General features: G+C 47.5%; 1 protein-coding gene and 1 long non-coding RNA gene across 3 annotated transcripts; both read right to left on the bottom strand.

The window, feature by feature from the left end:
- Positions 1-21,578: 21,578 nt before the first annotated feature.
- On the bottom strand, positions 21,579-106,126 carry DRC4 (dynein regulatory complex subunit 4). Of its 2 annotated transcripts, XR_013221671.1 has the most exons (12): positions 106,033-106,126; positions 78,871-78,972; positions 59,849-60,046; positions 53,951-54,157; positions 34,067-34,121; positions 33,654-33,859; positions 31,506-31,673; positions 30,357-30,443; positions 29,694-29,903; positions 29,545-29,610; positions 28,231-28,587; positions 21,579-21,925 (listed from the first exon to the last, which is right to left on the bottom strand). XR_013221671.1 is itself a non-coding variant. In XM_077288475.1 (11 exons), exons 1-11 carry the CDS (start codon positions 106,033-106,035, stop codon positions 28,438-28,440), a joined length of 1,452 nt encoding a protein of 483 aa, XP_077144590.1. In that variant the 5' UTR covers positions 106,036-106,126; the 3' UTR covers positions 26,823-28,437. The 2 variants fall into 2 exon arrangements, 1 of the variants encoding a protein (XP_077144590.1); XM_077288475.1 differs by lacking the exon at positions 21,579-21,925 and having other exon boundaries at positions 26,823-28,587.
- On the bottom strand, positions 65,413-68,415 carry LOC143809755 (uncharacterized). Its single transcript, XR_013222437.1, has 3 exons — positions 68,331-68,415; positions 66,666-66,797; positions 65,413-65,818 (listed from the first exon to the last, which is right to left on the bottom strand). It is a non-coding gene; the product is annotated as an uncharacterized LOC143809755 (long non-coding RNA).
- Positions 106,127-125,306: the final 19,180 nt, after the last annotated feature.

The following is a 125,306-nucleotide window of genomic DNA, read 5'->3' as shown; positions in this document are numbered from 1 at the left end:
CCCCTACATTCTAGCATCTGTCCCTACCAGGAGCCCCTACATTCTAGCATCTGTCCCTACCAGGAGCCCCTACATTCTAGCATCTGTCCCCTACCAGGAGCTCATACATTCTAGCATCTGTTCCTACCAGGAGCCCCTACATTCTAGCATCTGTCCCCTACCAGGAGCCCCTACATTCTAGCATCTGTCCCTACCAGGAGCCCCTACATTCTAGCATCTGTCATCTACCGGGAGCCACTACATTCTAGCATCTGTCCCCTTCCGGGAGCCCCTACATTCTAGCATCTGTCCCTACCAGGAGCCCCTACATTCTAGCATCTGTCCCTACCAGGAGCCCCTACATTCTATCATCTGCCCCTTACCAGGAGCCCCTACATTCTAGCATCTGTCGCTACCAGGGGCCCCTACATTCTAGCATCTGTCCCTACCAGGAGCCCCTACATTCTAGCATCTGTCCCTACCAGGAGCCCCTACATTCTAGCATCTGTCCCCTACCAGGAGCCCCTACATTCTAGCATCTGTCCCTACCAGGAGCCCCTACATTCTAGCATCTGTCCCCTACCAGGAGCCCCTACATTCTAGCATCTGTCCCTACCAGGAGCCCCTACATTCTAGCATCTGTCCCTACCAGGAGCCCCCACATTCTAGCATCTGTCCCCTACCAGGAGCCCCAACATTCTAGCATCTGTCCCTACCAGGAGCCCCTACATTCTAGTATCTGTCCCTACCAGGAGCCCCTACATTCTAGCATCTGTCCCTACCAGGAGCCCCTACACTCTAGTATCTGTCCCTTACCAGGAGCCCCTACATTTTAACATCTGTCCCTACCAGGAGCCCCTACATTCTAGCATCTATCCCTACCAGGAGCCCCTACATTCTAGCATCTGTCCCTACCAGGAGCCCCCACATTCTAGCATCTGCCCCCTACCAGGAGCCCCTACATTCTAGCATCTGTCCCTACCAGGAGCCCCTACATTCTAGCATCTGTCCCTACCAGGAGCCCCCACATTCTAGCATCTGTCCCCTACCAGGAGTCCCTACATTCTAGCATCTGTCCCTACCAGGAGCCCCTACATTCTAGCATCTGCCCCCTACCAGGAGCCCCTACATTCTAGCATCTGCCCCCTACCAGGAGCCCCTACATTCTAGCATCTGCCCCCTACCAGGAGCCCCTACATTCTAGCATCTGCCCCTACCAGGAGCCCCTACATTCTAGCATCTGTCCCTACCAGGAGCCCCTACATTCTAGCATCTGTCCCTACCAGGAGCCCCTACATTCTAGCATCTGTCCCTACCAGGAGCCCCTACATTCTAGCATCTGCCCCCTACCAGGAGCCCCTACATTCTAGCATCTGTCCCCTACCAGGAGCCCCTACATTCTAGCATCTGCCCCTAACAGGAGCCCATACATTCTAGCATCTGTCCCCTACCAGGAGCCCCTACATTCTAGCATCTGTCCCTACCAGGAGCCCCTACATTCTAGCTTCTGTCCCTACCAGGAGCCCCTACATTCTAGCGTCTGCCCCTACATTCTAGCATCTGTCCCCTACCAGGAGCCCCTACATTCTAGCATCTGCCCCCTACCAGGAGCCTCTACATTCTAGCATCTGTCCCTACCAGGAGCCCCTACATTCTAGCATCTGCCCCTACCAGGAGCCCCCACATTCTAGCATCTGCCCCTAACAGGAGCCCATACATTCTAGCATCTGCCCCTACCAGGAGCCTCTACATTCTAGCTTCTGTCCCTACCGGGAGCCCCTACATTCTAGCTTCTGTCCCTACCGGGAGCCCCTACATTCTAGCATCTGTCCCTACCGGGAGCCCCTACATTCTAGCTTGTGTCCCTACCGGGAGCCCCTACATTCTAGCGTCTGTCCCTACCAGGAGCCCCTACATTCTAGCGTCTGTCCCTACCGGGAGCCCCTACATTCTAGCATCTGTCCCTACCAGAAGCCCCTACATTCTAGCATCTGTCCCTACCAGGAGCCCCTACATTCTAGCATCTGTCCCTACCAGGAGCCCCTACATTCTAGTTTCTGTCCCCTACCAGGAGCCCCTACATTCTAGCATCTGTCCCTACCGGGAGCCCCTACATTCTAGCATCTGTCCCTACCGGGAGCCCCTACATTCTAGCATCTGTCCCCTACCAGGAGCCCCTACATTCTAGCATCTGCCCCTAACAGGAGCCCATACATTCTAGCATCTGTCCCCTACCAGGAGCCCCTACATTCTAGCATCTGCCCCCTACCAGGAGCCTCTACATTCTAGCATCTGTCCCTACCAGGAGCCCCTACATTCTAGCTTCTGTCCCTACCAGGAACCCCTACATTCTAGCTTCTGTCCCTACCAGGAGCCCCTACATTCTAGCATCTGTCCCTACCAGGAGCCCCTACATTCTAGCTTCTGTCCCTACCAGGAGCCCCTACATTCTAGCGTCTGCCCCTACATTCTAGCATCTGTCCCCTACCAGGAGCCCCTACATTCTAGCATCTGCCCCCTACCAGGAGCCTCTATATTCTAGCATCTGTCCCTACCAGGAGCCCCTACATTCTAGCATCTGCCCCTACCAGGAGCCCCTACATTCTAGCATCTGCCCCTAACAGGAGCCCATACATTCTAGCATCTGCCCCTACCAGGAGCCCCTACATTCTAGCTTCTGTCCCTACCGGGAGCCCCTACATTCTAGCATCTGCCCCCTACCAGGAGCCTCTACATTCTAGCATCTGTCCCTACCAGGAGCCCCTACATTCTAGCTTCTGTCCCTACCAGGAGCCCCTACATTCTAGCTTCTGTCCCTACCAGGAGCCCCTACATTCTAGTTTCTGTCCCCTACCAGGAGCCCCTACATTCTAGCATCTGTCCCTACCGGGAGCCCCTACATTCTAGCATCTGTCCCTACCGGGAGCCCCTACATTCTAGCATCTGTCCCTACGGGGAGCCCCTACATTCTAGCATCTGTCCCTACCAGGAGCCCCTACATTCTAGCATCTGTCACCTACCAGGAGCCCCTACATTCTAGCATCTGTCCCCTACCATGAGCCCCTACATTCTAGCATCTGTCCCTACTGGAAGCCCCTACATTCTAGCATCTGTCCCCTACCAGGAGCCCCTACATTCTAGCATCTGTCCCTACCAGGAGCCCCTACATTCTAGTATCTGTCCCTACCAGGGGCCCCTACATTCTAGCATCTGCCCTACCAGGAGCCCCTACATTCTAGCATCTGTCCCCTACCAGGAGCCCCTACATTCTAGCATCTGTCCCTACCAGGAGCCCCCACATTCTAGCATCTGCCCCTAACAGGAGCCCCTACATTCTAGCATCTGCTCCCTACCAGGAGCCCCTACATTCTAGCATTTGTCCCCTACCAGGAGCCCCTACATTCTAGCATCTGCCCCCTACCGGGAGCCCCTACATTCTAGCATCTGTCCCTACCGGGAGCCCCTACATTCTAGCATCTGTCCCTACCGGGAGCCCCTACATTCTAGCATCTGTCCCTACCGGGAGCCCCTACATTCTAGCATCTGCCCCCTACCAGGAGCCCCTACATTCTAGCATCTGTCCCCTACCAGGAGCCCCTACATTCTAGCATCTGTCCCCTACCAGGAGCCCCTACATTCTAGCATCTGTCCCTACCAGGAGCCCCTACATTCTAGCATCTGTCCCTACCAGGAGCCCCTACATTCTAGCATCTGTCCCCTACCAGGAGCCCCTACATTCTAGCATCTGCCCCCTACCAGGAGCCCCTACATTCTAGCATCTGCCCCCTACCAAGAGCCTCCACATTCTAGCATCTGTCCCTACCAGGAGCCCCTACATTCTAGCATCTGTCCCTACCAGGAGCCCCTATATTCTAGCATCTGTCACTACCAGGGGCCCCTACATTCTAGCATCTGTCCCTACCAGGAGCCCCTACATTCTAGCATCTGTCCCTACCAGGAGCCCCTACATTCTAGCATCTGTCCCTACCAGGAGCCCCTACACTCTAGTATCTGTCCCCTACTAGGAGCCCCTACATTTTAACATCTGTCCCTACCAGGAGCCCCTACATTCTAGCATCTGTCCCCTACCAGGAGTCCCTACATTCTAGCATCTGTCCCTACCAGGAGCCCCTACATTCTAGCATCTGCCCCCTACCAGGAGCCCCTACATTCTAGCATCTGCCCCCTACCAGGAGCCCCTACATTCTAGCATCTGCCCCCTACCAAGAGCCTCCACATTCTAGCATCTGTCCCTACCAGGAGCCCCTACATTCTAGCATCTGTCCCTACCAGGAGCCCCTATATTCTAGCATCTGTCACTACCAGGGGCCCCTACATTCTAGCATCTGTCCCTACCAGGAGCCCCTACATTCTAGCATCTGCCCCTACCAGGAGCCCCTACATTCTAGCATCTGTCCCTACCAGGAGCCCCTACACTCTAGTATCTGTCCCCTACCAGGAGCCCCTACATTTTAACATCTGTCCCTACCAGGAGCCCCTACATTCTAGCATCTGTCCCCTACCAGGAGTCCCTACATTCTAGCATCTGTCCCTACCAGGAGCCCCTACATTCTAGCATCTGCCCCCTACCAGGAGCCCCTACATTCTAGCATCTGCCCCCTACCAGGAGTCCCTACATTCTAGCATCTGTCCCTACCAGGAGCCCCTACATTCTAGCATCTGCCCCCTACCAGGAGCCCCTACATTCTAGCATCTGCCCCCTACCAGGAGCCCCTACATTCTAGCATCTGTCCCTACCAGGAGCCCCTACATTCTAGCATCTGTCCTCTTCCAGGAGCCCCTACATTCTAGCATCTGTCCCTACCAGGAGCCCCCACATTCTAGCATCTGCCCCTAACAGGAGCCCATACATTCTAGCATCTGTCCCCTACCAGGAGCCCCTACATTCTAGCATCTGCCCCCTACCAGGAGCCCCTACATTCTAGCATCTGTCCCCTACCAGGAGCCGCTACATTCAAGCATCTGTCCCTACCAGGAGCCCCCACATTCTAGCATCTGCCCCCTACCAGGAGCCCCTACATTCTAGCATCTGTCCCTACCAGGAGCCCCTACATTCTAGCATCTGTCCCCTACCAGGAGCCGCTACATTCTAGCATCTGTCCCCTACCAGGAGCCCCTACATTCTAGCATCTGCCCCCTACCAGGAGCCCCTACATTCTAGCATCTGCCCCCTACCAGGAGCCTCTACATTCTAGCATCTGTCCCTACCAGGAGCCCCTACATTCTAGCATCTGCCACTGTTGAGGAGAGCCATAAGATCAAATACTTAATTACCCTCAACACATAAGGTAATTGAGAGAAGCAACCTATAACATGTATTGTTTAACCTTACATAAGTTTTCCTCAGACAAAGTGAGACACTGAAGATGGCTGCCATCTCCTGTAGCAGAGCCGTGTGCTCTGGTATCCAAGATGAACAATGAAGACACTAAAGATGGCCGCCATTTCCTGTATCAGCATGCCGTGTTGTTGTGAAATTGGATTTTGGGCTCCCCCGGTGGCCACTGGTGGAATTGAACTGGTGTGCATCATCCTCTCTGTTCACCTGTTTCCATCAGGATGTGGGAGTCGCTATTTAGCCTTGCTCCTCTGTCACTTCCATGCCGGTCAACATTGTAATCAGAAGCCTTTCTGTGCATGTTCCTGCTGCTAGACAACTCCCAGCTAAGTTGGACTTAGTCCTTGTTTGTTTTTGCATTTTGTTCCAGTTCACAGCTGTAGTTTCGTTTCTGTGTCTGGAAAGCTCTTGTGATCTGAAATTGCCACTCTGATGTTATGAGTTAATACTAGAGTCTTAAAGTAATTTCAGGATGGTATTTTGATAGGGTTTTCAGCTGACCATGAAAGTGCCCTTTCTGTCTTCCTGCTATCTAGTAAGCGGACCTCAATTTTGCTAAACCTATTTTCATACTACGTTTGTCATTTCATCTAAAATCACCGCCAATATTTGTGGGGGCCTCTGTCTGCCTTTCGGGGAAATTTCTCTAGAGGTGAGCCAGGACTATATTTTCCTCTGCCAGGATTAGTTAGTCCTCCGGCCGGCGCTGGGCGTCTAGGGATAAAACGCAGGCTACGCTACCCGGCTACTGTTAGTTGTGCGGCAGGTTTAGTTCATGGTCAGTTTAGTTTCCATCCTTCCAAGAGCTAGTTCGTATGTTTGCTGGGCTATGTTCTCTTGCCATTGAGAACCATAACACCGTGTGCTCTGGTATCCAAGATGACGCCCACCCTGATGACCTCATGGATCCACCCACAGTGATGCCCACCCTGATGACCTCACGGACCAACCCACCCTGATGACCTCATGGATCCGCCCATGGACTTGCTCATGCCCAATCCACTAACCAATGGAATACATCCGATCACTCCCATTTTAGAGCTAACCGAGCCCCCTTACAGGAGATATATAACATTGTGCTCTCACTAATAAAGCCCTTCTTGGAGCTGAGCCACACATTGATCAAGGAGAGTTACAGCTGACTGTGTCTGGTGTATTTCTTTAGTGCACATGATCAATATCCATTAGGCCAGGAGTAGGCAACTAGAGAATTGAACATTATATTAATTGTTCAACCCCAATACCCCTACCAGGAGCCCCTACATTCTAGCATCTGTCCCTAGCAGGAGCCCCTACATTCTAGCATTTGCCCCTACCAGGAGCCCCTACATTCTAGCATCTGTCCCCTACCAGGAGCCCCTACATTCTAGCATCTGCCCCTACCAGGAGCCCCTACATTCTAGCATCTGCCCCTACCAGGAGCCCCTACATTCTAGCATCTGTCCCTAGCAGGAGCCCCTACATTCTAGCATCTGTCCCTTACCAGGAGCCCCTACATTCTAGCATCTGCCCCTACCAGGAGCCCCTACATTCTAGCATCTGCCCCTACCAGGAGCCCCTACATTCTAGCATCTGTCCCTACCAGGAGCCCCTACATTCTAGCATCTGTCCCTACCAGGAGCCCCTACATTCTAGCATCTGCCCCCTACCAGGAGCCCCTACATTCTAGCATCTGCCCCTAACAGGAGCCCCTACATTCTAGCATTCTAGTAGGGGCAGATGCTAGAATGTAGGGGCTCCTGGTAGGGACAGATGCTAGAATGTAGGGGCCCCTGGTAGGGGACAGATGCTAGAATGTAGGGGCTCCTGGTATGGACAGATACTAGAATGTAGGGGCCCCTGGTAGGGGACAGATGCTAGAATGTAGGGGCTCCTGGTAGGGACAGATGCTAGAATGTAGGGGCTCCTGGTAGGGGACAGATGCTAGAATGTAGGGGCTCCTGTTAGGGGGCAGATGCTAGAATGTAGGGGCTCCTGGTAGGGGACAGATGCTAGAATGTAGGGGCTCCTGGTAGGGAACAGATGCTAGAATGTAGGGGCTCCTGGTAAGGGGCAGATGCTAGAATGTAGGGGCTCCTGGTAGGGGACAGATGCTAGAATGTAGGGGCTCCTGGTAGGGACAGATGCTAGAATGTAGGGGCTCCTGGTAGGGACAGATGCTAGAATGTAGGGGCTCCTGGTAGGGACAGATGCTAGAATGTAGGGGCTCCTGGTAGATGACAGATGCTAGAATGTAGGGGCTCCCGGTAGGGACAGATGCTAGAATGTAGGGGCTCCTGGTAAGGGACAGATACTAGAATGTAGGGGCCCCTGGTAGGGACTGATGCTAGAATGTAGGGGCTCCTGGTAGGGACAGATGCTAGAATGTAGGGGCTCCCGGTAGGGACAGATGCTAGAATGTAGGGGCTCCCGGTAGGGACAGATGCTAGAATGTAGGGGCTCCCGATAGGGACAGATGCTAGAATGTAGGGGCTCCCGGTAGGGACAGATGCTAGAATGTAGGGGCTCCCGGTAGGGACAGATGCTAGAATGTAGGGGCTCCCGGTAGGGACAGATGCTAGAATGTAGGGGCTCCCGGTAGGGACAGATGCTAGAATGTAGGGGCTCCCGGTAGGGACAGATGCTAGAATGTAGGGGCTCCCGGTAGGGGCAGATGATAGAATGTAGGGGCTCCTGGTAGATGACAGATACTAGAATGTAGGGGCTCTTGGTAGGGACAGATACTAGAATGTAGGGGCTCCTGGTAGGGACAGATGCTACAATGTAGGGGCTCCTGGTAGGGGACAGATGCTAGAATGTATGGGCTCCTGGTAGGGGCAGATGATAGAATGTAGGGGCTCCCGGTAGGGACAGATGCTAGAATGTAGGGGCTCCCGGTAGGGACAGATGCTAGAATGTAGGGGCTCCTGGTAGGGACAGATGCTAGAATGTAGGGGCTCCTGCATGATGTATGATGCAGGAGTGACAAAAAGTTACCCAAAAGCAGTGTGAAAGACACGTGGAAAGCATGCCAAGATGCATGAGAGCTGATTAAAAATCGTGGTTATTCCACAAAACTTTGATTTCTGAACTCTTCCTGAGTTAAAACATTACTATTGTTGTTTTTAAATGATTATGAACTTGGCTTTTTTGCATCATTTGAGGTCTGCAAGCAATGCATTTTTTGGTTATTTTGACCAGTTCTCATTTTCAGAAAATGCAAATTGTATTGTTTGGAACTTCAGAGACATGTCAGTAGTTTATAGAATAAAAGAGCAATTTACATTTTACTAAAAAATATACCTATAAAGAGAAAAGTCAAACTGAAAATTTTGCAGTGGTCTCATAATTTTTGCCAGAGCTGTGTAGTGTCAGTGTACAGGTAATATAGTGATCCAGGTGACATATAGGATCTCTACATACAGTATTAGTGTACAGGTAGTACAGTGATCAATAGTAACATTATACACACGAGAACTCTATATATTGTACAGGTTATACTGTGATCAATGACATTATACACTGGAGCTCTGTATATAGTATCTGTGTAAAGGTAATACAGTGATCATTGGTGACACTGTACACAGGAGCTCTGTATATAGTATAGAGTGTATAGTGTCAGTGAACAGGTAACACTGACTCACCAGTGACATCTCTAGGTGAAGTCCTTCTTCTTTGCTTTTCATCTTCATCTAGCACAGACCTCCATCACTTCCAGCCAGGGCTCATCTCTGCAGGAAATAACACAGCTAGAGCACCGCTTGCAGAACACATTACTTATTTTTTTCCCAACTTCTAAACTACACCAGATGAAGAAAAAAATGTGACATAGTGTCACTCTGCACCAGTAACAGGAGCGCCCCCCGCATTTAAAACAGTATCCTCAAAAACAATTAAAATACATCACTGCAGTAAAAATATTCCTTAACTAGCCCTTATAGTAACAATATCCCCCATCCTGGCCCCCGTCTCATTCCTGGCTCCAGCCATATGTTCTCCCATCTTTGCCCCATATGTTCTCCTATCCTGTCCTCATGAGTATCTATTCTGACCCATGTGATGTTGGATCCTGCCCCATTTGTCTCCATCCTACCCCAAGATCCTGCCGCATGTCTCCATCCTGACCACTGTGTCTCCATCCTGACCAATGTGTCTCCATCCTGCCATCAAAACATATTGCGGCTTGCCGTTTTCCATAAAAATAAAAAAAAACCTTTCTCCTTACCTGACTGCCCCATTTGTCTCAATCCTGCACTATGTCTCCCATCCTGCCCCCTGTATCTCCCATCCTGCCCCGTGTCTCCCATCCTACCCCAGTGTCTCCCATCCTACCCCTGTATCTCCCATCCTGCCCTCCGTGTCTCCCATCCTGCCCGTCTCCCATCCTGCCCCCTGTATCTCCCATCCTGCCCCGTGTCTCCCATCCTGCCCCCGTGTCTCCCATCCTGCCCGTCTCCCATCCTGCCCCCTGTATCTCCCATCCTGCCCCGTGTCTCCCATCCTACCCCTGTATCTCCCATCCTGCCCTCCGTGTCTCCCATCCTGCCCGTCTCCCATCCTGCCCCCTGTATCTCCCATCCTGCCCCGTGTCTCCCATCCTGCCCCCGTGTCTCCCATCCTGCCCCCGTGTCTCCCATCCTGCCCCCGTGTCTCCCATCCTGCCCCCGTCTCCCATCCCGCCCCCGTGTCGCCATTCTTCCCCTTCTATCTCCATTCTTCCCCGTGTCTCCATACTTCCGTGTCTCCATTATTTCCCCCTGTATCTCCATTCTGCCCCGTGTCTCCATACTTCCCGCTGTGCCTCCATACTTCCGCCTGTGTCTCCATTGTTCCCCTCGTGTCTCCCATCCTGCTCCCTTGTTTCCCATTCTGCCCCAGGCTTGCCACTTCCAACAAAAATAAAAAAAACTTTCTTCTTAACTGGCTCCGCTAGTGCATCAAAGTTCCCTTAATGCAGTCCAAGCGAGCACTCGCCGGAGAATGACAATTACATCATACGCCAGCGATGTGCATGCCGATCTCAGATGCCAGCCTTCGATTGGCTGGCAGCTTTTAACTATTGCCATGCGGGCCCGGGCCCACACCGCAATAGTTTAACTGAACCAGCGTCTTGGATGCAGGTTCAGTTACTGCACCGGCAGAAGCCTGCTGCTGGGGCCCGATGCGGCCCATCTCTGGTCATCGGGCCCCATACACCAGTCAGGGCAGTAAATGCCCTGATGGCGGCCCTGATCCTATCTATCCATAACGCTTACATCATCTATCAGCCATCCATCTTACGGAGCACAGTGCAGCTGTAGAGGACCTGACTGTTGTCTCTTGGGGCCCATTTCGTCCCTCTTTCTCCCTCATACATTTATACCAGTTTCTCTTTGGTTCTCTTGGCACCGCTGGGCATGAACACTACTGATGGAGATGATCTTGTTGAAGCTGCTTCACACCTCTTTCCTATTCATCACATGCGCTTTGTTGTGCACACGCTGCATGGATGGCCAAGAGCAAGAAGGCTGGGGTCCTGCCAGTGCTGCTGCTGCTTCTTCATCCTCATCAGATGAGGAGTTTGTTTTCGACAAGTATTTGGATGACATGGAGCAGGCGAAGCGTCACCACAGGGAAAAAGATTCCACTCCCATAGAAAACAGATTTTGCTGAAATATGGTCAACTTTTCACTTTCTCTCAAAGAAGTAGAAGAGTTCAATCATTCATCAAAACTGACTGTGCACGAGGCAATTCCTTTATACCCTGAAATTGTTAGAGATGTCGCCCATGTGGTTACTGCTTTGCCACCAACCAAGTTAGTGTAGAGAGGTTGTTCTCTAGCCTTAAAATATTTAGGGCAGATTTGAGGTCATCTATGAAGGAGGATCTGATGGAGGCAATACTATTTCTCAGAACAAATTCATAGACTGCACAAATGTCATTCAGTACGTTTTTGAAAACTTTTTTTTTCCACTTACTGCATAGCGTATAATAGATTGTAAATATGGAAAAGTTTTTTGTTCTAAAGTTGTTTTCCAATAAATATATTTTACAGTATGTTCTATCTGAATGGATTGATTATGGTATCATAATAATGATTAAAAGCCTGATGTTACCATTTTACCACAGTAAATTTATCACTTAAACATGAGCCACGTATGAGGGAGTCGGAGAGTTGGTGTTCTGGAAATTGAGGAGTCGGAGGTTTGGCTTACCGACTCCACAGCCCTGATTTTGTGTGACTCTGTGGGTTTCCTCCCATGTTCTGAAGACAGACCTGTAGGAGATATGACCCCTGATGGGTGCAGTGATGTCTGTAATGTGCTGTACAATCATTATGCTTATTTATTATGCTTCATAAGAACAGTCTCACTTTTCAGACATTATTGCCCCTCCAGGACTCACATCCTAACAGTATGTCTTTGGAAGTTGAGCTGCTCATACAGGTCCTTCTCAAAAAATTAGCATATAGTGTTAAATTTCATTATTTACCATAATGTAATGATTACAATTAAACTTTCATATATTATAGATTCATTATCCACCAACTGAAATTTGTCAGGTCTTTTATTGTTTTAATACTGATGATTTTGGCATACAACTCCTGATAACCCAAAAAACCTGTCTCAATAAATTAGCATATTTCACCCGTCCAATCAAATAAAAGTGTTTTTTAATAACAAACAAAAAAACCATCAAATAATAATGTTCAGTTATGCACTCAATACTTGGTCGGGAATCCTTTGGCAGAAATGACTGCTTCAATGCGGCGTGGCATGGAGGCAATCAGCCTGTGACACTGCTGAGATGTTATGGAGGCCCAGGATGCTTCAATAGCGGCCTTAAGCTCATCCAGAGTGTTGGGTCTTGCGTCTCTCAACTTTCTCTTCACAATATCCCACAGATTCTCTATGGGGTTCAGGTCAGGAGAGTTGGCAGGCCAATTGAGCACAGTAATACCATGGTCAGTAAACCATTTACCAGTGGTTTTGGCACTGTGAGCAGGTGCCAGGTCGTGCTGAAAAATGAAATCTTCATCTCCATAAAGCATTTCAGCCGATGGAAGCATGAAGTGCTCCAAAATCTCCTGATAGCTAGCTGCATTGACCCTGCCCTTGATGAAACACAGTGGACCAACACCAGCAGCTGACATGGCACCCCACACCATCACTGACTGTGGGTACTTGACTCTGGACTTCAGGCATTTTGGCATTTCCTTCTCCCCAGTCTTCCTCCAGACTCTGGCACCTTGATTTCCGAATGACATGGAAAATTTGCTTTCATCAGAAAAAAGTACTTGGGACCACTTAGCAACAGTCCAGTGCTGCTTCTCTGTAGCCCAGGTCAGGCGCTTCTGCCGCTGTTTAGGGTTCAAAAGTGGCTTTACCTGGGGAATGCGGCACCTGTAGCCCATTTCCTGCACACGCCTGTGCACGGTGGCTCTGGATGTTTCCACACCAGACTCAGTCCACTGCTTCCTCAGGTTCCCCAAGGTCTGGAGTTGGTCCTTCTCCACAATCTTCCTCAGGGTCCGGTCACCTCTTCTCGTTGTACAGCGTTTTCTGCCACATTGTTTCCTTCCAACAGACTTACCATTGAGGTGCCTTGATACAGCACTCTGGGAACAGCCTATTTGTTGAGAAATTTCTTTTTGGGTCTTACCCTCTTGCTTGAGGGTGTCAATGATGACCTTCTTGACATCTGTCAGGTCGCTAGTCTTACCCATGATGGGGGTTTTGAGTAATGAACCAGGCAGGGAGTTTTTAAAAGCCTCAGGTATCTTTTGCATGTGTTTAGAGTTAATTAGTTGATTCAGAAGATTAGGGTAATAGGTCGTTTAGAGGACCTTTTCTTGATATGCTAATTTATTGAGACAGTTTTTTTGGGTTATCAGGAGTTGTATGCCAAAATCATCAGTATTAAAACAATAAAAGACCTGACAAATTTTAGTTGGTGGATAATGAATCTATAATATATGAAAGTTTAATTGTAATCATTACATTATGGTAAATAATGAAATTTAACACTATATGCTAATTTTTTGAGAAGGACCTGTACTGTGCTCGTCATTGTTTATGGGACTGTCTGAGAACACAGCACTGTTATTTCCAGATAGTCCCGTAGACAATTAATACAGTGGTGGATAAGCCCGTGCATCTCTGCTCCATTCATTGTTTATGGGTCGATCTGAGAAAGCAGAGCTCCATTATTTCCAGAAAATCCCATAGAAAATGAATGTAGTGTAGGATAAGCCCGCATACCTCTGCTCTATTCAAGAATGGGATGGATTTAGGCCACTTGTGCACCGAGCTCTGGAGATTATTACGTGATGTTTTCTAGTACGTGGACGTGTCAGAAATGTCCACAGTGAACGGCTGCTCTCGCCGGTCTCTCGTCAGAGAACACAGAGACTTTTGTTCCCATCTCATAGATAGGTGCACAGCCTGCTGTTGCTGGTGGTTAAGCACCCATGGAGCAGCATGGTAACACTGTTGCTTTCTTTTTCTTGTTGCTGTTTTCATTGGTTCAGCTCTGACCAAGAACAATGAGATTCCTCCTCAGACACATCTCAGAAAATGAAATCAGTGACCATGAGGGAACCTGCTCTTCCTTTTCATGACCTGTTGGTGGGTACTGATAGGCATATTGATGACCTAGCCATCAGGTAATGCTATGGTGGTTCAGTGGTTAGCTCAATTACCTTTCAGTGCTTTAGTTCAATGCTGGTTAAAGGGAACCTATCACCCCGTTTTTTAAAAATTAGATAAAAATAGTGTGAAATAGGGGCAGAGCTGGGCTTTACATTAGTGCCTTTTCGGTGCCTTTACACCCCCGTTAGGCTGCCGAAATACCTTTGTGAAGTGGCCGTTATGTCCTGTCACTCAAGTTGGTCAGGTCGGATGGGCGTGGTCACAGCGCCGTTTCTCCCCCAGATCAGGCTCATCATTACGTTGGTGGCGTAGTGGTGTGCGCATGTCCAAGGTCCCGAATCCTGCACAGGGGAGTGAAAATAGCAGCGATGTCCGTTATTTCATTGGTGGTCGGTGGGCGCGGCCATCTTGCTTTGGCCGCGCGTGCGCAGAAGCGGCGCTCTGCTGGCCGCGGCTTCAGGAAAATGGCCGCGGGCATCCGCGCATGCGCAGATGGCTATCGCGGCGGTCATTTTCGTGAAGCAGAGTTCGCATCTCGGCTTCACGAAAATGGCCGCCGCGATAGCCATCTGCGCACGCGCGGATGCCCGCGGCCATTTTCCTGAAGCCGCGGCCAGCAGAGCGCCGCTTCTGCTCACGCGCGGCCAAAGCAAGATGGCCGCGCCCACCGACCACCAATGAAATAACGGACATCGCTGCTATTTTCACTCCCCTGTGCAGGATTCGGGACCTTGGACATGCGCACACCACTACGCCACCAACGTAATGATGAGCCTGATCTGGGGGAGAAACGGCGCTGTGACCACGCCCATCCGACCTGACCAACTTGAGTGACAGGACAAAACGGCCACTTCACAAAGGTATTTCGGCAGCCTAACGGGGGTGTAAAGGCACCGAAAAGGCACTAATGTAAAGCCCAGCTCTGCCCCTATTTCACACTATTTTTATCTAATCTTTAAAAAACGGGGTGATAGGTTCCCTTTAAGTTCCGAGTAATTCTACCTCTCAGTTGTACCTCTCAGTTTAGCTCGATTATCTTTCAATACTTTGGTCCTTAGTTCAATTCTGACTGAGGCCTAAGTAATTCTACCTCTCAGTTGTACTTTAGAAATTGCAAATGGGCCTGCACTAGGTTTTTATGACCTGTCGATGGGCACTGATGACATATTGATGACGTAGCTATCAGGTAAGTCTCAGTTGGCTTAGTGGTTAGCTCGATTACCTTTTAATGCTTGGGTCCTTAGTTCAATTCAGACTGAGGTTTGAGTAATTCTACCTCTCAGTTGTACTTTAGAAATTGAAAATGGACCTGCTCTAATTTTTCCTGATCTTCTCATCGGTGCTGAGAGTCATATCAATGATTTTACCAAAAGTTATCTTCCGAGCAGCACAGTAGCTCAGTGGAAAGCATGGTGCTTTGCAGCATGGGAGTCCAGGATTCAAATCCTACCATGGGAAAGTTCTTGGTCTAGTTTATCCTGATCTTCCCATTGGTGCTGTGAGTCATATCAAAGAATTTGCCAAAGGTTTTCTTAAGAGCAGCACAGTAGCTAAGTGTCCACAGTTCAAATCCCACCATAGGAAATTGCAAATAGACCTGCTCTAGTTTTTCCTGATCTACCCATAGGTGCTGGTAGTAATATCAATGACTTTGACATGGATTTGCCTCTGAGCAGCACTGTAGCCCCATGGAAAGCACTGGTGCTTTGCAGCATGGGAGTCCCGGGATCAAACCCCACCATGGGAAATTGCAACTGGACATGCTCTAGTTTTTCCTGATCTTCCTATAGGTGCTGCTAGTCATATCAATGATTTTGCCAAAGGTTAACTTTTGAGCAGCATGGTGGCCCAGTGGGAACTAGTGGTGCATTGCAGTATGTGCGTCCACGCAGGGCCGGCTCCAGGTTTTTGAGGGCCCCGGGCGAAAGAGTCTTAGTGGGCCCCCCCTTTAAACACATACCACGATTCATGATCACATATAGCACAGCCATGCAGGACATAGCACAGCCACATATTATATAACACAGCCCACGTAGTATATAGAACAACCATGTAGTATATAGCACAGCCCACGTAGCATATAACAGCCGACGTAGTATATAACACGGCCCATGTAGTATATAGCACAGACATGTAGTATATAGCAGACATGTAGTATACAGCACAGCCCCCCTCCCCCAAGAATGGCCCCATAGTCCAGTACTCACCGTCACTGTTATAGTTACAAAAAAAAAAAAACACTCCTCACCTCTCAACGTTCCCGCGCCGCTCTGCTCCCTCCCTCCCTGCTCTGGTCTCGGCGGCTGCCGCTGCATTGCCTCACACAGCGAGTGCGCGATGACGTCATCGCGCACCTGCAGCGGCAGTGTCAGAGTGGGGAAGTTCAAAGCGGCGGCGGGGAAGTTGGTGCTTGCGACAGGCGGGCCCCCCTGCCTCACAGGGGCCCCATAGCAGCTGCGTGATGTGCCGCTAGCTGAGGGCCCCTGGAGGAGCGGGGGCCTTAGGCACTGGCAGCTGCCTGCCCCTAATGCCGGCCCTGAATGGGCCCCCCTGTCTCGCCAGGGCCCCGGCACTTGCCCGGGTACGCCGGGTGCTGCGTCCACGGTTCAAATCCCACCATGGGAAATTGCAAATTGACCTTCTCTAGTATTACCTGATCTTCCAATAGGTGCTGGTAGTAATATCAGCGACTTTGCATGGTGGCCCAGTGGAAAGCACTGGTGCTTTGCAGCATGGGAGTTCTGTGTTCAAATCCCATCAAGAGAAATTGCAAACAGACATACTCCAGTTTTTCCTGATCTTCAGATTGGTGCTGCGAGTCATATCAACGAATTTGCGAAAGGTTATCTTCCGAGCAGCACAGTAGCTCAGTGAAAAGGACTGGTGCTTTGCAGCATTGGAGTCCAAGTTTCAAATCCCACCATAGGAAATTGCAAAAGGACTTGCTCTAGTTTTTCCTGATCTTCCCATTGGTGCTGCGAGTCATAGCAATGATTATGCCAAAGTTTCTCTTCAGAGCAACATGGTGGCCCAGTGGAAATCCCTGATGCTTTGCAGCTATTTGAGTCTACAGTTCAAATCCCACCATGGGACATTGCAAATGGACATCGTCGTCTAGTTTTTCCTGAGCTGCCTGGTGTTGGTAGTAATATCAATGACTTCAACAAAGGTTGTCTTCTGAGCAGTACGGTGGCCCAGTGGAAAGGACTGGTGCTTTGCAGCGTGTGACTCTGCAGTTCTAATCCCACCATGGGAAATTGCAAATGTCCCTCTTCTAGTTTTTCCTGGTGCTGGTAGTAATATCAATGATTTTGCCAAAGACTCTTTCTAGAGCAGCACCGTAGCTCAGTGGGTAGGTCGATTACCTGGCAATGCTTGGGTCTTTAGTGTAATTCTGAGTTGTTCTAGTTTTTCATGATCTTCCCATTGGTACTATGAGTCATATAAATGATTTTGCCAAAGACTCTAGTCCAAGCAGCATGGTGGCCTAGTAGAAAGCCCTGGTCCTTTGCAGCATTTGAGACCACGGTTTAAATCCCACCATGGGAAATTGCAAATGGACCTGCTCTAGTTTTTCCTGGTGCTGGTAGTAATTTCAATGACTTTGAAAAGGTTGTCTTCTGAGCAGCACGGTAGCCCAGTGGAAAGGACTGGTGCTCTGCAGCATGGGAGTCCACGGTTCTGATCTCACCATGGATGACATCTGCAAGGAGTTTGTATATTCTCCCCATGCTCAGATTATCTGCCACCCATTCTCGAAAGACATACATTGTAGGGGCCATTGATGGATAGCTCCTATTCTGAGGATTGGAGGAACATCAGAATTTATTGAAATGATAGGAAAATGTTTTTCCATAAGTCCAAAAAAGGCGTTTTCACAGCTTGCACTGAGCTGCTTATATACAAATCAATTTGTTGCTAATTGTGTCAGAACATTGATACAATCAGGATACTTGCCCAAAGGGGGGACAGGCAAGCAGCCCTCCTGGACAATGCACAGGAAACACATCATTAGCCACAACACTTCCTTTCCTGTATGTCTTTGGAGCACAGGTGACAGACAATCTGAGCACAGGGAGAGCATACAAACTCCCTGCAACTGTCATCCATGGTGTGATCAGAACCATGGACTCCCATGCTGCAGAGCACCAGTCCTTTCCACTGGGCTACCGTGCTGCTCAGAGGATAATGTTTTCAAAGTCATTGATATTACTACCAGCACCAGGAAGATGAGGAAAAACTAGAGCAGGTCCATTTGTAATTTCCCATGGTGGGATTTGAACCGTGGACTCACATGCTGCGAAGCACCAGGGATTTCCACTAGGCCACCATGCTGCTCGGAACAGAGTCTTTTGCAAAATCACTGATATAACTCAGCACCAATGGAAAGATCATGAAAAACTAGAACAACTGAGAGTCAGAATTGAACTAAGGATCCAAGCATTGGCAGGTAATCGAGCTAACCACTGAGCCACCGTGCTGCTCAGGAAGGAGTCTTTGGAAAAGTTATTGATATTACTACCAGCACCAGGAAAAACTAGAACAGGTCCATTTGCAATTTCCCATGGTGGGATTACACCATGGACTCACATGCTGCAAAGCACCAGTGCTTTCCACTGGGCCGCCGTGCTGCTCAGAAGATAATCTTTGGCAAAGTCATTGATATTATCACCAGCACCTATGGGAAGATCAGGTAAAACTAGAGAAGGTCCATTTGCAATGTCCTGTGGTGGGATTTGAAACGTTGACTCCCATGCTGCAAAGCACCAGTCCTTTCCACTGAGCTACTGTGCTGCTCGGAAGATAACTGCTGTCAAAATCATAAATATGACTCGCAGCACCAATGGAAAGATCGGGAAAAAATAGAGAAGGTCCATTTGCAATTTCTCACGGTGGGATTTGAACCCTGGACTCCCATGCTGAAAAGCATCAGTGCTTTCCACTTGGATACCGAGCTGCTCGGAAATTTTTTTTGGGCGAAGTCACTGATATTACTAACAGCACCAATGGGAAGATCAAAAAAAAACTAGAGCAGGTCCATTTGCAATTTCCCATGGTGGGATTAGAATCATGGACTCATATGCTGCAAAACACCAGTGCTTTCCACTGGGCCACCGTGCTGCTCAGAAGATGACCTTTCGCAAAGTAATTGATATTACTACCAGGAAAAACTAGAGCAGGTCCATTTGCAATTTCCCTTGGTGGGGTTTGAATTATGGACTCCCATGCTGCAAAGCACCAGGGTTCTCCACTGAGCTACTGTGCTGCTCGGAAGACAACCTTTAACAAAATTCATAGATATGACTCGCAGCACCAATGGGAAGATCAGGAACTACTAGGGCAGGTCAATTTGCAATTTCTAAAGTACAATCGAGAAGTAGAATTACTCTGACCTTAGCCAGAATTGAACTATGGACCCAAGTGTTGAAAAGTAATTGAGCTAACCACTGGATAAGTCATCAATATGCCTATCAGTACCCAAAGACAGGTCATGAAAAGGAAGAGCAGGTTTCATTTGAGGTCTCTGATTTCATTTTCAAAGATGTCTGAAGAGGAATCTTATCAACCTCAGAGTTGAACTAAGGACCAAGTGAAGGATGGCAATTAAGGTAACCACTGAGCCACCATGGTGCCTGAGAGTTTATTTTTTGCCAGATCATCAATAGGACTCTCAGCATTTATGGGATGGTCAGAAAAAACTAGAGCCGGTACCATTACAATCACTGACTACAATTTCTAAAATACATCAGATGAGGAGTTTGATTTCGAAAAGTATTTGGACCACATGGAGCAGGCAAAGCGTTGCCGCAGGGAAAAAGATTCCACTCCCATAGAAAACAGATTGACCATATTTCAGCAACATTTTTCACTTGCTCTCAAAGAAGTAGAAGAGTTCAATTGTTCATCAAAACCGACTGTGCACAAGGCAATTCCTTTACACCCTGAAATTGTTAGAGATGTTGCCCATGTGGTTACCGCTTTGCCACCAGCCCAAGTTAGTGTAGAGAGGTTGTTCTCTAGCCTTAAAATAATTAGGGCAGATTTGAGGTCATCTATGAAGTAGGATCTGATGGAGGCGATGCTATTTCTCAGAACAAATTCAGAGACTGCACAAATGTTATTCAGTAAGTTTTTGTTTTAAACTGTTTTTTTTTTCCCACTTACTGAATAGTGTATAATAGATTGTAAATATGCAAAAGTTTTTTGCTCTAAAGTTGTTTTCCAATAAATATATTTATGGTCTATCTTAGTGGCTTGATTATTGTATCATAATAATGATTAAAAGCTTGATGTTACCATTTTACTAAAGTAAATTTATCACTTACACATGAGCCACGTATGAGAGAGTCGGAGTCGTGGATTCAGAGTCAAGAGTCATGGAAATTGAGGAGTCGGAGGTTTGGCTTACCGACTCCACAGCCCTTTTTTGAACTCCAAATATTAAAGTATGTACAGACTAGTTGGCCCGTGCGAAATTTTCGCACATTGGATGTCGGGGGCGCAGGCAATTTCAGGAAAATTAAGCTGGTCAAATGTAAATGTATTTAATGAGATGATGAACACAGAGAGGTATGTGTGTCACTGACATATATATATGTTTTCGCGAATATTTGAGCCCATGGATCCATTATATGTCCACTTTGCAAGCCGGCGAGAAAATCTCACCATACGGCTGTCACAAGGATACTTACATGCGAGAAAATCGCATTCCTCGCATTGCACACGGATGACATACAGGGAACATTTCTGCAATTCTCGTCAGTGTAAAACGGACCAATTTTTTACACGTTGTGTGTGACTCCAACCTAAAGGAGATCCCCCAACATTAAACATAATGGTATTTTACTTACTGATCAGGAAGGGGTCTGATTGTCAGGACCTTGCAAAAGAACACGGGCAGCAGCATTTTTCCTCCCTCCACAGCAGCACTGCCATCTATCAGCAGTGTAGGAAAGTGCAACACAGCCCTATGTATGTGAACGGAGCAGCTCCCTGTAGAATTGACCCCATAAGTGAGCGTATTTACACCATTGTATAATAATTGGCAATATCCCTTTAAAAATCTCTGCAAATTATATTACTTTTTTCCCTATGGTTGTTTTTTTTTTTTACAATTTTTGCAAGGTTGTTTCCACCAATCTCTCCCATCAGGAAACAATGTACAGTCTGAGTTATGTCAACGCTGCAGTTTTTTACTTGGAACCAGAGGTGACTCCAGGTCACTAATAAGCTGCAACCTTAGAAGGAAGATAGACTTTTCAATGACTGTCCAATAATACAGAAAATCTGATGGTTTAGAACCTGTCAGGTCCCTTTTAGGCTACATTCATTCATATCTTCAGTTTTAAAGCTGAAGTCTTAAAACAGGTAAAGTTTTACTTTTATTCTACTTCCACAGATGTAGCAAATATTATATATGTGTCTGCCTAAAATCGGTTGGGCAAGGAGATCGGCAAGCTGGAAAGACCCCAAGGCAGATGTTAGGATTTGTTTCAGCTTTGTGGTAGTATGCTTTGGGGTAGTGTGGTGCCACTTGCAGGTCATTTTTCCTTACTGCAGGTTTATGAAAATTAATGTTTAAAGTGTTAGTTTTTTTCTGATCACATCTTGGATGTGTGGTTTGTTTGGCTATTTTAAGGGGGCAAGTTTACCTTTCAAATGGTGTATCATTTGTGTGTGTGGGTGCAGTATGAACGGAGATACAAAGAAATCACCGAAAAAGAGTGTTTTGAAATAATATAGAAAGATGACAGACATACTGGTACAGATACTTACAGGAGTTTTCTGGACACGAGATAAATTTCTGGAGTTGCTCTATATGTCTGCAGATTGTCAAATCCTGACAGGTGGCCGAGGTCACGTGCCAGCTAGATTTTTATCTGCTTCTCTCAGTACTCACGGTCAGGTTTGACAAATCTGCAGTTGCATAGAGTTACCATAAAAATGTATCTGAAGCCTGGATAACGCCTTTAACCCCTTCCCGACCTTTGACGCCACGTAGGCGTCATGAAAACCCGTGCCAATCCGACCCATGACGCCTATGTGGCGTCATGGAATGATCGCGTCCCTGCAGATCGGGTGAAAGGGTTAACTCCAATTTCACCCGATCTGCAGGGACAGGGGGAGTGGTGCTTCAGCCCGGGGGGGTGGCTTCACCCCCCCGTGGCTACGATCGTTCTGATTGGCTGTTGAAAGTGAAACTGCCAATCAGAGCGATTTGTAATATTTCACCTAAAAAACTGGTGAAATATTACAATCCAGCCATGGCCGATGCTGCAATATCATCGGCCATGGCTGGAAACACTGATGTGAGCCCCCCCCACCCCACCGATCGCCCCCCCAAGCCACCGATCTGTCCCGTAGTCCCCTCCGTCTTGTGTTCCGCTCCCCCGTCCTCCTGTCCGCTCCCTCCGTGCTCCTATGTCACCCCCCCCGTGCTCCGACGCCCCCCCCGTGCCCCGATCTCCCCCCCCTTATACAGGTCCTTCTCAAAAAATTAGCATATAGTGTTAAATTTCATTATTTACCATAATGTAATGATTACAATTAAACTTTCATATACTATAGATTCATTATCCACCAACTGAAATTTGTCAGGTCTTTTATTGTTTTAATACTGATGATTTTGGCATACAACTCCTGATAACCCAAAAAACCTGTCTCAATAAATTAGCATATTTCACCCGACCAATCAAATAAAAGTGTTTTTTAATACCAAACAAAAAAACCATCAAATAATAATGTTCAGTTATGCACTCAATACTTGGTCGGGAATCCTTTGGCAGAAATGACTGCTTCAATGCGGCGTGGCATGGAGGCAATCAGCCTGTGACACTGCTGAGATGTTATGGAGGCCCAGGATGCTTCAATAGCGGCCTTAAGCTCATCCAGAGTGTTGGGTCTTGCGTCTCTCAACTTTCTCTTCACAATATCCCACAGATTCTCTATGGGGTTCAGGTCAGGAGAGTTGGCAGGCCAATTGAGCACAGTAATACCATGGTCAGTAAACCATTTACCAGTGGTTTTGGCACTGTGAGCAGGTGCCAGGTCGTGCTGAAAAATGAAATCTTCATCTCCATAAAGCATTTCAGCCGATGGAAGCATGAAGTGCTCCAAAATCTCCTGATAGCTAGCTGCATTGACCCTGCCCTTGATGAAACACAGTGGACCAACACCAGCAGCTGACATGGCACCCCACACCATCACTGACTGTGGGTACTTGACACTGGACTTCAGGCATTTTGGCATTTCCTTCTCCCCAGTCTTCCTCCAGACTCTGGCACCTTGATTTCCGAATGACATGCAAAATTTGCTTTCATCAGAAAAAAGTACTTGGGACCACTTAGCAACAGTCCAGTGCTGCTTCTCTGTAGCCCAGGTCAGGCGCTTCTGCCGCTGTTTATGGTTCAAAAGTGGCTTTACCTGGAGAATGCGGCACCTGTAGCCCATTTCCTGCACACGCCTGTGCACTGTGGCTCTGGATGTTTCCACACCAGACTCAGTCCACTGCTTCCTCAGGTTCCGGTCACCTCTTCTCGTTGTACAGCGTTTTCTGCCACATTGTTTCCTTCCAACAGACTTACCATTGAGGTGCCTTGATACAGCACTCTGGGAACAGCCTATTTGTTGAGAAATTTCTTTCTGGGTCTTACCCTCTTGCTTGAGGGTGTCAATGATGGCCTTCTTGACATCTGTCAGGTCGCTAGTCTTACCCATGATGGGGGTTTTGAGTAATGAACCAGGCAGGGAGTTTTTAAAAGCCTCAGGTATCTTTTGCATGTGTTTAGAGTTAATTAGTTGATTCAGAAGATTAGGGTAATAGGTCATTTAGAGAACCTTTTCTTGATATGCTAATTTATTGAGACAGGTTTTTTGGGTTATCAGGAGTTGTATGCCAAAATCATCAGTATTAAAACAATAAAAGACCTGACAAATTTCAGTTGGTGGATAATGAATCTATAATATATGAAAGTTTAATTGTAATCATTACATTATGGTAAATAATGAAATTTAACACTATATGCTAAGTTTTTGAGAAGGACCTGTACTTACCGAGGCTCCCGGTGCCCGTCCGTCTTCTCCATGGGCGCCGCCATCTTCCAAAATGGCGGGCGCATGCTCAGTGCGCCCGCCGAATCTGCCGGCCGGCAGATTCATTACAAGTACATTTTGATCGCTGTGGTAGGTTCTATCACAGCGATCAAAATAAAAAAAATAATAAATAAACCCCCCCTTTATTACCCCCATAGATAGGGACAATAATAAAATAAAGAAAATATTTTTTTTTTCTTTTTCCACTAGGGTTAGGGTTAGAACTAGGGTTAGAACTAGGGGTAGGGTTAGGGGTAGGGTTAGGGTTAGGATTGGCCGCGGATCCGCAGCGGATTGGCCGCGGATCCGCAGCGGATTGGCCGCGGATCCGCAGCGGATTGGCCGCTGCGAATTCGTAGCAGTTTTCCATCAGGTTTACAGTACCATGTACACCTATGGAAAACCAAATCCGCTGTGCCCATGGTGGGGAAAATTCCGTGCAGAAACGCTGCGTTGTATTTTCCGCAGCATGTCAATTCTTTGTGCGGATTCCACAACGTTTTACACCTGTTCCTCAATAGGAATCCGCAGGTGAAATCCGCACAAAAAAACACTGGAAATCTGCTGTAAATCCGCAGGTAAAACGCAGTGCCTTTTACCTGCAGATTTTTCAAAAATCGTGCGGAAAAATCTCACACGAATCTGCAACGTGGGCACATAGCCTTAGAGTTAGGGCTGCAATTAGGGCTAGGGTTGGAAATAGGGTTAAGATTAGGCTTGTGGTTAGGGTTACGGATAGGGTTAGGGGTGTGTTGGGGTTACAGTTGTGGTTAGGGTTGGGATTAGGGTTAGGGTTGGGATTAGGGTTAGGATTAGGGTTAGGATTAGGGTTGGAATTAGGGTTACGGGTGTGTTGGGGTTAGGGTTGTGGTTAGGGGTGTGTTGGGGTTAGGGTTGTGATTAGGGTTATGGCTACAGTTGGGATTAGGATTAGGGGTGTGTTGGGGTTAGTGTTGAAGTTAGAATTGAGGGGTTTCCACTGTTTAGGCACATCAGGGGTCTCCAAACGCGACATGGCGCCACCATTGATTCCAGCCAATCTTGCGTTCAAAAAGTCAAATGGTGCTCCCTCCCTTCCAAGCCCCGACGTGCGCCCAAACAGTGGTTTACCCCCACATTTGGGGTACCAGCATACTCAGGACAAACTGGGCAACAACTGTTGGGGTCCAATTTCTCCTGTTACCCTTGCAAAAATAAAAAATTACTTGCTAAAACATAATTTTTGAAGAAAGAACAATTATTTTTTATTTTCACGGCTCTGCGTTATAAACTTCTGTGAAGCACTTGGGGGTTGAAAGTGCTCACCACACATCTAGATAAGTTCCTTCGGGGGTCCAGTTTCCAAAATGGGGTCACTTGTGGGGTGTTTCTACTGTTTAGGCACATCAGGGGCTCTGCAAATGCAACGTGATGCCCGCAGACCATTCCATCAAAGTCTGCATTTCAAATGTCACTACTTCCCTTCCGAGCCCTGACGTGCGCCCAAACAGTGGTTTACCCCCACATATGGGGTACCAGCACACTCACAACAAACTGGGCAACAACTATTGGGGCCCAATTTCTCCTGTTACCCTTGTGAAAATAAAAAATTGCTTGCTAAAACATCTTTTTTGAGGAAAGAAAAATGATTTTTTATTTTCACGGCTCTGCGTTGTAAACTTCTGTGAAGCACTTGGGGGTTGAACGTGCTCATCACACATCTAGATTAGTTCCTTCGGGGGTCTAGTTTCCAAAATGGGGTCACTTGTGGGGTGTTTCTACTGTTTAGGCACATCAGGGGCTCTGCAAATGCAATGTGACGCCCGCAGACCATTCCATCAAAGTCTGCATTTCAAATGTCACTACTTCCCTTCCGAGCCCTGACGTGTGCCCAAACAGTGGTTTACCCCCACATATGGGGTATCAGCGTACTCAGGAGAAACTGGACAACAACTTTTGGGGTCCAATTTCTCCTGTTACCCTTGCAAAAATAAAAAATTCTGGGCTAAAAAAATATTTTTGAGGAAAGGAAACACATTTATTATTTTCACGGCTCTGCGTTATAAACTTCTGTGAAGCACTTGGGGGTTCAAAGTGCTCACCACACATCTAGATTAGTTCCCTTGGGGGTCTAGTTTCCAAAATGGAGTCACTTGTGGGGAGTTCCTACTGTTTAGGCACATCAGGGGCTCTGCAAACGCAACCTGACGCCCGCAGAGCATTCCATCAAAGTCTGCATTTCAAAACGTCACTACTTCCCTTCCGAACCCCGACGTGTGCCAAAACAGTGGTTTACCCCCACATATGGGGTATCAGCATGCTCAGGAGAAACTGGACAACAACTTTTGGGGTCCAATTTCTCCTGTTACCCTTGGGAAAATAAAAAATTGTGGGCTAAAATATCATTTTTGAGAAAAGAAAAATTATTTTTTATTTTCATGGCTCTGCGTTATAAACTTCTGTGAAGCACTTGGGGGTTCAAAGTGCTCACCACACATCTAGATTAGTTCCTTGGGAGGTCTAGTTTCCAAAATGGGGTCACTTGTGCGGGAGCTCCAATGTTTAGGCACACAGGGGCTCCCCAAACGCGACATGGTGTCCGCTAATGATTGGAGCTAATTTTCCATTCAAAAAGCCAAATGGCGTGCCTTCCCTTCCGAGCCCTGCCGTGCGCCCAAACAGTGGTTTACCCCCACATATGGGGTATCATCGTACTCAGGACAAACTGGACAACAACATTTGGGGTCCAATTTCTCCTATTACCCTTGGGAAAATAAAAAATTCTGGGCTAAAAACCATTTTTGAGGAAAGAAAAATTATTTTTTATTTTCACGGCTCTGCGTTATAAACTTCTGTGAAGCACCTGGGTTATAAGTGCTCACTATGCATCTAGATAAGTTCCTTGGGGGGTCTAGTTTCCAAAATGGGGTCACTTGTAGGGGAGCTCCAATGTTTAGGCACACAGGGGCTCTCCAAACGCGACATGGTGTCCGCTAACGATTGGAGCTAATTTTCCATTCAAAAAGTCAAATGGCACGCCTCCCCTTCCGAGCCTTGCCGTGCACCCAAACAGTGGTTTACCCCCACATATGAGGTATCGGCGTACTCAGGAGAAATTGCCCAACAAATTTTAGGATCCATTTTATCCTGTTGCCCATGTGAAAATGAAAAAATTGAGGCTAAAAGAAATTTTGTGTGAAAAAAAAGTACTTTTTCATTTTTACGGATCAATTTGTGAAGCACCTGGGGGTTTAAAGTGCTCACTATGCATCTAGATAAGTTCCTTGGGGGGTCTAGTTTCCAAAATGGGGTCACTTGTGGGGGAGCTCCAATGTTTAGGCACACGGGGGCTCTCCAAACGCGACATGGTGTCCGCTAAAGATTGGAGCTAATTTTTCATTGAAAAAGTCAAATGGCGCTCCTTCCCTTCCGAGCCCTGCCGTGCGCCCAAACAGTGGTTTACCCCCACATATGAGGTATCAGCGTACTCAGGACAAATTGGACAACAACGTTTGTGGTCCAGTTTCTCCTTTTACCCTTGGGAAAATAAAAAAAATTTCGCTAAAAGATCATTTTTGTGACTAAAAAGTTAAATGTTCATTTTTTACTTCCATGTTGCTTCTGCTGCTGTGAAACACCTGAAGGGTTAATAAACTTCTTGAATGTGGTTTTGAGCACCTTGAGGGGTGCTGTTTTTAGAATGGTGTCACTTTTGGGTATTTTCAGCCATATAGAACCCTGAAACTGACTTCAAATGTGAGGTGGTCCCTAAAAAAAATGGTTTTGTAAATTTTGTTGTAAAAATGAGAAATCACTGGTCAAATTTTAACCCTTATAACTTCCTAGCAAAAAAAAAATTTGTTTCCAAAATTGTGCTGATGTAAAGTAGACATGTGGGAAATGTTATTTATTAACTATTTTGTGTCACATAACTCTCTGGTTTAACAGAATAAAAATTAAAAATGTGAAAATTGCGAAATTTTCAAAATTTTTGCCAAATTTCCGTTTTTTTCACAAATAAACTCAGAAATTATCGACCTAAATTTACCACTAACATGAAGCCCAATATGTCACGAAAAAACAAACTCAGAATCGCTAGGATCCGTTGAAGCGTTCCTGAGTTATTACCTCATAAAGGGACACTGGTCAGAATTTCAAAAAAACGGCAAGGTCATTAAGGCCAAAATAGGCTGCGTCATGAAGGGGTTAACAACAACAGACATGTGCCTGAGGTCACCTCCTAAAAATAAAAGGCGCGTCACTGTTTTTGTTATTTTTTTGTAATGGATTAAAGAATATTTAAAGGCTTTGTTTAAAAAAATAAATACTCTGTGCCGTCTCGATGTGCAAGTGTTAGGACAGTACAGATCAGATGATACATTGTTCTTCTGGATAGGAAAAAATAGGTCTGTACAGCTTTAAGTGCTGGCTGCTACCAGGCCTGCCGGCCCTTGCCCAAAGGTCTGTCCAGGTACCAGGCACTCCAGAGGCTTAAAACCCAGCTCTTCTACAGGGATTCCAAATGCCCTCATCTTGGCTTCATACGTCCGGAGCAGGTCATTGTGAGCCTGGCAAGGAGAAAAAAGGTTTTTTAAAAAAACTGGAGCCGACATTCCAAATCCTACATATAGGAAAGGGAAAATTATGACATTACTGGACTTGTAACTTCTGTATAATAGCATCTATTGGAGTCATGGAAAGTATCCAGCGTCAGTCCTAATAAATAGGATAAGTCGTGTGTATGATGGACACCACACAGCAGTGTCTCACAGCTCCCAATGTGGAAGGAAAAGGAAGCATTACACCACAAGCAGCACTTCCACGCTTCCCCATTTATGAAGAGCTGTTATGCACACAGGCCCAGGTCTCCATCCAGGAACTTGATTGCCCTTGTTTTCCACCTCCGACACTAATATGATCCATCTAACCAGCAGACATGAGGTCACCTATATGATCACATAGAGGATGCAATTGGGTTCATTAAGGCCAGGCATATTGTGCAGCGTTCAATTTGAGGAGTTGCAAATATTTCCGATTTTCTGTCGATGGTGATAACAACTCACTTGACATAGACTTCAATGCATGCGACTGACTAGCACTTGACTTGTCTGCGATTTTGATGTTTTTTTCTACAGCAAAATTGCAGCTCAATTATAGTTGCGTGACAGCAAGTTGCATAAATGCTTCTGATGATGTGTCTATCCTTCTTAGCAATATGGTTCCTTCCACATGGACAATATGTGAATGTATCTGCTCCCTGTAATTAATTAGGATGCCTTTCTAGTTGTAGGGTATATTCAGACTGAGTTTTTTTATGGGGATTTGGGATTAGATCCACTTCAAAATCCACATAAAAAAATCCTTCAAATACTCAGAATTCGCTTTAATGTGGATTCTGTTTGGTGTGAACGTACTCATTAAAATAAATGCAATGTATCTCCTTTTATCATATATCATGAGCACTATTGTGTTACTAGACTAGAGGTGATTGCTTCACCAGTACTCCCACTGCAATGAATCCTTACCTTACATACTCTGGCCAGTTCATACTGCAGATCCTTAATGGCGTTATTCTTGGTATCTAACACATCCTGTGCAAAACAAGAAAATCAAATCATTTTGTACATAAAAAAATCTGTACAGGTCTTTTCTACAGCGACCGAGCATCTCGTACTTCCAGCTTGCGAGTGACGGTACTCAGAGCGACCGGGTCCAGGTTCGATGCTGCCAGCACCTCGTTAAGTTGCGCTTCCTTCTTCTCTAGAGTATCTCCCAGTGCCTGTAACTTTCTTTCCAGTAGTAAGTTCTTAAAGCCGTTCTTTTGCTGAACTTCTTGAATTGCCGCTGTGAATTTATTGTACAGCTCGTCTCGCTCGCTCTGGATCTATGGAGCAATATGGAACAAACTGAGCACTCAAAGAAATCTCATTGACGTCTATATCCTCTGAATTCAGCACCTTCCTAACACTATCATGGAACTACAGAACCCAGAATACTTTATGGTCTGGACATCTTTCGAGGACTCCCAAGTCCTGTCTATATCAAACTGAATTTTCACTTTCAATGCCCCCATGCATCATTTAGGTGTATGTTTATATCTGTTGACTTTATAAGTTTGCATCAATAGACTGCAACAGTAGTGAAACTACAAGCCCCAGCATGCTACAAATATTTGCAGCGCACATGGTATGTGTAATTTAGCCGCGTTCCTACTCGTGGCATATGGTATTAATTCACAATTTGGGTCTGTTCACAACACTAAAGGTCATATAATGGCAGACTACAATGGCGGATAGCACGCCACATCACATTCTTCAGCTCGGGAGCTGACACTCACCTTCTGGAACCTTTGCACTAATACTTCGTGCTCCCATTTCAGATCTTCTAGTTCTTTCTCGGCTGATTTCAGACGTGATTTTGTGCTCTGTAGGGAGTCAGTAAACAATTAACAATGATTTATTTATGAGCTGCTGCCATGTTGCGCGCAGATGTTTGTTTTGACAGAGAGTGACAAGTCGGCTTATAAGGAGATAAGAACTGGATATACAGTGATTACTTTCTCGCTGTCCTCATATGTGTACAGATATGTATAATTACTAAGATAAGAAAGTGGCGCACTAGATGAAAAGAAAAACAACCACTAAAAAGGGAATGGATCTGCAGGTAGTGGCCACACACAATTTCTCCCTAGTTATCCTTCCTGACTAGTTATTCATTTTGCTCGTGTCCTTGTCACTACAGCTACCCTAACTGCAGTCAAGTACAGGCATGCAATCCTCAGCACATTACCTTGGTGCATTGGGACATGGATTCCTCCAGGTACCAGTAAACGTCCTACCTCATGAGGCCGATGTATAGGCAGCTCCTGGACGACGAGGGCAGGGGTGCCACTGATTGATCTTCATGTTCCCCTGGCCAGAATCAACCACTAAGGACTCTCAATTTTGAATATATTTCAGATAACTTGCATCATCCAGTTTATCCTCTGATATAAAACCACAATCCACGTCCCAAATAATACCGCCGTACACCCCTAGATAATATGGCTCCAGCTTGTTCCCATACTTCCAAACCTGGGCAATTGTCCAGACTGCCGCCCCACAACCTGCATTGCTATACAATGCTCTTCTATGGACATTAATAGGATGAGATGTGACTATCTGTGATAAATTACCTCCTGCTGTCCTGCAAATATAAATAGCTATAATGTCCCGGCAAACACTGCTCTCCAAAAGAATGAACGTAACATGGAAAACTCTGGAAATCCATTAAACATGGACTGCACAGGAAGAAGATAAGATGACCAGGGCACAGCATGTTCCAACAGGACGATTTCCTTCAAGGCAAACACTCTGGTGAGCCAATCGAAAAGATATTAAGCTGCTGCGGATATGGATGCAAGAGCGGAGTGATTCCGGCATGAAATGGTGTGTCCTGGTGAGAAGACTGGTCATGGCGCATTGCACGGGCAGGGTGAGACACTTACGATCAGAAATGCCTTGTCCTTTTCATAATTGGTTAGTTGTCTCTGGTGTTCGGCTACCTCCTCGCGAGCCTTCTGCAGGGGCTCAGTGAGGCGACGGTTTTGTTGCTGGAGGTCCGCCATCTCTTTCTCTAAGCGATCTTCCTTTTTCCGCATCTCCTCCATCTGCTCCTGTAATGAAGATCATATAAAAGGTTGTTTTATTACAAAGTAAAATAATCAGAAACCTGCGAAAATCAAGAACATTCGATCTCTTGGTCCACATCTATCTCTGTCATATACATGCCTGTGCCGATCAGGTGAAGGTGTGTGACAATTCTATAATGAGACCACCAGGCACCGCTTATCAGGTTAATCCAAATGTGTTTAAAAACTAAAGCCCCGCTAAACTAAATGCCAATTCTTCAGGTCCAACCATCTCGGCAGTCTCTCCCAGGAGTCCTCATTCAGCTGAGCGCTCAGGTGTTCTCTCCAGGACAATCCCATTAAGATGCCATACACATTAAAGGAACGTCAGCCAAACTCAATTATATATATGGGAAGCGATTCAGTAATTGGATTTTAACATGCCTGGTTCTTTGTTTTTAAGAGTGATAAGTTGCCACTTGGAGACTGGCTCACTACACTATCTGTACTCCCAGCCCGTGCATGCTTGGTCAGGTTGAGAGTGCACGTGTATGGGGAATTGTGAGGAATAGCCATCAGACAGCCATTTAATGTGTATAGGCTGAGTCACACATAACTATATCGTTAACGATATCGTTGCAACGTCACGCTTTTGGTGACCTAGCAACGATCCCGCTAACGATCTCGTTATGTGTCACAGCGACCAATGATCAGGCCCCTGCTGGGAGATCGTTGGGGAATGATCAGGACCTTTTTTTGGTCGCTGATCACCCGCTGTCATCGCTGGATCGGCATGTGTGACGCCGATCCAGCGATGTGTTCACTGGTAACCAGGGTAAATATCGGGTTACTAAGCGCAGGGCCGTGCTTAGTAACCCGATATTTACCCTGGTTACCATTATAAAAGTTTAAAAAAACCACTACATACTCACATTCTGATGTCTGTCACCGCTGTGCTCTGCTTTACGGCCGGCGCCGACACAGTCAGTCATTGCAGGGAAGCTCTCGGCAGCAGCGCGTGCATAGCAGCGCTCTTGCCGAAAGCAGTTTTAACCCTGTGGACGCCGGCAGGGGACGTGACAGACATCAGAATGTGAGTATGTAGTGTTTTTTTTTTTTTACTTTTACAATGGTAACCAGGGTAAATATCGGGTTACTAAGCGCGGCCCTGCACTTAGTAACCCGATGTTTACCCTGGTTACCCGGGTGCTGCAGGGGGACTTCGACATCGTTGAAGACAGTTTCAACGATGCCGAAGTCGTTCCCCTGATCGTTGGTCGCTGGAGAGAGCGGTCTGTGTGACAGCTCCCCAGTGACCACACAACGACTTACCAACGATCACGGCCAGGTCGTATCGCTGGTCGTGATCGTTGGTAAGTCGTTTAGTGTAACGGTACCTTATGCCTAGGCTAATGGCCTATTAACATAAGCCGATTATATGGAAATGAGAGCTCTCGATTATCTGCTTGTCTAAACCCGACGAGCAAGCAAAACGCTCGTTGGTCGGGTGAAATTATTTTTAAGCCTGCTTAAAAATCATCATTCTCGGCAGCACATCACCCCTTGTAAACAGGACATGTGCTGCAGAGAACACTGATATTAATAGTATTAACAATTGTTCTGTCTGCATGATGGTGCAATCAGCCTGCATGATCAGGCTAGTAAAACGACCCCTGATCAACTTCCGGGCATTTAATGTCTGCGAGACAGGAGATCTAAAGGCAACTGTTTAGTGTATGGACCAACCATGTGTCTCCCATGAAAAGCCAAGTGTAGTTGATATGGATCCAAATATCAACACTAGCCCATTAAATCCTAGATTAACCTCTAGCTGTAAAAAATTGGGGTTGATTCACAGTGGTGAGTAAAAGCAGATCTGGATCTACAAATCGGTCCCTCCCAGGCAACCATCCTGACAAAGTGGCCAGGTATCAATTAAAATCTACATGGACAATTGATCAGGTTAGATTTGCTAATAAATATCTTCTGACTCCAACACTATGGAGGCTTCCTTGCTTTTCATACCTTCAGTGAGTTGATTAGAGCCAGGTTGTTGAGAGTGATGTCATTATAGTAGTTCTTGATGTCGCTGAAGGCCTTCTCATGGTTCTTCATCAGGGCGTTGATCTGTCCGTTCTTCCTTTCCTCAACCTCGTGAATTTCCGTCTTTCTACGGAGCTCTAGTTCGTCTCGCAGCACTTGCATCTTCTTTTCATATTTGGATTCAATTTCTGCATGTGAGATTGGAGGAGTAAAGACTCATTTATAAGTCACTGTGAACAGAAGCAAACTTCACAGAAATTCTAGGCTTCGAGAGTCGCTGGGGCAGAAAATGGCCGTTCATAGACATGGTCTGCAGATGCAACACCTTAGAAAAGAAGATCGGAGTTTTTACATCTACCACGTAGGGGGCACATAACTTAATAACCATAGCTGACCTTTTACTTGTCTTTCAAAATCATTCCTCAGGCGTGTGATCTCTTCATCTTGTTTCTAAAAAAAAATAAAATGTATTCAAAATTTTTGTTAGAAGAAGGATAAAGGATTATACTTCTGCATTACTAAATTTCCTGTACAAGAAAAAGGTTCTCACGCTTGGATTTGGCTACAGGAGGCCAGTTAACATTTTGCCATGTAGAAAGAAGCAGATGCAAATGAATACAGCCTATAAAGACTAGTAAATAGTTTCCTAACCTTTAGGAATGCGGACTAGAGCCTACAAATTCTATTAGTCCAACATAACATTTTCACTAGCAAACACAGCCTATAAATCCTCATAATAAGATGCCTAACCTGAGATTTCTTAATAGTGAATACAGCTTATAAATCCTAGTAATGAGAAGCCTAACCTAAGATTTCTTAATGGTGAATACAGCCTATGAATCCTAGTAATGAGAAGCCTAACCTGAGATTTCTTAATGGTGAACACAGCCTATAAATCCTAGTAAACGGAAGTCCAACTTGAAGATTTTAAAGGGGTTGTCCGAGCTCAAAACATAAGTCTATTGTCACTTTATGTGATTGCAGACTGCTGAATCATGACAGCGCGCACAATGTCATGATTCCCCGTTATTCGCAATGAGAACAGACGGTAACGTAACCCCATGTATGCAATTTACAACTAATCTCTCTCTGTTTCTCTCAATTCTCATCTACTGAAAGAAGCCAAACAATGCAAATCGTAACCATACAGTCACGTGTTCCCATAGAGAATATTGAGGAATCATGACATTGTGCACACAGCACACTAACACAGTTTGAAAGCCTCGAGTGACAGAGTTAGTGCAGACTTTTGTTGTGAGCTCAGACAAACCTTTTAATGGTGAACACAGCCTATAAATTCTAGTAACAAGGAATCTAACCTGAGATATTCAATATGGAAAACAGCCTATAAATCCTAAATAACCAGTAGCCTAACTTAAGGTTTTAAATTGTGAATACAGCCTATAAATCATAATATTGAGATTTTTTAAATAGTCTAAATTCTAATAATTTGTAGCCTAACATGAGATTTTTTTAGGCATGAATACAGCTATAGATCCTGGTAATTAGAAACCTGAGCAATGGAAGCAAATAAATACAACCTATTATTTTTAATAAATGGTATGCGAACCTGAGATTTTTTGTAATGATGACTACAGCCTAAAAACAGGGATTTTTGTGTACTCACCGTAAAATGCTTTTCTCCGAGCCACTCATTGGGGGACACAGCACCATGGGTGCATGCTGCTGCCACTAGGAGGCTGACACTAAGTGAAAGGGAACCTGTCACCCCCAACATCGATGGTGAGGTAAGCCCACCGTCATCAGGGGCTTATCTACAGCATTCTGTAATGCTGCAGATAGGCCGCCGATGTTACCTAAAAGAGGAGAAAAAGACGTTAGATTATACTCACCCAGGGGCGGTCCTGCTCCGATGGGCATCTCAGGTCCGGTACAGCGCCTCCCATCTTCATTCCATGACGTCCTCTTCTGGTCTTCACGCCGCGGCTCCGGCGCAGGCGTACTTTGTCTGCCCTGTTGAGGGCAGAGCAAAGTACTGCAGTGCGCAGGCACCGGAAAGGTCAGAGAGGCCTGGCGCCTGCGCACTGCAGAACTTTGCTCTGCCCTCAGCAGAGCTGCGGCGTGAAGACCAGAAGAGGACGGCATGGAATGAAGACAGGAGGCGCCGGAGCGGACCTGAGACACCCATCGGACCGGACCGCAGCAGGACCGCCCCTGGGTGAGTATAATCTAACCTCTTTTTCTCCTCTTTCAGGTAACATCGGGGGCTTATCTACAGCATTACAGAATGCTGTAGATAAGCCCCTGATGACGGTGAGCTTACCTCATCATCGATTTTGGGGGTGACAGGTTCCCTTGAATATAACAAAATTAGCTCCTCCTCCTCTGCAGTATACACCAACCACTGGCTCCAGCCGAACCAGTTCAGTGACAAAGCAGTAGGATACATGTCAAACCAAAAGAACAAACATAGCCATCAGGGCAATAGGGTGTGTGCTGTGTCCCCCAATGAGTGGCTCAGAGAAAAGGATTTTACGGTGAGTACACAAAAATCCATGTTTCTCCTTCGCCTCATTGGGATCATGGTACGTCCTAAAGCCGTCACTGAGTGGGAACCGATAGGACAGACAACCTCATGCACCAACTGCCCAGAGATGCGTTACCGCAGTCTAAAAGATCCATCTTCCCAGACTCGCATCTGCTGAAAGCTGAGGGTGAATACTGTAGTGCTTTGAGAGGGTGTGCCGACTGGACCACCGACGCCTGGTGACAAATGGTCCAGGAAACATCCACCGAACGAATGGAGTGTGCCCTAATCCCACTGGAATGGGCTTGCCTCAGACACAGTAAGAGTCCTGAATAGCCGAGCGTATCCACCTGGCTATTGTGGATTTGGGCATGGCTAGTCTCTTCCTGTGACTCTCAGGAAGAACGAATAAGGCGTCCGTCTTGTGGAAGAACTCCGTTCGGGAGATGTATCTACTGAGAGCCCTCATGAGATCTAGAGTGTGGGGAGCACTCTCAAAATGGAGTATTGGTGCCAGTCAAAACGAGGGGAGGACAATGTCCTCATTAAGGAAAAAGGAAGAGACCAACTTGGGTAAAAAGGACGAGGACGGTTAGAGAATTACCCTGTACTGGTGAAAACGGAGAAAAGAAACTCGACCGGAAGAGCGGCTAGCTCCAATCTCCGTCTGATCTAGGTTACAGCAAGCAGAACGACGATCTTCCGGGAAAGGAGAGTCAGAGAGACGTCCTGCAGCGGCTCCAGCGGAGCGTCCTGCAGAACGCCCAGGGCCAAGATAGGGTCCCTGACAACCAATGGCCCTCTGTAGGTTGGCACCACGTGGGAGGCCCCCTGAAAGACTGAAAGAAAGTCTAAACCTGTAGCTTAGAAACAATCCGGCGCTGAAGCAAAACCGATAAGGTCAGAATGAAGAAGGCAGGGGGAGAACAACGGTGATCCCTGCACCCCGCAAAAATAGCTTTCCGGGTATGTTGAAAAATGTGCTCCGATAAATGTGCCCCGATGCCGGTTTCTGAGCGCGAAACATAGAGGAAACCACCTCCCGGGAGTACCCCACTCAGGTTATGATCCAGGAATCAACGGCCAGGCCGGTATGCAGAAGGCGCTGGTGACAGATCGGGCCCTGGGGGAACCAATCTGGTCGATCCAGTAGCCACCAGGGGGAGTTGACAACGAGCAGAGGCAACTCTGCGTATCACGCCCGGAGAGACAAGTATCGCCGGAATCCCTGCTGCCTTGATCGTCCCGATGACCCGCAGTGGTCGAATCTGACGCCACGAATGGAAGGTGTATCCGCCCCAATGACCTCTGGGTTCCGGGGCCAGCTATGAGCCTGGGTACTTTGGCGCTTAGCCATGATGCACTCAGGTCTCCATCCGGAGTCCCCCAGCGATGACAAATCTCATGGAACACCTCTGGATGAAGTGACCACTCTCCCGAGACAAGACCCTGATGGCTGAGGAAGTCTGGCACCCAGCTTTCCACTCTCAAGATGTGAACCGCTGAGATGACTGAGTGTGACATCATGACCCAGTGGAGAATGTGTTCCACCTCACGCCATGCCACCCTGCTGCGGATGGTTCTGTAATAATTGATATAAGCTACAGTCGTGGTGTTGTCTAACTATATTCGGATAGGGCGATCCACCAGGGAGATCCGGCTTGGTGATCCGAATCGCCGGATCTCCAAGCCGTTGATCGAAAGGGGCGACTCCCGATGTGACCAGCGCCCCTGGGCTGTGTGATTGGAGACAAGCGACATAGATGGTGGAAAGAGAATGGATTCCTGTCCCAGCCGTTAGCGAGGAAAAGGGCGACAAAGCGCCCGAGCCCCATGTTGAAGGGCTATAACCTTGTCTCGAGGGAAAATTACCAGTCCTCAGGAGGTGGAGGCCGAAGGGCAAAGAATAAAATTGGAAATATTCCTTTCGGACAGCGAGACGCAGGAACCTTAGAGTCGGAAAGATCGAGACATGAAGGTAAGCATCCTGTATGTCGATGGATGCTAGGGAACTCCCTCTTCTACGTTAAAGTGATGACAGAGCGGAAGAGCTCCCTCCTGAAGGATCCTGACAAACTTGTAGAGTAGCTTCAAGTTCAGGATGGGCCATACCGCTACGCCCTTCTTTCTTCAGGAACGAACCGTGCTGTAGGGCGGGAGGAAACACTGTCTTGTATGCGACAGACACCAGGAAACTGGCTCATTCGTCATGAAGGACGGAGAGCCAGATATGACAAGACAGGAATAGACATCCGCCTACAAAAGGATCGGAAACGTTCCTGTTGACAAAAAAGACGCCTAGACTTTTGCTAGGGAGGGAATTTTGTTTTCTCTTGTAGCGTCATAGATAAGCTAATACAGCTTCTCGACGAATAAGTACCCGGTCTGGTAGGGCAGACACATCAAGGACTGTTTGGAAGCAGCATCCGTTCGCCATCCCTGAGCCACCGTATCCGTCGGATGGTGATGGTAGTTGCGGCTGTAAGCACAGCATAGAGTAGAGTGTAGGGACGCGTAGAAGAGATATTCCCTGGCCAAGGATTGGATAGTTCTGCTGCTTCCAGAGGAAGGTCAGTGTCCTGTTTGGTCCTGCTCAGTTTATCGGCCCAAGAGACCATAGCAATAGATACCCACACCGTGGCAAAAAAAGGGGGGAGTGCCGAGCCCGAAACCAAGAAAAAAAAAAGAATGGCCCGGTCTCTCTATCTGCCAGTCTGTGGGGGCTTTAATTAAGGAACCATCTGGTACGGACCGAAGGGATTTTGAGGCCAAGCGGTGACAGGTGGATCAACCAGAGGGGATTATTCCCATTATTCCGCAAAGAGAAAGAATCCCGCAGGCATCTGTGAGTTATGTTTGCGCTGGGGGCTGCTCTTGGGAGTGCGCACCACATGTAGGGCCCAGACACCCTGTGCACATAAATCTGCCCAGACACCGATGCTGCTCCACACAAGGCCCAATTTTCACTCCTACTTTATGAGAGGCGCTCCCCTACTGAGAATCTGCTGCAGGGGCCCACCGCCAACCTGGATTCTCTTGCCAGCGGTGCACGTCCTGGCATGGCGGCGCCGCCGCGGATGACTGGGCTCCAGTGTTGTTGCACTGTCGAAGGTGCAAGGAACCCTCCATCCACCATCCCTTTGTCCACGAGGTGGAGAGGGACCGTCCGCCTCCTTCCATCGCCGCTGTTCGCAATGGTGATGCAGTGGGGGCCGCACGGACGCCATAAGTGCCTCTGGACATCCTAGGGGTTTACTTCTTTAGGATGGAGCAGAGCTGTTGGTCCGGCTGAAATAAGCCTGGCTCAGAAGAGGGTACATAGAGGCAACACTTCATGTTCTCATCCATTGTTGGTGTGGGGAGATCGGAATCCTGAAGGGAACCATCTCTCCTAAAGAAGCTCAGGCATACCTTTTATCGGTGCAGGAGGGGGTATGTGGAGGCGACACTCCACGTTCCCGCCAGTTGTTGGTTTGGGGAGATTGGAACCCTGAAGGGAACCGTTGCCCCTAAAGAAGCTCGAGCATACCTTGTAACGGTGCAGGAGGGGGTATGTGGAGGCGAAACTCCACGTTCCCGCCTGTTGTTAGTTTGGGGAGATCAGAACCCTGAAGGGATCCGTCGCCCTCTGTAATCCACTATAAGGAATAAAGAATAAAAAGTAAAAAGTAAAAAAGGAGATTTTTGTGTACTCACCGTAAAATCTCTTTCTCTTAGCCTCTAATTGGGGGACACAGGACCATGGGTGTTATGCTGCTGTCCACTAGGAGGCGACACTATGCATAATCTGAAAACGATTAACTGTGGCTCCTCCTGTGCAGTATACACCCCTGGACGGCATCAGCCTTCTCCAGTTTTGTGCCAAAGCAGTAGGAGGAACGTAACATGAATAACATAATTATGCCTGTAAGAAGGCAACTATGTACGAGCTCAAGAAACAATATGAGAACTCAACAGTTACAACAGCCCGGAAAGGGCAACAGGGTGGGAGCTGTGTCCCCCAATTAGAGGCTAAGAGAAAGAGATTTTACGGTGAGTACACAAAAATCTCCTTTACTCTGTCGCCTCATTGGGGGACACAGGACCATGGGACGTCCTAAAGCAGTCCCTGGGTGGGAAGCAATGGACGAATATTGTGCAGACAGGCCCGTACACTTAGGGCACCGCCGCCTGCAGGACACATCTACCCAGGCTCGCTGAGGACTGGGTATGAACCCTGTAGTGTTTAGTAAATGTGTGTAAGCTAGTCCAAGTGGCCGCCTTACACACTTGTTGTGCCGAAGCCTGGTGCCGAATGGCCCAGGAGGCCCCTACCGCCCGTATAGAGTGTGCCGTAATACCGGCTGGAAGAGGTAGGATTCTTAAGGCGGTACGCCTCTTGTATGGTGGATTTGATCCACCTGGCAAGAGTAGCTTTTGGAAGCCGGCCTACCCTTGTGGCCGCCTTCCGGAAGGAGGAAAGGAGAATCAGACCTCCGGAAGGACGCAGTCCTAGACGCGTATATACGCAAAGGCCTGACAAGGTCAAGCGTATGCAGAGCCTTCTCCACTCTATGAACCGGAACCGGACAAAGGGAGGGAAGTGAAATTTCCTCATGGAGGTGGAAGTCTGACACAACCTTCGGAAGGAAGGATGGGACCGTACGAAGAACTACCTTGGCCTGGTGAAAAAACCAGGAAAGGCCGTCTGCATGAGAGTGCTGTCGGTTCAGACACCTTGCGTAGCGAGGTGAGTGCCACCAGGAAAGAAACCACCTTCTGGGAAAGAAGGCGGAGCGGGACCTCCTTAAGGGGTTCGAAGGGTGGTTCCTGCAATGCTGTCAGGACCAGGTTGAGGTCCCACGTTTCTAGTGGTCGTCTGTAGGGGGGAACCAATCGGGAAACCCCCTGAAGGAAAGGCCTTACTTGCGGCTTGGTAGCAATGCGCTTTTGGAAAAAACACAGAGGGCTGACACCTGGCTTTTAGGCGAGCCCAATGACAGACTGGCCTCCAGACCCGCTTGGAGAAAACCAAGAACTTTGGGTAGGGAATAAGGGAGTGGAACCTGGCCACGAGATTCGCACCAGGTAAAGAAAAACTTTCCAGGTACGGTAATAAATCTTGGCAGAGGCTGATTTCCGTGCTCTGATCATGGTTGCAATGACCTCTGTCGAGATCCCTGCCTGGGTTAGAACCCAGGTCTCAAGGGCCACGCCATCAAGTTGAGAGCCCTTGAGTTCTGGTGGTAGAACGGCCCTTGTGATAGAAGATCGTGGCGGTCGGGGAGACGCCAGGGGGCGTCTGCTGTGAGTTGTACGATGTCGGCGTACCATGTGCGTCTGGGCCAGTCCGGTGCAATGAGGATGGTTGAAACTCCCTCTTGTTTGATCTTCCTCACCCTCTGGATATCAGGGGGAGAGGTGGAAAAATATACAGAAGCTGGAACTGGGTCCAGTCCTGAACCAGAGCGTCTGCTCCGAGCGACCGCAGATCGTGTGTTCTGGCAATGAAGTTGGAGACCTTGGCATTGAAATGGGATGCCATTAGGTCCACATCCGGGGTCCCCCAGCGGAGACCGATCTGTTGAAAAATTTCGGGATGGAGAGACCACTCTCCCGAGTCTATTCCTTGTCAGCTGAGGAAGTCTGCTTCCCAGTTGTCCACACCCGGAACGTGGACCGCCGAAAGGACCGACCCTGTGTCCTCCGCCCAGCGGAGGATATGTGGCACTTCCCGCATCGCTTGGGTACTGCGGGACCCCCTTGATGAGTCACATATGCCACAGCCGTGGCATTGTCCGACTGTATCCTGATGTGAGAGGCGGCCAGTAAGTGATGGAAAGCCCTCAATGCCAGAAGGATGGCACGAATTTTCAGGATGTTGATGGACATGGACGCTTCCGCTGAAGACCACTTGCCCAACAGGAGCTCGCAGCTGGGCTGGGGTCCCTGGATGCAGGCGCAGTGTGCTGGCCCATTGCTGGGAGCTGTAGGATGCTGCCTGTACAGGCCCTACCTGAGGTGTCTCAACCTAATACCCCCAGAGGGGGATAGGGAGGGTGCTGTTGTCACCTTCAGAGGCCTTTATCCTCGCCTCGACCTCAACCCAGAAACCAAAGGGAATTGGGAAAGGGGGGGGGGAGAAAGGGGAGGATCTCGACTTCAAACCAGCACCCGAGGGACTGGGGAAGGAGCAGCATGGGGAATAGCCATCTCAACTTCAACTGGGCACCCCATAATAGGGGGCCGAGGAAGGAGCCATGCCTGGAGTCTCACAAGAGACCCTCTTTTCTTCATCTGCTAGTCGGAGGGCAAGTGCCTTGTCCTTGGGAAGGAGCACTAGACCCCTGGAAGTGTTGAATAACATTCCCAGGAAAGTCAGGGACTGACTCGGGGTTGGTGATGACTTTGTAGGTTGATTAACCAGCCTGTCATGTTCTCAATGGCAAGAGAACATAGCATCAGCATATATAGGAACTAGCTCTTGGAAGATGGGAACTGAGCTGACCATGAACTAAACCAACGCACAACTAGCAGTGGCCGGGTAGCATGCCTACGTTGATTCTAGATGCCCAGCACCAGCCGGAGGACTAAATAATGCTAGCAGAGGAAAATATTAGTCCTAGCTCACCTCTAGAGAAATACCCCGAAAGGAGACAGAGGCCCCCCACATGTATTGGCGGTGAATTAAGATGAAATAACAAACGTAGTATGAAAATAGGTTTAGCAAATTTGAGGTCCACTTACTACATAGCAGAAGACAGAAAGGACACTTTCATGGTCAGCTGAAAACCCTATCAAAACACCATCCAGAAATTACTTTAAAACTCTGGCATTAACTCATAACACCAGAGTGGCAATTCCTGTTCACAAGAGCTTTCCAGACACAGTAACGAAACTACAGCTGTGAACTGGAACAAAAATGCAAAAACAAAACATGGACAAGAGTCCAACTTATCTAGTAGTTGTCTAGGAGCAGGAACAAGCACAGAGAGGCTTCTGATAACATTGTTGACCGGCAAGCAACTAACAGAGCAGCAAGGTTATATAGCGACTCCCACATCTTGATGGGAACAGGTGAACAGAGAAGATGAAAACACCAGTTCAATTCCACCAGTAGCCACCGGGGGAGCCCAGAATCCAAATTCACAACAGTACCCCCCCCTCAAGGAGGGGGCACCGAACCCTCACCAGAACCACCAGGGCGATCAGGATGGGCCCTATGAAAGGCACGAACCAGATCAGAGGCATCAACATCAGATGCATTCACCCAAGAATTATCCTCCTGGCCGTATCCCTTCCACTTGACCAGATACTGGAGTCTCCGTCTGGAAACACGAGAGTCTAAGATTTTCTCCACAACGTACTCCAACTCACCCTCAACCAACACCGGAGCAGGAGGCTCAACGGAAGGCACAACCGGTACCTCATACCTGCGCAATAATGACCGATGAAAAACGTTATGAATAGAAAAGGATGCAGGGAGGTCCAAACGGAAGGAAACAGGGTTAAGAATCTCCAATATCTTATACGGGCCGATGAACCGAGGCTTAAACTTAGGAGAAGAGACCCTCATAGGGACAAAACGAGAAGACAACCACACCAAATCCCCAACACAAAGCCGAGGACCAACACGACGGTGGCGGTTGGCAAAAAGCTGAGTCTTCTCCTGGGACAACCTCAAATTGTCCACCACCTGCCCCCAGATCTGATGCAATCTCTCCACCACAGCATCCACTCCAGGACAATCCGAAGATTCCACCTGACCAGAGGAAAATCGAGGATGAAACCCCGAATTACAGAAAAACGGGGACACCAAAGTGGCAGAGCTGGCCCGATTATTGAGAGCGAACTCTGCCAATGGCAAAAAAGCAACCCAATCATCCTGGTCAGCAGACACAAAACACCTCAGATATGTCTCCAGGGTCTGATTAGTCCGCTCGGTCTGGCCATTCGTCTGAGGATGGAAAGCGGACGAAAAAGATAAATCTATGCCCATCCTAGCACAGAATGCCCGCCAAAATCTAGACACGAATTGGGTCCCTCTGTCAGAAATGATATTCTCAGGAATACCATGCAAACGAACAACATTTTGAAAAAACAGAGGAACCAACTCGGAAGAAGAAGGCAACTTGGGCAGAGGAACCAAATGGACCATCTTAGAGAAACGGTCACACACCACCCAGATGACAGACATCTTCTGAGAAACAGGCAGATCTGAAATAAAATCCATCGAGATGTGCGTCCAAGGCCTCTTAGGAATAGGCAAGGGCAACAATAATCCACTAGCCCGAGAGCAACAAGGCTTGGCCCGAGCACAAACGTCACAAGACTGCACAAAGCCTCGCACATCTCGTGACAGGGAAGGCCACCAGAAGGACCTTGCCACCAAATCCCTGGTACCAAAAATGCCAGGATGACCTGCCAACGCAGAAGAATGAACCTCAGAGATGACTCTACTGGTCCAATCATCAGGAACAAACAGTTTATCAGGTGGGCAACGATCCGGTCTATCCGCCTGAAACTCCTGCAAGGCCCGCCGCAGGTCTGGAGAAACGGCTGACAATACCACTCCATCCTTAAGGATACCTGTGGGCTCAGAGTTACCAGGCGAGTCAGGCTCAAAACTCCTAGAAAGGGCATCCGCCTTAACATTCTTAGAACCCGGTAGGTATGACACCACAAAATTAAACCGAGAGAAAAATAATGACCAGCGCGCCTGTCTAGGATTCAGGCGCCTGGCGGTCTCAAGATAAATCAAGTTTTTGTGGTCAGTCAATACCACCACCTGATGTCTGGCCCCCTCAAGCCAATGGCGCCACTCCTCAAAAGCCCACTTCATGGCCAAAAGCTCCCGATTCCCAACATCATAATTCCGCTCAGCGGGCGAAAATTTACGGGAAAAGAAGGCACAAGGCCTCATCACGGAGCAGTCAGAACTTTTCTGCGACAACACTGCCCCAGCTCCGATCTCAGAAGCGTCGACCTCAACCTGAAAAGGTAGAGCAACATCAGGCTGACGCAACACAGGGGCAGAGGAAAAACGGCGCTTAAGCTCCCGAAAGGCCTCCACAGCGTCAGGGGACCAATCAGCAACATCAGCACCCTTCTTAGTCAAATCGGTCAATGGCTTAGCAATATCCGAAAAACCAGCAATAAATCGACGATAAAAGTTAGCAAAGCCCAAAAATTTCTGAAGACTCTTAAGAGAAGAGGGCTGCGTCCAATCACAAATAGCTTGAACCTTGACAGGATCCATTTCAATGGAAGAGGGAGAAAAAATATATCCCAAAAAGGAAATCCTCTGTACCCCACCATAACATCCTTAATGGCATCAGAGAGACCCTCTCTGAAAGTCGCCGCCAGGGCGCACTCATTCCACTGAGTAAGCACAGACCATTTACGGAATCTTTGACAGTAAATTTCCGCTTCATCTTGCCCCTGAGATAGGGACATCAAAGTTTTTTCTGCCTGAAGCTCCAAATGAGGTTCGTCATAAAGCAACCCCAAGGCCAGAAAAAACGCATCCACATTGAGCAACGCAGGATCCCCTGGTGTCAATGAAAAAGCCCAGTCTTGAGGGTCGCCCCGGAGCAAGGAAATCACAATCCTGACCTGCTGTGCAGGGTCTCCGGCAGAGCGAAATTTCAGGGACAAAAATAATTTTGCAATTATTTCGAAAATTCTGAAACCCAGATCTATTCCCCGAGAAAAATTCCGGCAAAGGAATTCTCGGCTCAGATACAGGTGCATGACAAACAAAGTCTTGCAAATTTTGTACCTTCGTGGCGAGATTATTCAAACCTGCAGTTACACTCTGAAGATCCATTACAAACAGGTGGACACAGAGCCATTCAAAGATTAGAAGGAGAGATGAAAAAAAAAAAAAAAAAAAAAAAAAATTCTCAGCAGACTTCTTATTTCTCTCCTTTCTCAGCCAAGGATTTTAACCCTTTAGTGGGCCGGTCAAACTGTCATGTTCTCAATGGCAAGAGAACATAGCATCAGCATATATAGGAACTAGCTCTTGGAAGATGGGAACTGAGCTGACCATGAACTAAACCAACGCACAACTAGCAGTGGCCGGGTAGCATGCCTACGTTGATTCTAGATGCCCAGCACCAGCCGGAGGACTAAATAATGCTAGCAGAGGAAAATATTAGTCCTAGCTCACCTCTAGAGAAATACCCCGAAAGGAGACAGAGGCCCTTCACATGTATTGGCGGTGAATTAAGATGAAATAACAAACGTAGTATGAAAATAGGTTTAGCAAATTTGAGGTCCACTTACTACATAGCAGAAGACAGAAAGGACACTTTCATGGTCAGCTGAAAACCCTATCAAAACACCATCCAGAAATTACTTTAAAACTCTGGCATTAACTCATAACACCAGAGTGGCAATTCCTGTTCACAAGAGCTTTCCAGACACAGTAACGAAACTACAGCTGTGAACTGGAACAAAAATGCAAAAACAAAACATGGACAAGAGTCCAACTTATCTAGTAGTTGTCTAGGAGCAGGAACAAGCACAGAGAGGCTTCTGATAACATTGTTGACCGGCAAGCAACTAACAGAGCAGCAAGGTTATATAGCGACTCCCACATCTTGATGGGAACAGGTGAACAGAGAAGATGAAAACACCAGTTCAATTCCACCAGTAGCCACCGGGGGAGCCCAGAATCCAAATTCACAACACCAGCCCATGCAACTGAGTATCGGTTGTGATTGAGACGCTGAGCTCGCATTCCTTGAAAGGTGGGAGCCTTGATGACTAGGTCGTCCAGGTATGGAACGACTACTATGCCTCTGGAATGCAGGACGTCCATGGTTGCTGCCATGACCTTGATGAAGACTCTGGGAGCCGTGGCGAGTCCAAAGGGGAGAGCCACGAATTGGTAGTGGTCCTGGCCTATTGCGAACCTGAGAAACCTCTGATGGGCAGGTGCAATGGGTATATGCACGTATGTCTATGAAGGGGAGATATTCTCCCTTCTCCATGGACGCAAGATGAACCGAAGGGACTCCATGCGGAAGTGACGGACCCGTACATATTTGTTGAGCTGTTTTAGGTCTAGTATGGGCCGTACGCTGCCTCCTTTCTTGGGAACTACGAACAGATTGGAGTAGAACCCTCGGAAGCGGTCGGACGTGGGTACCGGTACTATGACTCCTGATTAACAAAGCGAGGAGACTGCTTGGTGGTAGGCTCGAGCCTTGGCTGGCGGTTTTACAAAAGTCGGCCGCCTACTGGTGTGGTGTTATCCGGAGTCCGTGAGTCATGAGGAGGAGAAGTCTGGGATTTTCCTCCTCTGGGCTTAGACTGGCCTGCTTTTGACTGCCAGGTCTTGTCCGACCTTTGCGTCGATCGTGAGTTATCCCTGCGTGGGGAACGGATACGATTTTGTACCGGACGTGAGACGGACCAGCTGGAGGAATTCCGAAAGGATCGGAATAGAGTTTGGTTACGCTTCTTGTAAGTGCGTTTAGGTTTCAGTTGGGGAAGAGAAGTACTCTTACCCCCGGTGGCGTTGGATATCATAGTGTCCAACTGTTCACCGAAAAGACTCCCACTGAGGTAAGGGAGGTGCGTGAGGGACTCCTTTGAGGCTGCGTCCGCTTGCCATTCCCGCAGCCAGAGGATACGCCTAATCGTGATGGCGTTTGATGCTATCCCCGCGACTCCCCTTGCTGAAACCAGAGCTGCATGGAGCATATAATCTGCTACAACTGCATTTTGAACCGCTTGGTCCGACAGTTCAGGAGCGGATGCTTGGAAGGCTTGTAAATTCTTTGCCCAGGTCAGGATGGCCTTGGCAGCCCAAGCTGAGGCGAACGCGGGAGCCATGGGTGCCCCTGCTGCCTCGAAAATTGAACGAGCCATGCGTTCTACCTGCCGGTCTGCTGCGTCCCTGAGGGTTGAGCTATCTGGCAGTGAAAGGAGGGTTTGTGCTGCTAGCCTGGAGACTTTTAATCCACCTCAGGTGGATCTGTCCATTCCTCCTTCTGTGGGAAGGGGTACGTCGCCCCCAGATATTTGCGATTAGCAAATTTTTTCTCAGGCTGTAGAGCTGTTTTTTAAGGATCGCCTTAAACTCTGGGTGGTTCGAGAAAACCTTAGGCGGCTTCAGAGGTCCTTCAAAGAAAATCTTATGTTCTGGGACCTCTGGTGGCGGATCAGAAATGTCCAGCACCCGATGGATGGACGATATTATGTCCTCAACTAGCGCTGTATTGCTAGGAGGGATTGGGATCAGGGACCCCTCCGTTTCTCTGTCCGGTCCGAGTCAGAGTCGCAGATGCCTTCCGAATCCTGTGTATCACTGAGATATTATGTCCTCAACTAGCGCTGTATTGCTAGGAGGGATTGAGATCTCACTGAGGCGTCCCCTGCTGGGTGGGCTGGGGAGAAGGCCTTCTCCGGTTGGTGATTGCGGAGATCTGCATCGTCTGTCCCTGGAACGGGACGGTCTAGATGACCTGGAGCTACGGTGTCTCTCCCTAGAGGGGGATGACCGTGTGCTATGGGGTGACGCAGATGGACTTGATCTATGGATCCGCTTGCGTCCTGACCTAGACGTGGATGTGCCAGGGTCATCTGGTTCCTGAGTCAAGCTCTCCCGTTGTTGGGTAACGGTCATAGCCGGGGCATGACCCTGCAGAGCCTGAAGCAATGTGGAAGTTAGGTTATCTATAGACTGCGTCATAGATTGCGAGAACTGAGTAGCCCATTCCGGCGTGGCATTAGACACCGAGTGACACATTAGGTTATATACAGTTCTGGCAATGCGGGTACGTGCTACTACTGGAGAGAGCGGTCCCGCAGGCTGTGCAGAATGCATAATAGCAGATCTGCCTGGTTCTCTTGGACCTTGAGCCCTGCATAGTGCACAAAGTGCAGAGGTGCTGCCAGCAGATGGACCTTACAGGGGTAGAGAACCTACAGGGGAGTCTTATAGGTAATATGGATTCACAGCTGAGTAAAAATAACCCAGCTGTGATCTTACCCCACCAGTGTGCCCCGAGGTCCAGCGCCGAAGCTCCACAGTCCTGTGCCCCCCGGAGACTGGCTGCCTGGTCCTGCAGACCGGGATATGCAGGGTTAATCTGCAGCCGAAAATGGCTGCAGAGAGAGGAGAGAGGAGGAGAAGGGGGCGGAGAGCTGGAAAAAGGCGGCAAGGCTATCAAAAACCCGCCCTTTCTGTCTCGATCCGCCCCTTGTAGACACTGTAGAGTGTCATATTTGTCATCCGGGGGGCGGAGAGGAGGCTGCTGCTTCAGCTAGGCCGAAGCCGGGGCCTAAATTAGATGCCTGAGGCCCAGAAGGGCTCCAGGCCGGCGCGAAAGTCCGGGAGGAGGTCGGATCTGAACCGGACCCCTCCGGATTTGAAGGCAGGATGGCGGTGGGGCTATAAGCGGAAGGGGGAGCCCGGTGAGGGGTCCCCCTGAGGCAGTAGAGAGCTGGTGCTGCCGCAGAGACAGGGACGCTGGGAGCCCTGTGTCTGTATGTGCCATGCCTGCCTGCACTCCCCCCGGCCCCAACAGGAGCCTGCAGCTGGGCTGGGGTCCCTGGATGCAGGCGCAGTATGCTGGCCCATTGCTGGGAGCTGTAGGATGCTGCCTGTACAGGCCCTTACCTGAGGTGTCTCAACCTAATACCCCCAGAGGGGGATTAGGGAGGGTGCTGTTGTTACACCTTCAGGGGCCTTTATCCTCGCCTCGACCTCAACCCAGAAACCAAAAGGAATTGGGGAAGGAGGGGGGTCTCGACTTCGAACCAACACCCGAGGGGTTGGGGAAGGAGCAGCATGGGGAATAGCCATCTCAACTTCAACTGGGCACCCCATAATAGGGGGCCGAGGAAGGAGCCATGCCGGGGGTCTCACAGAAGACCCTCTTTTCTTCATCTGTAATCCCGTCGGAAAGCGGGAAACGGAGTAAAACGGAGTAAAAATCTTTAGGTGTGCCTCCTTTGCGACACTAAGCAAAAACTGGAGAAGGCTGATGCCGTCCAGGGGTGTATACTGCACAGGAGGAGCCACAGTTAATCTTTTTCAGATTATGCATAGTGTCGCCTCCTAGTGGACAGCAGCATAACACCCATGGTCCTGTGTCCCCCAATGAGGCGACAGAGTAATAACAAATTGTGGTCTGAATAGTAGGCCCATGTGCCTCCTACAGACACTAAGCATGAACTGGTTCGGCTGGAGCCAGTGGTAGATGTATACTGCAGAGGAGGAGTTAATTTTGTTATATTCACTTAAGGTACCATCACACTAAACGATTTACCAACGATCACGACCAGCGATACGACCTGGCCGTGATCGTTGGTAAGTCGTTGTGTGGTCGCTGGGGAGCTGTCACACAGACAGACAGCTCTCTCCAGCGACCAACGATCAGGGGAACGACTTCGGCATCGTTGAAACTGTCTTCAACGATGCCGAAGTCCCCCTGCAGCACCCGGGTAAGCAGAGTAAACATCGGGTTACTAAGTGCAGGGCCACGCTTAGTAACCCGATATTTACCCTGGTTACCATTGTAAAAGTAAAAAAAAAAAACCACTACATACTCACATTCTGATGTCTGTCACGTCCCCCGCCGGTTCACAGGGTTAAAACTGCTTTCAGGAGGAGCGCTGCTAATGCCGCGCTGCAGAGAGCTTCCCTGCACTGAATGTGTCAGCGCCGGCAGTAACAGCGGTGACGTCACTGCTGTGCTCTGCTTTACGGCCGCCGCTGACATAGTCAGTGCAGGAAGCTCTCGGCGGCAGCGCGTAACCCTGTGGACGCCGGGGGACGTGACAGACATCAGAATGTGAGTATGTACTGTTTTTTTTTTTTACTTTTACAATGGTAACCAGGGTAAATATCGGGTTACTAAGCGCAGCCCTGCGCTTAGTAACCCGATATTTACCCTGGTTACAAGTGAACATGACAGCAGGTGATCAGCGACGAAATAAAGTTCTGGACTTCTAGCTCCGACCAGCGATATCACAGCGGGATCCAGATCGCTGCTGCATGTCAAACACAACGAGATCGCTATCCAGGACGCTGCAACGTCACGGATCGTTGTCGTTCTCGTTGCAAAGTTGCTGAGTGTAAGGGTATGTGCACACGTCCGGATTTCTTGCAGAAATTTCCTGAAGAAAACCGGAAATTTTCTGCAAGAAATCCGCATTTTTTTTTGCGTTTTTATTTCCGTTTTTTTTCGCGTTTTTTTTTTTAGCATTCTGCAAGCGTAATTAGCTTGCAGAATGCTAAAGTTTTCCAAGCAATCTGTAGCATCGCTTGGAAAACTGATTGACAGGTTGGTCACACTTGTCAAACATAGTGTTTGACAAGTGTGACCAAATTTTTACTATAGATGCTGCCTATGCAGCATCAATAGTAAAAGACAGAATGTTTAAAAAAAAAAGGTTATACTCACCTGCAGACAGCCGATCTCCTCGGCGGCGTCCGTTCCTATAGATGGTTTGTGTGTGAAGGACCTTCGATGATGTCGCGGCTTGTGATTGATCGCGTGAGCGGTCACATGAGCGGTCACACGACCAATCACAAGACCGCGACGTCATCGCAGGTCCTTCACACAGACCATCTAAAGGAACGGAAGCGGCAGCATGCACCGGAGAGGCGGGAACACTCCTGGGGCCATCAGAGGGTGAGTATATGACTATTTTGTTATTTTAATTCTTTTTTTTTACCAATTATATGGTGCCCAGTCCGTGGAGGAGAGTCTCCTCTCCTCCACCCTGGGTACCAACCGCACATAATCTGCTTACTTCCCGCATGGTGTGCACAGACCCGTGCGGGAAGTAAGCAGATCAACGCACTCCTAGGTGTGCGGAATCCCCGCAATTCCGCAATTTTAATGAACATGTTGCTTTTTTTTCCGCGATGCGATTTTTCCGCGGAAAAAAATGCAACATTTGCACAAAAAATGCGGAATACCCTTTAAATAATAGGAGGCATATGTCAGCGTTTTTTTCACGTTTTTATCACGTTTTTATAGCGAAAAAACGCGAAAAAAACGTGAAAAATCCTGAACGTGTGCACATGGCCTGAAGGTACCTTTAGTGTCAGCCTCCTAGTGGCAGCAGCATACACCCATGGTCCTGTGTCCCCCAATGAGGCGAAGGAGAAATTATATTACCTAGTAATCTAACATAACATTTAAGGAGAAGATAAAGTCTGTAAATCCTAATAGCTTGTAGCCTAATAAGGGTACTGTCACACTCTGCAACTTTCCAACGATCACGACCAGCGATACGACCTGGCCGTGATCGTTGGAAAGTCGTTGTGTGGTCGCTGGAGAGCTGTCACACAGACAGCTTCTCCAGCGACCAACGATGCCGAAGGCCCTGGGTAACCAGGGTAAACATCGGGTTACTAAGCGCAGGGCCGCGCTTAGTAACCCGATGTTTACCCTGGTTACCATCGTAAAAGTAAAAAAAAAAAAAAACGTACATACTCACATTCCGGTGTCCGTCAGGGCCCTCGCAGTCTGCTTCCCGCTCTGACTGAGTGCCGCCGTAAAGTGAAAGCAGATCACAGTGGTGACGTCACCGCTGTGCTCTGCTCTTACATTCCGGCCGGCAGTCAGTCAGAGCGGGAAGCAGACTGCAAGGGACCTGACGGACACCGGAATGTGAGTATGTACAGTTTGTTTTTTTTTACTTTTACGATGGTAACCAGGGTAAACATCGGGTTACTAAGCGCGGCCCTGCGCTTAGTAACCCGATGTTTACCCTGGTTACAAGCGAACGCATCGTTGGATCGGTGTCACACACACCGATCCAACGATGACCGCGGGAGATCCAGCGACGAAAGAAAGTTCCAAACGATCTGCTACGACGTACGATTCTCAGCGGGGTCCCTGATCGCTGCTGCGTGTCAGACACAGCGATATCGTATGGATATCACTGGAACGTCACGGATCGTACCGTCGTAGCGACCAAAGTGCCACTGTGTGACAGTACCCATACCTAAGATTTTTATACCAGAAACAGTCATTACATCCTAGTAAGGAGTCTGGCTTAAGATTTCTAATAGTGATACAGCCTAAGAATCCTAATAATTTGCAGGATAACCTGAGATTTTTTTTAATAATGAATACAGCCTAAAAATGCTAATAATTTGCAGCATAACCTGAGATTTTTTAATAGTAAATACAGCCTAAAAATCCTTATAATTTGCCGGATAACCTGAGATCTCAAATAGTGAATACAGCCTAAAAATCCTAATAATTTGCAGGATAACCTGAGATTTCTAATAGCGAATACAGCCTAAAAATCCTTATAATTTGCCAGATAACCTGAGATTTCAAATAGTGAATACAGCCTAAGAATCCTAATAATTTGCAGGATAACCTGAGATTTCTAATAGCGAATACAGCATAAAAATCCTAATAATTTGCAGGATAACCTGAGATTTCTAATAGCGAATAGAGCGTAAAAATCCTAATTTGCAGGATAACCTGAGATTTTTAATAGCGAATACAGAGTAAAAATCCCAATAATTTGCAGTATAACCTGAGATTTCAAATAATGAATACAGCCTAAAAATCCTAATAACTTTTAGGACATCCTGAGATTTTTTAATAATCAATACAGCCTAAAATACTAATGATTTGCAGCATAACCTGAGATTTTTAATACTGAATACAGCCTATAAACCTTAATATTTAGAAGAGTGGCACGAGATTCTTGATAGTAACTACAGAGTATAAATATTAGTGAATACAGCCTATAAAGTCTAATAACCCATGGTCATAAACATTACTTTCCTCTGGAGCCCTTACTTCATCATTTCTCTTACCATCTTGATGTTCTTCACCACCATCTCGCTGGCCAGCTCCTGCTCCTTGATATCCACTCGCAGACCCCGAATATCTCTGCGTAACACGCTCTCCTGCGTGTGATGCTCCTTCTGTGCCAGCTTCATAGTGACGCTGCCCTCGGCTTTCAGCTCCGAAATGTTGTTCTGGTGCTCATATAGCAGGTGTTTTACTTTTTGCTTGTATACCTAAATCGGGAGAATGAAAATCAGAAGCCAGGGACAAGTTACAACAACGATAGCGAGTACAAAACATGCTTAGATCAGACGTCACTTCTATGTCTGAATTGGTCGATAGTAGAAACAGTCAGCAAGTTGGTGAGATAAATATGCCTAACCTAGCCAATAAGAGGGGAGCGTATTGTACAGTACCTGCTGTGAAGGTTACAAATCACTAAAGATATTTTGAGCTAGCAGTGAACGTAGGAGGTTTTAGCCAGCAGAATTGTGAATGCATACGACAACACAATACATCAAATACTATACTTAAAATCCGAAAATCAGATGGTATAATAGTGACCTCCACGAGTGACATACTTCAATGCTTTCAGGAATATTATAAAAAGCTATACCGCTCTCAAGGGGACCTCAATACGTCAGACTGTCTGGGTTACTTATCAGATATTGAATTTCCTGGGTTGAGCTCTGCACAACAAGCTTTTTTAGACGCAGATTTTACCTTGGAGGAAATTAATACTGCTATAGCGGACATGGCTTCTGGAAAGGCACCAGTCCCCGACGGGTTTCCCATAGAAATGTATAGACAATATCGAGATCTCTTGGCACCAAGTCTTCTGAAGGTGTTTCAGGGAATTTGGAAGGGAGGGGGTTCTTTGCCAGATTCTTATTATGACGCAAATATTATAGTTTTAAAAAAGGAAGGTAAGGACCCCCTGGAATGTGGATCATATCGCCCTTTCTCGTTGGTAAATGTTGACTATAAAATTTTTACTAAAATACTGGCCACTAGATTGAATACAGTAATATTAGATATAATACACCCAGACCAGACCAGATTTATGCCTGGTAAAAATACGTCTATTAATATTAGGAGGGTCCAGTCGGTAACACAATATAGCTCACTGATATTGGAAAACAGATGGGCTTTGGCCTCGCTGGACGCGGCCAAGGCGTTTGATTCCCTTGAATGGTCCTTCTTATATGCATGTCTGCAGAGATATAGATTCGGCCCCAAATTTCAAAAATGGATTAATGCAATATATATGAAACCTAAAGCCCGGATAATAATCAATAATTCCCAGTCAGATACTTTCCCCCTAATGAGAGGGACCCGGCAGGGTTGCCCCCTTTCACCGGCCCTTTTTGCCCTTGCTATCGAAGCATTAGCGATACGTATGAGATCTACCCCATCTATTAAAGGTATTGAGATAGCTAACCGTGTGGAGGTTGTTGGCTTATATGCAGATGATATGGTAGTATTTATGGATGATGTAGAAGAGACACTGCCACAGGTGATTTCCATCATAAATAAATTTAGTGGGTACTCAGGATTATATATAAATTGGGATAAATCCTCCTTGATGTCCCTCTCCCATGCTCCAGCAGATCATCTTGAGGAGCTATCCCCATTACCAGTAGTGTCCCACTTTAAATATTTAGAAATAAATATACCTAGATGTAGCAGACTTGATCTACAATTTAATGTTCTGCCATTATTAGATTTAGTTAAATATAAATTCACGGTGTGGGAGAAATTACCATTGTCTGTCTCTGGCCGCATAAATCTGATCAAGATGATACTACTTCCGAAGCTCAACTATTCCCTTCAGCACAGTGCAGTTCCTGTCCCCAGATCCTTTTTCTCAAATTTAAATTCCTTAATATCATCTTTTGTTTGGGGAAAATCCAGACCTAAACTTAAACTATCTACTCTGCACAGATCCAAACAGATGGGAGGTGTAGCGTTACCTAATTTTTTTCTGTATTACTTAGCCGGACAACTAAGAGCTCTGAGTGTGTGGATGCCTGGGGGTCATCTTCCAAATTCAGAAAGTCATTTGGCCCATGCTGCAAAAACGGAGTGTTTACTGGGTTTTTTGGAAATAGACAAACCTAATACCCCTAAATTGTTACCACTTCTTCGCCTAGCAAGATCGGTTTGGCATCAGGGGAAAAAAGTCGTTCACTTTGAAAATATTATAGCCGAAATGCCATTATGGAACAATGAGTGTCTCCGGGAGCTGTTAAACCACCCATCCACCCAATTTTGGATCTCGCGCGGGATTGTTTCCATTAATAATTTATATGAACAGGGTGTGTTGATATCTTTTGAACAGCTACGAGTTAAGTGTGATATTCCAAGACCCCAATTCTTTCGTTATTTGCAACTTAGATCAGCGTTACAATCATATGTACGCAGAATGGGCTCTATGTCAATAATATCATCCCTTCCGTTAATAGGGATCCTCAAATCACAGGGGCCCCGAGGTCTCATATCCACTCTATACACACATCTGTTGTCTGTGGGTGCGGATTCTGCGGTATTGCCGGTTAAAGGGAAATGGAAACTTTTAATTCCAGATCTTCAGGATGAGGACTGGGAGATAATTCTAGAGTCCCCATCCAAGGTATCCCCCTCGGCTAACAATAGAATGATCCAGCTATATATAATACATCAAGCTTATTTAACCCCGTCGCGACTATTTAAAATGGGTAGGAATAGTTCTTCAGAATGTTTGAGATGTCATACAGAGGAGGCGGAATTTTTTCACATGATCTGGGGTTGTCCAATTATTCAATCCTTTTGGAGTGAGGTGATATCCTTACTATCCTCCCTTGTGCATATTTCTGTCCCTTTGAATCCATTAACATGTTTATTCGGAGTACTGGATGAAGAGATATGGGGGCACCATGTACAAATTTTTCTGAGAGAAACACTTTTTTTGGCAAGGAAAATAATAGCTTTAAGATGGATGGGGAACAATAACCCGTCACTCAGAGCATGGATCGATCTGGTGAACTTAGTAATACCTTTTGAACGCACACTATACCAGAATAGGGGTTGTATGGGAAAATGTGATAAGATCTGGGATATATGGAACTCATCGTACCTCACCATGTCGTCACGTGATGGGTAGCCCAGCTTTGCTACATTAAATGATAGAATACTACATTGGCTAGCGCCTCTTTTCAGTATTTAAATATACGATAATTACAGTGGATTTAGGTTTCTGTTTTTCCTTTTGGCAGCAAGATGGTTTTTAAAGTTTAAAGTTTTATTGCAGGTTCCTTGGGTGTACTGTAACATTCTAAAATTTCTGTGAATGAAGCTATGTAACAAGTTGTGTATTAATATGACTGGAACTATACATGTGTATTAGCTTGGTTACAATATCATGTACACCTTGTTGTGTTTTTTTTTATGTTTAATAAACGAGTTTAAAAAAAAAAAAGAATTGTGAATGCAGCTCTGGAGCGTAATACATACCCTTTAAGTTATGGATAGAATTAGGCCTCTTTATATTATATGGTATGTTGAGCACACTCATTTATTAGCAGGGGTTTGGTCACAAGAATAATAATGTCCTGAGGGAGGAGGACATTGTGATAAATGACAAGCTGGCTTAGTGGGCCAAGGATTAAATGCTGCCCCAGGGAAGTTTCCTTGGTTTCCTGGAAAATGCTGACTTACGGGAGAAGGACTCTATGTCCCTGCAGTTTCTCAAGACCAAGCACAAAACATAAGCAAGGTAAGCAGTGTAACGTCTGTGCGAGATGGCGGCAGACATTACACTGTGTTCCAAATTATTATGCAAATAATATTTCCTCATATTTTCTCTAAATTACCTATCTGAATTGCAGTCATTGTTATTTTCCAGTCACCTACTATTCTAGTATAATTGCAATGTTTTGGAACAAAATGCCTATGAAAACAGTATCTTTTAAAAAAAAATAAACACTCAAAATGCATGTTCCAAATTATAATGCACAGCAGAGTTTTCAACCTTTTTTTTTTATTTTGAACAAAAAATTGGTCAATTGTGAAGTTATAAGCATTATCAGCTTATTACAAAATGAAATCAAACAGTTTTCAAGTGAAAACTTTATTCTAGGTGATGTTACATTTGCACATAGGACCCCTTGTTCGAAAGAAGCTTCTGAACTCTCTCGTCCATTGAATTTGTCAGCTTTTGGATGGTTTCTGCTTCAATTGTTTTGCATGTGGACAGAATACCCTCCCAGAGCTGTTGCTTAGATGTGAACTGCCTCCCGCCATCATAGACACTCTTTTTGATGATGCTCCAGAGGTTCTCAATGGGGTTGAGGTCAGGGGAAGATGGTGGCCACACCATAAGTTTGTCCTCTTTTATGCCCATAGCAGCCAGAGATGCAGATGTGTTTTTTGCAGCATGAGACGGTGCATTATCATGCATGAAAATTATCTTGCTGCGGAAAGCACGGTTCTTCCTCTTGAACCATGGCAGGAACTGTTGTTTTAGAAACTCCACATAGATTATGGAGTTCATCTTTACCCTTCAGGGATCATAAAGGGGCCGACAATCTCTCTCCCCATGATTCCAGCCCAAAACATTACTCCACCTCCTCCTTGTTGGCGCCTTAGCCGTGTTTTCATGGGGTGTCCATCAACCAGCCATCCTCCACTCCATCCATCTGGACCATCGAGCGTTGCATGGCACTCATCGGTGAACAAAACAGTTTGGAAGTCAGTCTTCATGTATCGTTTGGCCCACTGGAGCCGTTTCTGCTTGTGCGCAGTGGGTAGAGGTGGTTGACAGGATGGCTTACGCACAGCTGCAAACCTCTGAAGGACCCTGCATCTTGTTGTTCTGGGGACGTTGGAGGCACCAACAGCTTCAAAAACTTGTCTGCTGCTATGACAATGCATTTTTGCAGCTGCTCGTTTAACCTTACGCAATTGCCTGTTGGAAAGAGTCCTCAATTTCTCCTTATCAGCACGCACACGTGTGTGCTGGGAATCAGCTACAGACTTCTTGATTGTGCGATGATCACGATGAAGTGTCTTGGCAATGTTGATTGTAGTCATGCCTTGACCTAAATACTCCACAATTTGTTGCTTCTCAGCAGCCGACACATCCTTTTTCTTTCCCATTTTGGCAAAAAATGTAGGCTGCTTAATAATGTGGAACAGCCTTCTTAAGTAGTCTTGCCTTTATTTGGACACACCTGGCAAACTAATTTGCACAGGTATCTGCAATTGCTTTCAGTGATATAAAGAGCCCTGACACACATCACCATCAATGAGTTTAAATGACAAACAAAAAAATTCTAACCTTATCACTCCTAAACTCTTTGTGCATAATAATTTGGAACACAGTGTATTTGACGTAGCCAGGATCATCTGGAAAACGTTGAGCGGCACTTTTGTTGTTTCCCCCGTTCCTGCAGCATGACTGGTAATGATCATCTTTAAAAGGGGTTGTCTCAAGTTCTTAAATGGGGTAAAATTGCAAAGTGCTTGGAAAAAAAGCAACTTACTTCCTATTAAAAAACTCTCCATTCTCAAGAAAGGAGGGATTTAACATGTTATAGTGTAGAGCTGGTTGCCTAGGTTACCGGCCACCCTGCAGTATCAGAGTGGACAGTAACCTGGGTAATGAGTGCGCGTCACAGCTTTCTGCAATGAACACTCTCCAACAATTTCCTTCTGAGCAATCTCCTGATTGGATGCTACAGCTGTCACTCAAGATCAGAGCCCTCGGGGATGAGGAGTGTTTAGAGCAGAGTCCAGAACGTAGCACATGAAGAGACCACCCACCAGGAAATCACTGCCCGTGGGGTATGTTTTAGCTGCGTTACCAATCTAGCTCAGTCAGCAATTTTAAGGGGTGAAAACTGCTGACAGTCTCCCTTTAATTCCTCTGTCACATATGTTCATACCTTGATTTCCACCTGATGTCTCTCCTCCGCCTCCTCCATCTCGCGGTCCTTGTTACGAAGTTCGGATTTCTTCTCTTCCAGCTGCCGGCGGGTAATCTCCCAGAAAGTGTGGATCTTGTCTCGTTCCAGCTGGAAGTAGTTTCTCTCCTCTCGTTCTCGGTCCAGCTCCTCTCGCAGACGTACTATGTGCTCCTCCAGCTAAGAACAATCACCACTCTAACGATTATATATAATTATAAGCCACTTACACATCGTACAAATATAAAGGGATAGAAAAATGCAACTATGACTTAAAGGTGTTGCCTATTCCTTTAAAAAGTTATTCTTAATGGGCACAGAATGGTGAAAAGAGAACATTTTCATTTAAATGTACATACAGAGGGTGAAATAAGTATTGAACAGGTCACCAATTTTTTAAGTAAATCTATTTCTAAAGGTGCTATCAACATGAAATTCTCACCAGGTGTCTGTAATAACCCATCCAATCCACACAGGCAAAGAAATCAAACCATAAGTGTCTATAAATTATGTGAGATAATGAGAAATTACACAGGGAACAAGTATTTAACGCATAAAGCAACAGAGGTGCAAAAAGCCCCTAAATCAGATGGTTATGTCACACAAAATAGTTCATAAATAACATTTCCCACATGTCTAATTTACATCAGCACAATTTTTGAAACATAATTTTTTTTGTTAGGAAGTTGTAAGGGTTAAATGTTGACCAGCGATTTCTCATTATTCCAACAAAATTTACAAAACCATTTCTTTAAAGGGACCACCTCACATTTGAAGTGCCTTTGAGGGACCTATATAATAGAAAATACCCAAATGTGATACCATTCTAAAAACTACACCCCTCAGGGTGTTCAAAACCATATCCAAGAAGTGTATTAACCCTTCAGGTGTTTCACAGAAATTAATGGCACCTGGTAGGAAAAAAATTAACATTTCATTTTTTTTTTCACAAAAATTTTACTTTAGACCCCAATTTTTTAGTTTTGCAAGGGTAACAGGAAAAAAAATAGCCTCAAATGTATTGTGCAATTTCTCCTGAGTACGTCAATACCCCATATGTGGGGGAAAATTACTGTTTTGGCACACGGCAGAGCTCAAAAGGGAAGGAGTGCCATTTGATCTTTTGAATGTAAAATTTGATGGAATAATTAGCGGACGACATGTCGCGTTTGAAGACCCACTAATGTGCCTAAACAGTGGTAACTGCTCACAAGTGAGACCATTTTGGAACCTAAACTCCTCAGGGAACTTTTCTAGATGTGTGGTAAGCACCATGAACATGCATGTGCTCTACAGAAGTTTATAACGTTAACACGAGAAAACAAGAAAAATATTACATTTTTCACACAAAATTATTTTTTAGCCCCAAATTTTTTATGTTCACAGGGTTAAAAATGGAACCCAAAATTTATTGTGCAATTTCTTCTGAGTACACCAATACCCCTTATGTGGTTGAAAATTACTTATGAGGCACAGTGCAAAGCTCAGAAAGGAAGAAGCGCCATATTGGAGTTCAGATTTTGATGGACTGGTTTGAGGGTGCCATATCACATTGGTAGAGCTTCTGAGGTGCCAGAACAGCAGAACCCCCCACAAATGACCCCATTTTACAAACTACACCTCTCAATGAATTCATCTACAGGTGCAGTTATTATACTCACACCACAGGTGGTCACAGAATTTTATACAATTTGGGCAATGAAAAAAAACAAAAACATTACCACCATTTTATTTTAGCCCCAGATTTTTCACACACTGGAAAATGGGTAAAATGGCACCAAAATATTTGTCTCACAATTTCTGCTGAATGTGTAAATATGTGGCTGTATAGTACTGCTTAGCCACACAGCAAGACATGGGAGGGACGAAGCGCTATTTTCCTCCTCGAGTGCAGATTTTGCTAGAATAGTTTGCAGATGCCATATATAGAGCCCCTAAGTGCTAGGGTGCTAGGAGAGCAGAATCCCCCCTCAAATGACCCCATTATGGAAATTATAATCTTTTGAAAATTTATCTACAGGTGTAGTGACAATTTTGACTCCATGGGTGTTTCCATAAACAAGCAGCAGTGGATGTTGCGGAGTGAAAATTACAAACTGCCGTTGTAGTGACCAGTACATTGCAGTCACCAGTATGTTGTAGTGGCCAGTACGTTGTGGTGCCCAGCTCATGCTTCTCTAGACAGGAACCTTTAAATTAGGTGGGCTCTTATTGTTACAAAAATGCCAATCATGTGAATGCTAAACGTGGTTTAGGCACACTGGGGCTCAGAAAGGAGGGGGCATTTGGATTTGGAAGTGCAGAATTTGCTGAATTTCTTTGGAGGGAGGGACAAGAAGCTTTTCCTGAGCTTTTTTACTACCAGTAAAGTGGAAGCCCCCTATATTTCCATTATCAGATGACAGACCTGAGTGGGGACTTGCTATTTTTGTGGATTGAGTTGAATGTTTTGTTGGAAACATTTTACATAACATTTGGGATCTCATTTATCCGGCGCTCTATGCTGAGCACTTTCACTCAGGTTTACCACCTAAATCTCTGAGTGACGTGATTCAGATGAAACCCCTGAGGGATCCATTTGCGATAATGAGGCAGCAGAGTTACTCTGGACTCTGTCTGGCCTTTGTTCAGTGGTGTTCTTCTTTTCAGAATGCACAAAACTGTGGTGGACCGCACTTTTATGCACACCTAAAAAGACTGACACCGTCGCATCCCAAGCAGCCAGATGGCGTCCACAGTGCCTCCATCTGCCTCATTATAGGGAATCTTCCATCAGAAGTTCCGTCTGAATCATGTATTTTAGAGACTTAAGGTACCTTCACACTGAGCGACTTAACAACGATAACGATAGCGATCCGTGACGTTGCAGCGTCCTGGATAGCGATATCGTTGTGTTTGACACGCAGCAGCGATCTGGATACCGCTGTGATATCGCTGGTCGTTGCTGAAAGTCCAGAACTTTATTTGGTAGTCAGATCGGCGTGTATCGTCGTGTTTGACAGCAAAAGCAACGATGCCAGCAATGTTTTACACTGGTAACCAGGGTAAATATCGGGTTACTAAGCGCAGGGCCGCGCTTAGTAACCCGATATTTACCCTGGTTACCATTGTAAAAGTAAAAAAAGCACTACATACTCACCCTCTGATGTCTGTCACGTCCCCCGGCGTCCGCGCTGCTGCTCAGAGCTTCCTGCACTGACTGTCAGTGCCGGCCGTAAAGCAAAGCACAGCGGTGACGTCACCGCTGTGCTTTAGGGTCGGCGCTTACACAGTGCAGGGAAGCTGAAGACGAGGGACGCGACAGACACTGCAATGTAAGTATGTAGTGTTTGGTTTTTTTTACATTTACACTGGTAACCAGGGTAAACATCGGGTTACTAAGCGCGGCCCTGCGCTTAGTAACCCGATGTTTACCCTGGTTACCCGGGGACTTCGGCATCGTTGGTCGCTGGAGAGCTGTCTGTGTGACAGCTCTCCAGCGACCACACAGCGACGCTGCAGCGATCGGCATCGTTGTCGATATCGCTGCAGCGTCGCTTAATGTGACGGTACCTTTACACTGAAATCCTGGTGTCAGATTTCACCGCAATATAAATGTGTGCCTAGCCTTACTATGACCTTTGGGAGGCAGAATGAACAAATCACCAGCAGGTTAAGAATTGTTTTTATTTATTTTTTACTCCGTTCCTCGTACGGTATAAGCAATTAGACAACTTTATTTTTAGGATCGGAGCAATTACAGCGATACTAGATTTATATTGTTTTTTTGGTTGGCAGCTGTCACACACTAACAGACACTTTTTACTGCAAAACAAGGATTTTTGAGTACTCATCCTAAAATCCTTTTCTCGGAGCCACTCATTGGGGGATACAGGACCATGTGTGTTATGCTGCTGCATCTAGGAGGCTGACACTAAGTACATACAAAAAAGATTAGCTCCTACTCTGCAGTATACACCCACACACTGGCTCCAGCTGAACCAGTTTAGTGAGAAAGCAGTAGGAGAACATGAACATCATACAAGGGTCACACAGGACCATGCGACGTCCCAAAGCAGTCCCTGGGTGACAAAAAACCATAATCAAACAAACCCCATGCACCAGCTGCCTAGAGATGTGCTACCGCCTGCAAGATTCTTCTTCTCAGGCCTGCATCTGCGGAGACCTGAGTGTGAACGTTGCAGTGCTTCGAGAAGGTGTGCAAACTGGACCAGGTCGCAGCCATGCAAACCTGTCCGCCTACGCCTGGTGCTGAATGGCCCAAGAGGCACCCACCGACCGAGTGGAGTGAGACTTTATTCCAGCTGGGATAGGCTTGCCTCTGACACGGTAGGACTCCTCAATAGCCGAGCATATCCACCTGGCTATTGTGGATTTTGAAGCGGCCAATCCCTTCTTGTTATCCTCAGGAAGAACAAATAAAGTGTTCGTCTTTCGGAAGGACGCCGTCCAGGAAATGTGGCGACTGTGGAGACCTGGTGTCGTAACCAGTGCCTTCCCCCCTCCCATCAATCCCGTAATGAAACACACACAGTCCTAGGTGGGTTGAACAGGTCGGTCACAGTTTATTAATTAAATAAGCTGAGAAGGGCAATTACATATCGTAACGGCCGCTCGCGCCGAGCTCCTGTCCGTGATCGACAGGGGAATTGGACCAACGAGCGACTACGACCTTTGCCCTCCTCCGCTTCTTCCGCTGTGACTTAATAAAGGTTACCAGAGTTAGTTATATCACATACCTATATACACATTTTTATTTTTATTTTTTTACGTAAAATATTACAATAGCATTTACAAATTTACATCATCCCGCAGTTTAGCATCATCTTTAGCCTTTAAAAAGGGAGGGAGGGTGGGACAATGCTTCCAGGTGTCCGCCGGGAGGAAAAGAGAAAGTTCCCGGCCGGACACCTGGATTTAACCCCTGTAGGAGTGGCCGTAGGACCCCTCCCCTCCAGTGACCACTGGCCAGCTGGGGGTCTTCCAATTAGTGCATCACTAAAGGGGAGTGATGCTAGGGGGGGAACTGGCACTGACATCCTTTCTGTGCTGCTCTATCTAGGTGCTCCCCAGTCAGAGACGCGCACCTTATACAGTACCGCGTCTGCCAGACTGTGGAGACCTGGTGTCGTAACCAGTGCCTTCCCCCCTCCCATCAATCCCGTAATGAAACACACACAGTCCTAGGTGGGTTGAACAGGTCGGTCACAGTTTATTAATTAAATAAGCTGAGAAGGGCAATTACATATCGTAACGGCCGCTCGCGCCGAGCTCCTGTCCGTGATCGACAGGGGAATTGGACCAACGAGCGACTACGACCTTTGCCCTCCTCCGCTTCTTCCGCCACGGAGGATCCCGTGTATTACCTACGCGGGACTCCGACCCCACCCAAGACTTTTAGGGCCTGTTCAACCCCATCCTGTAACCCAGACAGAAAAATATCGAGGCCAATGTCCATTAGGTGAACTCCGTCCGGTCTTAATTGTGGCGTGTTTTTCTTTTGTAGTTATTGGTGATGAATCACGATACCGCCTCTTCCTCTCACATATTTTCCGATTCGAGCATTGAATTTAACCCTTGTCCGCTCTATGGCTCTTTTATCTCTTGCACCTCGCCATTCGGCCCGTGGTGTTATCTCCGACCACACCAGTATCATGTTCCTGAACAGACTGCTGAACCGTTCCGTATCCGTTGTCACCCATTTGTACAACTCGGCCACCTTTTGTTTGCCCAGGTCATTGCCACCCGCGTGTAACACCAATATCACCGGGCGTTCCGCCAACCTTGCTATGCCCACCATCTCCTTGAACACCTTTTTCCACTGGAGGCCTCTGATACCCCTCCAGTTAACTTTTATTCCCGGGATGTAGAGATTTGTTCCTCCTGGCCGCAGTTTGGCCCTCTTTTCGGCCCAGTGTACGTAGGAATCTCCTACCACCCAAACTTCAACCCCTGTAAGAGACAATACATGTTAATTAAGCAAGTCGGGTCTGATGTATCTGGCGAAGCATGCGGACTTCCAACGACCCATTCTCTGAACTTCGGCCTCTGACACTCCTGCCCTAGCTGCCTCTGTGGCCGCCCCTATCCGGAACGAATGTGTTCCGTACTCCTTTGGATTTGCGCCGGTTTCTTTCAAGCATCGCTTGATCATTGCCTGGAATTGGTACTTGGTCAGAGGGGACCTGTCTGTATGGGTGAAGAAAAATCTACCCGCGTGTCTTATTACGGCGTATCTTTTAACCATTTTTAGTGGGCAGGCTGGGCCATCTGTAGAGTTAACCAGGACCCATGTGCCCCTACCGGTGGGATCGCATTTGGATTTTCTAACCCTGATGCGCAGGGCGTCGCTGCATATAACTATGTCCTCGTTAATTAGGCCTCCTTCCGACGTGTTTTTTGAACGCGGTAGCAATTCGCTAATACGCTCCGAAAAAGACGGTCGCAAAAGCTGCCGATATGAGGGCCACCTCATATTGCGATGAGCAGACTGACGGGGATATCGCAATCAGGTCCTGCAATAGTCTCAGAGAAATGGGGCGGCGACATTCTTGGCAAGGATGAAGCCTCTTCCAACCTTTTATTGCTTGTCTTATGCAGAAGGATTTGGTTACGTCTACCCATCCCAATAATTGAAAGAAAAATGCTAGCCCCGATAATTTCCGTTGCGCCGAGGTGCCCGACGCCCCGCCTTCCCTCATCCGTAATAGGAAATCAGTTGTCACTGCGCTTCGCGCTCCGTCGCTTTCGTCGACTGGCCTACCCTGAATTAGTGAGCACCACTCCTCCCAAGCCTTACCATACACCTGCCAGGTAGCTGGCGAAACGGAGGCCCGGATTAAGGGCATCAATGATTGGCCACTGTGTCCCACAGGGACCGTGGACACCGAATACCCCGGGGTTGCGCGTTGGGCTGCTGGATTCTGAAAGCCTGCCAATTGGAAAATAACAGTGGGTTAATGATATTATCATCATCTTCCGCCACCACGGTGGCTCTACACCAAATATTGTTTTCTAGGCATATCAGCGCTAGTCGGCGCAAGAGAGCGAGTATGGGCAGGGTTGAAGAAGACATGTGATTCAAACTCTTTGCCGTTTTCAGATTTTGTGTTTGGAAACGAATGTTCGTGTTCCTCAACTGAACGGCCCATATCTCCAACGCTGCTACTACCGCAAACAGTTCCCATAGGGCCGGGTCTTGCCCCCATTTTGTTGTCGTCCATATCTCTGGCCAACCCGCTTTGCACCATTGGTTTTTATAAATTGCTGCAAATCCCTCTTTTTTGTTCCACCCTATTGTCAGCCCTAATTCCTTGCTTGCGATCTCTCTCTTCTGGGGAAATTGCATCATTAACTGAGTCACCCTTTGGGTGAGATAAATGATGAATTAAGCGGTATTTACCGGGTTCCTTTTTTGGTATAATGCCTAACGGTGATATTTTCATATTTTTGAAGGGAAGCGACTGGAAGGGGCCTGCTATTCTACCCAACTCGACCTCCTTTTCAATTTTTTGTCTAAGTATTTCGGGGAATTCGCGAGCCGATTTTAGGTTATCGGATAGTGTTGGCGTTCTTGTTAGCCTAAAGGGAATAAAAAACCCGTCGGAGAATCCTGCTTGCAGCTGCTGAGCCGCTTTCTTATTGGGGTAGAGTTTTAGCCAGGGGGCCATCGCGGTTACGCTCACTGGGGTTCTGCCTTGTAGGTGCTTTGTAAGGCTGACGAGTGCACCTTGACGCTGGGTGTCCCCCCCCCGCATGCGGAGCAATCATGCCTGAATTTGTATAATGCGTGGAAACGGCAGTTTCCCTCATTGAACAACCATCAGGCCCCGGGTTTTCGCACGACCACTGAGTTTTGAATCAGTGGTCGTGGCCGAAAAGGGGGGCTGCTTTTGGGACAGCATCAACCGCAACCATACGTCTGTTGCTTTAACTCCCCAGCCTAGATCGGGCTGTAGGGCCAGACGCCTGCGGAACTCCTCACCATACCGTCGCCAGGCTGAACCGCCGTGTGACTTGTATGAACTATATATCATGTCCTGATATATAAACAATTCGGAGCAGCGTTCCGGATGTTTCTGGCCCATAATACAGCCCAATACTGCGAAGGCCTGGAGCCAATTATTCATGGTTAATGCAATTCTCGATCTCCCCCTATCGAAACCCCTCTCGTTAGGTTTATCCACCGTTTGTTGGTCCGCTGATAACAGCGACCATATGTCAATATAATCGTTGCTCCAGATTTTCTGTCTCGTTTCCTGGTCTATATGGGCGCCTAGCGGGCTGATCCCGCAGAAGAAGGCGTCTTTGTGTAGATTAGCGGATTGTGGTGTTGCATTGTTCACCACCTTTCCGCTCGAGTGTGACAGTTGCAAGATTAACTCCTTTACCGCTGAGGTTAGCTCCATTTCCTTTAAGTTAACACCGTAGCGTAACACTTCCTCGCTACCCTTGTAACACTCACCGCTGTGTGATTCTGGACGAGTGTACTCCGATCCTGGAGGAACCCCTGCAGATGTAGACGGGGTGATGTCGCAGGACGGGGAAACTCTGGCTCCCGCTACAGCGTGGGACTGGCCGATGCCCTGCGTATCGTGCGTTGGAGCCCGATTACAACCACATAGTGGCGGATTAGTGGCTCTGTCTTCGGCGCCCGCACGGTTGTTGTTGTTGTGGCTGGAAGCCGTGGGGGATTGTACTTCCCGGCTGAAAGCCCTAGAGGGTGCGCGTGATTTTGAAGTCTTGTCCCGTGCCCGATGACTCCTATCCGGGCTCTGCGATACATCGGACCACTCAGATGTTGCTGATGACAGCCATTCTGAGGCCCGCGATCTGCGGCGGCTCCTATGGGAGCTGCGTCTACGTCGGTAACGGGAGGGGCGTTTAGAGGGGTAGCCCGAATGGCGACGGGAGTTATTGGAGGAAGATTGGGAGGACGAGCGGCGTCTACGCCTTCGTCCGCCCTTACTATGCGGTGTCATGGGAGGGATTCTTTCGGTAGCCGGAAGGGGATTATTGGCCGTAGATGGTCCTGTAGTGCTACTTAGGAGGGGGGGCGTTAGGAGGCCACCGTATTCGGCCCTATTATTGGTATTTAACCGGGCGGCAGCTATTGGATAATTTTTATTGGGCATGTGGGCGCTGTGGGGTGGTATGAGTGTGTCCGTGTTTGGTGACGTTAACAAAACTTCACGGTAATTTTTGTTGTGCAGCTGTTGAGCGCCTTGATCGGTCCTTGCGGACCGAACAATGCGCTCCTCAGCTGCCCTGTACCCTGTACTGCCCGACCCCTGATACCCCCGTGCAGGCACCAGTGCTGCGTCTGCCGGGGGTATGCTGGAGGTCGGGCCTGGTGGGGGATCTGCGCACTGATCGGTCAGATTTGACCGATTAGATCGTTCTGGGTGCTGCATGGCATTGATGCCAGCCTCCCGATTACCCCCTGCGGGCGGCGAATGTGTGCCCGCAGGGAAGGTAATGGAGGACCGGCCCGCGTCGCCATTGCTGGTGAGCTCTCGTGACCGGAAGTCAGGGGGCGGGGACCGGAAGTGCCCGGCCGGAGCCCCTGCAGAGCTCCTGGCCGCCGCCGAGAGAGCCGGAGGCCGCCGGCTGCTGCGAGGCGGCGAGGACGCCCCCTCCCCTATTTGGAGACGCTCCGGGGCGCGGGGTAAGCGGGCGGATCGCCTTCCCCCCGGCGCCGCCGGCAGCGACTCCTGATCGGCCAGGGAAAGGGGGGGTGCCGCGCAACGCCCGGCGCTGCCAGGATTAGCTCCACCAGCCCGGGACGGAGCAGCTGGCCGCACACCGCAACCCCCCGCCTCTGCAGGGGCCCGCACAGACGCCGTCGCTGATGAGATGCCACCCACCCTCCGACGGGTGCGACGCCCGGCCCCGCCCCACCTCCTCCGTGCGGACCCCGGGCCCTCTGCGGCCGGGAGCCCCGAAGCCTGCAGCGGCGCCGAGATGGGCCACAGCATAACGTTCTGGGCCGCTCCAACCTCTGGCCCCCCGTGTGCTAAGGATGGCAGCGAAGGTGAGCCACACCCGAGGGGACCCGGGGGTGAAGGGGGTATGGATGCCGGGCCTAGTGGACCCAGGGGCGAAGGGGCGCGCGAGGCCGGACCAAGGGGACCCGTGGGCGGGGGGGTGAGTGCGGACGGATCAGGGGGTGAAGGGGTGAGGAAGGACAGGTCGGGAGAGGGCCCAGAGAGGTGAGCCCTGACATCGGTAAGAACGGCCTGAAGCCAGTGCTCACCTCTCTGTTCCACTCCTTTCAGCAGGGCCTCGACCAGGGGGTCCGACATAGCTCCAGTGATGCGGGGACAAAGACAATGCTTCCAGGTGTCCGCCGGGAGGAAAAGAGAAAGTTCCCGGCCGGACACCTGGATTTAACCCCTGTAGGAGTGGCCGTAGGACCCCTCCCCTCCAGTGACCACTGGCCAGCTGGGGGTCTTCCAATTAGTGCATCACTAAAGGGGAGTGATGCTAGGGGGGGAACTGGCACTGACATCCTTTCTGTGCTGCTCTATCTAGGTGCTCCCCAGTCAGAGACGCGCACCTTATACAGTACCGCGTCTGCCATTCTAAGGGCCCTCACCAGATCCAGAGTGTGGAGAGGTCTTTCAAAATGATGTACCGGTGCCGGGCAAAATGAGGGTAGGACAATGTCCTCGTTAAGGTGAAATGGAGAGATCACCTTGGGCAAGAAGGCCAGGGACGGTCAGAGAACCACCTTGTCCTGGTGGAAAATTAGAAATGGAGCTCGACAGCAAAGAGCGGCTAGCTCTGATACCCACCTGATCGATGTTACTGCCACCAGGAAGGCGACCTTCCATGAAAGGTGGGCCAGAGAGACATCATGCAGCGGCTCAAACGGAGCCTCCTGTAGGACACCCAGGACTAAGTTGAGGTCCCAGGCCTTCTATGGGGGGAACCATGTGGGAGACCCCCTGAATGAAAGTCTTCACTGGTGGCTTAGAAGCAATCCAGCACTGTAACAAAACTGATAAGGCAGAGACTTGGCCATTAAGGGAACTAAGCGCTAGACCTGAGTCCAGACGACCCTAAAGAAACTCCAAAATGATCGGGAGGGGTAGCGGCCGCGTTCCCTGCACCATGCGAAAAAGGCTTCCCAGGTGAAGGTGATAGATATGCACCGATGCAGGTTTCCGAGCGTTAATCATAGTGGAAACCACTTCTCGGGAAAACCCAGCTTGGGTTAGGACCCAGGATTCAACGGCCAAGCCATTAAACAAAGGCCTCTGAGTTCTGGTGGCAAATTGGGCCCTGGGAGAGTAGGTCTAGTCGATCCAGTAGTCGCCAGGGAACGTCGATGACGAGTTGCACCAACTCTGCGTACCACACCGGCAAGGCCAGTCCAGAGCGACTAAGATAACCAGGATCCCTTCCGTCTTGATCTTTCTGATAAACCTCGGAAGTAATGGAAGTGGGGGGAAAACGTAAGGCAGATGAAATCGACACCAAGAAAGGACCAGTGCATCCACTCCAATGGCCTCTGGATCCCGGGACTGAGCTATGAACTCGGGCACCTTTGTGTTTAGCCTTGATGTCATCAGGTCCACGTCCGGAGTCCCCCAGCGATGACATATCTGTTGGAAGACCTCTGGATGAAGAGACCACTCCCCTGAGGCGAAACCCTGACAGCTGAGGAAGTCTGCAGCCCAGTTTTCGACGCCCGGGATGTGGACCGCTGAGATGACTGACTAGTTCATCTCGGCCCAGCGGAGAATGTGTTCCACCTCGCGCATTGCCGCCCTGCTGCGGGTGCCCCCCTGATGGTTGATGTATGCCACAGCCGTGGCATTGTCTGACTGTATTTGGATGAGGCGACCCGCCAGAAAGTAATGGAACCGTCGCAGGGTCAACCAGATGGCCCGAATTTCCAGGACATTGATCGGAAGAAGCGACTGCTGAGGCGACCAGCACCCCTGGGCAGTGTGATGACGGAAGACAGCCCCCCAGCCGAGAAGACTGGCATCGGTGGTGACCACCAGCCATTGAACCGGGAGAAAAGATTTCCCGAGTGAGGGAGGACCGTAGCGTCCACTATCTGAGCACCCGTTTGACCCACAGGGACAGGCGACACAGACGTCGAGAGAGAAGGGGTTCCTGTCCCAGGCTGACAGAAGCACAATCTGCAGAGGACGGAGGTGTAGCTGGGCAAAGGGAATAGCTTCCATCGCTGCCACCATCCTGCCCAGGACCCGCATGCCAAACCGGACAGAGAGAGGAAATGGGCGACAAAGTGCCCGGGCTCCTTGTTGAAGGGCTAGGACTAGTGATGAGCGAGTATACGCAATGCTCGGGTTTTCCCGAGTATGCTCGGGTGTTCTCCGAGCAATTTGGTATGCTTGGAGATTTAGTTTTTGTCGACACAGATGCATTATTTGTGGATGCTGGACAGCCTGAATACATGTGGGGGTTGCCTGTTTGTTTAGGAATCCTCATGTATTCAGGCTGTCTAGAAGCCACAAATCATGCAGCTGTGTCGACAAAAACTAAATCTCCGCGCACGCCAAAGGACACCCGAGCATACTCAGGAAAACACGAGCAACGAGTATACTCGCTCATCACTAGCTATGACCTTGTCTCGAGGGAGAATCACCAACCCTTGGGAGGTGTCCAAAGCCATTACTAAAAAGGAAATCTGTTGAGCGTGGACTGGGGAAGATTTACTTAAGTTTATCAGCCAGCCCAGGCAAGAAAGTGTATCCAAGGTTATACGGACGCACTCTGCGCAGGCCTGAAAAGACGGCCCTTTGATCAAAAGGTCGTCCAGGTATGGTAAGACGACCACGCCCCGAGAGTGCAGGACGGACATGACGGCTGACGTGACCTTTGTGAACACTCTGGGAGTGGTGGCGAGGCCGAAGGACAGAGCCGTAAATTGGAAAAGTTCCACGTGGACGGCGAAACGCAGGAACCGTGGGTGAGGTGGAAAAATCGGGATATGGAGATAAGCATCCCGGATGTCGATGGATGCTAGGAACTCCCCCTTCTCCATCGATGTGATGACAGAGTGGAGAGATTCCATGCTGAAGTGCCGAACTCTGACAAACTTGTTTAGCAACTTCAGGTCCAGGATGGGCCCTACCGTTCTGTCCTTCTTTGGGACCACGAATAAGTTTGAGCAGAACCCCTCATACCTCTCGCGTTCTGAGGCCAGAAGAATGAACCCGTCTAGACGTAATTAATCGATAGCCCAGTAGAAAGCCCGAGCAAGCGCATCTGTTTCAGTGGGGGTGAGAGGGGAAGAAAACTCTATCTTGAATCCGGAAGACACCAGGTTTCTGACCCATTCGTCGTGAACGACGGAGAGCCAGATATGACGAAATAGGAGTAGACGTCCGCCTACTCTGCTGGTGTCGACCGGATAGGGTAGTGAGTCATTCGGCCGGAAATCTATGGGACCTGTGTCCCTTAGATTTAGCTTGCCTGGGTCAGCCCTTCCATGGCTGGTTGGTCTTATGCGAGACCCGGGCATGCCTTTCCCCAGGAGGGGAACGCCCCGAGCCGGAAGAGGTGGTCGCGTTGGTCCAACTGAAACTGTTACGAAAGGACCGGAAACATGTCTGTTGTTGATGATGAATAGGTTGCCTAGTCTTTTGCTGGGGAAGGAAATAACTTTTTCCTCCTGTGGCGTCAGAGATAAGCTGACCCAGCTTCTCACCAAATAAACGACCGCTCTGGTAGGGCAGAGACGTCAATTACTTTTTGGACGCAGAGTCCGCTCGCCACTCCCTGAGCCACACTGCCCGTTGGATGGTGATGGCGTTCGAGACTGCAAGCGCAGCACAGTTAGCCGTGTCTAGGGACGCGTGAAACAAATATTCCTCAACCAAGGAGATCTGATTGGCTAGGTTTGCCTCCTAAGGGAGGTCACTGTCCTGTATGGCCTTGTTCAGGATATCTTCCCAAAAGACCATAGCTTTAGCTACCCACGTCGCGGCAAAAGAGGAAGAGAGTGCCGAACCCGAAGCCTTGAAAACCGAACGAGCCAGGTTCCCTATCTGCCAGTCTGTGGGGTCTTTAATCGAGGAACCGTCTGGTAAGGACAGGAGGGTTTTAGAGGCCAGGTGGGAGACAGGCGGATAAACTGGAGGGGATTCAGCCCATTCCTTCCGCAGATCCGGGGAAAAAGGGTAACTCGCATCAATAGGCTTTTGCCCTGCGAAGCGTTTGTCCGGTCGCTTTCTATAACAGTAAACTATGTCCTGGAACTCGGGGTGGTTGGAGAAAACCTTATGAGGGCGTTTTGTCCTCTTAAACGACACCGCGTGACCCAGGACATAATTAATGTCCTCATCGACCTTTAACATATGTTGACGGCTTCAATGAGACTGTCCACTGTCACCTGTGTATCCTTCCGAGTCTAGGACAAGGGGCATGTCCAACTCGGACTCAGAGTCGTGAACACTGCCAGCCCTGGGCGAAGGGGAATGGGAGAAGGAGCCCAAGGATGCCGAGGAGCGAGAAGGCTGGGTGACGGAGTGCTATGGGCCCATTTCCTAGATACCTGTTGAGCTTTTGACTGAGAATGGCCCCTGCTGAGCGAGTGTTCCAGTGAGGCAGAGGAACCCTCCGAGACAGGCTGGCGGAGACCGACCGAGAGAGGAGGGATAATGGAGGGACTTTATTGCTTTGGCCAGTGACGCCATGGACTGTGACAGTGGCAAAGAACACTCAGGGGGACTAGGTACACTGGGTTTGATAGTGGCAGAGGGCTCCTGAGCGCATTCGGGATCACAGTCTTTGCACAATGGGGTACTATGTCACCGTGGTAGCGAAGTCTGGCAGGTAGTACAAGAGGTGAAATACATCGTATGTACCTTGTTACCCTTCTTGGATGCCTTAGGGAGTGACATAATTTACCACAGTATGTCCTTGGTCTTGCAATATACTCCAATAGGGAGTGTAGCCCAGTGCAACTGCAGGGAAGGGCCAATGTGGTATGATTGTGTCTGCTGCAGGGCCAGATCTCTTACTCAGGTTCAGTGCCCAGTGAGCGCTGCAGGTCCGCTGTGCCCCTCTGAAAAGCTGCCGGATCCTGCTGAACGGCATGCCAGCACGTGGAGTAAAGATGGCCCCCGGGAATTGCAGAGGCGGTGTGCGGAAGTCTTGCAGTGAGCGAGAAGCGCCAGTTCGGGGGTCAGGGCTACGGCCGCATTGTCATCCAGTGGGCGGAGTCTCGGAAGTGCGGCCATGATTAGGCCCAAGTCAGGGGCTACGTTTTTGCGGCCGGCGCGGAACCCGTGAAAGGGTTGCACTCAGATGCTGTGGGAACCCACCGCCGTGACTTGGACCATCTTACCAGTGGTCTGCGTCCCGGCATGGAGCCACCGCAGATTGTGTTCCAGGCCAGGGGCTTCAGCATGGACAGATGGAACCTTCCATCCACACACTCCGAGGTCGGATAGGAGGAGAAGGACCGTCCGCCTTCCTTCCAACGCCGCTGTTCATCAGGGGAGATGGAGAGGGGGGCCGCCATGATGCAGGAAATTCTTCTGGACATCCAAGGGGTTAACTCCCGAGGATGGGTCAGAGCTGGTGGTCCGGCATACTGTACAAAGGAGCGGGATGAGCCTGGATGCAGAGGGGGGTACGTGGAGGCGACACTCCATGTTCCCATCTGTTGTTGTTGTGGCGAAAGCAGTGCCCTGAAGGGACCCGTCGCCCTGTAGAATATCACAGGCATACTCAAAAACAAAGAAAACGGTGCAGGAGGGGGTATGTGGAAATGACACCATGTTCCCGCCTGTTGTAGGTTTGGGGAGAGCGAAGCCCTTAAAGGGATCCGTCGCCCCTCTGTAGTTCGTCGAAAAGAAAATCTAAAATAAATAGATTAAAGCATAGATGTGGTCTGAAAATCTACTTAATATCAGCCTCCTAGTGTCAGCAGCATAATACCCATGGTCCTGTGTCCCCCAATGTGGCGATGGAGAAAACAAGTTTTTGCATTGACATATTTTCAGAGCTATAATTATTCCATATTTTGTCTGACATCATGTGATGGCTTGTTTTTTGTGGGACGAGTTCTTCGTATTCAATGGTACCATAAATTTTTTTTATAGCTTTCTATTCCAATTTTTGAGAGGCACAATGAACAAAAACCAGCAATGCAAGAATTGTTTTTGTTTTTTTATGCCATTTCGAGGGTGGTAAAATTGATAAGGCAGTTATATACTTCGAGTACGATTTCAGCAAGACCTCATTTATATCTTTTTTATGTTTTAGAGCTATTATACAATAAAAACTGTTTTATTGAAAAAATAAGTATTTTTGCATAGCTTTATTCTTAGAGCCATAACTCTTATTTTTCTGCTGATGGAGCTACAGTACAGACCAAAAGTTTGGACACACCATCTCATTTAAAGATTTTTCTCTATTTTCATGACTATGGAAATTGTACATTCACACTGAAGGCATCAAAACTATGAATCAACACATGTGGAATTATATACTTAACAAAAAAGTGTGAAACAACAGAAAATATGTCTTCTATTCTAGGTTCTTCAAAGTAGTCACCTTTTGCTTTGATGACTGCTTTGCACTCTCTTGGCATTCTCTTAATGAGCTACAAGAGGTAGTCACTGGGAATGGTCTTCCAACAATCTTGAAGAAGTTCCCAGAGATGCTTAGCACTTGTTGGCCCTTTTGCCTTCACTCTGCGGTCCAGCTCACCCCAAACCATCTCGATTGGGTTCAGGTCTGGTGACTGTGGAGGCCAGGTCATCTGGCGTAGCACCCCATCACTCTCCTTCTTAGTCATATAGCCCTAACACAGCCTGGAGGTGTGTTTGGGGTCATTGTCCTGTTGAAAAATAAATGATGGTCCAACTAAACGCAAATCGGATGGAATAGCATGCCGCTGCAAGATGCTGTGGTAGCCATGCTGGTTCAGTATGCCTTCAATTTTGAATAAATCCCCAACAGTGTCACCAGCAAAGCACCATCACACCTCCTCCTCCATGCTTCACGGTGGGAACCAGGCATGTAGATGATATTTTCAGCTATACAAATTTTATTTACATTGGTCATTTTGATCGCGTTTTATTCCACTTTTTGTTCAGCGGTATGATGATAAAGCATTGTTTTCTGCCTTGTTTTTTTATTTAATTTTGTAACTGTGTTCACTACGATACTAAATGTGTCCTTTTTATTTTTATTTTTTTACATAAATAAATGTATTTATTGGATTAATATTTATTCTCTTTTTTTTGTTCTTTATTTTGTGATTTTTTTTTTTAAATTGTTACAATTTTTATTAACTTTTTTTTTTTTTTTACATTGTCCCGGATGGGACATAAACTTCACACTCACAGATTGCTGATCTAATACTCTGCAATGCTTCTGCACTGCAGAGCATCAGAGCAGCGTCTGACATGCAGGGAGGAGTCGTTTCAGTTCGTGCCGACAGGCCACCATCCCTGAGGGACCCAGCAGCCATCTTTCAGGCCGGGGTCACCATAAAGACTAGTGGCATAATGCGATCGCATCGCGTTGTGCCGAAAGGAGAACAGAGGGAGCTCCCTCCACCTGCGATGCCCCGCAAATTCGGTTTCACTATTGACAGCGGCATGAGAGGGGTTAAACGCCAGCAATCGGTGTTAGCACCAACCGTGGGTGTTGCTACAGGGTGTAAGCTCTCATATGGGGCTGACACCCGCATTTGATTGCTGCTGCGCTCAGCGTGAGCCCACGTGACCATGGCACCATATATATACACCGATGTTATGATCCGGTGACCTTGGAGCCGCATGAGACTTTCTCAGGAGTAGGTGGAACCTGTACTGACCGCAAACCCTAAACTGTCACTGCAACTAGAAGTAGCCGTGGGGTGTACCTAACACATCCTAGACACCTCGACACAGCCGGAGGACTAAATACCCCTATAGATGGAAATGGGAATTCTATCTTGCCTCAGAGCAGAACCCCAAAGGATAGGCAGCCCCCCACAAATATTGACTGTGAGTATTAGAGGAAAGACACACGCAGGCAGAAATCAGGATTTAGCAAAAGAGGCCACGCTAGCTAAATAGAAAAGGATAGGACAGAATACTAAGCGGTCAGTATTAAAACCCTAAAAATATCCACAGCAGAAGATACAAAAATTCCACCATCTAACTAAAGACATGGAATGTATATCTGCATCTCCTGAGAATCCAACTTGACTGAAATATCCAAACACAGTCTAAGCTGGACAAGAAAAAACATTGAATAGTACTGAATTGTAAAGCACACAGCATGTGTGCTGCAGAAACAAAACCAGACACTTATCTTTGCTGATTTGGCAGCAGGGCAGGAGGAACCAGACAGAGATGCAAAACCTCCAAGAACAATGGACAACTGGCAAGGGCTAATGAATCATGCACACCTAAATATCCCAGTCAGAGCTGCAATCAGCAGGGACACCTGCCCAGGATTGCAACCCAGGGACAACTGCATTACTACCAACAACCACCGGAGGGAACCCAAGAGCAGAATTCACAACACACCGATTTGTAGGAACGCACTTTACAGCACATGTCGGGAAGGGGTTAACTAAACTCTGCAGAGCCGGGATTTAAACCAACTACTTGGCTTATACAGTATATCTTGGCCTCCCTAGATATTGTGTCACCCGCTGGTCATCCGGCAACAAGAAAAAAGTGTCATGCGGCTCTTGCAGCCAATCAGCTGCAGCCTTCATCTCCGAATAGGAGATGTTTCTTCCTGTTTGTATAGAATGTGAATGCTGCAACCAATCAGTGGATCCTAATTGGTTGCAGCAATCACATGAAATCTCTTCCCCTTGACGGATGTTGATGCCAGTAGACCAATAGGGGGATATCGTACCGAGCTTGGAAAAGCAGCGCTGGTCCAAGAAGCACATATAGGTTTTTCTTTTTTAACTTCTTACAACACAAAAGTAGTGGAAAACCTCTTTGTTGAAAATGTTAAAATGAATAACCCTAAAATCAAGACATTTCCCATCTATATATTACCTGCTCTTTGCTCATTTCTTCAGTGGCCAACCCATCTACCAACCCGGGACTTTTCTTTCCCTTGGCAGACTTTTTCTTTGGTGAAGCTTTCTTTTTCGGCGGCTGAAAAACAGAACATAAGAAATCATACTGGGTCCACAGGCCTTAATACTTAGACTTAAATTTAAAGAATTGTACCATCTCAGACATCTGCAACATATCCGTAGATGTCTGGTAGATACTTGTCCCTGCATCTATCTACAGAACAGGAACTTTCACCATTCACTTCTACTGGAGTTTCCTAAAATGTTACATCAGCTGGTGATCACAACCGGTAATATACTTGTAGGGATTGAGTGAGTTTAAAAAAATATGGCTGCTTTCTTCCTGAAAGATCAACACTTATGTAATGATTGGGAGCTGATATGCAGGACCTGGCAGCGGCAACTACCTAGCGCCTTGCTGTTTCACTCCATACAGTGTTTTCCATTTTCAAGTGTAACAACCTGATTTGGTGACCTAACCTAAGAACAAGCTATCAATATCCTTGTATTTGAAACTCCTGTAACCAAATATACTATACATAAGGCGGCTGCAATCACTCGGCAAACCCACAGCACACAATCTTCAAAGGTTTTGGCTGTACATGTACATAATGTGTGCACGAATAGAGAAGAGTTTTACAGTCGGCATTTGAGGCTAACTCTGATCTCAGCAGTTTAACCTCTGTGATGCCGCTAACAATCATGACTGCAGCATGTAAAGGGGTTATCAGGACTTTAACATTGATATCAGTCCAATATAAGTCATCAATGTCTGATCGGTGGGGGTGAATTTTCGCTGATCAGCTATTCCTGGCTTCAGAGGCATCTTGAATCCACCCTCTATTGATTTGAATGGGGGGCGGAGGTGCAATACCCAGCCGTGGTCACTATTCTGCAGATGGAGCTGCGCTGCTCCATATAGGTACGTGCCCATGATCCGGAATTGCTGCGGGTTTGATGCTGCGTATTCATGCAGCGTCAAACCCACAGAAGCCAGATGTTACAGCATAGTGGAGTTCACAGATGCCTGTGGATCCCCTGCGGACACTGTCTTTCAAGACCGTGCAACGTAAATTTCTCTTGCGAAGAAGCGAGTCTCAGCAAAAGAAATGTAATCAATAGAATGCATTGAAAGCAGTAAATCTGCATGGGTCAGTAAACACATGAGGATTTACCTGCATTCAATATAAGGCAGCGTTTTGGACGCAATGAACATATGCTGCGTCCAAAGTGTTGCTACTTCCGGATCATGGGCACATCGCCTGAGCAGTTCTGGCTGCCACCAACACTGGCAACAGCTGATCGGAGGGTGTACTGGGTGTCGTACCCCTACTAATCAGGCATCAATGACCTATCGTAAGGATAGACCATCAATATAAAAGAACAACCCCTTTAAGAGATTGGAAATGGGAAGTGTCCCTTCTGACCCAAAGGCAACATGATTGCCAAAGGTGCTGTCATGCTAGCCAAGAGGTTACTGAATGTGCCCGTGTCTACCATGTTTGTACGACTAAGCAGTCTGTCACTGGCCCTCATATGATAATAGTAGTGTTACAATACATGCGATATTACAGTTTTGGAGCCTACTGTACAAGTTTTTCGCATAAAAATGTTAAAAAGTAAGAAAAAAATAAATTAAAAGGTTGTGTGCACTTGTTGTGGATTTTGATGCGGATCCACAGCGTTTTTGGATGTGCGGAATTGCATCAAATCCGCAGTGTAGTGCACAATCAGTGTTAATCAATGGGAAATCTAGAATTGGTGCGCACGTGCTGCTGAGAAATCAGGGTGGATTTGCAGCATTTTATTTACCGCAGTATGTCAATTCTTTTTGTGGATCTGCAGTGTTTCTGCACCCATTGACTTCTATTGAGTCAGTCAAATCTGCAGCAAAATTGTAGGTGTAAAAAGATTTGTGGATTTGCTGTGGATGTGCGTGCGAAATACGCTGCAGAAAGGCAGGAGGAAGGGTGTGTGGGTGGATAATATGTGTGTGAACGGAGACTGTGTGTGCGGAGACTGTGGGTGTGGAGAAGATGTGCGTGTCTGTCTGCGGGCATCTGTGTATGTGTGTGTGTAGGCAGGCATTGTCGGATGGGACTACTAGTCCCATCTGGCCATGCCTGCTGTCACATAGAACAGGGACAGCATTAGCCGATGATGGGATAGTAGTCCTATCATCCTGCTAATGTGTTGAATAGTAAAAAAAACAAAAAAACAAACAAACACATATACACATACAGTACATAAACATACACATACAGTACATACTCACCAAACAGCTAATCCACGACACCCTCGATCGCCTGCAAAAAAATAGGGATTTTTGTGTACTCACCTTTCTCCGAGCCATTCATTGGGGGACACAGACCGTGGGTGCATGCTGCTGCCACCAGGAGGCCGACACTAAGTGATACAAAGAAAGTTAGCTCCTCCCTGCAGTATACACCCTCCTGCTGGCTCTCAGCTAACCAGTTCAGTGCAAAAGCAGTAGGAGATCAATAACAACATATGAGCGTATAGCATGTCACATTATATATGAGAGTATAGCATGTCAAATTATAAAACATGCACAAGCTAATAATAGGGAGGGAGCTGTGTCCCCCAATGAATGGCTCGGAGAAAAGGATTTTACGGTGAGTACACAAAAATCCCTATTTCTCCTTTGCCTCATTGGGGGACACAGACCGTGGGACATCCCAAAGCAGTCCCTGGGTGGGGACAACATCAGATCGGGCCGTGTAACCGCTACTTACAAGTGCGCCACCGCGGCCTGCAGAGTCCGCCTGCCCAGACTCACATCTGTGGAAGTGAGGGAATTATAGTGCTTCAAGAATGCATGCGGACTGGCGGAATTCGCAAGCTTGCGGCCGTGCTTGCCGACGTCTGGTGCCTAGAGCCCTGAGACAGCGAAATAGGCTGACATCTACGGTAGCACGGAAGGGCTCCTGGAAGGCGAAAAGAATCCACCAGGCTAACATGGCTGATGAAACGGCTAAACCCTTCCTGTGACCGTCAGGAAGCCTACTTCTTACCATCGGGAAGCCCAAGTAAAGTGTCCAACCTTCAGAAGGACGCCGTCCTTGATACGTACCCACTCGGAGCACTCACTTCTTCCAGATTATGGAGAACCCATACCGTTTTGTGGACTGGAGCCAAAAGAGATGAGAGAAGGACGATGCCCATGCAACAGTGGGAATACCACCTTGGTAACGAGGGAAGGGGATGGCCTGAGGGAAACCTTGCCTTGATGGTAATAAAGAAAAAAGTCTGAAAGAACAGAGCGGTGAGCTCTGAAGACTCATCAGGATGCCAAGAACGCAGAGAAAAAAGGGGAGCGACCTTCCCTGATAGTAAAGTCTGTCCGGATCAAAAAAGGAGTCTACTGTAAGATCCCCAGGACCATTAAGGTTCCACAGATCTAACGGTACGCGGTAGGGAAGAACTACAGGTGAAGACTCCCTGCGAAAAAGTCCATATTTGCAGTTTTGTCGCAATAAGAAAAATACTAGTACCGCAAGCGAGAAAACCTGACATGGTCAGTGCGGGTCTCCCAGGATCACTGGGCCCTTCCTGCTTCCAAAAAGATCTCGGAAGTAGTGGAAGAGGGGTTATGGAAATTGGTACCATGGAAGAACAGAGCATGCACTGCGATGGACTTGGATCTCGAGGCCGAACCATGAACTGGAGTACATTGGCGTTCAGTTTGGACGCCATCCAACCTACATCTGGAGTACTCCAGTGAAGGCAGATCTGATGGAAGACTTCCGAGTGAAGTTCCCACTCACTTGAGGAGAAACCCTGACGGCTGAATATGTCTGCCGCCCAGTGTTCTACTCCAGGAATATGTACTGCTGAGATCACCGAATGATAGATCTCGGCCCATCAGAGAGTGCGAGGTACCTCGGCAATGGCGCTTGACTGTGGGTACCTGCTAGATGATTGACGTATGGCACAGCCGTGGCATTATCCAATTTAAGACGGATGGTTGACCCGCTTGAAGGCAGTGGACCTGCTGTAGGATTAGCCGTACCGTTCGGGTCCCCAGAGCAATTATCGGGAGAAGAAGACTGGCATTGGTATTCCCTAATAACCATTGGACCAGGAGAAGGCTCTGGATGAGGAAGGAGCTCAAAGACTACCCTTTGAAAGCCTGATTGACTTGCTGAAAACAAGCGGAGCTAAAGAAACTGCTTCCATTGTCGTCTTTTTCCTCAGAACCCTCCTAGCGAATCGAATGAACCGAGGGAATGAGTGATCAAGTGTACGAGCTCCCTGTTGAAGGGCCACTACCTTGACTCGAGAGAGAATTACCATCCTTCTTGTGCAGGATCATCCTCAAAAAGGATCTGCTGGGCTGGGAATGAGGAAAACTTGTCTAAGTTTAGCTGCTAGCCCAAGTGAGAGGGTATCGCAAGTGATATAGGCGACTCAACGTAGTTCTGGAAGAGCGGCTAGAAAGTCGACCAAATAGGGCAGGACGACCATGCTTCTAGGGTGCAAGAGGCACATGACAACCACCATGACCCTTGCGACCACTCTGGTGCGGTAGCCAGGCCGAAGGGCAAGGTCGTGACTTGAAAATGCTATTCGCGAATGGAAAGGCAAAGGGATTATTGTAGAGGGGAAAAATAGGAATGTGAGGGTAAGAATCCCGAATGTCGATGGATGCCAGAAACTCCACCTTTTTCTGTTGAGGTAATGGCTGAGCGGAGGAACTCCATCCGAAAAAGGAGGACCTTGTCAAAGCCACAAGACGGAACTAACCAGATTTGCTATCCAACCGTCAGTGGTATTTTAATTGATGATACATCGGGCAGGGATACTGGTAGGTATACCACAAGAAATTCTACCCGGTTAGTCTGCCAAGTGGCAGAATGCGGGGCTGCATCCAGCAGGTCAGGAAAAAAGCGTCTCTTGCCATCGTCGTGCAGAGTAGAAAATTAGGAACCCTCGATCCACCATCCTCTTAACAGGGAAGTGGAGAGGAACTGCCCGCTTTCTTGCATCATCCGCTAAATAGTGGTGATACAAAGAGGGGCGCTCGGATGCCATTTTTTGGGGGCTCCCCTATTTTTAATAGCCAGAAAAGGCTAAGTATACAGCTGTGAGCTGATAATAGCCTGGGAAGCTCCATGGGTATTTCCCCCTTACCAGGCTATAAACATCTGACCCCAGTCGCTGGCTTTCCCTCTCTGGTTTGGAAAATTTGAGTGGGAGTCCACGCCATTTTTTTTCCATTTCCTTTTTAAATTAAACAGATATTGCGTTTAAGGCCGGGGTCACACTTGTGAGAAACTAGCACAAGTCTCGCACCGGCACTGCCGTCGGCACTCTGGACTGCAGTGTGCGGCTGCATGTATTTCTGTGTATTTCTATGCAGCTGATCGCTCCGGTGCGACACACCGGACCAGTATTAATCTATGGGGCAGCTCACATCACCGTTTTTTTCTTCGGCCATTTTCAATGTGCAAGTGAAATCGCAACATGCTGGGATTGTCACCGACAAGTGTTCGAGTCTCGGCTCACTCGCACCCATATAAGCCTATGGGTGTGAGTGAGACAACGCACATCACTAGAAAATCATCCGAGTGATGTACGATATATGCTGACCCCGGCAATGGAGGAGATGGAGAAATTCAGCACAGACGCATATCACTCTGCTCCCGCTCGCAGCAGAGCAGGAGCCGAGGGCCATTAGCATATCACATCCAATGCTCTCGCATCGGATGCTATACGCTAGTCTGGCTCCGGCCTAACGCAGATTTTGTGTGTGTGTCTTTATTTAACTCTTTATGTACCACTTTATTATGCTTATTACTCAACATGGAGCTTGGTATTATCTATCTATTGTATCCATCTATCTGTTGCATCTATCTATTATCTATCTATGTATGTAAACATTATTCTTCAATGAAGTATGTAGAAGAAGAGGTTGGACAAGGAAATAACATGACAATTCGTTTTTGTGAAATAATATATCTATATTTAGCTTACAAATCCGCATGAAAATCCGCATCCCTGCGGAAGTTGAAGATCCCTGCGGATTTTCAACTTCATTTTCTGCCAGGAGAGAAATAATCCACGCAGAAAATTCCACAGGCAAATCCGCAACGTGTGCACATACCCTAATTGTTCCCTTCGGCTCTCCTTTTCCCAGACCGTAAATAAAATCAAAGTAACAGTCACACTTTTGGTCTGGTCGCGTGGGAAATTGTCTGAACTACTAAATATACCAATTTTTACCCCATACGGTGAAAAAAAATGTCAGAATCACTGTTTTTTGGTCACTTCGCTTACTTAAAAATTAATAGATGGAGACCAACTCACACTGCCGAAAACAAGCCCCGGATACAGCCGTACGGACCACAAAATGGCAACAATAGAAACGACAACTTGTACCCCAGAAAAGAAGCCCCGATGCAGCCGTACGGACCCAAAATGGCAACAACCGAAAAGCCAACTTATACTGCAGAAAACAAGCCCCAGATACAGCCGTACGGAACCCAAGATGGCAACGACAGAAACTCCATCTCGTACCGCAGAAAACAAGCCCCCAATACAGCCGTACGAACCCCAAAATGGTAACAACAGAAACGCCAACTCGTACCGCAGAAAACAGGCCCTGATGCAGCAGTACGGACCCCAAAATGGCAACAATAGAAACGCCAACTCGTATCGCAGAAAACAAGCCCGGATACAGCCGTACGGACCCCAAAATGGCAACAATAGAAACGCCAACTCGTATCGCAGAAAACAAGCCCCGGATACAGCCGTACGGACCCCAAAATGGCAACAATAGAAACGCCAACTCGTATCGCAGAAAACAAGCCCCGGATACAGCCGTACGGACCCCAAAATGGCAACAATAGAAACGCCAACTCGTCAGCAGAAAACAAGCCCCAGATACAGCCGTATGGACCCCAAAAATGGTAACGATAGAAACGCCAACTCGAATCGCAGAAAACAAGCCCCGATACAGCCGTAAGGACCCCAAAATGGCAACAATAGAAACGCCAAATCGTAACGCAGAAAACAAACCCCGGATACAGCCGTACGGACTCCAAAATGGCAACAATAGAAACACCAACTCGTACCGCAGAAAACAGGCCCTGATGCAGCAGTACGGACCCCAAAATGGCAACAATAGAAACGCCAACTCGTATCGCAGAAAACAAGCCCGGATACAGCCGTACGGACCCCAAAATGGCAACAATAGAAACGCCAACTCGTATCGCAGAAAACAAGCCCGGATACAGCCGTACGGACCCCAAAATGGCAACAATAGAAACGCCAACTCGTATCGCAGAAAACAAGCCCCGGATACAGCCGTACGGACCCCAAAATGGCAACAATAGAAACGCCAACTCGTCAGCAGAAAACAAGCCCCAGATACAGCCGTATGGACCCCAAAAATGGTAACGATAGAAACGCCAACTCGAATCGCAGAAAACAAGCCCCGATACAGCCGTAAGGACCCCAAAATGGCAACAATAGAAACGCCAAATCGTAACGCAGAAAACAAACCCCGGATACAGCCGTACGGACTCCAAAATGGCAACAATAGAAACACCAACTCGTACCAAAGAAAACAGGCCCCGGATACAGCTGTACAGACCCCAAAATGGCAACAATAGAAACGTCAACTCGTACTGCAGAAAACAAACCCCGGATACAGCCGTACAGACCCCAAAATGGCAACAATAGAAACGCCAACTCGTACCACAGAAAATAAGCCCCAGATACAGCCGTACGGACCCCAAAATGGTAACAACAGAAACACCAACTCGTACCACTGAAAACAAGCATCGGATACTGCCGTACGGACCCCAAAATGGCAATAATAGAAACGCCAACTCATACCGCAGAAAACATGCCCCGGATACAGCCGTACGGAGCCAAAAATGGCAACAACAGAAACGCCAACTCGTATCGCAGAAAACAAGCCCCGATACAGCCGTAAGGACCCCAAAATGGCAACAATAGAAACGCCAAATCGTAACGCAGAAAACAAACCCCGGATACAGCCGTACGGACCCCAAAATGGCAACAATAGAAACATCAACTCGTACCAAAGAAAACAGGCCCCGGATACAGCTGTAAAGACCCCAAAATAGCAACAATAGAAACGTCAACTTGTACTGCAGAAAACAAACCCCGGATACAGCCGTACAGACCCCAAAATGGCAACAATAGAAACGCCAACTCGTACCACAGAAAATAAGCCCCAGATACAGCCGTACGGACCCCAAAATGGTAACAATAGAAACACCAACTCGTACCACAGAAAACAAGCACCGGATACAGCCGTACGGACCCCAAAATGGCAACAATAGAAACGCCAACTCGCACTGCAGAAAACAAGCACCGGATACAGCCGTACAGACCCCAAAATGGCAACAATAGAAACGCCAACTTGTACCACAGAAAACAAGCCCCAGATACAGCCGTACAGACCCCAAAATGGCAACAATAGAAACGCCAACTCGTACCGCAGAAAACAAGCCCCCGATACAGCCGTACGGACCCCAAAATGGCAACAATAGAAACGCCAACTCGTATCACAGAAAACAAGCACCGGATACAGCCGTACAGACCCCAAAATGGCAACAATAGAAATGCCAACTCGTATCACAGAAAACAAGCACCGGATACAGCCGTATGGACCCCAACATGGTAACGATAGAAACGCCAACTCGTACCACAGAAAACAAGCCCCCGACACAGCCGTACGGACCCCAAAATGGCAACAATAGAAACACCAACTCATACCGCAGAAAACAAGCCCCAGATACAGCCGTATGGACCCCAAGATGGCAACGACAGAAACTCCATCTCGTACCGCAGAAAACAAGCCCCAGATACAGCCGTACAGACCCCAAAATGGCAACGACAGAAACTCCATCTCGTACCGCAGAAAACAAGCCCTCAATACAGCCGTACGGACCCCAAAATGGCAACGATAGAAACGCCATCTCGCACCGCAGAAAACAAGCTCCCGATACAGCCGTACAGACCCCAAAATGGCAACGACAGAAACTCCATCTCGTACCGCAGAAAACAAGCCCCCGATACAGCCGTATGGACCCCAAAATGGCAACAATAGAAACGCCATCTCGCACCGCAGAAAACAAGCCCCCGATACAGCCGTACGGACCCCAAAATGGCAACAATAGAAACGCCAACTTGTACAGCAGAAAACAAGCCCCCGATACAGCCGTACGGACCCCAAAATGGCAACAATAGAAACGCCATCTCGCACCGCAGAAAACAAGCCCCCGATACAGCCGTACAGATCCCAAAATGGCAACAATAGAAACACCAACTCGTACCGCAGAAAACAAGCCCCGGATACAGCCGTACGGACCCCAAAATGGCAACAATAGAAACGCCAACTCGTACTGCAGAAAACAAGCCCCGGATACAGCCGTACAGACCCCAAAATGGCAACAATAGAAACGCCAACTCATACCGCAGAAAACAAGCCCCCAATACAGCCGTACGGACCCGAAAATGGCAACAATAGAACCGCCAACTCGTACCGCAGAAAACAAGCCCCGGATACAGCCGTACGGACCCGAAAATGGCAACAATTGAAAAGCCAACTTGTACCGCAGAAAACAAGCCCCGGATACAGCCGTACGGACCCCAAAATGGCAATAATAGAAACGCCAACTCATACCGCAGAAAACAAGCCCCGGATACACCCGTACGGACCCCAAAATGGCAATAATAGAAACGCCAACTCATACCGCAGAAAACAAGCCCCAGAAACAGCCGTACGGACCCCAAAATAGCAACAATAGAAACGCCAACTCATGCCGCAGAAAACAAGCCCCGGATACAGCCGTACAGACCCGAAAATGGCAATAATAGAAACGCCAACTCGTACCGCAGAAAACAGGCCCCGGATACAGCCGTACAGACCCCAAAATGGCAATAATAGAAACGCCAACTCGTACCGCAGAAAACAGGCCCCGGATACAGCCGTACAGACCCCAAAATAGCAACAATAGAAACGCCAACTCGTACCGCAGAAAACAGGCCCCGGAAACAGCCGTACGGACCCCAAAATAGCAACAATAGAAACACCAACTCATACCGCAGAAAACAAGCCCCGGATACAGCCGTACGGACCCCAAAATGGCAATAATAGAAGCGCCAACTCGTACCGCAGAAAACAAGCCCGGGATACAGCCGTACGGACCCCAAAATGGCAATAATAGAAACGCCAACTCGTACCGCAGAAAACAAGCCCCGGATACAGCTGTACGGACCCCAAAATAGCAACAATAGAAAAGCCAACTCGTACCGCAGAAAACAGGCCCCGGATACAGCCGTACGGACCCCAAAATAGCAACAATAGAAACACCAACTCATACCGCAGAAAACAAGCCCCGGATACAGCCGTACGGACCCAAAAATGGCAACAATAGAAACGCCAACTCGTACCGCAGAAAACAAGCCCCAGATACAGCCGTACGGACCCCAAAATGGCAACAATAGAAACGCCAACTCGTCAGCAGAAAACAAGCCCCAGATACAGCCGTACGGACCCCAAAATGGCAACAATAGAAACGCCAACTCGTACCACAGAAAACAAGCCCCAGATACAGCCGTACGGACCCCAAAATAGCAACTATAGAAACACCAACTCATAGCGCAGAAAACAAGCCCCAGATACAGCCGTACGGACCCCAAAATGGCAATAATAGAAACGCCAACTCGTACCGCAGAAAACAGGCCCCGGATACAGCCGTACGGACCCCAAAATAGCAACAATAGAAACACCAACTCATACCGCAGAAAACAAGCCCCGGATACAGCCGTACGGACCCCAAAATGGCAATAATAGAAACGCCAACTCGTACCGCAGAAAACAAGCCCCGGATACAGCCGTACGGACCCCAAAATGGCAATAATAGAAACGCCAACTCGTACCGCAGAAAACAAGCCCCGGATACAGCCGTACGGACCCCAAAATAGCAACAATAGAAACGCCAACTCGTACCGCAGAAAACAGGCCCTGGATACAGACGTACGGACCCCAAAATAGCAACAATAGAAACACCAACTCATACCGCAGAAAACAAGCCCCGGATACAGCTGTACGGACCCAAAAATGGCAACAATAGAAACGCCAACTCGTACCGCAGAAAACAAGCCCCGATACAGCCGTAAGGACCCCAAAAGGCAACAATAGAAACGCCAAATCGTAAAACAGAAAACAAACCCCGGATACAGCCGTACAGACTCGAAAATGGCAACAATAGAAACGCCAACTCGTATCACAGAAAACAAGCACCGGATACAGCCGTACAGACCCCAAAATGGCAACAATAGAAACACCAACTCATACCGCAGAAAACAAGCCCCAGATACAGCCGTACAGACCCCAAAATGGCAACGACAGAAACTCCATCTCGTACCGCAGAAAACAAGCCCCCAATACAGCCATACGGACCCCAAAATGGCAACGATAGAAACGCCATCTCGCACCGCAGAAAACAAGCTCCCGATACAGCCGTACAGACCCCAAAATGGCAACGACAGAAACTCCATCTCGTACCGCAGAAAACAAGCCACAGATACAGCCGTATGGACCCCAAAATGGCAACGACAGAAACTCCATCTCGTACCGCAGAAAACAAGCCCCCGATACAGCCGTATGGACCCCAAAATGGCAACAATAGAAACGCCATCTCGCACCGCAGAAAACAAGCTCCCGATACAGCCATACACACCCCAAAATGGCAACAATAGAAACGCCAAGTCGTAACACAGAAAACAAGCCTGGATACAGCCGTACGGACCCCAAAATGGCAACAATAGAAACGCCATCTCGCACCGCAGAAAACAAGCTCCCGATACAGCCGTACGGATCCCAAAATGGCAACAATAGAAACACCAACTCGTACCGCAGAAAACAAGCCCCGGATACAGCCGTACGGACCCCAAAATGGCAACAATAGAAACGCCAACTCGTACCGCAGAAAACAAGCCCCGGATGCAGCCGTACGGACCCGAAAATGGCAACAATAGAAAAGCCAACTTGTACCGCAGAAAACAAGCCCCGGATACAGCCGTACGGACCCCAAAATGGCAACAATAGAAACACCAACTCGTACCAAAGAAAACAGGCCCCGGATACAGCTGTACAGACCCCAAAATGGCAACAATAGAAACGTCAACTTGTACTGCAGAAAACAAACCCCGGATACAGCCGTACAGACCCCAAAATGGCAACAATAGAAACGCCAACTCGTACTGCAGAAAACAAGCACCGGATACAGCCGTACGGACCCCAAAATGGCAACAATAGAAACGCCAACTCGTACTGCAGAAAACAAGCACCGGATACAGCCGTACGGACTCCAAAATGGTAACGATAGAAACACCAACTAGTATCGCAGAAAACAAGCCCGGATACAGCCGTACAGACCCCAAAATGGCAACAATAGAAATGCCAACTCGTACCGCAGAAAACAAGCCCCCGATACAGCCGTACAGACCCGAAAATGGCAACAATAGAAACGCCAAATCGTATCACAGAAAAAAAGCACCGGATACAGCCGTACAGACCCCAAAATGGCAACAATAGAAATGCCAACTTGTACTGCAGAAAACAAGCACCGGACACAGCCGTATGGACCCCAAAATGGTAACGATAGAAACGGCAACTCGTACCACAGAAAACAAGCCCCCGATACAGCCGTACGGACCCCAAAATGGCAACAATAGAAACACCAACTCATACCGCAGAAAACAAGCCCCAGATACAGCCGTATGGACCCCAAGATGGCAACGACAGAAACTCCATCTCGTACCGCAGAAAACAAGCCCCGATACAGCCGTACAGACCCCAAAATGGCAACAATAGAAACGCCAACTCGTACCGCAGAAAACAAGCCCCGATACAGCCGTAAGGACCCCAAAAGGCAACAATAGAAACGCCAAATCGTAAAACAGAAAACAAACCCCGGATACAGCCGTACAGACCCGAAAATGGCAACAATAGAAACGCCAACTCGTATCACAGAAAACAAGCACCGGATACAGCCGTACAGACCCCAAAATGGCAACAATAGAAACACCAACTCATACCGCAGAAAACAAGCCCCAGATACAGCCGTATGGACCCCAAGATGGCAACGACAGTAACTCCATCTCGTACCGCAGAAAACAAGCCCCAGATACAGCCGTACAGACCCCAAAATGGCAACGACAGAAACTCCATCTCGTACCGCAGAAAACAAGCCCCCAATACAGCCATACGGACCCCAAAATGGCAACGACAGAAACTCCATCTCGTACCGCAGAAAACAAGCCACAGATACAGCCGTACGGACCCCAAAATGGCAACGACAGAAACTCCATCTCGTACCGCAGAAAACAAGCCCCCGATACAGCCGTATGGACCCCAAAATGGCAACAATAGAAACGCCATCTCGCACCGCAGAAAACAAGCTCCCGATACAGCCATACACACCCCAAAATGGCAACAATAGAAACGCCAAGTCGTAACACAGAAAACAAGCCTGGATACAGCCGTACGGACCCCAAAATGGCAACAATAGAAACGCCATCTCGCACCGCAGAAAACAAGCTCCCGATACAGCCGTACGGATCCCAAAATGGCAACAATAGAAACACCAACTCGTACCGCAGAAAACAAGCCCCGGATACAGCCGTACGGACCCCAAAATGGCAACAATAGAAACGCCAACTCGTACCGCAGAAAACAAGCCCCGGATGCAGCCGTACGGACCCGAAAATGGCAACAATAGAAAAGCCAACTTGTACCGCAGAAAACAAGCCCCGGATACAGCCGTACGGACCCCAAAATGGCAACAATAGAAACACCAACTCGTACCAAAGAAAACAGGCCCCGGATACAGCTGTACAGACCCCAAAATGGCAACAATAGAAACGTCAACTTGTACTGCAGAAAACAAACCCCGGATACAGCCGTACAGACCCCAAAATGGCAACAATAGAAACGCCAACTCGTACTGCAGAAAACAAGCACCGGATACAGCCGTACGGACCCCAAAATGGCAACAATAGAAACGCCAACTCGTACTGCAGAAAACAAGCACCGGATACAGCCGTACGGACTCCAAAATGGTAACGATAGAAACGCCAACTAGTATCGCAGAAAACAAGCCCGGATACAGCCGTACAGATCCCAACATGGCAATAATAGAAACGCCAACTCGTACCGCAGAAAACAGGCCTCGGATACAGCCATACAGACCCCAAAATGGCAATAATAGAAACGCCAACTCGTACTGCAGAAAACAGGCCCCGGATACAGCCGTACAGACCCCAAAATAGCAACAATAGAAACGCCAACTCGTACCGCAGAAAACAGGCCCCGGATACAGCCGTACAGACCCCAAAATAGCAACAATAGAAACACCAACTCATACCGCAGAAAACAAGCCCCGGATACAGCCGTACGGACCCCAAAATGGCAATAATAGAAACGCCAACTCGTACCGCAGAAAACAGGCCCCGGATACAGCCGTACAGACCCCAAAATAGCAACAATAGAAACGCCAACTCGTACCGCAGAAAACAGGCCCCGGATACAGCCGTACGGACCCCAAAATAGCAACAATAGAAACACCAACTCATACCGCAGAAAACAAGCCCCGGATACAGCCGTACGGACTCCAAAATGGCAATAATAGAAACGCCAACTCGTACCGCAGAAAAGAAGCCCCGGATACAGCCGTACCGACCCCAAAATGGCAATAATAGAAACGCCAACTCGTACCGCAGAAAAGAAGCCCCGGATACAGCCGTACGGACCCCAAAATGGCAATAATAGAAATGCCAACTCGTACCGCAGAAAACAAGCCCCGGATACAGCCGTATGGACCCCAAAATGGTAACGATAGAAACGCCAACTCGTACCACAGAAAACAAGCCCCAGATACAGCCGTATGGACCCCAAGATGGCAACGACAGAAACTCCATCTCGTACCGCAGAAAACAAGCCCCAGATACAGCCGTACAGACCCCAAAATGGCAATAATAGAAATGCCAACTCGTACCGCAGAAAACAAGCTCCCAATACAGCCGTACAGACCCCAAAATGGCAACAATAGAATCGCCAACTCGTACCAAAGAAAACAGGCCCCGGATACAGCTGTACAGACCCCAAAATGGCAACAATAGAAACGTCAACTTGTACTGCAGAAAACAAACCCCGGATACAGCCGTACAGACCCCAAAATGGCAGCAATAGAAACGCCAACTCGTACCACAGAAAATAAGCCCCAGATACAGCCGTACGGACCCCAAAATGGCAACAATAGAAACGCCAACTCGTACTGCAGAAAACAAGCACCGGATACAGCCGTACGGACCCCAAAATGGCAACAATAGAAACGCCAACTCGTACTGCAGAAAACAAGCACCGGATATACAGCCGTACGGACTCCAAAATGGTAACGATAGAAACACCAACTAGTATCGCAGAAAACAAGCCCGGATACAGCCGTACAGACCCCAAAATGGCAACAATAGAAACGCCAACTTGTACCACAGAAAACAAGCCCCGGATACAGCCGTACGGAACCCAAAATGGCAACAATAGAAATGCCAACTCGTACCGCAGAAAACAAGCCCCCGATACAGCCGTACGGACCCCAAAATGGCAACAATAGAAACGCCAACTCGTACCGCAGAAAACAAACCCCGGATACAGCCGTACAGACCCGAAAATGGCAACAATAGAAACGCCAAATCGTATCACAGAAAAAAAGCACCGGATACAGCCGTACAGACCCCAAAATGGCAACAATAGAAATGCCAACTTGTACTGCAGAAAACAAGCACCGGACACAGCCGTATGGACCCCAAAATGGTAACGATAGAAACGCCAACTCGTACCACAGAAAACAAGCCCCCGATACAGCCGTACGGACCCCAAAATGGCAACAATAGAAACACCAACTCATACCGCAGAAAACAAGCCCCAGATACAGCCGTATGGACCCCAAGATGGCAACGACAGAAACTCCATCTCGTACCGCAGAAAACAAGCCCCAGATACAGCCGTACAGACCCCAAAATGGCAACGACAGAAACTCCATCTCGTACCGCAGAAAACAAGCCCCCAATACAGCCGTACGGACCCCAAAATGGCAACGATAGAAACGCCATCTCGCACCGCAGAAAACAAGCTCCCGATACAGCCGTACAGACCCCAAAATGGCAATAATAGAAATGCCAACTCGTACCGCAGAAAACAAGCTCCCAATACAGCCGTACAGACCCCAAAATGGCAACAATAGAAACGCCAAGTCGTAACACAGAAAACAAGCCTGGATATGGCCGTACGGACCCCAAAATGGCAACAATAGAAACATCAACTCGTACCACAGAAAACAAGCCCCGGATACAGCCGTACAGACCCCAAAATGGCAACAATAGAAACGCCAACTCATACCGCAGAAAACAAGCCCCCAATACAGCCGTACGGACCCCAAAATGGCAACAATAGAACCGCCAACTCGTACCGCAGAAAACAAGCCCCGGATACAGCCGTACGGACCCCAAAATAGCAATAATAGAAATGCCAACTCGTACCGCAGAAAACAAGCATCGGATACTGCCGTACAGACCCCAAAATGGCAATAGTAGAAACGCCAACTCGTACCGCAGAAAACAAGCATCGGATACTGCCGTACGGACCCCTAAATGGCAATAATAGAAACGCCAACTCTTACCGCAGAAAACAAGCCCCGGATACTGGCGTACGGATCCCAAAATGGCAACAATAGAAACGCCAACTCGTACCGCAGAAAACAGGCCCCGGATACAGCCGTACGGACCCCAAAATAGCAACAATAGAAACACCAACTCATACCGCAGAAAACAAGCCCCGGATACAGCCGTACGGACCCCAAAATGGCAATAATAGAAACGCCAAATCGTACCGCAGAAAACAAGCCCCGGATACAGCCGTACGGACCCCAAAATAGCAAAAATAGAAACGCCAACTCGTACCGCAGAAAACAGGCCCCGGATACAGCCGTACGGACCTTAAAATAGCAACAATAGAAACACCAACTCATACCGCAGAAAACAAGCCCCAGATACAGCCGTACGGACCCAAAAATGGCAACAATAGAAACGCCAACTCGTACCGCAGAAAACAAGCGCCAGATACAGCCGTACGGACCCCAAAATGGCAACAATAGAAACGCCAACTCGTACCACAGAAAATAAGCCCCAGATACAGCCGTACGGACCCCAAAATAGCAACAATAGAAACACCAACTCATAGCGCAGAAAACAAGCCCCGGATACAGCCGTACGGACCCCAAAATGGCAATAATAGAAACGCCAACTCGTACCGCAGAAAACAGGCCCCGGATACAGCCGTACAGACCCCAAAATAGCAACAATAGAAACGCCAACTCGTACCGCAGAAAACAAGCCCCGGATACAGCCGTACAGACCCCAAAATAGCAACAATAGAAACGCCAACTCGTACCGCAGAAAACAAGCCCCGGATACAGCCGTACGGACCCAAAAATGGCAACAATAGAAACGCCAACTCGTACCGCAGAAAACAAGCCCCGGATACAGCCGTACGGACCCCAAAATGGCAACAATAGAAACGCCAAATCGTAACGCAGAAAACAAACCCCGGATACAGCCGTACGGACCCCAAAATGGCAACAATAGAAACACCAACTCGTACCACAGAAAATAAGCCCCAGATACAGCCGTACGGACCCCAAAATGGTAACAATAGAAACACCAACTCGTACCACAGAAAACAAGCACCGGATACAGCCGTACGGACCCCAAAATGGCAACAATAGAAACGCCAACTTGTACTGCAGAAAACAAGCACCGGATACAGCCGTACGGACTCCAAAATGGTAACGATAGAAACGCCAACTCGTATCGCAGAAAACAAGCCCGGATACAGCCGTACAGACCCCAAAATGGCAACAATAGAAACGCCAACTCGTACCGCAGAAAACAAACCCCGGATACAGCCGTACAGACCCGAAAATGGCAACAATAGAAACGCCAACTCGTATCACAGAAAACAAGCACCGGATACAGCCGTACAGACCCCAAAATGGCAACAATAGAAATGACAACTTGTACTGCAGAAAACAAGCACCGGATACAGCCGTATGGACCCCAAAATGGTAACGATAGAAACGCCAACTCGTACCACAGAAAACAAGCCCCCGATACAGCCGTATGGACCCCAAGATGGCAACGACAGAAACTCCATCTCGTACCACAGAAAACAAGCCCCAGATACAGCCGTACAGACCCCAAAATGGCAACGATAGAAACGCCATCTCGCACCGCAGAAAACAAGCCACAGATACAGACGTACGGACCCCAAAATGGCAACGACAGAAACTCCATCTCGTACCGCAGAAAACAAGCCCCCGATACAGCCGTATGGACCCCAAAATGGCAACAATAGAAACGCCATCTCGCACCGCAGAAAACAAGCTCCCGATACAGCCGTACAGACCCCAAAATGGCAACAATAGAAACGCCAAGTCGTAACACAGAAAACAAGCCTGGATACAGCCGTACGGACCCCAAAATGGCAACAACAGAAACATCAACTCGTACCACAGAAAACAAGCCCCCGATACAGCTGTACAGACCCCAAAATGGCAACAATAGAAACGTCAACTTGTACTGCAGAAAACAAACCCCGGATACAGCCGTACAGACCCCAAAATGGCAACAATAGAAACGCCAACTCGTACCACAGAAAATAAGCCCCAGATACAGCCGTACGGACCCCAAAATGGTAACAATAGAAACACCAACTCCTACCACAGAAAACAAGCACCGGATACAGCCGTACGGACCCCAAAATGGCAACAATAGAAACGCCAACTCGTACTGCAGAAAACAAGCACCGGATTACAGCCGTACGGACCCCAAAATGGCAACAATAGAAACGCCAACTCGTACTGCAGAAAACAAGCACCGGATACAGCCGTACGGACCCCAAAATGGTAACGATAGAAACGCCAACTCGTAACACAGAAAACAAGCCCCCAATACAGCCGTACGGACCCCAAAATGGCAACGATAGAAACGCCATCTCGCACCGCAGAAAACAAGCTCCCGATACAGCCGTACAGACCCCAAAATGGCAACGACAGAAACTCCATCTCGTACCGCAGAAAACAAGCCACAGATACAGCCGTACGGACCCCAAAATGGCAACGACAGAAACTCCATCTCGTACCGCAGAAAACAAGCCCCCGATACAGCCGTATGGACCCCAAAATGGCAACAATAGAAACGCCATCTCGCACCGCAGAAAACAAGCTCCCGATACAGCCGTACAGACCCCAAAATGGCAACAATAGAAACGCCAAGTCGTAACACAGAAAACAAGCCTGGATACAGCCGTACGGACCCCAAAATGGCAACAATAGAAACATCAACTCGTACCACAGAAAACAAGCCCCCGATACAGCGGTACGGACCCCAAAATGGCAACAATAGAAACGCCAACTTGTACAGCAGAAAAAAAGCCCCCGATACAGCCGTACGGACCCCAAAATAGCAACAATAGAAACGCCATCTCGCACCGCAGAAAACAATCCCCCGATACAGCCGTACGGATCCCAAAATGGCAACAATAGAAACACCAACTCGTACCGCAGAAAACAAGCTCGTAAAAACTCGTACTGCAGAAAACAGACAGCCGTACAGACCCCAAAATGGCAACAATAGAAACGCCAACTCATACCGCAGAAAACAAGCCCCCAATACAGCCGTACGGACCGGAAAATGGCAACAATAGAACCGCCAACTCGTACCGCAGAAAACAAGCCCCGGATACAGCCGTACGGACCCGAAAATGGCAATAATAGAAACGCCAACTCGTACCGCAGAAAACAAGCCCCGGATACAGCCGTACGGACCCCAAAATAGCAACAATAGAAAAGCCAACTCGTACCGCAGAAAACAGGCCCCGGATACAGCCGTACGGACCCCAAAATAGCAACAATAGAAACACCAACTCATACCGCAGAAAACAAGCCCCGGATACAGCCGTACGGACCCAAAAATGGCAACAATAGAAACGCCAACTCGTACCGCAAAAAACAAGCCCCAGATACAGCCGTACGGACCCCAAAATGGCAATAATAGAAACGCCAACTCGTCAGCAGAAAACAAGCCCCAGATACAGCCGTACAGACCCCAAAATGGCAACAATAGAAACGCCAACTCGTACCACAGAAAATAAGCCCCAGATACAGCCGTACGGACCCCAAAATAGCAACAATAGAAACACCAACTCATAGCGCAGAAAACAAGCCCCGGATACAGCCATACGGACCCCAAAATGGCAATAATAGAAACGCCAACTCGTACCGCAGAAAACAGGCCCCGGATACAGCCGTACGGACCCCAAAATAGCAACAATAGAAACACCAACTCATACCGCAGAAAACAAGCCCCGGATACAGCCGTACGGACCCCAAAATGGCAATAATAGAAACGCCAACTCGTACCGCAGAAAACAAGCCCCGGATACAGCCGTACGGACCCCAAAATGGCAATAATAGAAACGCCAACTCGTACCGCAGAAAACAAGCCCCGGATATAGCCGTACGGACCCCAAAATAGCAACAATAGAAACACCAACTCATACCGCAGAAAACAAGCCCCAGATACAGCTGTACGGACCCAAAAATAGCAACAATAGAAATGCCAACTCGTACCGCAGAAAACAAGCCCCAGATACAGCCGCACGGACCCCAAAATGGCAACAATAGAAACGCCAACTCGTCAGCAGAAAACAAGCCCCAGATACAGCCGTATGGACCCCAAAAATGGTAACGATAGAAACGCCAACTCGTACCAAAGAAAACAGGCCCCGGATACAGCTGTACGGACCCCAAAATGGCAACAATAGAAACACCAACTCGTACCAAAGAAAACAGGCCCCGGATACAGCTGTACGGACCCCAAAATGGCAACAATAGAAACGCCAACTTGTACCACAGAAAACAAGCCCCGGATACAGCCGTACGGACCCCAAAATGGCAACAATAGAAATGCCAACTCGTACCGCAGAAAACAAGCCCCCGATACAGCCGTACGGACCCCAAAATGGCAACAATAGAAACGCCAACTCGTACCGCAGAAAACAAGCACCGGATACAGCCGTACAGACCCCAAAATGGCAACAATAGAAACACAAACTCATACCGCAGAAAACAAGCCCCAGATACAGCCGTATGGACCCCAAGATGGCAACGACAGTAACTTCATCTCGTACCGCAGAAAACAAGCCCCAGATACAGCCGTACAGACCCCAAAATGGCAACGACAGAAACTCCATCTCGTACCGCAGAAAACAAGCCCCCGATACAGCCGTATGGACCCCAAAATGGCAACAATAGAAACGCCATCTCGCACCGCAGAAAACAAGCTCCCGATACAGCCGTACACACCCCAAATTGGCAACAATAGAAACGCCAAGCCGTAACACAGAAAACAAGCCTGGATACAGCCGTACGGACCCCAAAATGGCAACGACAGAAACTCCATCTCGTACCGCAGAAAACAAGCCCCCGATACAGCCGAATGGACCCCAAAATGGCAACAATAGAAACGCCATCTCGCACCGCAGAAAACAAGCTCCCGATACAGCCGTACGGATCCCAAAATGGCAACAATAGAAACACCAACTCGTACCGCAGAAAACAAGCCCCGGAAACAGCCGTACAGACCCCAAAATGGCAACAATAGAAACGCCAACTCATACCGCAGAAAACAAGCCCCCAATACAGCCGTACGGACCCGAAAATGGCAACAATAGAACCGCCAACTCGTACCGCAGAAAACAAGCCCCGGATAAAGCCGTACGGACCCGAAAATGGCAACAATAGAAAAGCCAACTTGTACCGCAGAAAACAAGCCCCGGATACAGCCGTACGGACCCCAAAATGGCAATAATAGAAATGCCAACTCGTACCGCAGAAAACAAGCATCGGATACTGCCGTACGGACCCCAAAATGGCAATAATAGAAACGCCAACTCGTACCGCAGAAAACAAGCCCCAGATACAGCCGTACGGACCCCAAAATGGCAATAATAGAAACGCCAACTCATACCGCAGAAAACAAGCCCCAATACAGCCGTACAGACCCCAAAATGGAAATAGAAACGCCAACTCTTACCGCAGAAAACAAGCCCCGGATACTGCCGTACGGACCCCAAAATGGCAATAATAGAAACGCCAACTCATACCGCAGAAAACAAGCCCCGGATACACCCGTACGGACCCCAAAATGGCAACAATAGAAACGCCATCTCGCACCGCAGAAAACAAACCCCGGATACAGCCGTACGGATCCCAAAATGGCAACAACAGAAACGCCAACTCGTACCGCAGAAAACAGGCCCCGGATACAGCCGTACAGACCCCAAAATGGCAATAATAGAAACGCCAACTCGTACCGCAGAAAACAGGCCCCGGATACAGCCGTACAGACCCCAAAATGGCAATAATAGAAACGCCAACTCGTACCGCAGAAAACAGGCCCCGGATACAGCCGTACAGACCCCAAAATAGCAACAATAGAAACGCCAACTCGTACCGCAGAAAACAGGCCCCCGGATACAGCCGTACGGACCCCAAAATAGCAACAATAGAAACACCAACTCATACCGCAGAAAACAAGCCCCGGATACAGCCGTACGGACCCCAAAATGGCAACAATAGAAACGCCAACTCGTACCACAGAAAATAAGCCCCAGATACAGCCGTACGGACCCCAAAATAGCAACAATAGAAACACCAACTCATAGCGCAGAAAACAAGCCCCGGATACAGCCGTACGGACCCCAAAATGGCAACAATAGAAACGCCAACTCGTCAGCAGAAAACAAGCCCCAGATACAGCCGTATGGACCCCAAAAATGGTAACGATAGAAACGCCAACTCGTATCGCAGAAAACAAGCCCCGATACAGCCGTACGGACCCCAAAATGGCAACAATAGAAACGCCAAATCGTAACGCAGAAAACAAACCCCGGATACAGCCGTACGGACCCCAAAATGGCAACAATAGAAACGCCAACTTGTACTGCAGAAAACAAGCACCGGATACAGCCGTACGGACTCCAAAATGGTAACGATAGAAACGCCAACTCGTATCGCAGAAAACAAGCCCGGATACAGCCGTACAGACCCCAAAATGGCAACAATAGAAACGCCAACTTGTACCACAGAAAACAAGCCCCGGATACAGCCGTACGGACCCCAAAATGGCAACAATAGAAATGCCAACTCGTACCGCAGAAAACAAGCCCCCGATACAGCCGTACGGACCCCAAAATGGCAACAATAGAAACGCCAACTCGTACCGCAGAAAACAAACCCCGGATACAGCCGTACAGACCCGAAAATGGCAACAATAGAAACGCCAACTCGTATCACAGAAAACAAGCACCGGATACAGCCATACAGACCCCAAAATGGCAACAATAGAAATGACAACTTGTACTGCAGAAAACAAGCACCGGATACAGCCGTATGGACCCCAAAATGGTAACGATAGAAACGCCAACTCGTACCACAGAAAACAAGCCCCCGATACAGCCGTATGGACCCCAAGATGGCAACGACAGAAACTCCATCTCGTACCACAGAAAACAAGCCCCAGATACAGCCGTACAGACCCCAAAATGGCAACGATAGAAACGCCATCTCGCACCGCAGAAAATAAGCTCCCGATACAGCCGTACAGACCCCAAAATGGCAACGACAGAAACTCCATCTCGTACCGCAGAAAACAAGCCACAGATACAGCCGTACGGATCCCAAAATGGCAACAATAGAAACACCAACTCGTACCGCAGAAAACAAGCCCCGGATACAGCCGTACGGACCCCAAAATGGCAACAATAGAAACGCCAACTCATACCGCAGAAAACAAGCCCCGGATACAGCCGTACGGACCCGAAAATGGCAACAATAGAACCGCCAACTCGTATCGCAGAAAACAAGCCCCGGATACAGCCGTACAGACCCCAAAATGGCAACAATAGAAAAGCCAACTTGTACCGCAGAAAACAAGCCCCGGATACAGCCGTACGGACCCCAAAATGGCAATAATAGAAATGCCAACTCGTACCGCAGAAAACAAGCATCGGATACTGCCGTACGGACCCCAAAATGGCAATAATAGAAACGCCAACTCGTCAGCAGAAAACAAGCCCCAGATACAGCCGTATGGACCCCAAAAATGGTAACGATAGAAACGCCAACTCGTATCGCAGAAAACAAGCCCCGATACAGCCGTACGGACCCCAAAATGGCAACAATAGAAACGCCAAATCGTAACGCAGAAAACAAACCCCGGATACAGCCGTACGGACCCCAAAATGGCAACAATAGAAACGCCAACTTGTACTGCAGAAAACAAGCACCGGATACAGCCGTACGGACTCCAAAATGGTAACGATAGAAACGCCAACTCGTATCGCAGAAAACAAGCCCGGATACAGCCGTACAGACCCCAAAATGGCAACAATAGAAACGCCAACTTGTACCACAGAAAACAAGCCCCGGATACAGCCGTACGGACCCCAAAATGGCAACAATAGAAATGCCAACTCGTACCGCAGAAAACAAGCCCCCGATACAGCCGTACGGACCCCAAAATGGCAACAATAGAAACGCCAACTCGTACCGCAGAAAACAAACCCCGGATACAGCCGTACAGACCCGAAAATGGCAACAATAGAAACGCCAACTCGTATCACAGAAAACAAGCACCGGATACAGCCATACAGACCCCAAAATGGCAACAATAGAAATGACAACTTGTACTGCAGAAAACAAGCACCGGATACAGCCGTATGGACCCCAAAATGGTAACGATAGAAACGCCAACTCGTACCACAGAAAACAAGCCCCCGATACAGCCGTATGGACCCCAAGATGGCAACGACAGAAACTCCATCTCGTACCACAGAAAACAAGCCCCAGATACAGCCGTACAGACCCCAAAATGGCAACGATAGAAACGCCATCTCGCACCGCAGAAAATAAGCTCCCGATACAGCCGTACAGACCCCAAAATGGCAACGACAGAAACTCCATCTCGTACCGCAGAAAACAAGCCACAGATACAGCCGTACGGATCCCAAAATGGCAACAATAGAAACACCAACTCGTACCGCAGAAAACAAGCCCCGGATACAGCCGTACGGACCCCAAAATGGCAACAATAGAAACGCCAACTCATACCGCAGAAAACAAGCCCCGGATACAGCCGTACGGACCCGAAAATGGCAACAATAGAACCGCCAACTCGTATCGCAGAAAACAAGCCCCGGATACAGCCGTACAGACCCCAAAATGGCAACAATAGAAAAGCCAACTTGTACCGCAGAAAACAAGCCCCGGATACAGCCGTACGGACCCCAAAATGGCAATAATAGAAATGCCAACTCGTACCGCAGAAAACAAGCATCGGATACTGCCGTACGGACCCCAAAATGGCAATAATAGAAACGCCAACTCGTACCGCAGAAAACAGGCCCCGGATACAGCCGTACAGACCCCAAAATAGCAACAATAGAAACGCCAACTCGTACCGCAGAAAACAAGCCCCGGATACAGCCGTACGGACCCCAAAATGGCAATAATAGAAACGCCAACTCGTACCGCAGAAAACAGGCCCCGGATACAGCCGTACGGACCCCAAAATGGCAATAATAGAAACGCCAACTCGTCAGCAGAAAACAAGCCCCAGATACAGCCGTACAGACCCCAAAATAGCAACAATAGAAACGCCAACTCGTATCGCAGAAAACAAGCCCCAGATACTGCCGTACGGACCCCAAAATGGCAATAATAGAAACGCCAACTCGTATCGCAGAAAACAAGCCCCGGATACTGCCGTACGGACCCCAAAATGGCAATAATAGAAACGCCAACTCGTACCGCAGAAAACAGGCCCCGGATACAGCCGTACGGACCCCAAAATGGCAATAATAGAAACGCCAACTCGTACCGCAGAAAACAGGCCCCGGATACAGCCGTACGGACCCCAAAATGGCAATAATAGAAACGCCAACTCATACCGCAGAAAACAGGCCCCGGATACAGCCGTACGGACCCCAAAATGGCAATAATAGAAACGCCAACTCGTACCGCAGAAAACAGGCCCCGGATACAGCCGTACGGACCCCAAAATGGCAATAATAGAAACGCCAACTCGTCAGCAGAAAACAAGCCCCCGATACAGCCGTACGGACCCCAAAATGGCAATAATAGAAACGCCAACTCGTACCGCAGAAAACAGGCCCCGGATACAGCCGTACGGACCCCAAAATGGCAATAATAGAAACGCCAACTCGTCAGCAGAAAACAAGCCCCAGATACAGCCGTACGGACCCCAAAATGGCAATAATAGAAACGCCAACTCGTACCACAGAAAACAAGCACCGGATACAGCTGTACGGACCCCAAAATGGCAATAATAGAAACGCCAACTCGTCAGCAGAAAACAAGCCCCAGATACAGCCGTACGGACCCCAAAATGGCAACAATAGAAAAGCCAACTTGTACCGCAGAAAACAAGCCCCAGATACAGCCGTACGGACCCCAAAATGGCAACAATAGAAACGCCAACTCGTACCGCAGAAAACAGGCCCCGGATACAGCCGTACAGACCCCAAAATAGCAACAATAGAAACGCCAACTCGTATCGCAGAAAACAGGCCCCGGATACAGCCGTACGGACCCCAAAATGGCAATAATAGAAACGCCAACTCGTACTGCAGAAAACAAGCCCCGGATACAGCCGTACGGACCCCAAAATGGCAACAATAGAAACGCCAACTCGTACCGCAGAAAACAGGCCCCGGATACAGTCATACACACCGGAAAATAAAAATATCATACATTGTACGGTTTCATTATCTTCTCCTGGGAAAGCTGGGTGACAACCGGTCCCACCTATTGGTATACGGGTTGTCAGTCAGCTTTCCTAGACAAACGTGCTTCTACCTATTCCTAGCTTTTTAGAGTATAAATGGAAGTGAGGAGCCCCACATGTACACAGAGGGGCTCTGCAGGTCACCACTCACCATTTTGGTCCTCGTTCCTTTCCCTCTGCTATAAAGTAACACGGTCTCCTGGCAACAGAATCTCACGCGAGATTTCCCTTCATCACTTCCGGGTTTCTAGGCGGTCGCTATGGAGACGGTGTACACAGTAACAAGGCCTAGTAAAAGGGCTGCGAGGACTCCTGGGTGTGCCTGTAGGTGGCAGCACTGGCACATCCATGATGGAGATTATTGTGTAAAACTTAACTGTGTATATTAATAAATTATATATATAAATATATATAAATTCTGTATATAAATAAATTGCTCTAATCATGAGAACATGGCTGACCACATTTCTGGCCCAAATGTGTCCCCTGCTGCAAGAGTGCTGCTTGTATATTGTGAGGTAAAAAAAACGTAACTTTCCATGCAGTACAGGTGACGTCTTACCCTTAAACAATTTATTACATTTCTTCATGTTTTACTAGTTTTGTCTTAAAAAAAACCACACAAGGGTTTTTATTTAAATTTTTTTTTTTAGGTGGTCAAAAACAACAAGTCTCTCAAACTGAAGCCGCATCAAAAAACGCTACTTTTATGTGATATTTCCTTGACTCCATTTTTTGTCCTGCAGCATATGTTAATGTTTTCCTGAGGTGTTTTCTGTAGAGGTTTTTAAAGGGAACCTGTCACCACGTTTTTGGAAGATGGGATAAAAATAGCGTTAAATAGGGGCAGAGGTGGGCGTTACATTAGTGTGTTTGTTATGCGTTTATTACCCACCTAAGTTGCCGAAATACCTTTGCAAAGTCTCCGTTTTCGCCTGTCAATCAGGCTGGTCTGGTCAAAAGGGCGTGTTGTCTTCCCCCAGATTTTGCGTAGTTTTCTGTTGGTGGCGTAGTGGTGTGCGCATGCCCAAGGTCCCGAATCCTCTGCCATGGGATTTAAAAGAGCGCGCTGTTCGTTATTTCATTGGTGATCGGTGGGCGCGGCCATCTTCCTTTGGCCGCGCGTGCGCAGAAGCGGCGCTCTGCTGGCCGCGGCTTCAGGAAAATGGCCGCGGGATGCCGCGCGTGTGCAGATGGATATCGCGGCGGCCATTTTCCTGAAGCCGCGGCCAGCAGAGCGCCGCTTCTGCGCACGCGCGGCCAAAGGAAGATGGCCGCGCCCACCGATCACCAATGAAATAACGAACAGCGCGCTCTTTTAAATCCCCTGGCAGAGGATTCGGAACCTTGAGCATGCGCACACCACTACGCCACCAACGGAAAACTACGCAAAATCTGGGGGAAGACAAGACGCCCTTTTGACCAGACCAGCCTGATTGACAGGCGAAAACGGAGACTTTGCAAAGGTATTTCGGCAACTTAGGTGGGTAATAAACGCATAACAAACACACTAATGTAATGCCCACCTCTGCCCCTATTTAACGCTATTTTTATCCCATCTTCTAAAAACGTGGTGACAGGTTCCCTTTAAGATTTTTTTTTTTTTTTTTCAGTGATTTCTTCACATTCGTTTTTTAAATATATTAAGCAATGAATAAAACACCTCAGAAACGCTTACAGATTGCTCAAAAGGACACGATTTTAGCTGTTTTTATCCTTTTGTGGTGTAAAACCCCTTAAGAACTGTCTGCTCATTTCTTTTATACTCTTGGCGTGTGTGGATACCTGAAGATAATAAAAAAAAACCTCAAAAGATCAAACGTACGGGCAACAAACAAAAAGAGTATTTCTAGCTTTTTTTTAGCTATTTTTTTAGGCAGTTTTCGATGCAAACGTCCTCAAAAAACTACGTCTGCACATGGCCTTACAATTTTACACTGTACAAGGTCGTCACAGGCACAGCAATACCAATTTTGTTTCCATCTCTTTTTTTTTTTCTTTTTATTTCTTTAATGTTTTATCTTTTTTAACATCGAAATCTTTATTCAGAAATTTGTTGGTTTTTTTGTAAAAAAACATCATTGTGCAGAATTGAATTTTCATCCTTTTTTGGTCCATGTATCATTTTTTAGCATTGGTGTACCATCCATTTATATTGTGTGCAAAAAAAAATACTCTAATTGATGATGGTTTCCGAGCCTTTCCTACTCATTGTGCCCCATTCAGACATCCATTATAGTCGTACTGTCCGTTTTTGTTTTTTTTTCACTAACCTAGTCAAGTCAATGAGTTTGTGAAAAAAAGGACAGTGCTCGGATTCTATTTGTTGCATTTGATGCAGGTGAGGAACTGAGTAACTAGATCTGAGTGAAGAACCGAGTAACCCTGATACGAGTGGAGAACCAAGTAACCAGATGCAACTGAAGAACCAAGTAACCATATCCGAGTGAAGAACTGAGTAACCCCGATACGAGTGAAGAAGCGAATAACCAGATGCAAGTGAGGAACCGAGGAACCGGATCCGAGTGAGAAACCGAGTGAAGAACCAAGTAACCAGATAACCAGATCGAGGTGAAGAATAGAGTAACCAGATCTGAGTGAGGGACCGAGTGAAGAACCAATAACCAGATCTAGGCAAAGAACCGAGTTACCAGATTCAAGTGAGGAACCTAATGAAGAACTGAGTAACCAGATCCGAGTCCGAGTGAAGAACCAATAACCAGATCTAGGCGAAGAACCGAGTTACCAGATTCAAGTGAGGAACCTAATGAAGAACTGAGTAACCAGATCCAAGTGAGGAACCGAGTGAAAAACCAAGTAACCAGATCCAAGTGAAAAAAACGAGTAACCAGATCCAAGTGAAGAACTAAGTATCCAGGTCCGAGTGAAGAACCGAGTAACCAGGTCCAATTGAAGAACCATGTAATCAGGTCCAAATAAAGAACCGAGTAACTGCAATAAGAATGAAGGACTGAGTAATCAGATGCAAGTGAGGAACCGAGTATGCCAGATCCGAACGAGGAACTGAGTGAAGAACCAAGTAACCAGATCTAGGTGAAGAACCGAGTAGCCATATCCAAGTGAAGCACCAAGTAACCAGATCAGAATGGGGAACTTAGTAAAGAACCAAGTAACTACAGTGCCTTGCGAAAGTATTCGGCCCCCCTTGAACTTTTCAACCTTTTCCCACATATCATGCTTCAAACATAAAGATGCCTAATGTAAGTTTTTGGTGAAGAATCAATAACAAGTGGAATACGATTGTGAAGTTGAATGAAATTTATTGGTTATTTTAAATTTTTGTGGAAATTCAAAAACTGAAAAGTGGGGCGTGCAATATTATTCGGCCTCTTTACTTTCAGTGCAGCAAACTCACTCCAGAAGTTCATTGTGGATCTCTGAATGATCCAATGTTGTCCTAAATGCCTAATGATGATAAATATAATCCACCTGTGTGTCATCTAGTCTCTGTATACATGCACCTGCTCTGTGATAGTCTCAGGGCCAAGACCAAGAAACACAACAGGCAGGTCCGTGATACCGTTGTGGAGAAGTTTAAAGCCGGATTTGGATACAAAATGATTTCCAAAACTTTAAACATCCCAAGGAGCACTGTGCAAGCGACCATATTGAAATGGAAGGAGTATCATACCACTGCAAATCTACCAAGACCCGGCCGTCCCTCTAAACTTTCATCTCAAACAAGCAAAAGACTGATCAGAGATGCAGCCAAGAGACCCATGATCACTCTGGATGAACTGCAGAGAACTACAGCTGAGGTGGGACAGTCTGTCCATAGGACAACAATCAGTCGTACATTGCACAAATCTGGCCTTTATGGAAGGGTGGCAAGAAGAAAGCCATTTCTCAAAGATATCCATAAAAAGTGTCGTTTAACATTTGCAACAAGCCACCTGGGAGACAAACCAAACATGTGGAAGAAGGTGCTCTGGTCAGATGAAACCAAAATCAAACTTTTTAGCAACAATGCCAAATGATATGTTTGGAGTAAAGGCAACACAGCTCATCACCCTGAACACACCATCCCCACTGTCAAACATGGCGGTGGCAGCATCATGGTTTGGGCCTGCTTTTCTTCAGCAGGGACAGGGAAGATGGTTAAAATTGATGGGAAGATGGATGAAGCCAAATACAGGACCATTGATGAAGAAAACCTGTTGGAGTCTGCAAAAGACCTGAGACTGGGACGGAGATTTGTCTTCCAACAAGACAATGATCCCAAACATAAAGCAAAATCTACAATGGAATGGTTCACAAATAAAAGTATCCAGGTGTTAGAATGGCCAAGTCAGAGTCCAGACCTCAATCCAATCGAGAATCTGTGGAAAGAGCTGAAAACTGCTGTTCACAACCGATCTCCATCAAACCTCACTGAGCTTGAGCTGTTTGCCAAGGAAGAAAGGGCAAGAATTTCAGTCTCTCGATGTACAAAACTGATAGACATACCCCAAGCGACTTACAGCTGTAATCGCAGCAAAAGGGGGCGCAACAAAGTATTAAGTTAAAGGGGCCGAAAAATATTGCACGCCCCACTTTTCAGTTTTTGAATTTTCACAAAAATTTAAAATAACCAATAAATTTCCTTCTACTTCACAATTGTGTTCCACTTGTTGTTGATTCTTCACCAAAAATTTACATTTGGTATCTTTATGTTTGAAACATGATATGTGCGAAAAGGTTGAAAAGTTCAAGGGGGCCGAATACTTTCGCAAGGCACTGTATATCCGGGTGGGGAACCGAGTGAAGAACCGATTAACCAAATCTGCAGAGCAAGAGCAGAAATGATGCAGGAGGTCCATTAGCATTGTGACGCACTTCTGGTTGAAGTGTTAGGTCAAAGTCACAGTACTATTGGACCCATCACTGTTCTCTTAGAAAATAAGAATCATCGTATTGGCCCCACCAGGAGTCTTTGGTACTACGCCATACACTTACAATTTTGGTCGAGGTATTAGGTCCAAGACACCCCTGATGATAATAGTCAACAGCAGAACAATAGTGCGCTAATAATGCGCTGTTGCATCCACTTACCTGTTTACAGATGCCACTGTCAATTATGACAGCAGAGGTTGGAAATAGGGTGCCAAAGGCCTACTGAAGACCCCGACGTGTGCCATGTTAGTAAACCTATGTTGGTCAGCATGTCTCCTGGCTTCATGGAGATTGGTGACCTCACAATACACTGTGCAGTATCACAGTAAGCAGATTCAAGTTCTAATGAAAAATTAAGGAAAAGAAAAAATGAAAATAATTGAAAATTACCGTAATAAACAAATCACCCCACTTTTCTGGGAACATAAATAATATCTAAAAAAATTAACATACGTCAGAACTGATGTTTTTTTAGTCACTTCACACTGGATTTTATGAGCATTTTTCAGGCGCAGAGATGAGAAGAGAACATTTCACAGCTGATCATCCGCTTTCACAGCTTCCCCTGAAAGTGACACCAACAAGTCACCAGGACAGAGAGGATTACGCTATTTTTAACTGCTTCTTTCTCTGACGAATAAGTCATAGACTTCCCCTTTAATTAATACAGACACATGGCAGGATTTATGGCTTCTGAGCCTGGCAGAGCCCCAGCCGGGCAGAGACACATTTGGAATAGACGATTACTCCACTTTTCCTTTTTCTGTTTTTGAGGTTTTATTTGGATTATATTAGTAGTGGGTTTTTTTCTTAACCCCTTATTCACGGATGAGATTTTTTTTTGTATCTCTCTTGGCTCAAAAAAAATAAAGTGATTCTTAAATGTCATGAGGCATAGTGGGTATCTGTCCACTCAGGGTTCACCTTGCAGGCCCAACACTGTAATGGTGACCTGCCCTGCACCCTGCACATGCAAATGGCGCACATTTAGACCTTTGTGCTTGATCAAGGGACTGTATTGTTTGTAATGGCCACGGTGCATCGGAACATAGGCCAATGCATGTGATATGTGTCCCTTGGTTGCAGGCATAGGCTTCATCTAAGGCCCCATTTTGACCTTCACCCACAGCAACGAAGGTGTTAAATCATGTCATGGTGGCAGAAAATCAGGTGATGGCTATGGTGATGAATTGTCAGCTCACACCTCTCCTCGCGCAGCCGGCGCTTGTGACAATGTGTGATCAGACTCCTAATTTCCAGAACCCCTCCTGCAGCAGAGCGTTCAATTATTCCTCCTTACCATAGAAAAAACATCTGTCCGGGCGTCAGATCGCTGGCATCACATAAGAGTGGGTAGCTGATCCCTTTATACTGCCGCCCACCCAGTCTGTAGGGCCACGTTCACATGCCGCTGACGTCCCCTGTATGTGCACCCACTTGCTCAGTGCCAACTCCAGGATTATGGTGGCCTTCGGATGGCACAGTGACCTCCTCGTCTACCTCACCCATGGCTCTACAAGTGTTAAGCATGTTTATCCATTTATTCAGATCATCATGTGCCACCAAAGCCCAGCGGGTCCTGGCATCACCCCAGGCTCATCTGATACTGATGCCAGCCATGAGCAAGTGCACATGCTATCTAGCGAACAGATTATAAAAGGGGGAAAGAAGCTAATTTTACTGGGGCGACCACAATATAGGGGCTTCTACTACCCCATAACCATTTGTACTGGGGCATGCACAATATAGGGACTTTGGCTACCTTATAACCATTTGTACTGGGGTGTCCACAATATGGTGACTTCCGCTACCCCATAGCCATTTGTACTGGGGCGTCCACAATATAGGGGCTTCTACTACCCTATAACCATTTGTACTGGGGCATCCACAATATAGGGGCTTCTGCTACCCCATAACCATTTGTACTGGGGCGTCCACAATATGGGGACTTCTGCTACCCCATAATTATTTGTACTGGGGCGTCCACAATATGGGGACTTCTGCTACCCCATATCCATTTGTACTGGGGCGTCCACAATATAGGGGCTTCTGCTACCCCATAACCATTTGTACTGGGGCGTCCACAATATAGAGACTTCTGCTACCCCATAACCATTTGTACTGGGGCGTCCACAATATGGGGACTTCTGCTACCCCATAACCATTTGTACTGGGGCGTCAACAATATGGGGACTTCTGCTACCCCATATCCATTTGTACTGGGGCGTCAACAATATGGGGACTTCTGCTACCCCATATCCATTTGTACTGGGGCGTCCACAATATAGAGACTTCTGCTACCCCATAACCATTTGTACTGGGGCGTCCACAATATGGGGACTTCTGCTACCCCATAACCATTTGTACTGGGGCGTCAACAATATGGGGACTTCTGCTACCCCATATCCATTTGTACTGGGGCGTCAACAATATGGGGACTTCTGCTACCCCATATCCATTTGTACTGGGGCGTCCACAATATAGGGGCTTCTGCTACCCCATAACCATTTGTACTGGGGCGTCCACAATATGGGGACTTCTGCTACCCCATAACCATTTGTACTGGGGCGTCCACAATATAGAGACTTCTGCTACCCCATAACCATTTGTACTGGGGCGTCCACAATATGGGGACTTCTGCTACCCCATAACCATTTGTACTGGGGCGTCAACAATATGGGGACTTCTGCTACCCCATATCCATTTGTACTGGGGCGTCCACTATATAGGGGCTTCTGCTACCCCATAACCATTTGTACTGGGGCGTCAACAATATGGGGACTTCCGCTACCCCATAACCATTTATACTGGGGCATCCACAATATGGGGGCTTTTGCTACTCCATAACCATTTGTACTGGGTCATCGACAATATGGGGGCTTCTGCTACCCCATAACCATTTGTACTGGGTCATCGACAATATGGGAGCTTCTGCTACCCCATAACCATTTGTACTGGGTCATCGACAATATGAGGGCTTCTGCTACCATATAACTATTTGTACTGGATCATCGACAATATGGGGGCTTCTGCTACCCCATAACCATTTGTACTGGGGCATCCACAATATAGGGGCTTCTGCTACCTTATTTCCATTTTATGTATGCCTAAAGCTGGCCTCCAAACTAAAAGGTGCTATAGACCGGACCCCTTATTAAAGAAGAATTTAGCATGTACCAATTTTCGGGACCCTACAATAAAAAAAGTTTCATGGATGCTGCTGATAGAAAGTTGTCTGCTGGTATGGGCGCAGTATGGCAGTGCTATTTGGTGACACTATGGTGATATTTTTTCACAGCACTTCGCCCACCCCCTGACAGGCCGCTGGAGGGGAACGGTGCCTAGTATTACGCTTATAGTACCTGTAATCAAAACTCAACCAAAGACAGAGCGTCCTCTGTTTTGGAAGGAAATAGAGCAGTCATATTTTTGACTAATGTCCTTTCTCAGCGCTGCGGGCATCTCCGTGTGCCAAGACTCAACTCCTATATTTACCAGAGGTTAATGGTATGGGTTTTTTTTAATTATTATTATCAAAAGCCCATTTTCCCCCATTTTTTTGTTTTACTTATTTCTGGTAAAGCTGGATGGCAACTAGTATGGCTGCCATTGTCGCCATCACAGGGGTTATTTGTTATACATGGCCAGGAATGGAAATATTTCTTCATAAGGCCTCTTTCACACTTCAGTCTTCTGGCATCAGTCAAAATCTGTCGTTGTGACGGAGCAACGGATCTGACAAAAATAGTGAAAAACGGAAACAACGGATCCAGTTTTTTGACAGATCCATATAGCGGATCCGTTGAAAAACCTCATCCGTTGCATCCGTCGCATCTGTTTTTTTTCATCCGTTTCTTCCGTTTTTTTTCGACGGATCCATTTTTTCATATCTCCAAATGGGAGGCTCCCAAACATCATTGGCTACTGGAAAAGAATTGAAACCTATATATTGAGTGTTTTGACCTCCCATCTTTGAGAGGTTGTAGAGCAAGTGGCAGAAATGGAAGGAGTTCTAGCAAATATTGTGACCATCTATGAGGATTTTGCTTCTGAGGCCAATAGGCAGGTTGCTAGCAGGCTTCTTGCTTGTATGCTTTTTGCTGGCACATTGAGGAATGAAGCCACATGGCAGGATTATATAGATTTGTGGCTGTCTGGCCATTTGGCTACTAAATACAGATTTGGAGCATGCTCAGTGTAAAAAAACGGAATCCGTCGCTGGATTCCGTCATTTGACGGAAAGCGACGGATCCTGCGCCCGTAGGTTTCCATTCTAGCCAACGACGGACGCCGCTGGATCCGTCGCTGTCCGACTTTTTGACGCAGACAAAAAAAACGTTACTTTGTCCGCTCTCCAGACAACGGATAAACAAATTCCAACGGATCCAGCGCACGACGGATGAAACGTGAGGCCATCCGTCGTAATCCGTCGCTAATACAAGTGTATGAGAAAAAGACGGTTCCAGTGGGCAAATTCGCTGGATTAGTTTTTTTCCACAAAACGACGGATTTTGACTGAAACAAAAATATTGAAGTGTGAAAGAGGCCTAAGTCCCTTAAAATCTGCCCTCCTGAAACCTAGAAAATACAGCAAAACAAGGCAGAGATGCTTACCTGCCTAGGCCACCAAACAAATGCACTCTCAGGATGCAGTGGACTGTGGTGTCTGTTCACATGGGGTGCATTTGGATAGCGCTGGGCAGGCCCGCCTGATCTAATAGAAGGGTGTCACTACTAGGCCTGCCTGGATGCTGTGCATCTCCATTGTGTGAACAGCGCCGCATACAAGTCTTTTATGTGCGGCAATGTGCCAAGCAGCCACCCCCTCCATTAATTTGGTAGGTTGTGAGTGGCTGCTTCATCGGTTATGCTGCACCTGTGTTTCTTCTACCACATGGGTCCACTGCATCCTGAGAGTGCATTTGTTTGGTGGCCTAGGCAGGTAAGCATCTCTGCCTTGTTTTGCTGTATTTTCTATTTTTGGAGGATCTTTGAATCCTCTTTTTGTGCTTTTGCTGCCCTCCTGAAACCTAACCTTGAAATCTTGGAATAGGCTTGGATTCTGATAAATAGTTGCTGCAATAATCGCTGGAACCAAGTCCTAGTGCTTCATACATATTGCTGCATATTGATATCATTGTGTCAGACTCTGAGACACCAGGGACAATTCTTTTTCTAGACCTGCAGAAATCAGTGTCTTTTTGGCACATTGCACCTTATTGACTAATATAGGAGTAGAATGCCATGGAAGTCCCCTGTTCATTGAGAATGTGTTTGAGGAGTTAGTCCTTTGAGTTCTCCACAAATAAGACTTACTCCAAGATAATCACTGTATTATCTATATACAACACTCTCCCCCCCTCCATATGTAAATTCGTCTATCGTTTGGGAGATTTTTGGAGGGAAAGGTTAAAGGGAGAGCGAGGGGGAATCTTCGTTGAGCGGGGGCGACACTTGCACACAAGTTAGGGTAAGGCTACTTTCACATTTGCGTTTTAATCTGCAGCGTTTAATCCGCAAACGCAAGGACACGCAAAACGCAAGAAAATGCGTGTAAACGCAGCGTTTTAAAACCGCATGCGGTTACCGCATGCGTCATTAAAACGCTGCGTTTACATGCTTTTTTTATGCGTTTTTCATGCGTTTGCGTTTTTTGTGCGCATGTTGAAAAAATTTACAGGAGAAAAATCTAGATCACAAGAAACAGCCAATGGGACTACAGAGGGCGTGTATTACGGGATATCTATATATAGACCCTAGGACAGCTGAAATCTTCAGATTTTGCTCCTGTATCCTGTGACAAGATGGATCTTCACATGGATAGCTTTTACTTCAAACTTGATCTAAGCATCAAGATTTTTCAGGCATGTGCGTGTGCTTGGGAGCAACACCGAAACCGGGAAAGACAGAGAAGGACACGGTGTAGGCATTTTTGGCAACACCCCATTGTAGAACTGCGGGAGAGCCGTGGTGCATATCACACCCTGTATGGCGAGCTCAATGAGAACCCAGAAAAATTCCCGGAATATACAAGGATGTCACAAGACTCTTTCCGGGATTTGCTTGATCGTGTCCAAGGAGCCATCCGGAGACAGGACACACAGCTCCGTAGAACGATTCCACCAGAGGATCGTCTCCTGGTTACCATAAGGTACGTAATAATTCTAAACAAATGCTAGTCATAATTTTTGCAGGTCTGACATGTATTTTTGGCATTTTTGAAAATTATTTATTCTTTCTACAGATTTCTAGCAACTGGAGAGAGCTTGTCATCCCTTCATTTCCAGTACCGCCTTGGAATTTCCACGCTGTCCGGAATTGTTTTTGACACCTGCCGGGCTTTATGGACCATTCTCCGTGAAGAATTTACAGTGGGGCAAAAAAGTATTTAGTCATTCAGCAATAGTGCAAGTTCCACCACTTAAAAAGATGAGAGGCGTCTGTAATTTACATCATAGGTAGACCTCAACTATGGGAGACAAACTGAGAAAAAAAAATCCAGAAAATCTCATTGTCTGTTTTTTATCATTTTATTTGCATATTATGGTGGAAAATAAGTATTTGGTCAGAAACAAAATTTCATCTCAATACTTTGTAATATATCCTTTGTTGGCAATGACAGAGGTCAAACGTTTTCTGTAAGTCTTCACAAGGTTGCCACACACTGTTGTTGGTATGTTGGCCCATTCCTCCATGCAGATCTCCTCTAGAGCAGTGATGTTTTTGGCTTTTCGCTTGGCAACACGGACTTTCAACTCCCTCCAAAGGTTTTCTATAGGGTTGAGATCTGGAGACTGGCTAGGCCACTCCAGGACCTTGAAATGCTTCTTACGAAGCCACTCCTTCGTTGCCCTGGCGGTGTGCTTTGGATCATTGTCATGTTGAAAGACCCAGCCACGTTTCATCTTCAATGCCCTTGGTGATGGAAGGAGGTTTGCACTCAAAATCTCACGATACATGGCCCCATTCATTCTTTCATGTACCTGGATCAGTTGTCCTGGCCCCTTTGCAGAGAAACAGCCCCAAAGCATGATGTTTCCACCACCATGCTTTACAGTAGGTATGGTGTTTGATGGATGCAACTTAGTATTCTTTTTCCTCCAAACACGACAAGTTGTGTTTCTACCAAACAGTTCCAGTTTGGTTTCATCAGACCATAGGACATTCTCCCAAAACTCCTCTGGATCATCCAAATGCTCTCTAGCAAACTTCAGACGGGCCCGGACATGTACTGGCTTAAGCAGTGGGACACACCTGGCACTGCAGGATCTGAGTCCATGGTGGCGTAGTGTGTTACTTATGGTAGGCCTTGTTACATTGGTCCCAGCTCTCTGCAGTTCATTCACTAGGTCCCCCCGCGTGGTTCTGGGATTTTTGCTCACCGTTCTTGTGATCATTCTGACCCCACGGGGTGGGATTTTGCGTGGAGCCCCAGATCGAGGGAGATTATCAGTGGTCTTGAATGTCTTCCATTTTCTAATTATTGCTCCCACTGTTGATTTCTTCACTCCAAGCTGGTTGGCTATTGCAGATTCAGTCTTCCCAGCCTGGTGCAGGGCTACAATTTTGTTTCTGGTGTCCTTTGACAGCTCTTTGGTCTTCACCATAGTGGAGTTTGGAGTCAGACTGTTTGAGGGTGTGCACAGGTGTCTTTTTATACTGATAACAAGTTTAAACAGGTGCCATTACTACAGGTAATGAGTGGAGGAAAAAGGAGACTCTTAAAGAAGAAGTTACAGGTCTGTGAGAGCCAGAAATCTTGATTGTTTGTTTCTGACCAAATACTTATTTTCCACCATAATATGCAAATAAAATGATAAAAAAACAGACAATGTGATTTTCTGGATTTTTATTTCTCAGTTTGTCTCCCATAGTTGAGGTCTACCTATGATGTAAATTAAAGACGCCTCTCATCTTTTTAAGTGGTGGAACTTGCACTATTGCTGAATGACTAAATACTTTTTTGCCCCACTGTATACCCATACCCACGGAGGACATGTGGAAGGAAATTGCTGAAAAATTTTGGACTGTTTGTGATTTTCCCAACTGTTTGGGTGCGGTGGATGGGAAGCACATCCGGATTATCAAACCAGCCAGAACGGAATCACAGTTCTTCAACTATAAGAAATATTTTTCACTTGTTCTCATGGCAATAGCCGATGCGGACTGTCGCTTCATTGCTGTGGACATTGGTGCTTTTGGCCGTGGCAACGATTCACAGACTTTTAAAAACTCTGATATGGGCCGACGTGTTTATGGCAAAAATTTTAATTTCCCACAGCCACGACCACTCCCCAACACTCAAGGCCCACCGCTGCTATTTGTAATGGTTGGGGATGAGGCCTTTCAGATGAGTGAAAATCTCCTGAAGCCTTATTCAAGTCGAGACTTGAACCGCACAAAACGGATATATAACTACAGACTAACCAGGGCCCGCAGAACAGTAGAGTGTGACTTTGGGATTATGGTGTCCAAATGGCGCATTCTAGCAACTGCCATAAATCTAAAAATGGAGACAGTGGATGAGGTGGTTAAAGCCTGTGTGGTTCTCCACAATTTCATTATGGCTAAGGAGCGACCCACCATAGAACTTGATGAACCTGTTGCAAACCCTTTGCCTGATTACCGTCATCACCCGCTGCGGTCAACAGTTGAAGTAGGCCACATGCGGAACCAATTTGCTGCCTTATTTGATTCTGACATTGGACGTGTGCCATGGCAGGACAATATGGTGTAAAATGTCCTGCTGGCTTCGGGTCTGTAAAGTTATGTTTTAAATGTTAATAATGTTTTTTCTAATAAAATAATTGTGTTTTACTTTCTTCGCATGTCTCCTATCTATTTCCTTAACAAACCACTTTGGGTTTTTGGGCTTTAGGTTGTTGACGTCATTGCCTGTCTTGGTTCACCAGCAGCTATTTGCCGCAGACTGTATAGACGATGGCTGTTATTGTCGCAGTATTTGTCCAGTACTTAACATCAGTATTTGTAAGCCAAAACCAGGAGTGGTAGTTAAATGCTTAGTGGTGCATATGTGTTTATTGAACTTTTCCTCACATAGTTCCACTCCAGGTTTTGGCTTGCAAATAGTGCTGTAAAATACTGAGCAAATACTGACAGTGTGACGGCAGCCTACACCACAGATCTATAGTCATCAAGTCAGGGGTCAGAAATAATGAATTCATGATGCAAATGGCTCTTCAATTCATTTTTCCTGACACTTGTCCGGGTGAGTATAGATATGCCATGTATGACGTACATTGTCCCTTCACTTTGTGTGAAATATATGTAATGTACCAAGAAGATAAAATGGAGGTAATACAATGCATTTCTCAAATCAGCAGGTCAGGGGTCATAAATAATGTTTCTGATAAGACACGACCTGTTGAGTATAGTTGTGTTGTGTATTACCACCATTTTGTCTTCTGTGTGCGACAAAAAGTCACGGAGTAAACAGAAAGAAGTGTTTTTGGAGAAAATACAAGTGTTATTTTTGGGGTCAACCTCATTATCTCGCAACCAAACACACACCAAGCTTCAGTGTTCTGCTAAGTAAGTACTGGAGGTTGGAGGTGGCCCCCAAAAAAGTGTTTGACGCATTTTTTGTTATTGGCGCACGGTGTGTGTTGACGGCAGCGAAATACACAATTAACCAAACCTTATTGGGGCAAAACACAGGTTTATTTTAGTAAACACAAAAAAAAAATAAAATAAAATAACTGCGCCTGCTTGGGGTTGAGTGCCGATATTGTGGGGTGTCGAGCTGTGAGGTCTGGCATACTGTAGCCGACATAGGGGTGGCAGGAGAAGGCGCTATAAAACTGCTGGGGTCAGGAAATTCAGGGATTGGGCTAGACACATGAGAGGGCTGAGACACACTGGAAGGGTGAGACAAACCAGACATTACAGACACATTGGGAGGTGAGGGGGGAGGGATAGCTATGGGTTTTTTTTGTTTTGTTTTGCCTTTCCCTTTCTTTGGTTGGCGTGGGTGTCCTGGGAGCCTTGTTGGGCTAATTGGTATCGGCCTGGCCGTGGTGGCCGACCTGTTGCGGTCTGTGTGCCTTTGCTGCGGCATAGTTGTTGTGGTGGCGGGTAACGCCAGGGTAGGGTCCGGCAGCGGCATAGTTGTTATGGTGGCGGGGAACGCCAGGGCAGGGTCCGGCAGCGGCATAGTTGTTGTGGTGGCGGGGAACGCCAGGGCAGGGTCCGGCAGCGGCACTCTTGTGGTGGCGGGGAACGCGGCACTCTTGTGGTGGCGGGGAAAACCAGGGCAGGGTCCGGCAGCGGCACTCTTGTGGTGGCGGGGAACGCCAGGGCAGGGTCCGGCAGCGGCATTCTTGTGGTGGTGGCGGGGAACGACAGGCCAAGGTCCTGCGGCTGCAGCATGGTGGTGGCAGTGGAGGAGGCCCAAGCAGGAGCAGCAGTTGTCATGGTGGTGGCGGTGGGCTGACCCACTGCACTGGGCATGGTGGTCCGGCAGTGTTTGGAATGGAGGTGGCCGTGCAGTGGTATGCAGCAGATGTCGGCATTGAGGTAAATCGTGACAGTGTGGGCACTGGTGGAAATGCCCCCACTGTCTGCTGAAAATACCGACTCTGCTGCATAGCCTGCACGTAAGCAGCATTAAAGGCCTGCATAACAGTAATCTGGAGATCGGGACTAAGGTGTTCCGACATGCCCTGTTCTATCTGATTAAAAAAATGATGTGCTGGCCTCTGGAGGTCGGCTTTCACTTGGGCAAGGGCTGTGGTAACCTCCTGGATACGTGTGCTCATATGACTAATGGCAGTATCCAATGACAGAAAAAAGACTCGCACATCCAAACTAGTGTGAATAGGTGCATACCAGGAGCAGCTACCTCCATACATAAATATACAAAAAAGGTTGCACTCTATCGTGCCAAAGCATGTCTAATATGAAATACATGAAATATGAATAGCAAAATGGCTTTTGAACATTAGGAAAATATTTAAGAGACGCTTTGCACAGAATTTGATATAATCAAATAGTGTGAGCCCATCAACCATCGTCAAGGTGGTCTCATAAAACTGATGGGTCCCTGACCTCCCTGTCCAAATGTGAACACTTACCGAAGGCCAATGTCTGTATGCCTGGGTGAATGTGGACACCTCTGTTCAGCAAAGCCTACATATGAGTTGGCCGGGACCAAGTGTGATGAGATGCAATTAAAAACCACATGGTGATGGGAGGAGTGCTCAGTCAGTCAGCTAACATAGAAATGACAGAAAAAAGACTCGCACATCCAAACTAGTGTGAATAGGTGCATACCAGGAGCAGCTACCTCCATACATAAATATACAAAAAAGGTTGCACTCTATCGTGCCAAAGCATGTCTAATATGAAATACATGAAATATGAAATGCACCTATTCACACTAGTTTGGATGTGCGAGTCTTTTTTCTGTCATTTCTATGTTAGCTGACTGACTGAGCACTCCTCCCATCACCATGTGGTTTTTAATTGCATCTCATCACACTTGGTCCCGGCCAACTCATATGTAGGCTTTGCTGAACAGAGGTGTCCACATTCACCCAGGCATACAGACTTTGGCCTTCGGTAAGTGTTCACATTTGGACAGGGAGGTCAGGGACCCATCAGTTTTATGAGACCACCTTGACGATGGTTGATGGGCTCACACTATTTGATGATATCAAATTCTGTGCAAAGCGTCTCTTAAATATTTTCCTAATGTTCAAAAGCCATTTTGCTATTCATATTTCATGTATTTCATATTAGACATGCTTTGGCACGATAGAGTGCAACCTTTTTTGTATATATATATAATGGCAGTATCCAGTCGGTCACCCATCGCCTTGAGTCCCTCGTGGAAGACCGAGCTCAAGTGCAAAAACTCGGGCATGAGTGACCTGTCCGCGGCCCTCTGCCGCTGCCGGGGGGAGCCCATAAAAAATTGGCTAGAGGCAGAGGACTGGGGAAGGGGAACACCTGATGGACCAGCTTCCTGGTCTCCAGGTTGTGTGGCAGGCCCACTTGCCGCAGCGCTGGAGGATGGCTGGGACGGGTCCGTGGCTGACTGATGAAGGACCGCTCCAGAACCTGGGCCAACAGTGGAGCTCCAAGTGCTGTGAAAAAAAAAAAAAATTAATACAATAAAACATTTACAAAAAGATAACTCCAGAGTTATATAAACATTCAGATAGGGAGAGGTCACACTAGCACTATTTGGAGTGAATTTTACATCAGAATTTGCAAGCCAGGAGTACAACAGTAGGAAGAAAAGTTTCATAAAACCACATGCTCAACTTCTGCATGCATCAACCACTCCTTGTTTTGGATTCAAAATACTGATGTAAAATATGAAGAGACGATGGAGGTCGATACAAGCCATATCTCTATACAAGCCACATCTATACTCACCAGGACAAGTGCCAGGAAAAATGAATTCAGGAGCCATTTGCATCCTGAATTCATTATTTCTGACACCTGACTTGATGACTACAGATCTGCTGTGTAGGCTGCCGTCACACTGTCAGTATTTGCTCTATATTTCAAATCAGTATTGGTAAGCCAAAACCTGGAGAGGAACTATGTGAGGAAAAGTATTCAAAGAACACGTACCCCACTTCTGCATGTATCAATCACTCATGGTTTCGGATTCCAAATACTGATGGAAAATACGAATGGACGATGGAGGTCATACAAGGCACATCTATACTCACCAGGACAAGTGCCAGGAAAAATTAATTCAGGAGTCATTTGCATCCTGAATTCATTATTTCTCACACCTGACTTGATGACTATAGATCTGTTGTGTAGGCTTCCGTCACACTGTCAGTATTTGCTCTGTATTTCAAATCAGTATTGGTAAGCCAAAACCTGGAGAGGAACTATGTGAGGAAAAGTATTCAAAGAACACGTACCCCACTTCTGCATGTATCAATCACTCATGGTTTGGGATTCCAAATACTGATTCAAAATAGTGACCCAAAAATGCTAGCATTACAAAACTCTTTTTTTTTTTTTTTTTTAACCAATATACTTACGTTCTTCGTGCAAGGACCGGTCTCAAAAACGCAAGGATGCGGTGGTACTTGTATTTTGGTATCCTTGCTCCAGAACCACTTGGAAGCCGGCTCTCTTGGCGCAGGTCCTTGTTGAACGGTCCTTCATCGATCGCCAATGTGTTTTGACTTTTGACACTGTTGACAAAACAAAACATAATAGTTAGGACAATGGTCTTTTGACCGTGGTCACACAACTGTGTGTGCTGTGAAAAAGTAATGACTTTCTCTCATCATACACAGTTGTGTGAGCATGGCCAAGGTATTGACTGCATCACACTGCATTGCTATACTTACCAAATGCAGAACGGACCCGAGCCGGGGCATTGGCCCAGCCATCCCACAACGCTGTGGCCACCTCATTCCAAAGCCGCCGGATCGTCACGTTGTTGGCGTGCAGTGGATCCCGGGTGTCCCACAATGGGACTCGCTCATGGACCAGGGAGATGAGGTGTTCATCCTCAATGAGGTCCTCATCCCCTTCTGGAACCTAAAAACAAAAAGGACATTAATATTGGAGACATTAATATAAGGAAGACAGAAAACAGAATCAGAGGAATGGCATGAATATTGAAATAAAAAAAAACACTGGTGCTGAAGCAAAAGGGAAAGAAAGAGAGAAGTAGAAAGAAATGAAGATTCAAGAATTGTAAAGTGAGGATACAATAAACAGTCAGCCAGGTATACTGACCGTGACCACGCTGCTCCTGCCCAATCTCCTGCCCAGTCTCTTCCGCTGTAGAAGAAGTGGTCTGAAAAAAGGAAAATATACATTGTCATATGTGTAGATGTGACAGTGAATACTTACCAATCTGAGGAGGTGAATACTCACTTCGCTGACATGTTCCCCTTGTGCAGGCCCAGGCGTTTGCTCATCAGAAGAAGAAGAAGAAGACATTCTGATGTGTGCAGAAAGAAAGAAATGACAGAAATTAGGGCATATAGACACAGATTATAGAAAAGAAATGCATTGGATAGGATATACTCACATAGTTCTGAGGCTAGTTTGCTGATCCAAGGGGCTGTGGGGCGTCTAGTCTGCAAGACAGTCTGATGAGTAGTGAACTGCAAATGTCCACTTCCTCCCTTTATCACCTTGTATGTGGGGGGTGGCTTATCAGTGTCTAGACATGTTTTTCTCAATTGAGACGCATGCGTCGGCAAACGCAACCAAACGCATGTGCTGAAAAACGCATGTGTTTACATAGACTACAATGCGTTTTTTTGGCGCAAACCTTGCGCAATCAGCCGCTTACGTTTCCAGGCGGCAAAATGAAGCCTCTAAAAATTACTACATGTTGCATTTCCGCGCGAAGACGCAGACGACTAGACGATGCATGCGTCGTCAAACGCGGCAAAACGCAAACAAACAAAAACGCATGCGTCGATAATGTTAAATATATGAATACACAACGCATGCGGATATTTGCGGAAGAAACACTGCGGACACAACCGCAAATGTGAAAGCGGCCTAAGTTCACACAGG

The sequence above is a fragment of the Ranitomeya variabilis genome, chromosome 2 (assembly GCF_051348905.1).
Source record: "Ranitomeya variabilis isolate aRanVar5 chromosome 2, aRanVar5.hap1, whole genome shotgun sequence".
Classification (NCBI taxonomy): domain Eukaryota; kingdom Metazoa; phylum Chordata; class Amphibia; order Anura; family Dendrobatidae; genus Ranitomeya; species Ranitomeya variabilis.
The sequence above is the reverse complement of the archived record's forward strand: the minus strand, read 5'-3'. Positions and strand labels throughout refer to the sequence as shown.

Coding starts and splice junctions, on each gene's coding strand:
- DRC4 (XM_077288475.1), bottom strand. Junction 54,158..59,848: donor GACATCAGGTGGAAATCAAG/GTATGAACATAT, acceptor CTCCCGATTTAG/GTATACAAGCAAAAAGTAAA. Junction 29,611..29,693: donor CCGTCACTCGCAAGCTGGAA/GTACGAGATGCT, acceptor TGTTTTGCACAG/GATGTGTTAGATACCAAGAA.